The sequence below is a fragment of the Rhinolophus ferrumequinum genome, chromosome 6 (genome assembly GCF_004115265.2).
Source record: "Rhinolophus ferrumequinum isolate MPI-CBG mRhiFer1 chromosome 6, mRhiFer1_v1.p, whole genome shotgun sequence".
In the NCBI taxonomy this organism is placed as follows: domain Eukaryota; kingdom Metazoa; phylum Chordata; class Mammalia; order Chiroptera; family Rhinolophidae; genus Rhinolophus; species Rhinolophus ferrumequinum.
In genome coordinates this window covers 97,645,735-97,789,913 of record NC_046289.1, presented here as the reverse complement: position 1 = coordinate 97,789,913, position 144,179 = coordinate 97,645,735, and the positions used below count along the sequence as shown (strand labels likewise).

Genomic DNA, 144,179 nt, shown 5'->3' with positions numbered 1-144,179 from the left:
AATACATGGAGACTGAATAACATGTTACTAAATAATGAATGGGTCAACAATGAAATCAAGGAGGAACTCAAAAGATACCTTGCGACAAACGAAAATGAAAACACAATGACCCAAAATCTATGGGATGCAGCGAAAGCAGTTCTAAGAGGGAAATTCATAGCAATGTAGGCCTACGTAAAGAAACAAGAAAAATCTAAAATCAACAGTCTATCCTTACACCTAAGGACACTAGAAAAAGGACAGCAAAATAAGCCCAAAGGGAGTACAAGGAAGGAAATAATAAAGCTCAGAGTGGAAATAAATGAAATAGAGACTAAAAAAACAATAGAAAATATCAATGAAAACAAAAGCTGGTTTTTTGAAAAGATAAATAAAATCGACAAACCTTTAACAAGACTCATAAAAAAAAGAGAGAGGGATGGCCCGGTGGCTCAGGCAGTTAGAGCTCCATGCTTCTAACTCCGAAGGTTGCCGGTTCAATTCTCACATGGGCCAGTGGGCTCTCAACCACAAGGCTTGCCAGTTCAATTCCTCGAGTCCCTAAGGGATGGTGGGCTCCGCCCCCTGCAACTAAGATTGAACATAGCACCTTGAGCTGAGTTGCCACTGAGCTCCCAGATGGCTCAGTTGGTTGGAGCGTGTCCTCTCAACCACAAGGTTGCCAGTTCGACTCCCACAAGGGATGGTGGGCTGCGCCCCCTGCAACTAGCAACGGCAACTGGACCTGGAGCTGAGCTGCACCCTCCACAACTAAGACTGAAAGGACAACAACTTGAAGCTGAAATCACACCCTCCACAACTAGGATTGAAAGGACAACAACTTGACTTGGGAAAAAAAAAAAAAGTTCTGGAAGTAGACACTGTTCCCCAATAAAGCCCTGTTCCTCTTCCCCAATTAAAAAAAAAAAAATCCTTTAAAAACAAAAAGAGAGAGAGAGAGTGAGGACCCAAATTAATAAAATCAGAAATGAAAGAGGAGTAGTGACAATACCACAAAAATACAAAAAGAAATTTAAGAAAATACTATGAGCAACTATACTCCAACAAATTAGACAATCTGGAAGAGACAAATAATTTTCTAGAAGCATACAACCTTCCAAGGCTAACTCAAGAAGAAACATGAAATCTGAATAGACTGATTACTACCAGTGAAACTGAAGCAGTAATCAACAAACTCCCAACAAACAAAAGCCCTGATCCCTGTAGGATCAGCTTTATAGGTGAATTTTGCCACTCAAAAAAGATTCTCCTCAAACTGTTCTCCTCAACTATCTCCTCAAACTATTCTCCTCAAACTGTTCCAAAAAATCCAGAAGAAGGGAATGCTCTCAAATTCTTTTTATGAAGCCACTATCACCCTGATCCCCAAACCAGACAAAGACATTACAAAAAAAAGGAAACCATAGGCCGATATCCCTAATGAACGTAGATGCAAAAATCCTAAACAAAATATTAGCAAATTGAATTCAGAAATACTTTAGAAAGATCATACACCACGACAAACTGGGATTTATTCCTGGGATGCAAGGAATGTTCAATATCTGCAAACCTTTTAATGTGGTACACCACATCAACAAAATGAAAAATAAAAATCATATGGTCATATCAATAGATGCAGATAAAGTATTTCACAAAATCCAGCAGCCATTTTTGATAAAACCTCTTAGCAAATTGGGAATAGAGGAGTCATATCTCAACATTATAAAGGACATATATGGTAAACCCACAGCTAACATTATTCTCACTGGGGAAGAACTATTAATAAAAGCATTTCCCTTAAGATCAGGAAAAAGACAAGATTGCCCACTTTCACTACTTTTACTCAACATAGTTCTGGAAGTTCTAGCCACAGCAGTCAGACAATAAATAAATAAATAAATAAATAAATAAATAAAATCCAAATTGGAAAGGAGGAAATAAAATTGTCATTATATGAAGATGACATAATATTATATATAGAGAATCCCAAAGACTCTACCAAAAAACTATTAGAACTGATAAATTAATTTTGCAAAGAAGCAGGACACAAAATTAATATTCAGAAATCCATTGCATTTGCACATACCAATAATAAACTATCAGAAGGAAAAATTAAGAAAACAATCTCAGGACAACCAAGATGGCACAGTAGGTAAACACTGTGTTTACCTTCTTTCACAACCACATCAAAATTACAACTAATCTACAAAACAACCATTATTGAGAATCACCTAAAATCAAGCTGAACTGCGGCCTTTCAACTAAGGATATGCAGAAGAAGCTACCTCCAAACTGGTAGGAAGGTCAGAGACGCGACATGGGCTGGTCTCACACCTATGTGACCATTAAAGATCAGGAGGGCTATTTTGGCTGTGAGGGTTCCCCCATCCCTTAAAAGAGTGAGCGATAGCAGCCCAGGGTTCCAGTGCCAGGGAGAGAAGTCCCCATAATTTTTGGTTGTGAAAACCAGTGGAGATTGTGGCTGAGTGAGACTGAGGGCAGCTGCACTCACAGGTGCTCCTCTTAAAGGAACTGCGCGCGTACTTACTCACAAACGGAATCACTCTCTCTGGGGCAGCAGGTAGAAAGGTGGAAGGGACAAATGGGGATTTGAGTTGTCTGGCTTGAATGGGGTTGGAGAGACAGCTTTCTCCTGGATGGAGGAGCTGGAGGAGGCCATTGTTTCTTTGCTGAGCCCTCCCCCTTCCCAGTGCATGTACACAGGTGGCCGCCATTTCTCAGTCTCTGCCATTTATTCACCCCACCCTGGTGATTTAAGACCTGGCCCCACCCAACTTTCGTGCACACCCAGGCCACTTCCAGGGCTTTTTCATGCAGACTGCCTGCCTTGGCTCAAGCTGCAGACTTCTCGAGTCTCAAAGGTTCAAGGAACCCATACAAGCGTCTGGCTTGAGCATGTCCTGTGCCTCTAGCTGAGCAGCCCTAAGCCGACACAAGCAACAGCCAGCCTTGGTTCGCAGCTTGGCCTCTCAAGGCACTTCCAAGCACAGCACAGGTGGCAGCCATCTGCAGATTTCTTTCTGGCTCCCGCTGGGTGGCCCCAGGTGGGGCACAAGCTGTGGCTGAAGTAGACCTACAGTGGATCCCCTCCAAGGTGGTCCTGGGGCTGGCACCCCCAGTGGCCAGCTCCAAAATGAGCTGGAGCATCACCCAGCCATCTCCAGCTACCACACACCCAAGGGGCAGATTGGGCAGGCACCAGAGTCCTGCTAAGACAGATACTGCTCTGTAGGATCAGCCCCTGCAAAACAACTCTTCCACTGTAGTCAAGGCCAGTCCCCACAACCAATGAACCCAAGGGTCAGTCCCTCACATTGATGTGCAATTATCAACCAAGGCTGAACTACAAAAGGAGGGCACACACAACCCACACAAAGGACACTCCTGGAGCACATGGCTCAGGTGACTGGAAAGACTGCACCACTGAACGATACAGCACACCTATTACATAAAGCCATTCTACTAAGACCAGAAGACATAGCAGCCCTACCTAATACATAGAAACAAACACAGGGAGGCAGCCAAAATGGGGAGACAAAGAAACATGTCCCAAATGAAAGAAGAGAACAAAGCTCCAGAAAAAGAACTAAGCAAAATGGAGATAAGCAAGCTATCAGATACAGAGTTCCCAACACTGGTTATAAGAATGCTCAATGATCTCATAAAAATGGAGATGGAAACCATAAAAAAAGAACAAGTCAGAAATAAAGGATACAATAATGGAAACGAAGAATATATTACAGGGAATCAACAGTAGATTAGATGAAGCAGAGGATCCAACCAGTTATGTAGAAGATAAGGTAGAAGAAAACACCCAACCAGAACAGCAAAAAGAAAAAAGAATCCAAAAAATTGAGGAGAGTTTAAGGGGCCTCTGGGACAACATCAAGCATACAGACATTCACATTATAGGGGTATCAGAAGGAGAAGAGAGTGAGCAAGGAACTGAAAACCTATTTGAAGAAATAATGACAGAAAACTTCCCTGACCTGGTGAAGGAAATAGACATACAAGCCCAGGAAGCACAGAGGGTCCCAAACAAGATGAACCCAAACAGGCCCACACCAGACACATCATAATTAAAATGTCAAAGGTTAAATACAAAGAGAGAATCTTAAAAGCAGCAAGACAAAAGCAGTTAGTTACCTACAAGGAAGCCCCCATAAGACTATCAGCTGATTTCTCAACAGACACTTTGCAGGCAAGAAGAGAGTGGCAGGAAATATTCCAAGTGATGAAAAGCAACAACATACAACCAAGATTGCTCTACCCAGCAAGACTGTCATTTAGGATTGAAGGTCAGATAAGGAGCTTCCCAGACAAGAAAAAGCTGAAGGAGTCCATCCATCACCACCAAATCAGTATTACAAGAACTCTGAGAGGGATTTCTCTAAGATGGGAAGGGGGTTAAAGATGGGTGGAAGGGGAAGGGATTAAGAAAAACAAATTGGTTGTTATACAGTAGTCATGGGGTTATAGCATAAGGAGTATAGTCAAGGATGTGGCAATAACTAGGTATGGTGCCAGATAGGTACTGATCTATCGCGGTGATAGATGGGAATGGGGTTGGGGTCAGGGTGAAAAAGGTGACAACATTAAGAAATACAAATTGATAGTTAATACAGTATGGGGAATATAATCAACAATGTTATAAAGATCGTGCAAGGTGCCAGAATGGGCAGTGGACTTATCAAGGGGATCATGTCATAGACTGTGTAGATGCCTGACCAATGCGCTGTACACCTGAAGAACTGAAGTAGAATAATATTGAATGTCAACTATATCTAAATATATAGGTACATATAGTCACAGGATGGGGAGTACAACGTAAAGAAGATAGTTAATGGTATTGTAACAGCTATATAAGATGTCAGAGGGATAGTAGCTTGGAGGGTGGGTTATCACTCTATGAGGGGTTTAAATGTCTAACTATTATGTTGCTTTTTTCACCTGAAACTAATAATAAAAATTATATGTGTGTGTGTGTGTGTGTTTAAATATGACAAAAAAGAAAAAGAAAACAATTCCATTTACAATTGCTTCAAAAACAATAAAATACTTAGGAATAAATTTAACCAAGGAAGTAAAAGACCTGTATTCAGAAAATTATAAATCATTGAAGAACAAAATTAAAGACGATACAAATAAATGGAAGCATATACCATACTCATAGATAGGAAGAATTAGTATAGTTAAAATGTCCATACTACCTAAGGCAATATATAGATTCAACATAATCTCTATCAAATTCCAATGACATTTTTCACAGAACTAGAACATATAATCCTAAAATTTATATGGAACCACAAAAGACCCTGAACAGCCACAGCAATCCTGAGAAATAAGAACAAGATGGGAGGTATCATGCTACCTGACATCATCATACTACAAGCCGATAGTAATCAAAACAGCCTAGTATTGGCATAAACACAGACACATAGATCAATGGAACAGAATAGAGAGCCCAGAAAAAAATCCATGCTTATATGGTTATTTAATCTGTGACAAAAATTTACATTGGAGTAAAGATAGTTTTTAATGAATGGTGCTGGGAAGACTGGACAGACACATGCAAAAAAAAAAATGAAGCTGGACTACCTTCTTATGCTATATACAAGGATAAATTCAAAATGGATTAAAGACTTAAATGTAAGACTCAAAACCATAAAATTCCTAGAAGAAAATATAGGAAATAAATTTGCAGACATTACCCTTAGTAATATTTTTACTGATATATCTCTGAGGGCAAGGGAAGCAAAAGAAAAAACAAACACGTGGGATTACATCAAACTAAAACGTTTTTTCAAGCTAAGGAAGTCATCAATAAAACAAAAAAGCATCCTACTGAATGGGAGAAAACATTTGTCAATGATACATCTGATAAGGGTTTAATATCCAAAATTTATAAATAAATAAAAAAACTCATACAACTCAACACCAAAAAAAACAAACAACCTTATTTAAAAATGGACAGAGGGCATGAAGAGATATTTCTCTACAGAGGACATACAGATGGCCAACAGACATATGAAAAAATGCTCAACATCACTAATCATTCAAGAAATGTAAATAAAAACAATAATGAGATACCACCTCACCCGGGTAAGAATGGCTACCATCAATAAATCAACAAACAAACTGCTGGCGAGGATGTGGAGAAAAGAAAACCCTCTTGCACTGTTGGGATTGCAGATTGGTGCAGCCACTATGGAAATCAGAATGGAGGTACCTCAAAAAATTGAAAATGGAACTACCTTATGACTCAGCAATTCCACTCCTGGGTATTTACCAAAGAAAGTCAAAACAGTAATTCAAAAAAATATATGCAGCCCTATGTTTATTGCAGCGCTATTCACAATAGTCAAGATATGGAAACAACCAAAATGCCCATCGATAGACGATTGGACAAAGAAACTGTGGTACATTTATACAATGGAGTATTACTTGGCCATAAAGAAGAATGAAATCTTACCATTTGCAATGACATGGATGGACCTAGAGAATATCATGCTAAGTGAAATAAGTCAGACGGAGAAAGACAAATACCATATGATCTCACTTATATGTGGAATCTAAAGAACAGAATAAATGAACAAACAAAACAGAGATAGACTCAGAGATATGGGGGGAAAAAACTGATGGTTGATAGATGGGAGGGGTTGGGGATGGTTGAGAAGATGAAGGGATTAGAAAGCACAAGTTAGTAATCACAATATAGCCACAGGGATATGAAATATAATTTGGGGAACATAATCAATAATGTTGTAAAGATTATGTGCGACAATTAAGTTTGCGAACTTGTTGCAACGATGTTGCTAACCATTTTTGATATCAGAGGGATTATTCATAATGTATTTGTACCAACTGGACAAACACTTAACCAAGTTTACTATTTGTAAGTGCTGAAAAGGCTGAGTGAAAGTTAGATGACCTGAACTTTTCACCAACAATTCATGGCTCTTGCATCACAACAATGCACCAGCTTACACAGCACTGTCTGTGAGGGAGTTGTTGGCCAGTAAACAAATAAACTGCATTGGATCACCCTCCCTACTCACCTGATCTGGTCCCCAATGACTTCTTTCTTTACCCAAAGATAAAGGAAATATTGAAAGGAAGACATTTTGATGACATTCAGGACATCGAGGGTAATACGACGACAGCTGTGATGGCCATTCCAGAAAAAAAGTTCCAAAATGGCTTTGAAGGACTAGGCGCTGGTGTCGGTGCATACCTTCCCAAGCGGAGAACTTCGAAGGTGACTGTAGTGATATTCAGCAATGAGGTATGTAGCACTTTTTCTAGGATGAGTTCATGAAGTCATTGTCAGACCTCGTAGGGTGCCAAAAGGGCACTGGACTTATTAGGGAGACCACTTCATGGACTGTGTAGATGTGTGACCATTGTGCTGTACACCTGAAACTGAATAATATTGGATGTTAAATATATATATATATAGTCACGGGATGTGGAGTACAACATAGGGAATATAGTCAATGGTATTGTAATAGCTATAGATTGGGGGGGTTATCATTTTGTGAGGGGTGTAAATGTCTAGCTATTACATTGGTTTGTACAGCTGAAACTAAAAAATTATTATTGTTATTTAAAATATATATATATATACATATTTTATATATATATATAAAACTATCCCCACGCCCACCTTCACAACCACCGCTGACCTGCATCTCAGGTAATCTCTATCATCACTAGGCTTAATGACACCACCATCCTCTCCAATTCTTAATCAGAAAGCTAAAAGTATCCTCAGACTCTCCATCTTCCTTACCCCACGTAAAATCTGTTCACAGGTTATTTTATTTTACTTCCTTTATTTTACATTTAATAAATCTATTATCGTCACACCTAGGGCTGCACACTGAATCATTTGTAGTTCACAAGACACATCGTGGTTTTCCCCTACCTTCGGGCTTTAGTACACACATTCTCACATCTCCTTGGAATGCCTTTTCTTACTTCATCTATGTAAAGAGCTCATATTTATCCTCCAAAACCCAACCCAAGTATTGTTTTCCCCAGCAGTGTTTGCTTCTTCTTTGAAACACTGGAAGCCAACTGCTGGGCTCTGACCCACATACTTACTTTATCCCGCTTTCCCAGCTCTCTGCAACCTCAGGCCCAGGACACAGAGGGAGGAAAGAACACAAATCTAAATGACCCTTCTACCCTTCCTTCACTTGTGTACTTGTCATCTGCCTGTTTCCCCTCACCTTTCTCCTCCACTGGTGGCTGTTTCCCAGGTTTGTGATGGTGTTTGGCCACGGGGAGCACTGTCAGGAAATGGGTTGGGATTGGGGAGAGCCAGGCTGTCTCTCCCTCTGCCTCTCTTTAATTGAGCCTCTGGCAGTTGCTGTGCATTTTCCATCCCTCCAGCTCCTGCCAGACAAGCCCACTGTGGTTCGAATTTTTTCTTGGGCAACCCTCCAGCCTAGGGGAGCACATGCTTCCTTCTGCTGTTAATCTTTGAGTTGACTCACTGTCCTATGTTTGATTTCTTGCCCCTTCTATCACTTGTTTGACAAATTCCCTTTATTAAAGTCCCTCATTTTAAATATTCAAGTGGTTTCAATTTCCTGGTTAGATTTTGACTGGTCCAGCTCGAAATAAGAAAGAGCTTCACTGTGGGCTGGAGAAGACAGGATCTGGAGCCTTTAGAGCCTAGGAGAGAGGACTGGATAGGGACCCATATTGGAGAATCATTGACATAGCTATGAAGGTTAAAAGCTGAGAGCAGCAAAACTGATTACACACCAAACTATTGTCTGTATCTATGAGTTTTTGTTTCTTTATTTGTTTGTCCTGTTCCTTTGTTGTTTTCAGTTGTATATACCATAAATCAGTGAAATCATATGGTTTTGACTTTTTCTGTCTGTAGTGGGGGAGGGGAGTGGTAGATGAGGGTATAAGGGATCAAATATATGGTGATGGAAGGAGAACTGACTCTGGGTGGTGAACACACAATGTGATATATAAATGATGTATTACAGAATTGTACACTTGACACCTGTGTAACTTTACTAACCATTGTCACCCCAATAAACTTTAATTAAAAAAAAAGACTGATTACACAGCAGATGGAAAGCTCACTACTTCATGAAGAAACCCAGCCCCAATTAGTGAAAAATACTTGTTTAAAACCAATAGAAATCTGCCTCAGTATAACATACACCAACTGTTACCACAGATCAAATCTAATTTTTTCCACATGCCAGTCTTTCAGGTTTTCAATGAAATACGAGTGTATCTCGCTCCCTTCGATATCTTTTCTTACATAACATCTCCAAGTCTTGCCTGTTATTCTTGACAGGGCAAGGTTTCTGGGGCCCTCACTCTCCTGACCTGGACACACGCCCACTTAGCAGTGTTTCTTCAAGACAGGCTCCTGGGGACATGGGGGGACGTGGGTCTAAAGATGTCATTTTACCTGCCTCACTGCAGACGTTAAACTTCTCCTGATGCATCCAAGACTGAATTCCCTTTTGGAGCTGTGAGCTCAATTACTGGTTCCCTGTGGATTTGCAGGCATGTCACAGAATGGGGGAAAGGACGAGACTTCCATTGAGCTAAATTTGCTCATTGCTGCCTGTGGTAGTTGATTCGCTAGCACAACAAGCATTCCAATCTCCTTCTCCTTATCCACCTCCACGCTACAGGCTGGAAAACACAGACGTTTTCTTTCTCAGCTTTCTCTGAAGCTGGGAGTGAGAGGTATATAACCTAATTCTGGCCAATTAAATATAGATGCAAATCTGTTCCGGGCTTCTGAGAAAGCTTTCACCTTCCTAATGAAAGGGACAGATGTCTCTGGAGCTATCCTTTCCTGGTAAACCTGCCTTTAATACAGTCATAATGTGATCCTGAGGGAGATGCCTAGAGAATCTCACATAGGCTGGTTCTGACATTGTCAGGCCCCTGAGCCAAGGTTGACAACCACCTGCCTCTGGACTTCTTGTTGTGTTAGAAAAAAAGTCTGAACCAACACACTGGGGGGAAATATGTTCAATTTATATTACAGAGAGTTAATAGCCCTAATATATTTTTTAAAAGTTTCTAAGAGAAGATTACAACTACCAGGGGTGCCAAAAATATGTATACAAGTGGACACTTTGGTCAACATTGCTCAAGCAGTAGTTCACTGTGATCAGAAGTGTCTGGACGCTGATGGTAACCACTTTGAGCACCTCTTGTAATTGCAGAAGTCAAACGTGACTTGTCTTCATCTTTTGTTATCGGTATATATTGAGTATTACAATTTTAATGTAGTTTTCCTTTCTGAAAATGTGTATACATTATTTTGGCACCCTCTGTATATACAAAAATAAGTGAAAGATATTAATCATTAAGAGAGAAGAAATGCAAATTGCTCTTAACTATGTGAAAAGATGCTCAACCTTGCGCATAATAAGAGAAGTGCAAACTGAGATTTCATCCTCACCTATTAGACTGGCAACCAAAATTCTGATAACGTACTTACTCTGTTAATGAAGCTCTGGGACACAGACACTTTCATAATTTGGTGGTGGGAATGCAAAACTGCACGATTCCTGTGGAAAGGAATTTGACAAATTATCTATGCATTCACTCTTCAACCTAACAATCCCACTTCCAGGAATATAGCCCAGGATAAAATGTCAAAAATACAAAAAGACATGTACAAGGCTATTCATTACAGAGCTATTTGTAAGTGCAAAGGCCCCACTCACCCAAAAATAAAAGATTGTCGAATAGACCACAGTGTCTCTAGATAATGGAATGTAAAAATGAATGAGAACCATTTCTATATATTACTAAAGAGAGGTTTCAAAGATACTCATATACTGTTAAATAAAGTAAGATGATAAAAGTGTGTATAGTATGCTACGATTTATCTAAAAAGGGGTGGGAAACAATTATATTTTTAATGGAAAGATAAATCATAATGTTAAAAAAAATGCTTACCTAAAAAGGGAAAGAGGAAAAGTAGCGGAGGGAACAAGAGTGGAAGCTGGACTTCTTTGAATATACCTTGTTTTAGAGATTTTACTTTGGAGCCATGTAAATATTTTCCATAATTATAATATAAAATTTTATTTTAAAATTAATCTCTAAAAGTCAAAACTAAAATGAAGCAAGTAAAACAAAAATGAATCTCTTTCTGCCTCATTAAAAAGATTTCTAATATTCAGTCAATCTTGCATTCCTGGGATAAATCCAATTTGATAAAAAATTATCTTTTTGCACATTTTTGAGATTCTGCTTTATAACTGTTTTGCTTAGTATTTCTACTTTGCTATCCATGTGATATTGACCTATAATTTTTCTTTATCATACTGTTCTGAGGCTTTTTTTTCTTAAGGTTATAGGAGTCATATTCACAAACAAAAAAATGATCATATCAATAGATGCAAAAAAAGCATTTGACAAAATCCAATATCCTTTTATGATTTAAAACACAAGTCTCCCAGCAAAGTAGAAATAGAAGAGAGTTCTGAAATTTGATAAGGAAAATCTATGAAAAACCTATAGCAAATATCATCTAACGGTTATGGACAAAATGCCTTCCCCTTAAGATCAGGAACAAGACAAAGATACCTGCTCTTACTATTTCTATTCAAAGTTATACTGGAGGTGCTGGCCAGTGCAATTCATCAAGGAAGAAAAAGACAAGGCATCCAGTCTTTATTTGCAGATGACATAATCTCCTACATAGAAAATCTAATAGAATTTACAAAAAATACCAGATCAAAATACAAAAGTCAGAAATATTTCTAGATATTGACAATGAACAATCAAAAGTTGAAATATTTTAAATGCCATGTACAATAGCATACACAAATATGAAATACTTAGGGGTAAATATGACAAAAGATGTGAAAGACCTGAACACTGAAAACTACAAAACATTGCTAAGAAAAATTAAAGAAAACATAAATAAATAAAGAGATATACTGTGTTCATGTATTGGAAGATTGGATAAGATGTTAATTCTCCCCGAAATGATGTATAGATTCAAAGCAATTTCAATCAAAATGCCAGGCGCATTTTTTTTTGTAGTAATTGACAAGCTGATTCTAAGATTCATATTGAAATGCAAAAGATTTAGAAGAGCCAAGCAAAGTTGTAAAGGAAAAGTGGGAGAACTAACACTGCCTGATTTTAAAACTTACTGGAAAGCTACAGTTATCAAGATAAGTATTGCTGTGAAGAGAGACAAATAAATCAATGAAACAGAAAATAGAATCTAGAAATAGATCCACACTATGGACAATTGATTTTCAACAATAGTGCAAAGGCAATTCAATGGAGAAAAGATATTCTTTTCAACAAATGACACAGAAACAATTAGCTCTCCATGTGCAAGAAAATTAACTTTGATCCTTTGCACTAATTACAAAAATTAACACAAAATGAATCATAGATCTAAATGTAAACAACAAAACTTAGAAGAAAACAGGCAAAAATTTTATGACCTTGAGTTCGGAAAAGATTTCTTAGATATGACACCAAAACTGCAATCTGTAAAAGAAAAATTGATAAATTGTATTTCCTCAAAGTTAAAAATTTCTTCTCTTTGAAAGACACTAAAAGAACAAAAGACAAATGACAAACTGAAAGAAAAGATCTATAAATCATTTACCTGCTAAAGGACTTGTATCCAGAATATACAAGGTACTCTCAAAACTAAATAATAAGAAAACAATCTAATTTAAAATGGGCAAAAAGACACTTCACCAAACAATAGATATGAATAGAAAACGAGCACATGAAGATTTTAAACATCATTAATCATTAGGGAAATGCAAATAAAATTTACAATGAGATATTACTATACAGCTATTAAAATGGCTGAAATAAAAAAGACTGTCCACACCAAGTGTTGGCAAGGATGCAAAGAAACTGGAACTCTCGGACACTGTCAATGGGAATGTGAAATAGTGCAACCATTTTGGAAAACAGTTTGTCAGTTTTTTAAAAAGGTAAGTATATACTTAGCATATGTTCTAGCCTTCTACTTCCGAATATTTACCCAAGAGAATGAAAGCGTATATCCATACAAAGACTTACAGGAGGATGTTCATAGCAGATTTATTTGTCACAGCCCCAAACTGTAAATGACTCAACTGTCCATCAATAGTTAAATGGATAAACAAATTGCACTGTAATGATACAAGGAAATACTACTCAGCAATAAAAAGAATGAACAGGTGATAGATGCAACAAATATAAATGAATCTCAAAGTAATTATGCTGAAGGTAGACAAAAAAGATATATACTGTGTAATTCCATTTATATAAAATTCTAGAAAATGCAAACTAATCTATAGTCACAGAAAGCATATCAATCAATGATTGCTTGGTGTGATGGGCAACCTCTAAAATGGCTTCTTATGATTGCCACCTCCTGCTATGCAAACTTTTGTGTCGTCATTCCTTTCCCTTGAGAGTGTGCTGGACCTAGTTACTCACATGTAATGAACAAAATATGGCAAAAATGATGAGATTTCACTTTCCGATTAGGTTATAAAGAGATGGTTCTCTCTCTCTCTCTCTCTCTCTCTCTCTCTCTCTCTCTCTCTCTCTCTCTCTCTCTCTCTCTCTCTCCCCCCCCTCCCCTCTGTCACTCTCTCTCTCTTTGATGAAGCCAGTTACCATGTTGTAAGCTGCCCTAAGAAGAGGCCCATATGCCAAGGAACTGAGTGAGGCCTCCAGCCAACAGCTAACAAAGAACTAAAGTCCTCATTTCAACAGCTTGTGAGGAACTGAATCCTGCCAACAAGCATGTAAGTGAGTCTGGATGCAGATCTTCCCCCCAATCAAGCTGAAGATGAGACAACAGCCCTGGCCAGCACCTTGGTTATAACCTTGGGAGAGACCTTGAGGCAGAGTCACACGGGTAAGTTTTGCCCAGATTCCTGACCCACACAAAATGAGAGATGATCAATGTCTGTTGTTCTAAGCTAATAAACGTGGGGGTTATTTGTCCCACAGCAACAGATAACTAATACATCTGTAGATTGGGGGTTGGGTCAGGTGTGAGAGGCAGGAGAGGGGTTGCAAAAGGGCATGAAGAAACTTTTGGGGTGATGGATATGTCATCGTCTTGATTGTTGTTATGGTTTCATGGGTGTATACATATGTCAGAACATATTCATTAATGCATTTTAAATATACGCAGTTTATTGTATGCAGATTACATCTCAGTGAAGTTTTTTTCTAAAGGTTTCTGTCCAGTCAAATGAGAAAAGTACTCCATCAATGGATTCCGCAAGCTGGAAGTCACCAATGTAGGGTGACTTACGGTCTGGATTTGCCCAGGACTGAGGTGGTTCCTGGAATGCAAGACTTTCCGTTTTAAAACCTGAGAAAATCTCAGGCACATGGGCATGAGCTGGTTACCCTCCCGGGGACACTAACAGAATGACCAGGGCATCTACTGTGGAAGTCAATGGCAACTGTTTTAAAAGCTGTTTCAGTAGAATGATGGGAACAAAAGCCTTTTAGAATAGTCAACAAGGATGGGAGAATTGGGGACACGGAATATAGACAACTCTTAGGAAGAGTTTTGTTGCAGCAGCAAGGAGAGCATTGGAGTGGTGGCTGGAGGGGACATGACATCAAGGAAGTAAGTTTGAAGGTGACCGCCACCGCCATCCCAGTCTGTTTGTGTGCTAATAAAAATAATGGAGTGGAGAGAAATTTTTTTTATAAAACTGAGAAGAGACACTTAAGGAGGAAGGACCCCCAGGAGGCAAGACCTGCTTCTCAAAGCAGCTTCCACAAGTGGCCAGAGGCTCTCTGCCAGGCCATAAGGTCTCCCCCAGTGGGTCACGGGGCCCAGAAGTGCACATTCTTCCTTCAGTTTTTACAGTCAAGCGACTCATGCATCTATAGACTCTCGTATTTTGGAACAACTAAGGGTTCCTTACGAGTAACCCAATGAGTGAGCCATGAAAGGTTATTATAATGTTATACCCTCCTCCTCCTCATACCCTAAAAGGTCCCAGGACTCTGTACCCTCTGCTGGGGACCTGGCTGCCCCACGACACTTAGCACTGTTGTCAGACTCCCACAGGCACACTCGTAGATGGTGAGAATTTCACAGTCGGGGGAAGCACACGTGGTCAGTATTTCATCAGTGTTATCCTGAACTGGCTATGGTTTTTTTCAGTACTGATGGCCTTGCTACTTTTATTATAAAAGTCTCTTTTAGTTTAGCTTTAACATTATCCATTTCCTTTTTTGTGGGTTGTTAGGTTAATCTCACAGTCCATAGTGATCCAGATTTGCATCAATAATTTTTAATCTGTAATTTTCCTATGATAGACTCTAAGACCATGTAAGCTTGGTGCTGACTCACTTGCATCCCGATTGCCTGTGGGGGACCGTGTCACATGTGCTGGACTGCTTCTACATATTGGCTACTGTCATAAGTAAAATAAAATTATTGAGTGATTTTTAAGTTTTTAAGAAATTATTCTGTAATACAAGAATCTATTCTATAGTTTCTATTCTTTGAAAGTAACTACTAAGTGCATCATTTATACTGCTGGCAGCATGATCAATCCAGCTTGTTTTATTTCTTTCCTTTCTCTGTAACCTTGAGCTTTCCTCCAGTGGAAACTTGAGCGGAGGGGAGAGCGTAAAGCCCTCTGCCCTGCCGCGGGCGCCACAACCGAAAGGTTCTGCAGCCCGGACTGCACAGAGGCTTCTCTAGGGCTGCTCAGCACAACCTTTATGCCAGCACAATCAGAGTTTTCCTAATTTCCAGGCTGACCACAGGGGCCGTTCTTTCTTCTTAAGGACCAGCCCAGGGAACATGGAGGCGTTGCCGCGGGGAGTAACATCCCATTTTCTGGGATGCGTCTTTCCTTTTTCCCTTTTCTCCTTTGGCTTCTCTCTTATCCTTGCTCCAAGACGTACTGTTCTAACTATAGTTTCTAACAGGTGTGCAGCCAGGGCAGGGACGCTGTGGTCCAGCTGTCCCCAGACACATGGATTCTCTCCAACCGTCTTGCCGGAATCGTGGGGCTTGGAGCACAGCACACTCGCTGAGTGAGGATAGCGCTCTCCAGGCAGGGCGGGGGGAGGGGCGAGGGCAGGGGAAGCTTCTCATTTCCAAAACAAAGGGAGCCCAGAGGGTGTGCAAGCAATTCCAGATCTGGGAGGACGGCTCTGCTTCAAGTAGCAATCAGGAATTAGGACTTATTTTCCCATTCATGGCAGAGACTGCCAGATGTCTACTTAATATCCATCCCCTCCGCCTTCTTTCTTAGTAATATAACCCTCATTTGAACCTTATCTGGCTCAGAGTAAGCACCCACTACGAGTGAGCTACTGCTGTATCATTTAATCCTTGCGACAACTCATTGCACAGGAAAGTTCATACTTGTGCTCAGTGGTTTACCCGAGATCTCACAGTCAACAGGTGGCAGAGCTAGGATTCAAACCCAGGTCTGTCTGACTCTTGCCTCTCTACCTCCTGTCTTCCTAAGAAGAGAAAGAATCCACATGCAGAGGTGGGAGCTTTCTAAGGCTCCCACCTCTGCATATGAGACCCAGCTTTATCTCTAGGGATAAGATCATCTCACACAGCAGGTGACAGGCTCTGCCCAGGTCACCTGACATTTCACTCCCCTCTCCCAGGGCCTGGTCCCAAGCTTGGTGCATAGTACAGGCTCAATGGGGAAGGCAGAAATGGAGGAGAGGAGAGACAAGGGGAAAAAGGAGAGAGGGGGAGAGGGAGGTAGGGAAGGAAGGAAGAAAGAAAGAAAGGAGGGAGGGACGGAGGAAGGGAGGGAGGGAAGGAGGAAGGAAGGAAAGGAGGAAGGGAGGGAGAAAGAAAAGAAAGGAAGAAGGGAGGAAGGGAAGGAGGGAGGGAGAGAGGAAGGAAGGAAGATACCAGACAGGTTTGTCCTCAGCTACCTGCCCATCCCAGGTGAAGGATAGTTTATAAATTAGGACTTTTATTCAGTTGACAATAACAGAGGTGGAACTTAGATATGTAAGGGTGCATTATTATTTTTCCCACACACGACCAGAGAGATAGGTAGTGGTGTTGCATTAGTGGTTCAAAAATGCCGGGTCTGCATCTCTACTTCTCTTGGCGTTTTCCTCATGGTTATATGGCTGCTGCAGCTCTAGCCAAGAAGAAAAGAAAGCAAATCTTTCTTAGAAATCTTTAATTTATGTCTTACTGATAAGAACTATCTGGGAAATGTAAGGGTTTAGCTTTTTGTGTTTTCTTTTTTTAAAAAGTTTATTGGGGTAACATTGATTATATAATTTTCACGTGTACAAGATTATAATTCAACATCTGTGTATTCTATTGCATGCCTACCACCCAAAGTCTAGTTTCCTTCTGTCACCATATATTTAACACTCCTCCCCAACCCTCTTTCCCCTTGGGTAACCACCATTCTGTTGTCTGTATCTCAGTTTGTATTTGTTCGTTTTGTTAGTGTGTTACTTTTTCTTGCATTTTTAGCAAAGTTTCTTTGTTCTGTCACCCATTTTCCTGCTTCCCTCTGCATTTCTCAGTCCCAGGAAATGATCTCTAAAGTACAAAGAAGGCTCAGCTCAAACATGTAACCTTTTCAGGAGAAAGGAAAAATCAGGTCCTGCTGAAATTATGAAGCCTTCTAGAAAATGGACCGACCACAGAAGTTTCAGACTTGATTTCCAGAGCACAGCTCTGCCCCCACCTGGCCCACTAGGCCTTGTGTAGCAAGGTGGCTCCTCTGGGAGAGCCCTGATCCCCAGAACACACAGAGAAGGCAGGAATTGACTACAGCCACCATGGAGCAAATAGGACATTTTCAGTTGCAAGTAACAGAAAGTCTCAACTCAAAATATGTTTAACGCGTAAGGGAGTTTATTATCTCACATATCAGAAAGCCCAAAGATGGAAAGAGAGGACTCCAGACAGGGCACCGCAGCACCCCAACTTTCCTCTCCATGGTTTTCTGAGAACTGCCCCACTCTTTGTGTTGGCTGGCAGCAAGATGGTCACAGAAGTTTCCAGGCCTCACAGCTGGATGAAGAAGAGAAAGCATCTCTCCCTGGGGCTATTTATTAGAAGTGACAAAACCTTTCCCAAAAGTCCCCCTGCAGACTTCCCCTCATGCCTCCTGTGGTCTCTCCACACGGCCTGGGCTTCATCACACCATGGTTGTGATGAAGGGTCCCAATGGCAGAGAGAGAGAGAGAGAGACCAAATGAAAGTCCCATCTCTTTTCATGACCTAGCCTCAGAAGTCATGCAGTGTCACTTCTACTGCATTCTATTCATCTATTCTATTCACAAAGTCCTACCAGCTTCAAGGAGAGGGGAAATGGACTCTAACTCTTAAGGAGGCAGTAGCAAATTCTGGAATAGCACACGAGAACCAATAGATTACGGCCACTTTTGGAAAATACAGTCTTCTGCATGAGAAGATCCAGTTGCTCTTGACACAGTCCCCCTGCCCCCACTCCCTGACACACAGCACTCACGTCCATATCCAGGTCTCACCTACATCTAGATCACCTATAGAGCCCTACTGCAAGGGAGTCTGGGAAAGCCTCTATAGCACAAGAGGGTAAGCTGGAAGGGGGGTGGAATGGGTGGTGAATGAAACAGCTTACAGTGTCTGCCACAGCTAAGAAAGAAGAAAGAGGAAATAAATAAATGATTGGGAGGGAGCCAACAGGGTCTGGTACAGATCCTTACCTGTTCTAATTTCTACTGCTTAACTCTTCCCTATAGCATTCACTAAATATTTGTCGAGCATCTCCCATATTCCAGGCAAGCTAGACTTTAAGATAGATAGGGATTTTAGAATCTGTGGAAGACAGTCTTAAGCAAAGAATTATTATAAATAATTACATAATTTCAATTGTTATGAGGGCTTTAAAAAGAAGTCGATATTCTGTACTTCCTCTTCCCACATACACATATATATCGTTAGTCAGCCTGGAACTTCAGGCATTAAAATGGCACTGACGCTTCCTTCAGAAACCCTCTGAGGTCATTATAGGACAGAGCTCAGCTCAGTGCTCAGAGTATTAACTACGCAGAGTTAAGCTGCAGACATCAGTAAAGGTAAGTCAATGTTTACATAAATGTAAAATTCTGAACCAGGCTGGGATCGTCAGGATCTGGACAAACTTGGCACTAATCAAAGCAAAACGGAGGTTTTCGCCTCAAAGATGAAAAAAGCTCAACTCCAGACACCCCCAGATATTGACAAGAATAGGCGGTGGGCTCAGGCAGACATGTGACATCCCAGTGCCATGGCTGACATTAGCCATTGTTTCAGGAGATGGAAACAGTAGAGCTGCTCACCATCAGCCATGGCTGGAACTTTAGCTCCCGAGGAAAACCTACCATTTATTCCAGGGAAATGTGGGTGCTGACAAGGGGAGAGGGTGGCCGTGATCGGGTTGTGTGTCTGGAAACAATTACACCCATAGTGAGGGACATGAAGGTGCTCTTACGACCTGTGGTTCAGTGACCCCAGTAAGTCTGTGCTTTAGTCATGTTAAAATAGTCTCCACATTATGAGGCCTCTTTTATTACCTAAAGCAAGTAGTAGCTGCGTTGATGGCATTGTAATATGCATTAAATCATATGTTATTTCCTCAATTAACAGAATGAAGTCACGGGAATAAACAACGTAGCCTCATACCCATTCTTTTCCTCTCTGATGTTTTCTTCTTAAGCAACAAACACACAGCTTCATTACCAACAAGCTCAGAATAAATTAATAGGAACTGAAATCCGTGAAATTAGATTCGCTTTTCTAATTAGGTGGAGAGTTCGCAGACAAAAGCGGTCTTTCTCACAGGCTCTCTTCTCCAGGAGGGGATGACCATTTGTGATCGCAGTTATTAAACCCTCCTCTCTTACAGTCTACAAAGGGTTTTCTGATGGAAGTGTAAATGTGTATTTCCTTTGGCCACCTGGAAGATCATTTTGAAGTTGTGAATCTTGAACAAATTCCTCATTAATGCCACCCCATGGTTGGGAGATTATGTGATCCAGCAATTTCCATTTTCAAAAGAATTGTTTGGTTTTTCGTTTTTAGTTTTGTTTTGTTTTTTTTTTTACTAATAACTTCCTCAGCTTAGCTGGCACCCTCCTCCGTGGAGTTCAAAGTGATTTTGAGACCTTCTGTCTTTAATTTTCACATCCCAGACAGAAGAGATGGAGACTGGGAGAGAAAGCAACTGCTTTTCTGACACACGTGAAGCTGAGGTCGAGATGCCAGGGGCCCAGAAAGACATGGAGCCAAGTTCCAAACAAAGATCTCAAGACGACCCAACAGGCAGACCCAGTTCATCCTTACTCTTATTGTATTCTTTACTCCCAGCTAACCGACCATCACAATTACCTCCAGAATATAAAATTGTCAAACAAACCCCTGAGGACTCTGGAGACCTGACACTGTCTCTTCTAATAACTCACTAAGTAACTTAAAAGGGCAAAATTTGCCCAAAGAAGGAATGGGTTCCCTGTCTACAACAGCTAAATGCCCACTTTACAGAAATTTCTTCATTCAATTATTTGACAAATGTTTATTAAACAAAGCACCTACTATGTGCCAGCTAGTATTCTGTGTGCTGGGGATATAGAAATGAATAAAATGAACAAAAATTGTTGCTTTCAAAAAGGTTCTTCTATTGGGGAAGAAAACCAATAAAGATAAATAAGCAAAATATAAGGTTTTTAAGTAGTGATAAATGCTAGGGAGGAAATGAAGAAGGGACATGGGATTTAAAATGTCAGGGTGTGTGAGAGTTTGAATTTTTAGTTGGAGTGACCAGAGAACATGGCATTGAAAAAGCCCAGAAATGGAAGACGACCGTGGATGCTGTGGAGGGAAACACAGCCGTGGGGGGACATGACACCAGGTGTTTTTTTTATAGTCTCTTTGGGGGTCAATTCATTCCTCCTGCTTATGCATTTGTGAACATGGCCAATATCTACCCTTCAGGTCATTGTTAGAATTAAGAAATTAATATCTGTACTGAGTTGAATAGAGTCTCCACCACAAATTCATGTCCACCTAGAACCTCAGAATACAACCTTATTAGAAATAAGATCTTTGCAGATATAATTAGATAAAATGAGGTCATCCTGGATTAGGGTGAGCCCTAAACTCAGTGACTGGTGTCCTTATAAGAAGGCTGTATAGAGACAGAAAGGACACACATGGGGAGGACATCATGTGAAGATGGAGGCAGAAATTGGAGTGGCGGAGCCACAAGCCAAGGAATGCCAAAGATTGCCAGCAACCTCCGGAAACTAAGAGAAAGGCATGCAACAAAACCAACACTGCCTACACCTTGATTTTGGACTTCCAGACTTCTGAACTGTGAGAGAATAAATTTCTGTTGTTTGAAGCCACCCCGTTTGTGGTAATTTGTTACAACAGTCCTATGAAACCAACACAGATTTAGATACCTGGAAGTGTGCTGCTGTAACAAGTACCTAAGATGTGAAAGGTTTGGAAATTGGGTAATGGGAAGAATATTGAGGTGAATGACAGAAAAAGCCTAGATTGCCTTGAAGAGGTTGTTGGTATAAATACGGCCATTAAGGAAGACTCTGGTGAGAGCTCAGAAGGAAATTAGGAGGATAGTAGAGAAAGCTTCTATCTATATTAGGGAAAATATATATTGTCATAAAAAATTGATTAAAGATGTCTCTGCTGAGATCTTAGATGAAAATGAGAAGCATGTTATTGGAAACTGGAGGAAAGGTGATCTTTATTATAAAGTGGCAGGGAACAAGGATGAATTGTGTTCTTGTGTTGGGTGGAAAGTAGGACTTGTAAGTGATGAACTTGGATATTTAGCTAAGATTTCCAAGCAGAATATGGAAGGTACAGCCTGGTTTCTCCTTGCTTTCTAGTAAAATGTGAGAGAAAAAAATAGATAAATTGAGAAGGAACTACTAAGCAAGTAAGAGTTAGAGCATGATTTAGAAAATTCTCAGCCTATCCATATCATAAAAGATGTTTAAGGCATGATCTGGAAAGAACACCAAGTGTGTGGCAAGACAACCATTTACTCAAGAGATTAAGTGTATAATTCATGGATCCAACTAATCATTTCAGCAGAAGCCAGGAATAGAGATGAGGTTACCCAGGAAGGATCTATACAGAACTTTTGTGTCTTGTGACATGGATCCTCTTGACATATACAGAAGACCCACAAGGATTTTGGGAATGTTATAACACCAAAAACGCTAACAACTTGGACAGAAGGGAACAGAAATGGGACAAAATGAAGGAGATCACCAACTTCTGGGGTTCTACAGGCAGGAAACCTGTCAATAGAGCTACTTAGCCGTGAACATGGTTTATCCTTCAAGAAAACAGAAGAATGACTTTGAAGGGGGCTCAAGGTCAGTGGGACTCCTTATGGTTCCCCTGAAGAAAGCAACAACACTGAAAAATGAAGAAAAAATGAACAAGTTAGATCAACAGGAATAGATGAAAGGAAGTGCCATTCACCATACAGTTCGAAGAAAACATAATAGGCTATACAGGCTGAAAATTATAGAAAATCTTAATTGATATGAATGTGATTTAAAGTTAACTTTTTCTTTTTAGATCTTATTAAAGAACTTTCTAAAATGTGGGGGGGAAAAAACAAAAAAAAAGAGAAAACAATACCCAAAACCTGAGGACCCAAAGCAGCAATCCCCGTTCTCCACACATAGCACAGAAGCACAGGGACATCAGGGGACCACAGAGGCAGTGGCTCAGGGGCGTAAGTATCAGAAGCAATCACGACAGATTGGCCAGAGACTCTCACCCTATTTTCCAGGCACCACATCACCCTCCCTATGCTGGTGAGATCCTGAGTGGCAAGGGGAGGCTCAATAATTACTGAACTGGAATTTTCCATTATCTTTGTGGGATGAAGACACAACATCATGATTAGGTTGTTTTAAAGGATATGAAGAGTGTGTGTATTTCTTATACCCATGAGTGCGTAGGCTGAAATTTACAAAAAGTTTCCAACTGTCCTTATAAAGTGTTAAACCAAATAATACTCCTATAATCAACGTACGAATGTAACTGTTTCCTTAGATTCATGAGCACTAAGTGTATCTATCTACTGCTGCATGACAAATTACCCCACAATTTAGCGTCTTACAGTAACAGTGATTTAATATTTCTCTTGATTTTGTTGATTGGCTGGGAAATTCCTTTCCTGGCTTGTCTTGGGCTCACTCGCTCGGCTGCATTCAGCTGGAGTCTCAGCTGGGCTGGATGGTCCTAGATAGCCTCATTCACATGTCCAGTGCTGGACATCGGCTGGGGCGCTCTGGTTTTGCTCCATATGACCTCTCACTTGCGGTAGGCTAGACTGACTTTCTTACAAGGTAGGCTCAGGGCAGCATTAACAAGAGATGGAGATTAAAAGCTCCGAAAGCCCCACTCTGGAACTCACATAAGGTCACATAAGATTCAAGGGGTAGAGAGTTAACTCTACCTCTTCATGAAAGAAGAGGCAATATCACTTGTAAAGATGTATGAACAGGGGAAGGTAGGATCCACTGAGGTCCATTATTATAAAGACCTACTATAATCTGCCCTCTGGCCCCAATGGTTCACATCTCCCACATGTCAAATACGTTCATATTTGACATGTGAACGTACAGACCCCTAATTTTCAACCAATTACAGCATCAAATTCCAAGTCCAAGACTTCATCATCTGAATCAAATTCTGATGTAGGTGGGGCTCCTTGGGTACAGTTTTGTGGGTAGTGCTCATATTGATCCAGAGATCTACAAAAAAAAATTTTTAAGTTATTTGACCTCAACACACCTAACAGAAAATGGTGAAACAGGGCTTGGCTAGTCCCAAGACATCTGCATTTAAAAGGGGGATAAATGGGAGGCACGTAGTAGTCACTATTCCATGGCAATTTTGAAATCTAGCTGAGCACATGGCAGCAGTTCCCCCAACTTTAGGTGCCAAGAGTGTTCCTTGATTAGGGCTTATTTTCTGCTTCCTAGAAATGGTTCCCTAGTCAATTGTTCTCTTTGGTCTACTCTCTGGGCTCTGGGCTCCACCATCTGACTTCTTTCCTTTTCAGTAATTAATGAATCATATCTACAGCTGGATGGCTTTTTCTACTTGCTTCCTGCTGTGAAAAGTTGGGAGCCCAGAGACCTTTTCAGTTTGCTGTTTCTTTTCCTTTTAATCCAAGTTAGTAGTATTTTTGCTGGGATAAGTCTCTTTAAAACTTGTGTGGGTTTCCCATAAATCTGGCTGGGAGTCACTACATGCTTCAAAAGCCACACTGATAATACTTTCCAAGGTATACCTCTTTCTTCTTTAGGTATGTGTCAGAGTTGTGTTAGAAGCTCTTTTGTCTAGCTAAGGGGATCTGCTAAGCACCACCTTTAATCTTTCTGAGAGCTAAACAAAGAGTCTTACAGTCACCATCTTGATTCATTCTTTGCCCTGAGACTATTTCTTACTTTGAGCATCTTTTGCTGGAGAAACTGTCCTGGAATCTATATATTGCCTTGAAGGGAACCAAAATTTTGCCACCCTGAAGTTGCTTTTTTGGGATATTGATTTTTAAGCTGTTTATTAAGAAAAAGACCAGAAAGAACCTTTGACCCTCCCCCTCTTTCCTGCCCAAGAGATTCAGACAGAAACCTGCTTCAGGAAGGAAATCTTACAATGCTGCCTTAGCCTAAATAGAATGAAGTATGATAAATAAGAGGGTGTCAGGCAGGTGCCTGTTAGCTAGACAACCCCTGGGTCCCACTGTTTCTGAGTTGTGGCAAGAATGTTCCTGCCATGTGTGTTCCTCTCTTCCTCAACTACTTGTAAGTTGCCCATTCTCACTTCTGAAATCTAATTCCCCATCCCCCCCTTTCTCCTTTGTCCAAATATACTTGCTGTCTTTGGAATTTTCACACTTCTGTGAATTCCCCATGTGCATGTATTAAAATTTTGATTTTCTTCTGTTTGTCTGTCTCTGTTAATTTGTTTATTAGCCCAGCTAGAAGAACTTAGAAGATGGGAAGAAAAGTATTACTTTTTTTTTTTTAGCTCCCATAGCCTCTAAATTCTTCTTGAAAACTGAATGCTTCCTTCTTGAGTTCTTTCTCTTACAGTATCTTATCATGTGCTGCGTAAAGAAGCCTGTGGGCACTTTCAGTACTCCTGGAAATCTGTCTAGCCAGATCCACATGGTCAGTAGCTACACTTTCTATTGTCCAGGACACACCGATTGTTCCACCTCCATACAACACAGTTGCCCTTTCTCCCGCCTCCAACAGCAGACCCCTCAATTCCCTTCCAGCGTTCACACTCCCACCGTCCTTCCAGCCTCCAGCTGCCACTCAGCCCCAAAGTCTATCTACATGTTTTAAACTTTTCTTATGGTAGCAACTCTACTCCTATGTATAAATCTCTACTTCAATTGGCCTCTGTTACATTTTTTAAAAATGACCCCAAAACTTAGTGACCTGAAATCTGCAATGTGAGCTGTGCTCAATTGGACAATTTGTCTCTGCAACAGATGGTTTCCCCTGACTGCTGCATGCATTTGCACCCAGCTGGAGCCTCCACTGGAGATGGAGGAACCAAGATGGCCTCACTCACATGCCTAGCACTCAGCTGGGATGGCTGACATGGCTGAGGAGGGCCAGGGCCTCACTCTCTCTCCACAGACTTCTCGCCTTCACGGAAGCTGTCGCGTACTCCTTTACAGGGAATCTCAGGGCAACATGAAAGGCCTTGAAAGACCAGGCCCAGAACTTCCACAATGTCTCTTTGCCAGACAAGTCACAGCCCAGCCCAGATTCAACGGGAGAGAGAATACAGAAGGGCACAAATTCAGCAACTTGGTTTCTCAATATACCAGGATCCTAAAAGACTAGAAGTGTTCTGGGTCCCTGTAGGCTAAAGGAGAGTCTCTGGCCCAGAGTAAGTGCTCGGTCACCCTTGACAAATGAGCAAATGAGCATGTACGTATGAGATGTTTTCCTCACTGCCAGAAAGAGTCAGCCAGCCCTGCCCTTTGCTGCATCCCCGTCCCCACTGTGAGCTCCAGCCTTGGCTCCCACCTCTCCCTATTCACCCTGGATGCAGGGCAGGGCCAGAGGGACTCTGAGAGGCCACAGGTCCCTGCCCACTCACCGCTTGAGGTCCTCAGGCCTGGGCTGCGATGATAGGCCCCACCCCACCAGAGCCTCACCTCGGGGCCAAAGACGCAGACTGCTAGCAACAGACAGGAGGGGGAGGGTGGCGAGAGCATGCCCGGGAGGGTCCCGACCGCAGTGACCTCAGTGCTGACAGGGCCTTACCAGCCACGAGACCACAGAGGCCCAGACCTTAAAGGCTGTAGCCACCGCACAGGTGGAATGGAGGCCCAGACAGGAGCCTCTGGTCAGTGGTCAGCAGCAGAGCCATGCCTCAGGTCTGGGGGCCTGACCTCAAGTAGGTCACTAATTCTCTCGGGAAGTCACTCAGCAGACGCTGACACTGATGGAAAGACTTGCCAGGACCTGCCTGAGGCACTGAGGAGAGGGTAAGGGGAATAAAGTGAGAAAAGACAGAGGACAGGTTCCCTGTCCCTTCCCCAGGGAACCCCCTAACAGAAGCCTCTCCCCACCCGAGGTCTCCTGTCAGCAGGGCCCCCATAACGCAGTGCCAAGCCTTGGAAGTGTCTCTAGGTTCTGAGGTTGCCATGTTCTTCTTAATCCATCAAAAGGGAACGCTGCCCCTACCCCCCACACATTGGAGATATTGAGGCAGCTTCAATCCAACTCTGCGTAGGACCCAATCCCTCAGCCCCTACCTCTCCTGACCCTCCCACCGTCTCCATGCTGCAGCACCCCCACGCCAACTGGGCTGCCCACCAGCGTCAGCCCCCAGATTGCGCAGTCTATGCGTTCCCTGAGCTCATCAGTCAGTCACTGCCCCTGCCCCTGTTTCATGCTGGGCCCAGGAGACAACGGTGACTCAGAGCCAGCACTGCCCTCGGGTCCTTCCAGACGTGGACAAATAGCCATTTTCCCTGTGACAAGCAGATTGATGCTTTTCTCTCAGGAGAGGCTCTTAGAGCCTGGGAAATGTTGTCCTTTCTGGCTCCAGAGAAGCTCTGAGGGCAAAGGGACCCATATCTAAGGTCCCCTCCCCAGCCACGAACTCCTTCCTGGGATTTTCCATAAATCCTTGGGTGACAGGGAGAAAAGGACCAAGAGGAGTGCAGGAGGATTTGAGAGAGGCACACACAAAGACACAAGTGCCACACAACCCACTGAGACAGGGCATACACATGACATGTGTATGCACACACAGAGACACACACACACACAGATGTACGTGCACACAGACACACACAGATGTACGATGTACGCACACACACAGATGTACGCACACACCCACATGTATGCACACACACAGATGTACACACACACACACGTATGCACACACACAAACACACACAGAGATGTACACACATGCATACAACACAAAGTCCTGTACAAAATCACACCCAGGTCAGCACACACATAAATACACATGCCTCCAGAGAGGCCCGCGGGCACTCACATCATTAGGCAGGTGCATGTGCAAATGCAAAGACAGTATGGAGGCAGAGACACACACAGGCACTCACATGCAGACCAGTTCCCACGATGTCGTCCAAGCCTTGTAATCACAGCGGGCACATGAGGCATGTTGGTTCCAGCCCAGGGCTGAGCGGTGCCCCTCCCTTCAGCCTTGGGTTTAGTGGCAGGCCCTACATGGGTCAGCTGCAGCCTCTGACAGGACGACAGGAAATAGAGATCTGGGAAGATGCCCTCTGAGGGAGCCCTCAGCCAGGCTCAGGGGTGCATCCGGTGGCCCTGGGACAGGGTAGGTTCCAAGAGAAGTGTCAGGTGGCACTGCACGCCTGGGGGTATAGAGCTAGTCACACACCCCACACACACACACACACTTCAGGCAAAGAAACTTCAACCTAGTGTCCAAACCAAGGGTCTGCTTCCCGAAGGGCTGAGGGGGCTTCAGCATCCCACCACCGGCCTCTGCTGAGAAGGAGAGAACCAAAGCTACCCTGGCCCTTGCCCTCCCCCCATCTCCACTAGGAATTCCAGACACAGACCTGCTGCTCCAGCAGATTTCCAGAGGTGGGAGCAGAGGAATCGATGATGCTCACAACATTTACAGCCAGTGGGAAACTGCTCTGGGCCTCCCTGACACCAGAAATAAATGATTCTGCGAACAGAAAACCACTCAGACGCAGCTGGGATGACCCACCAGAGAGTGCTTTCACCTGGAGGAATTGGTGCTGGTGGCAGCCACTCCTGTGAGCCTAGGCAGGGCTGTCCGTGCAGCAAAGGATCAGATCACACAGCACCCAGACCCCAAGACCCCAACAGCCCAAACCACAGCCTCCAACAGCTCTGCCAGGCAGCCTCCCAGCCCTGAGCACACATGGGGCAGGAAACTGGAGGCCCAGCCTTATAGAGAGCAGCTGCTTGGAAGGATCTCTCTGTGGACAAAAAAAATGGGGTTTGTTTTCTTAAGCAGAAAACCTGGTTTGTTTGTTTGTTTTTTCCCTTCTTATATAACTCCAAGACTGCTGACTAGCTCTAATAGGAAGAAACCAGTAGTCACGCGAGTTCCCTGGCTCATGGAGGACCCCCATATCCACACCCACCCCACCCCACCCTCACTGTCTGCCAAACCCCCCAAGTGTCTCTCAAAGTCCCTGGAGGTGACTCACACGTGCTCATGGACGAAGCTGGTCAGTTGCTCTACAACAGCTGCGGATTTATTCCTCTTCTACTCGGGACTGTGTCCACCTGACACTGCCACTTCTGCCGGGTACCACTGGGACCCGCCGGCACCCCGGTGGGGCCAGAATCTTTCCCCTATATGCAAAGCTGCCCCACAGCAAGGAAAAGTGGGGCAAAACCTCTCTTCTTCAGTGCCACACTCAGCCAGAGGGGACCAGAATACGGCTCCTTGGACTTCACTGCCTTACAGAACTTTGCAGTTCTGACCATCTCAGCCATCCTCTCTCCCATGTAGCATCCAGACATGAGGCCATGGAGGTCGGTGATGCAGACAGAGGCAAGTCTGGACCCAGAACTGCTTCGCCCCTTCATGGCTCCACTGGGCAAACCCATTGGCCTGGACACCTCTTCCCGAAGCTAAGGACCCTTCCCCAAGGACCACAGGCTGCGTGAAAGAGGATGCTATCTCACCAATTGCCAGAAACATCTGGCCTCGTCTGAATTCTGGAGATGGACAGTGATTTGGCTCAAGCAAGGAGCCCCATTACAACAGACACATGTTGAACCTGCAGAAGTAATGATAGCACCTTAATAATGTCAGAAACAGGGCCTGCTCACCACCAGCTCCACCTAAAACTGCACACAGGCAAGAGCACTGCCCCCGCGGGTGGATGGATCCTAGTGCTCTGGGAAGGACTGAGGCTTGACCTCCACCTCTCTCCTAGGAGTATAACAAGCAAGGGCAGAGGACCTAGACTCAGTGGTTCCCACTCCCACACCCCTCACCCCACCTCCTCCTTTTCCAGGTAAGATGAAGACCGTTAGTCTAGAAGATGGGAGGGATTACTGACTCGTACTGGAAACTAACATTCCCCAAAAAGCCCTCTCCCCACACCTCCATGTGGGGCCTTCACGACCCCTGCTTGGTCTTCCCAGCCCTGACCCTGCTGCTCTGAGACAGCCCCTGAGAACTGATGACCCTTGCAAATGGCCTCCCCAGGGACTCTGCCTGCACCCCAACCTCATTTCCCCTTCAGTCTGGCCCTGAGTGATCTGTCATGAAAGGCTTTAACCCATTACCTTTGCCTTCCATATTTACAGGGAACTAAGTTAGAGTGTAGGGCTGGCCTCTGGCTGGACATCACCCACATAGCCACACTCTTCTCAAAGATTATGCTAACAGTGTCCCCAACTGTGTCCTTCTCTGACTCAGGCCACATGAAGAGGCCTCTTGGGAGAGCAGAGGCCCCTGAAAGAGCAGGTTTGTGTTGCAGCCAGCACAAAGTGACAGGTCGTTCTCACAGCCAACAGGACCCAGCCCTGATGACCATAAAGACCAGCTCGGGCTATGATCCCTGGGAGCAGCAACAGAAGGAAAAAGGCTCAGAACATGCCACCCCAAAACATGCCACTTTGGCATTATTCTGAGCTGAAGAAACAGCAGATGCAGGGAAAGCTCTCTGCCCTCCCCTTTGCATCTCAAAGCAGGGCATACATTTCCCGTGTGAAAGGTGCCCGCCCTGCACCAGGGAGAGAACACTGTTATTGCCAGAACCTGGGAGTCCACGTCGAAATGGAACCATACAAACAGACCTACTGAAATAACCTTCATCTTCCATTAGTTTCCCCAATATATTGTCTAGGCTTTGCCCCACAATTTACTGCCCCTGGACCAAGCCCCTTGGTCTTGTCACATCCCCACAATTTATTGTTTTCTCTGTAAAGAGGCACCTAAGCTTTTGGGCCTCACAACTTCTTCAGGTGTTCATTTTCCTTCTGAAGACTCCCGAGTACACGTGAAAATGTAAATAAATTTGTATGCTTTTCTCTTGTTCATCTTTCTTAAGAGGTCAGACAATTAAGTGCGGGAACTCATCCTAGAAAAAGTGCTATGTACCTTATTGCTGAATATTACTACGGTCACCTTAGTACTCCCTTTGGGAAGCTATGAAGCTACGCCAGCGCCTAGTCCACCCTTTGAAGTCCACCCTTCAAAGCAATTTTGGAACTCTTTTTCTGGAATGGCCATCAGAGCTGTCGTTGTATTACCCTTGGTGTCCTGAATGTCATCAAAATGTCTTCCTTTCAATGTTTCCTTTATCTTCGGGTAAAGAAAGAAGTCATTGGGAGCCAGATCAGGTGAGTAGGGAGGGTGTTCCAATACAGTGATTTGTTTGCTGGCTAAAAACTCCCTCACAGACAGTGCCATGTGAGCTGGTGCATTGTCGTGATGCAAGAGCCATGAATTGTTGGCAAAAAGTTCAGGTCGTCTAACTTTTTCATGCAGCCTTTTCAGCACTTCCAAATAGTAAACTTGGTTAACTGTTTGTCTAGTTGGTACAAATTCATAATGAATAATCCCTCTGATATCAAAAAAGGTTAGCAACATCGTTGCAACAAGTTCGCGAACTTAACTGTCAGACCTTGTATGTCAGCGAATTCTTAGGCCTACCACAGAACCTGAGAAGGTAGAGGAAGTTTCTCCCTCCTTTCAGGAGCATCTTGGAGCCTGGCAGTCTGAGATGCACACGTTGCACTGGTCATTTAATTGCCCCAAACTTTAATACATACCCTAGACTTCAAAAATTCCACAATTTCTGTGATTCCTTATGCCATATCTAGTGTCTTTTGCTGTAACATGGGGTGTCAGCTTGTCAGCACTGGGCTGCTAAGATGAGGCACCAGAAACTTAGCTTAGCTCTGAGACCAGCTCTACAGGCATGAGGATAGTCCCCCGAACATGAGAGATGACACCCAGGACAGGGCCTGCCCTATAACCTGTGTCAGGGCACTAACCTACCTTTGGGTCAGTCCCATAGGGGAACTAGGAAAAAAGACTACTGGAGGAAACACGGGAACCAGGAGGATCCCAGAGGAGGTGATGGCAGGGCCGTGCAACCTGTGCAGGGAGAGAGGCACCTTGCCCACAGCCTCGGGGATGTTTGTGCAGGAAGATGAAGGCAGGGGTTTGGAGCCGCAGGCCAGAATCACCTCCAGTCCTGAAGGTGACACATCTCTCATCCTGGGGTGAAAGCAGCAGACCTTCCACTCTGTGTTCCTTTCTGCCAGTAGACTCGGAGACAAGGTGCTGGGACGCGTTCTTCCCAGTGAGCCCTGCTACGTTCAGTCCAGCAGCTTCTGGCGATGATTTGTTTCAGCTGTGCAACGACTCGGGGAAGATGCCCTAACATCCTCTCCCTCCTCGCTCTCTCTCTCTCTTTCTCTCTCTCTCTCTCTCTCCCTCTCTCACTCACCCTCCCTCCCTCCCTCTCATCCTATGTTATCATTATTTTAAAATAATAAATCTGACTGCAGTCGGAGACATGTCCTAGGAGGATGATGATAGAATTCCTCTGAGGGAGAGAGCCGTTCTTTTGTTTGAGAAACACCTTAATGGATCTTTTAATTATGCAAAGCAGGGCCCCAGGGCTGTTCTGGATGGGAAGGGTGAGACAAAGAGGAAGCTAAATTGCGCTGCCTAATAAACTCACAGGAATTTTGCAGCTATCCCAGGAGACAGCCTTAGGAAAGGGGCTCCCGGCAAGAGGGGGAAAGTCAGTTGCCTAAGGAAAAAGGCAGTCTTCCCCCACCGGTCCCTCCTTGCACTAACCCCCCTGGGGGACAGCACTGGCTTTACCCCCAGCACGTAGGCTAAGGTTAATGGATAGGGCAGCACAGAAGCTAGAATGCTGAGGCATCTGGATTATAGATTTCAACTATTTCATTTCCTGGGTCTGCACATTTTTATGATAAAGCCATATATTGTCATTTTGGCATCTACTTCAAGCTTTCTGGGAGTCAGGGAAGGGTGCAGGCCACATGGGGAATGATGATTCAGGGGTACAGCAGAGATGATCGAGGGGTGTTTGACGTGAGTTCTGTTCTGCAGTTTGCAAGGTCAGTTTCTGTCCCATGGCTTCACCAAATGCACCATCAGTACAGTCTGCATCAGGATTTGTGGAGTCCTCGTGGACTTCAGGGGCATGTGACCTCATGCTGAGGCCTGCTCCAGCATGGACAGGGTAATCGCAGAGACGCGGTCACACCGGGCTTCCACCGAAGCTAAATGTGTTCCATTTGAAGGGCTAGCCTTTATCCTTAGGTAATGTCCTTCCTATCTTTCATGAAATGAGGGAATATTTTTTTTCACATCCTTACTTGACAAAATTAAAATTACAAACTACTATTACCTCCCTTCTTAAAAACGCTTTTTCACTGGTTCTTGAAATCCTGAAGTCTAACAGGAAGCCATGATCTGAAGGTCCTACACCCTCAGTGGATTTTGCCAAGGTCAGAAATGCAGAGACCCCTCCCAGGGAGACTGGCTCTCCCTCTCGTAAAGCTTCTGCTGCTTCTGCTTCCCTGTGTGTGACCTTACAACTCATTCTACCATCAAGAAGGCCGACACAATCTTTCATCAATGAAACCAGCCCTTATAAGCATCAGATGAAAGTTTTGTGGGCACTTTATGTCCTTGGGCAAATGTCTTGGTTTTTTCCTGAGTAGCATCAGACTTAGAAGGACACGTATTTTAGCTGGATGTTCAATTCACAACACCAGCATTTTTCATCTCCTCAATTCTGCTTAAATACTGTTTAGCTTCTACATCATGAGGGGAAAAAACATCTTTTCGTGGTCTCTTGTAGTCTTGTCATGAAGTGTGGTGGCCCTTTCTCACCCCTCATCCCACATTTCTTGGCCTCCCCAGGCTCCTGTACCTTTGCCTTCTCCCAGGGCTCCTCCTTCCTCTCTAGTGCCTCTTGCCGTAACGTGGGGTGTCAGGTTGTCAGCACCGGGCCACTGTGATGAGGCACCAACAACTTAATTCAGCTCTGCGACCAGCTCTACGGGCAAGTGGACAGCCAACCCCCATCATGAGAGACCACACCCACAGGAAGCCCTTCCTCCATGCTCTGTCCTTGGTCCTCACCTCCCTTTATACCAGGGCTGCTCAGTGTCCTCTGGACTTGCATTCAAACAGTCCAGGTAGCCTGGTGAGTACATCGCTGCCTGCTGCAGACCTCAGGGGGCTGAGAAGCAGCCAGAGCTGGAACTCAAGGAGAACATAAGTTACATAGAGCCACCTGGAGACTCCTCTCCCTCCGCCTCGTCAGACCGAGGCTCCGTGGGCGACCCCTTGGGGCAGGGCTCCTGGTAGCACATCTGTCCTATGACATCTTCTGGGGAGGCTCCTTCCAGCCAAAATGTCCCTTCTCTCTCCTCCACAATCAGCGAGGGCATCTCTGCAGCACCACCCTGGACCTTCACAGCTCTTAGGTCTCGGGGCTCACAGTGCCCACGGCGCTAGGAAGGAACATACGGCCAGCATCTTCTCTCTGTGTCTTCAGGCAGAGAGCACACTGGAAGTTGGATGTACCCTTCCATGCTCTCACCAGTGGTGAGAGTTCCCCCATTCCCATGTCCCTGCCAACACTTGGTATTATTACTCAGCTTCTCTTTTTGCCAATCTAACGCATAATAATCTTTCATTATTGTGTTAATTTGCATGTTTTTGACTAATAATGCGGCTTGAGCATCTTTCCAAATCCTCCTTAACATTAGAGTTCACTACTCCAGAAACCGTCTGATTGAAATCCTTCGCCCATTGTTCTTCTGGGTGCTTCTCAGCCCTCGACTCTGCCGAGCGGCTCCAGGAAGGAAAAAATCAGTCCAGGCCCAGAGTAACCTCCACCCACAGAAATGGCTTCCACGCAGCCTCTCTGGACCCTCTGCTTCCTGAATTATCTCACCCACATGTGCTAAGAAAAGGGAGTAGCCCTATGCCAGGCTGAAGAAGGTGCAAGATCCAGAAGTTCAGTGACTGAGATGCTAATTTAGGGAATAGTCTGTCTGGTGGGCTGGCTTCCTAAGAGGAAAGACACCAGATCCCAGAGATTTGTTTAGCCCCCATCAGGAAAAACTGAAGGATTGTTCTCGGAGACACCAAGTCGGGAGTGGAGAGTGTTGGAGCGAAGCCCAGTTACCGAGACCTCCCTTTGCCTGCACAGGACTCTGGCCTGCGGATTCGGGTGAAACATGGAAGGACAGCGACCTCCCTGCAGAAAACAGGCCCACTTTCCTCAAACGTGCTAACAGGATGGAAATTTCAGTGATGGAGCCACCAGGTGACGGAGGCTCTGGGTGGCCCTTCACCTTAACCCGACCATCCCCCACACATTGGAAGCAAACAGAGTATGTGTGAGTCACTGTGTGGGGGCAGATGTACGTGCACGTAGGCATGTGTGTTTGGGGGGCATGTAACATTAATTGGAATATGTGTGCATGTCTGTTTAATTGTGTATGGGTGAGTGTGGGTATATGTGGGTTAGCTAATGTGCAAGGGTTTGTGGGAACTTGACTGGCCGCTCGTGTTGTATGCCGCTCTTGTAAAGGATAAGGCAGTGGGAAGTGCCATAATGTGATAAATAAAGGTTATGGAGAGTGAAGAAGGAAGAAAAAGGATTGTCAAGGGCTGAAAGTTTGTGTCTCCTAAATTCATGTGTTGAAATCCTAATCCGGAATGGGATGATATCAGGAGATGGGCCTCTGGGAGTGAATAGGTCATGGGAGTAGTGTCTTCATGAAGGGATCCCTGCCCTTATAAAAGAGACCCCAGAGAGCTTTCTCTCCCCGCAAGCGTGTGAGAACACTGAGAGAAGATGGTTGTCTATGAACCAAGAAGAGGGTTCTCAACACACACGGAAGCTGCCAGCACTGTGATCCTGGACTTCCCAGCCTCCAGAAGCGTGAGAAATAAATGTTTGTTGTTTCAGCCCCTCAGTTTATGGTATTTTTGTTATAGCAGCCTGAGCAGAGCAAGACACGGAGTAAAAGAATTAACATTGTGTTTCTCCCTTCTTCTCCTCTTCCCTGCTTCCTTCTCTGACTTTCAGCGCATAATGACTCAGACAAGTTCTGAAAAATCTCAGAGTTGGAAGGAGCCACCTAATGCTCGAAACCCCACAGCCGCATCCTCAGCATGGAACTGCCTTCTGTGTAAACACTCCGGATGCTTCTAAGGCCCTCACTGCCACTCCAGGGAGTACATCTCCGTCTCAGGTGGCTCTGATCCCTGCAAATACCTTCCTTATATTACCTGAAATCAGGATCCTTGCAAATTCCACTCACTGATGCAGCTCCTATCTGATGTGACCTTATCATAGGGTTACAAACCAAGTTTCTCTTCTCTGTGCCAGCTTTGTCATGGTCTCTTGAAATATGACCCCCAGGACGGAACACGATTCTCCAGACTCAGTCAGATCAGAGTGGGGCAGGAGAGTTGAGAAGTATTTGCCATGTCCAAAACAAGTTAGGGATAGGGACTGATATCTAGAAAATTCTGAGAACTCCTGCAAATCAATATAAAATGATAGGCACCACAATAGAACAATGGGTAAAGAAGAACACCTGGACAACTAATGGAGTAGGAAACTCAAAAAGCGACGGAGGATTTGAAAAGATGCTCAAGCCAAATCAGTAATCAAAGAAGTACAAATTAAAATGACAAAGAAAGATTACTTTATACATGTTAGACTGGCAAAAAGAGAAGTTGGGTGATACCAAGTTGGTAGGGATATAGGAACAGCAGAGCTTTCACCACTGATGAGAGTGTCAAATGATGCAGCCACTCGAGACAGCAGCCTGGACAGCCCGTAAATCAGGATGCACCACCCTCTGAGCCAGCAGGTCGTTCCTCGGATATATATCCCAAATGCTTTCTCATGTGGGTCCATTAGGTGCGTGTACAAGGATGTTCGTTGCAGTTGTCTGTGATTGGCAGAACTTGCAAGCGATCTGAGGGTCCATCACCAGGGGAATAGTTCGGTAAAATGTGGAATGATTCGGCATTTAGAAGCACTTTGAAGCAATGAACTTTATGTACTCGTGGCAACATGAACGGAAATTTAACCACAAAGTGCTGAGTGGGAAAAATAAGACAGAATGAGCTCTATGACATAACATCATTTATATAAATGTAAAACAACAGCAATACACACTTTATAAGAAGACGTACAAACAAGCAGAATGTATTCTAGGCAAGCAAGGAACGGAGAGAGGAAAGGTAAATTAAAAAACAAACAAAACAAGAAAGGGGTCTTGTGTGGACCAATGATGGTAATATGCCAAGAAGCAGACGTGAGGGGATTAGTATATTTCCATTAATGTGGCCTCAAATCATATTAGCATTTTTTTAAATTAAAGTTTATTGGGGTGACAATTGTTAGTAAAATTACATAGGTTTTAAGTGTACAATTATATAACATTATACATCATCTATATCTCACATTGTATGTTCACCACCCAGAGTCAGTTCTCCTACCATCACCATATATTTGATCCCTTTTGCCTTCATCTACCATATTAACATTTTTAAATAGTCACACTAGGTTTCTTTTCCTAATATTCCTATCTCCTGTGCCCAATAACCAAACAAATGTTTTTTTAGACCTAAATACAGGACTCCACACTTAGTCCTATTTCAGTTCATCTTGGCATATTTGGTCTATCTTTCCAGGTGATTCAGCTCTTTATGGATCTTGATTCTGTTATCTATGATGCTGTCTATTCTTCCTACCTTGATGGTATGCAGGATTAAGGTCCACGTGACATCTGCATTCTCCTGGTAGCTTCTGTCATTCAACTCTTAGTAAGCATTCACTATATAGGCCAGACTCTGTACCAGGAACAAGCAGTACCAAAATGTAAAAACAAGGTCCCTGTCCTCAAGGAGCTCACAGTGTAGAAGGGAGAGATATGAAAACCCAAGTTTACAATGTGGCAGTTGTTGCAAAGCAAGGGACAGAGGGAGGAAGAGCAGCCAAGTCTCTCTGGGGATTAAGGAAGGTGTCCCAGAAGGGTAGAACTTAGGCTGCAACTTGACAGAAAAGGAGTCAGCCAGGAGGGAGAGATGGAAAGAGAGCTGACAGGAGGAGTGGTCCTGCAAGGAAGGGAGTGAGCATGCACATCTGTGTTGGCCTGTCCAATCTCCATTCCAATTTCTCCCAGTGTCAGTTCTCCATTTTCCTCTGGAAAACTGCCATACTCACTGTTATTCCATGTGCTTTGGGAAAAGTTGGTTCCAACCCCTGTTCCAGGGATAAGGGTATGACTCAAGACCTGGACCATCAGAGCTTCACCTTCCTCTGACTGCTGTGATTGGTTAATGAGTGGGCATCTGACCCAAGGAAAGCCAATCAGGTTCAACCAGAGCTAATCTTGGGACTTGGCTTGAGTACCAATGTGAGAGAGACTCTCTTTCTGCTGGATTTGTTCCTGCAAGGATGTAGTTATCTGGAACTGTCACCACTATCCAGCCACAATGTGAAGAGAAGCCTGCCAGAGAATAGAACCAATAAAGAAAAAGTGAGCTGAGAGATAGAAAGAGCTTTCTATCTTTTGACATTGCTTGAGTCTTGGACCCAACCATGCCTGAAGCTGAGCCAGATCCAGCCCTGGACATTCAGTTACATAAACCAATAAATTTCCTTTTTGCTAAAGTCAATTTGGGTTGGGTTTTCTGTTCCTTCCAATTTTTTTTTTTTTTTGGTTGTTTCTAATATTTATTTTTCTGGTTATAAAAGTGTTCCTTGCAATTTCAAAAGTCCTGACTGGTCCAAAGTGACAGAAGACAAAATTAGACAAATAGGCAAGGGCCATATGGGAATTTAGATTACATCCAATGGGATAGGAGTTTTAGAACCTGAAGAATCCAGAGTAAGAAGTCAACTTACTATGACGTGCAGGATTCACATCAGAGATCACTGTGGTGACTGAGGTGGAAGATGAGATGAGAGGCAGGGAAGCCAATTAGGAGACTAATGCAGTAATTCAAGCAAACAAAGGTGGCATCCCAAGCTAAGAAGAGTCTTAGTTCGGTGTGCTGCTACAAATTACCATAGACTACCCAGCTTCAACATTTATGTCTCCCATTCTAGAGTCTGGAAGTCCAAGGTCAGAGTACGGCATGGTCAGGTTCGTGGTGAAGGCCACCTTCCTGGTTTACAGATGGCCATCTTCTCATTGTGCCCTCACCTGGTGGCGAGCAGAGAGAGAAGCCAGCTCTCCCACGTCCCTTCTTATAAGGACACTAATCCCATTCATGAGGCCGCCACCCTCATGATCTAATTACCTCCCAAAGGCCCCATTGCCAAATATTATCACCTTGGGGATTAGAGTTTTACCATATAACCTTTCTAGGAACACAAACATTCAGTCCATAACAGAAGGAAAGAAAGACTGGATCTATGAGAAACACAAGAGGTGGGATCCATTGGATTCAGGAATGGACTAGAATTGAGGGAGACATGGGAATAAGGGAAAGGGAAATTCTGGAATAGTTCTTGGTTTTCTGGCATTGGTGACTTTCTGGCCCTACCTAGAGATGCAGAACACTAGAGAAAAGCAGGTTTAGAGGGGAGGAGAGGGAAGAGACGGAGGTGGGAAAGAAAGGGCAATGATGTCTTCAGTTTGGAACACATTGATTTGAGGGGAGAGTGATTTTCAGGTGGAAGACCCTGCGTACACAAATACTCCAAGGCCTGAGAGAGCTTGACCTCGGCTCTGACAGTCTAGCCATCATTTTGAAAATGATGAAGGAAATGGAAACGCCTGAAAAATTCAGCACACACCTCCTCTGTATGTTATCTCCTGTAAGTCCCCAGGAGGGCTGGTAGAGAAGAGAAGGTAGCCTATGTACACAGGATGTCATGAGCAGGACCTGGCTGTCAAAATAGCAGACTCACACACATTTGTGTCTTTCCACAATGTCAGACTTTATTAGAATAAAGCCATGGATCTAGTCCTGCTGACTCGGTTTCCCACGGGCATCAACCAAGGCTCCGGCCAGAGGACGGCCTCCAATAGTTCAGGTAGGGCAGTTTCACACAAGAGGGTCACACAGGTTTGCACGCCGTAGGGTTAGGCAAGGCGAACGGTCCTGCAAAAGAAGGATGAGAGAGTCTGGTGTTCAGCGAGAGTCCCTTTGGTGATGGGGTGTGTAGCATCAGGCATCCAGACTGGCTGCTGAGACAGTCAGGAGACGAGGCTTGAAGCGCTCCTTCTGGGACGAGCGCACGGGCTGTCAGCTGTCAGTTCCGGCCTGAGCGATGAGCCCTCAGAGAGCTCTCCTTTTATCCTCAAGCCTGGGTGCGGTGCCCCCATCTGAGGTCCGATAGAGCCGTCCAGATGGTCACGCTCCACCCTGCGTCTGGAGTTACCCGATCAGGGCGTTCACTGGTATGCCTTTCACGGATGCTCTGGCATGGCTGTCACTTTGGGACTGACATAAATATCAGAATTATTAGAGTCCATTTTGTGTTCATAATTAATGTTCTATACATGGGACCAGCCACAGGAACTAACAAAAGCCAGAGGTATTTTCCTGTCAACCTTGAACAGCAAGGCAGCAGACACAGGCAAAGAGTAACTAAAGCTGTTGCAAGAATGAACTTCCTTTGAAACATCACAAATGAAAAACAAAATCCTCTTAACCTAGTGATGGCTCCTGGTGGAATAAAGCACTTTCTCTGAAACTACCCCCAAATTAACAAAACCATAATTAGGATTACTAAATGAATAGATCAAAATTCCACAGAGAAAATATTTACTCAGGCAGAACCTCCTTGATTCAATAGCTCTTTCAATTAATTTTTTCTCAAGTTTTGGATTTCCACGGACTAATCTGTGGGTATTTAGAAGGATTTGTAAACCATTTGCTAAGTAGTTAAAAAGTGTGAAATGTCTTTGCTGGGAAGCTCTTTGGGGACCTTTGCGAGAACATACAGACAGGAGTGGGGTGTCTGAAGTGTCTCCTTACCACCTACAGGTCACTCTCCTGGGCTAGTTCACCCCCACTGGAGTATGCCTGACAAACTGTCCCGAGCAGCCCGGGACTGTCCCAGGCCTTAGCCAAGTCCTACAGGGGTGGTTGCCCCTGCAGGAGGTGTAGAGCAAGGCTGGGCGTCTTCTTCCGTAGACCTGAGGGCTCCATTTGGAGGAAGCTAATAGAGGCTTAGAGCTGACCGGGGACTACGCAATGAAGATGGACTGTGGGGCTTTGAGTGTAATCCTGAATCAAGCCTGGGCCACGTGGAGCACTAGGATACATTTGGACTACCCCAAGATTTTGTCTGGTGAGATATCTGGGAGAACCTTTGATGTGCAAGGCCCTGCCTGGAGCCCTCACCCACCTGGAGCACTGGCTCCTGCCACTGTGCCCCGCACCCCATCTACCAACATGCTCAGACCTTCCCACCCACGTGGGTCTCTTCCTCCCTCTCCAAACTTTCCTTTGCCCTGTTTGTGCCCTCTACTTTAAGTGTTCTTTTCTTTAAAAAAGGGAATGGTCGGCCTGGAGAACGCCGTGGAGAGGGACCCCAGAACCCCAGAACCCAAGCCTTTTTTTCCAGTGGGAGCCCTCATCTATCCCTCACCAACCTCGAGGCAAGACCCAGCATTCCTCCTTTTTCCCCCGATGAAAATCCACCGCACAGAGTAAGAAACTGATTTTGTTCGTTTGTTTGACAATGCGACAGGGCAAACAGAGTGGAGGGTCACATCGCAGAGCACACTCACCAGATTCCAGTGAGCCGGGCTCCGCTCTTTCTCCTCAGCCACACACAATCCCGCCCCCGGCCCTTTCTCCACAAAGCTTCAGTCTCAGTCCCACCCTCCCCACGCCCATGTATTTCCCTCTCTTTCTGCACAGCAATTTAACTCTTCTCTGCCTTGCTTCCATCTTCTTTAGCAGGCGGTGGGAGTTGTAAATAACAAACTATTTTCCGCATCACACCTTTTCCCCTGGTAAATGAGCGCCAGAGCTCAGTGAGGAGCTCAGCGGGAGGTCTGGCTGAGGCTGGATGCATCCTTCAGTGGTCACTCTGACTGCAGGACCTTCCGGAAGTCGCGTGGGCACTCCTGTCCAGGCAGCCTGGGACACACGTGCGGCTGCACTGAGGTCCTTCTGAAGACCCCAGCAGAGGCAGTTCCACCCAGAGAAGGACTCAAGCCCTGCATGTGCAAAGACCTCACCAGACCACAAGAAGCAGAGGCCCAGACGAAGGAAAGCATATGGAATAATCGATCATCACAGGAAAAGATGTTCATGCTTCAATTGCCTGAGGGCACTTTCTGTAAACTATAAAATCTAAAGTCTCAGGACATTTCTATTGGGTGGATTTCCACGTGCCTTGGGAAAGGAAATAACCACATGCATTCTCTATTCATCAAGCCTCACCCAGCCATTTCCATCTGGGAAAGCTGGGGTTGCCATGCCAATCCAAATCAGGTAACACACTCCTCCCAATATAGCTGTTTCCACAGGGTTGGACCCAAAAGCTGTTGGCAGTAGAGTTAAGCTGTGTCATTAGTATCTGTTTGTACCCACACATTGCCCTGGGGGAAAAAAAGTAATTAGCACTCTTACTCCATGGAGGAGGAGAGAAAAACATACCTAATCGGCTGGGGCAATCCCAGGCAGATGTCTCATTTCAGAACCCTTAGTAAGGGCTCACCTTAATGGCACTTGAATCTAAGCCTGTGACTTGTAGTTACCAGGGGCTGGGGTGAGGGTGGCAGTGGTTTGGACTCCTGGCTGGTGGAGAGTGTCTGAATTTCTGATGTGCCAACAGGGGGCAACGATGGGCAAAAACCAGAGTAGTTTGCAGGCTGACTTCTGCATTACAGTAGTATCCCCCTTAACCTCGGAAAATATGTTCCAAGACCCCCAGTGTGTTTCTGAAACTGAGGATAGTACTGAATCCTATATATACTATGTTTTTTCCTGTACATACAAAGAAAGCACTTTATGGTTTCCCTTTGACATATCCAAATTGTCAGCATCACCACTCTTGTGCCTTGGGGCCGTTATTAAGCAAAATAAGGGTGACTTGAAACAAGCACTGTGATGCTGCAACAGTTGACCTGATAAGCAAGATGGTGCTCAGTGACTGACAGGCAGGGAGTGCATACAGCACAGATACCCCGGACAAAGGGATGGCTCACGCCCCGGGCTGGACAGAGTAGGAAGGCACACGACTGCATCACGCTCCTCAGAATGGTGCACAGTGTAAAACGTATGAATTGTGTCATTCTGGAATGTTCCACTTAATATTTTCAGACCACAGTTGACTGCAGGTAACTGAAACGATGGAAAGCAAAATCACAATTAGCGGGGCGCTGCACTGGAAAACTTGGAAATAGGAGGAAAATTCTTGGAAGACTTGGACATCCTGCTATTCAGATGGGTGGGGGTGCAGAGGCTTCACACACTGAGATTTGTTTTGTTTGGGAGCATTTTACCTGCAGAATCCACCAAGTTGAATGTTGTCAGCTATTTACACAGATATTTATATTGATTAAGATACGCATCCGACAGAGTATACTTTCCAAAGATGGCCGGAGCAATGTCACCCACCCCACATGTCCTTCTGTCACATAACACTGCCACACCCCCATCAGGAAATGGAGTTGGTTCGTGCCTTGTGTTTGCGTCATCTAATGTCTACTTCAACCAGTAGACTACAGAAGGGACATTGTGCAGTTCTGGGCCTAGGTGATAACTGTCCTGGTAGCTTCTGCTTCCCACCTCTTGGAATGCTCGCTCTTAGCATATCCCTTTGGAACCCAGCTACTGTACTGACTATATTTTTCTTATATTCTGCTTTCTTCATGCTCTGGTTTTTGGGGGCCCTCCATGGGTTAGCTAATTTGTAGAGGCTCTCTTGTGAGTGCATCTTTGATACACCAATCCAAGTTCCAACCATCGCCTTTATCAAATTTTCACACACCAAACCAATATTTCCCCTGCCTATATCACCCCAGGGCCAGGTACCAGACAACAAAAGACCACCCCTATAGTGAAAGCCTATCAAAATTATTCAAACTATCCAATCCTAAACTTACTCAGCATACTTACCCTGCCTCACCTGCAAAAAAACCCACTGAAGGACCATGTTCTCCTTTTCCCTTTTTCTGCCTCCTGACCAACCCCAATGCCTCCTTGTGTGGCCCTGCATGACATTCAGTGCCTCTTTTTTCTAGGGATCTAGAGTGAGTATATGCTTCTTCCACCCTGTCCGTCGTTTCCATATGTGCATGTCTTACTACACGTGATTAAAACAAACCCTGGTACAGCCCCAGGCTGTGAGGAGCCCAAGCCACATGGAAATGACACATGAAGGCATGACAGTCAGTAGCCCCACCTGAGCTCCCAGACAACATCCTGTGTCAGCTGCCAATCATGTGAGTGAGCCCTCTTGGACATTCCTCACAGAAGGGCACAGCTCCAGCCAGCTTCCAACTGCAATTGCATGAGAGACCCCTAATGAGGACCACCGATTAATAAACTGTGTTTTGCACCACTCTGTTTTGGGGTGGCCTGATACACAGCAGTAGATAACCAGAACATACATGATGTTCTTTCACTGAAGGATCAGTTCCTATAACATTAAGTTTCTATAAATGGTACTATAGCTCCTTTCTGCTCAAAGACGGAGCATCACCTGGAAGCTTGTTACAAATGCAGTATTTCCACCCCTTCTCAAATTTACTAGGCTAGAGTCTGCATTTTAACAAGAGCCCCCAATGAACTGAATGCACGTTAAAGTTTAAGAAGCACTACTAGAGCAAATATTGACTGTACTCTGCCCAGCTCCCCTTGGACCCTTTAAATGGTGTTCTGTGCTCCTCCCCAGCTTCTGCCTAGGTGCTTTAATTCTACGAGCTCGTGCCTGTCATCTTCTTCCGACGATTGCCCTTGGGGTCCTGGAGCTGCTTTGCTTGTACAAGCAGAAAGCCAGAAGTGTCTGGGAATTAATGTCCCCTGGGGGAGCCCACACGATCTTGCCTCAAGGTGGAACAAACTTTAGGGTGTAGTTTTCTCCAGCACTGTCCAGGATCAGTTTGTAACTTGGAGTTTACCTGAAATTTCACCCTCCATCACTTTTGCCTCCTCCTTAGTTTTCCAATTCCTCTCAGGAGCTCTTCTTTAATACATCTCTTGCGTGGGCACCCTCATCCCACGGTCTGCCACAGTACCGGAGACAGGTACATAGAAATATTTCACCTAATCAGAACTTGGCATTGCCCTATCACATCCTTGTCACACAGGTCGCAGACACTGGCTAACACACTAGAACAGACGGGATTGGGTGGGAGAAAAGAGGGTGGGAAGGAAAAGGAGACGATGAGACTAAACAACTCTTTTGAAGAGCTTTGCTACAGAGAGAAACTAAAAAATGATGCAGTAATTGGAGAGAAATGAAAATTGTGTTAATTATATTGCCGTGCAACCCATTCCTCCCAAACTTAGCAGCTTAAAACAACAAACATTCATTATCTGGGGGTCAGAAACAAACATACAGTTTCTGGGGGTCAGGAATTCCTCAGGGTGGTCCTGGCTCAGAGTCTCCCATGATGTTACAGTAAAGATGTCAGCCAGGGCTGCAGTCTTGAAGGCTTGACTGGGGCTGCAGGACCTGCTTCCAAACTCTCCCATATGGCTGCTCGCCAGAGGCTTCAATTGCTCTCCACTTGGGCCTCTCTGTAGGGTTACTCATGACATTGCTCCTCCCAGAGTGAGTGATGAGAGAGACAGGTGTTTGTCAACGCGTAGGCAGGAACTGGCAAGGACGTACTGTTCAGAGTAAAACTCCTTAACTCTCGGGAGTGGGCTCGAGGAGCACAGGATATGAGGACAACGAAGACGGACTTCCACGTTGTATACTTCTGAATGCCTGTTGTAATTTTAAAACATTAAAGGCAAAAGCTTAAATGAATTGCCAGTAGTTGATAATGAATAAAGCTAAGTCCACTGCAAAAATGGCTGAGAAAAAGAAATGACAAAGGTAGAAAATTTGAATTGAGGCATAAAAAATATGTAGGTGATAAAAAAAAATGCACGTGGATGATTTTAGAGGCATGTATCTGCCCCATGCACGAGTTCTGGTAGCACAATTCGAGCTTGGAATTGCTACTGACCCCCGGGGGTGGGATTCCTGCTTCCACTAAGAAAGCCCAAAGCATTCTGGGAACCTTCTTTCCCCTTCCATTTGCTCTCCCACCGTAGGAGAACATCAGCTCTGACCAACTCTACATTGCCTTTTTTCACCAACTGCCTGTCTGGGAGCTGACTATAGGCTTTCTAGTCAGATGTTCATAAACACCTAAAATCCAGACATGTCCTGCTTCCCGTGGCGTGGCGTGACCATTTTACCTGGATGTGGGGTCCTGACTCCTCCAACAGAGACCACAACTGAAACAATTCAGCCCCTAGTTCCAGTATCAGCCCCTATGAGTAAGGACAGGTGAGCAGTAGTCTTAGCTACAGAAATGCACCCGCCTCTGCCCTCTGCAAGTGGCTCTGCTAGGGAAAGAACCACATTCCCCGAGTTCCACAGGCAAAAGAGCCCTCTTGAGCCTGACCTCTTCTCCCAACAGCCTGGAGCCGACCGCCAGGCAGCGCAGTGGTCGGGCTGTTCCAAGGCAGCATCACCCTCAGTGTGACCCTTGGCTCAGAAGCCTCCTCTCTAGGCATGACAGATACTCAGGGCCCGTCATGATACACGGACGTGGGGTGACTCCGGAAGAAGCAGGGTGGGCAGAGGCTTACGGAAATGGCAGCACCTTGGGGATCTGCACCTGTTGGGACAGGGAGAGAAGAGAGGACTTGGTGGCCTGAAATGAGAGCTGCATGACATAAGCGAAAACACTCAGACATTGAAGAGACCATGGGGTAGGATTCAGCCTAGTGCTTTTGGGTGCTCCCTTAGACAGAGGCAAGCGTGGCCGCTCTTCAGGGTTAGACCGGTGCTCTGAGAAGTGTGGTCTGTGGAGCCGTGCCATTCCACACATGGTCTGTCGCTGATTTCTGATGAGTTATGCACAGAAACTGAGGGTAATTTTATACCTGTTGAATGTTTTAAAATCTAGCCTTGTATTTCGAAGCGATTTTTCTGTTTCATTTTTCTACTCAACTATTTTTATTGGATTTTTACAAAAGAATTGGTTTGGTTAGGGATTGGAAAATTACAAACCAATCCTGCACCACAGAGAGTTTATGAAACCCTGCTTTAGGAGGTCCCACATATCACAAATACACACAAAATAAATGACTACAGAGCACATGGGATCTGGTGCTCCACGGGCAGGGTGCGGCCCGCACGTGACAGCACTGTCAGGCCCCGGGGAAACGTCATTTCTCAGCTTTTGCCCACAACACAAAAAGCAACTATATCTGGATGTCATGAAAGCTTCTGGATTGTGCTTCTGCCAACATGGAAACAGACACTACTTCAGAAAAAGAGGAAGATTTGAGTGGCAGGAGCACTTAGGTAAGAAAAAAGGCAAATTAATCAACTTGTCAAATCCTTTTTCTCAGATAGCGTAAATGCAGCAGTTTCTTGCAGAGTGAAGTACCACCTCCCAGTAGGGCCACATGTCCATTCTCATGTTTCTCTCTGTGCTCCAGTTCGCGGTCCAGGGGGGACTCACGAATCAGTGCGGTATTGATAGTTGCACACAGTGGATGAGGATCATTGTGCAATATTAACACTTTATTTTACCTTTAAGTCTCTATATATGTAATTACAGATGTGACATTTGTGACTGTAATTCTTCACATCACTGCATGAATCTAGATATTACTATAAGAGATGTTGAAATTTACAACGTACGGTAAAAATTTATACTGTGAAATTGAAATAGTTTGTAATATTTCCTGCAATAATGATCACTTGTCACATGTAATTCCATTAAAATATTTGAACAAGATACGTACAATTCATGGTTCCCTTCCAAATTTAAATATTTTTTTTAAGATTTTGATGACAATCCCACTTATTACTGAAACTTTCTCCAAATTGATATTAATTTTAAAAATTATCGAAGAGTTACATTGACTCAAAAAAGACAGTCTAATTTGTCATTATCAATAGAACATAAATTGTGCAAAAATATTGATTATAACAACATATAGTTAAGTAACTTTGCAATAAGGAAAGCAAGAAAAATAAAGTTAATGAAAAATATGTAATAGTTTATGATTTATGTATATCTTGATTTTATTATTCACCTAACATCACCAACCAATCAACAAAATATCCAAATATGTGCAAAGATAATTAAATTCTGTCGTCATTACTGCATTTGCCAACTTTCATTCATACAAAAACCATAGCGTTACACTTATTTAAAAACTTTTGATCTTACAAAAGTATATTTTATAAGGTAGTCGGATAGAGTAGTCGTATCCAATAGTTTATTGGTTTTGTCTATAAGTGTAAATACTTATACACAGACTACGTGGGCCTCTATCTCGTACAGAGGCCTGCGTAGAGCTGCCTTCCTAACCCTGCCCAACAGCTGACTGGACGTGAGTTCCCGCCCCATTTCAACTCACTAAGCGAAAGAGAGCATCAGGTGGACGGGGACGTAACTGGAACAGAAAAGAGACGTGTTTTTTTTTTCATTTGCAATTGATTCCCATATCTCATTTATCCCTGAATTGGCAGAAATTTTTGCCTGGCTTTGGCTTAAGAAAGCCGCTGTAGGTGTGACCAACAGTGGATGTCCAGAAGAGCCACCTCTGTGATCCTCTTTTGCTGGTGTCTCATCCTTGATCTTGATGGGACCAATCTGAGTCCTACTAAGGGGGAATGCCTCTGTCCCAGATGGTCACACCTCTGGAGTCACTGCCAAGGGCAGGAGTTCAGAGGCCGTCCAATCACCCACACTGTCTACTCAGCCCCATGCTCAAGTTGGAGACCTCCTACTGACAAAAAAAAATTACAGTTTACCCCAGGGCCTACGGACTGTGAGCGCTACCGAAAAGCTTTGACCCACCATTTCTCTGCTGAGAGGCATTTGCTTTGTGAGAGAGAGAGAGAGAGAGAGAGAGAATATCTGCACACACAGGCACCACGCATGCACCTCCACAATCAATAATGCTGCCATAAACATCCTTATACAGGGGCCCTAAGGTGGAGCTTTTATTTCTCTAGAATAGATTCCCAAGAGTGGGATTGCTAGGTCAAAGGGCATATGTATTTTTAATTTTAATGGATTATTCCAGATTGATTTCCAAAAAGGCCATACAAATTTACATCTCACCAGCAATGATTAAGAAGAGCACACTTTTCCCCCACATGCAATAACTATAGATGTTCTTTTCAATTTTGCAAGCCTGAAGGAGCGACGCTACTCTCTTATTACTTTAATTTATATTCCCCTAAATTCTAATGAATTTGAGCCTCTTTCCATACAGTAGGATATTTTTCGTCTCTGAATTGTCCATTCGTATCATTTTGTCTGTTGCTCCATTGGCTTGTTTGTCTTATCAATTGATAAGAGCTCTTTATATATTACATATTACACCTTTGTATATCAGCTGCATTACAATTATTTTTCTCCAAATGCAATGTTTGTCTTTTGACATTGCTTGCGGTATCTTTTGCTAAAAATGCTTTATACTAGAGGTGCCAAAAATGTATACAAGTGGACACTTTAGTTAACGTTGCTTAAGCAGCAGTTCGCCGTCATCAGAAGTGTCTGGACGCTGATGGTAACCACTTTGAGCACCTCTTGTAATTGCAGAAGTCAAATGTGACTTGTATTCATCTTTTGTTATCGGTGTATATTGAGTATTACAATTTTAATAGTTTTTTCCTTTCTTAAAATGCATACACATTTTTTTTGGCTATAAATATATATATATATATACAAAAACATCTATCTTTTTGATCTCCTAGGTTTCCTGACCTCTTGTTTACATGAGGCCTCCTTGCCAAAATTTTTATTAAAGTATAACACACGTATGAAATAACAGTTTTATGGGTCCCTGATCCAGATCACAAAACAGAACATTCCCAGCATTCTAGAAGCTCCTTTGTGTCTCCTGACAGTCACCCTCCCTAAAGAGTAACCTCTGCCCTGACTTCTAACATCATAGGTTAGGGTTTGAACTTTATTTAAATGAATCAGCATATGTATCCTTTTGTGTCTGGCTTCTTCAATTCAACATGTGTTCGCGAGGTTCATTCACGTAGTTCACTCATTCTCCTTGCTGTGGGTATTCCTTTATATAAATTACCACACTTTATCTTTTTACTGTTGGGGGACATTTGGGTTGCTTTCAATTTGGGGCTATTACAAATAGTGCTGCTATGAACATTCCTGTCCATATTTTTGATGAACTTATGTCTGCATTTCATGTTGGATATTTACCCAAGAGTGTAATTTCGGGGTCCCAGGGTATGCATATGTTCAGCTTTGTAGATATTGCCAGTTTTCCAAAGTGGCGGTGCCAATTACCACCTCCTCACCAGTAATGTTAAGAGATATCTTAGTTGCTCTATCTCTACCCAACATTTGATATCATCTGGCTTTTTCTTGTTAGCCATATTTCATTTAATCCTCACAATGACTTAATGAGGGGGGCACTATTAACCGCGATTTACAGATGAGGGCATAGGCTCAGAGGAATCAAGTGGCTTGTCCTCGATCACACTGCTGGCGTGAGATTGGAACCCACGTCTGTCTCTCTCCTGAGTTCCTGGTCTTTCTTCAGACACACTGCTGGCACTGGCAGTAGACCGTGAACGGAGCTTCCAGCCAGAGCAGGTGATGAAGCAGAGATTTCTAATCATTGTTTCAGCCCTGTAAACAGAGCCTGGTGGTGGCTGTTTTCTCTTCCCCAGTCACACTGAGTGGTTGATTTCTTGAGAATCAGTTACTATTCTAGGCAGCGACGGTCTCTTCAGCTGAACAGCAGGCAGAGTTCCGCTGAGGTGACTGCATTGGGCCCATGGGCAAGTTTATGGGTCTGCGGAGAGCAGGGAGCAGCTCCCTGAAGAAGCAGAGTATGGTGAGAGAGACAGAGAGCAAGAGGTCTCTGTCCTCCCTCCCTTTGCCATTCACAGTTCTAGGTCACACAAGGTCCAGCTGATCCTTTCTTCTCAAGTGGGAGAGATCTCTGTGCCCTACATGGACCTCCGGTAATCTGCACCGTCGTGAGCCAGTCTCTATTTCCCTGGTTTAGAAATAGGGAGACGTGAATACTCACTGACACAAACACACTGGCACTCAGACACACAGAGGTGACACACAAAGGTGACACACTCTCCACACTGACACATAGCAGAGGCAAACGCTCACTTGCAGAAAACCTGCCTCCTGGAACAGGAGGCCCAGAGAATCAATCTAGCTCAGGGTTTTCAAATTATGCCATGCAAGTTATTCTGCAGAGGGAAGTCACACAAATAATGAAGCAATTTTCTCACTAAAGGGAAGATTTTAACTGCTAGAGATAATTGTAGAAAAGTATGCTGAAATTATGAGGTCCCCTTTCCCTATATCAGATTGGCAAAGATTTAAAAGTTTGATAATACCCAGTGTTGGTGGGGATGTAAAGATATGCCATTTGGCAGAAAAATAAATGATTACAACTTCTGGGGAAGGTAACTTGGTAATGTATGTGAAAATGTTAAATACAGCTACCCTTAAACCCCGTGATTCCACTCATAAAATTGTAGGTATGGATATAGATATGTCACCACACAAAAATACTGAGAAAGGAAGTTCACTGAAGCATTTGTTTATAATACCGTAAAATTGGAAACAACTTAAAAATATCTGCTAATAGAAAACTGGCCAAATAAGTTAAGGAGATTAATACCATGGAATATTACTTAGCCATTTAAAATGATGAGGTAGATCTCTATGCTCTGACATGGAAATATGTCACAACACATTTTTAATTGAAAAAAGTAAAATACAGAAGAGCAAATTGTTTTTATCCTATTTGTGTTCTTAAAAACATTTTTGTATATGCATAGAGGGTGTCTACGACATATACAAGAAATAGTTATAGGGCATAGCTCTGAAATTGAAAGAGGAGAGGGATGGAGGAAGGAAGGGAGATTAATTATTTATTTAATAACCTTCTGTACTATTTGACATTTTTACAAGTATGTATTAACTGTACAATAAATTATTTTAACTGAGATTTAAAAAAATATATGAGGATTTCCTGTAAGATTTCACTTTGTAAAAGAGTTCTGCCACTAAAAACTTTGAAAAAATTTATGCAACCCAATCCTGTTGTACAAATTTCCAAGAAAATTTATGAAAGACTTTTGAAATGGGGAGAAAAAGTACCCTGTGGAATACTGAGCTAGTGTAGCCTTCCAAAGGTACACTCTAGGTCAGTATACCCTTCCAGGTTATCTGATTCTGTGGTAGCTTCCACCTTTCATTTGAGTCTGTAAATTGTGGAAAACTGAAAATAATACAAATGATTCTTGTCCATAGCAATGCAAATGAATTTCGTGTTTGGAGGTGCAGTTGACTTCCCCTCCACGTGATAGAAACCAATTTTGTAACAATTAACAAATTCATTGATTTTTCCTGATTGCCAAATGTGTGTGTCTGGGCTTTGTATTGTTCTTTGAACAGATTTTTAAAACGTCACTGGGTCCCTCATTAATTAATGAATTAAATATAATCTGAAACGCGTGCATTTTATATTTTGATGACAGTTATAATTTTTCCGCTTAAACAATTATCTTTTAACAAAGTGGAGACAATGAAGACCAATTGAGGAAGAGCTTTGCCCAAAGTTAGGTGTCCGTGGTTGCAAATGTAGCACCAATACCCAGTCCTCAAATTTCTTGGCTGTTTGACCTACATCATCAAGTAAAAGGACTGACATTCTTTCCAACTTGACTTGAACATTTCTTCCGTATAGACATATCGTTAATTTAGAAGGTGCTTTCTCACAAATACATATACACACAGAGTCACACATGCACAAATACCCGGCTGATGTGCTGCACAAACTCCCACACAAATGCAGACCGCACCACCATCACCACCAAACTGGTAGACTGGCGTTCTTCCAGCAAGCGGCTGAAGGGTTGGGGATGGAGCATGGTCCCTTCCTGCGCACCCTCGCTTGTGCCACGCAGAGAGACGAGGTGGCTCCCTCACTTTTAACTGTGGACCAGAGGCCGAGTGGCGTTCAGGTGCTGGCTCGAGTGCCGAGACGGAGGCAAAGCCCCCATTCTCAGAGACAGCCCACGTGGGTAGTGGGCCTAACACCCGCGGAACCAGGCGCAGCCCGAGGCGCCATGACTCTGAGTCCGGAGGAGTTCAGTAAGGCTGCCGGAGGGCGGTGACCTCCGTGCTGAGGTTTGAAAACCCTTGAGCCCAGGACCTGCGCGAAAGTCGCTGCACTGAGCCCGGGAGGTAAAAAGCCAAGATCTCCAAGCGCGGATCCGCTAAACTGATGGAGAAAGAAATCCCACTAGATGAGGACCCGGCGCCAGGCCTGGGCCCCAGGTCGCGAGCAGCGCGGCTCGCAGCCTCCGCCTCCGCCTCGCGCCCCTGAGGTTCCTGCGGTGGAGTCGCGGCGCCCCCTGCGGGCTCTGAACCGCTCTCCTGGCGCCGACCAGCAGAGGGAGGCGTCTGCTGGAGCAGGAGGTTCGCCCCCAGGATGCCAGCCAAGCTGTTGGGTCCTCGCTCCCTTCTATGCGCCGGGGCTGCCCTGCAAGGGCTCGATTCTGTGCACCCCAAGGCGCTATATCCACACATCTCCATCACCAAAGGATCCCAGCCCCATTCTACAGATGAGAAAACCGAAGCTCAAAGAGGGAGCCTGACGCGTCCAAGGGCACTAAGAAGAGTTTCTAGGACCCTGAGGCCCATCCTCACGGGTGCTCGTCTCTCTCCGCCTAGGGACCCCTTCTGTAGCCCTAGAGGGCCTAGGTGTGGCACAGATTCAGTGGTCTGAGGTTCACCCTACGCCATCCCTCCCGGGTTTCTTGGAGCCAGAGCGGTTGCCTGGAGCGTCTGGGGTGTGGACAGGAATGCGTGTTGGGTGTAATTACTCCTATCTATTGCGAAAAGAGATCGATTAACTTTACTGGAGGGAAATGTGAGAACAGCATCGGGAGTGCCCTTGGACGTGGCAGTTCCACTGTGTGACACTATCGTAAGGAGACAGTTAAGAAACTCAGCAAAGATTTTGCAATGAGAATGGTTCATCCCTCATTGTTTGTGAGAGCCAAAACTTCTCAACAGTATAACTCTCTTCCGATAGATTAAATAAATAGTAGTCTATGCAGTCCTGAAAAATCATGTCGGATAAAATTTTTTGGTGATATATCAAAATGTTCATAATATTGTTAAGAAAAAACAAGTTATGATACCATATATAATAATAAAATTCCATTTCTGTGAAGATGTATGTGTCCATGTGCACACAATTTTTTAAAAGTCTGCAAAGATATACTCTAAAATTGGCATTGATCAGTGGGATTAAGGGTGATTTTTAAAAATACATGTACTTTTCTGTATTTTCTAAATGATGCACACTGAATATGTATTGTTTTTATGATTTTTTTTTTTTAAGCAGAATGGCCTAGTGTTCACTTACCACCCAGGAAGGACAGAGAAGCCTGAAGGGCTAAATCAAGGAAGTAAGAAAGGGGACTTTTGGGGCATTTCCTTTCCCTGACCCCAGGACAGCCACAACAATCTTGATCACCAAGAACTATACCTTCTGAAGAACATGACAGTGATGATACACTTTCCAGAGTGTTGATTATAACACAGTTTGCAACATGCCCCAACTGGTGGATCACGCATTTGGCCACAGATCAGGAGCTCTGGAAAAAAAGTTGCTCCTGGGTACCTACTCAAGTTATAATAGATAAAGTAAGCAACATGCCAGACTTTTGTTCCAGAAAGTTGACAAATATGCAGTAAATAATGCAGTTCCTTTCTTGTACTAGCTCCATGCAAATTGGAGCACACAGAGTGACCTCTGAAATCCGCAGCTCCATTGAAGAGGCAGGGGACTAATCTCTCCAAGCTGGTTGTGCAGCTCTGGGCTGTGCATGGTAAGCACGTGAAGCTATCGTGTTGATGGACTCACTTGTGACTGGGAGAAGGGGTGACAATGTAGGCTTTCAGAAAAGAGCAAATCCTCCAGATTCTCCCAGGTAAGGAGGCAACATGGAAAAATACAGTAGGCTTTTTCCTTTTGAAACTTGGCCAAGCAGAATTTGCTGAAAAGTAAGCAGTACAGTCTTTTTTTTTCATTTCATTTCTTAAGAAAACCCAGCTAACTTTCACCATGACTTTTTAACCTTGTATCTTTTTGGAAATTAACTTTTTTAACATAACTTTAACTACAGATATGTAGATTTGGTGTGTGAAAATAACGTCTATTTGTTAGAATATTTTCCCAATGAAGTACTATCCACTTTTTATTTATATGTTATTCTCTATTGTTCTAAACAGCAAATAGTGCCCAAAACTAAGAAACCATGTATTGCAGTTTCAATGTCAGAGCTGATTTGCTTAAAGATACCTGTTTGCAGACAACAGTTTAGTGGTTACCAGAGGGTAAAGGGGGAGGCGGGTGGTAGATGAGGGTAAAGGGGATGAAATATATGGTGATGGAAAGAGAACTGACTCTGGGTGGTGAACACACAATGTGATATATAGATGATGTATTACAGGATTGTACACCTGAAATCTATGTAACTTTACTAACAATTGTCACCCCAATAAACTTTAATTAAAAAAAGAAAAAGAAATCTGTTTGCAAAAAATTGTAATAAACTGTAATGCCCCTTTAAAGAAAGATTCAGAAATAAATTGCTAGAAGTATTAATAACCATAAGCATGAATGAGAATGGGAGAAATATATTGTCTGCTCTGTCTGGGAGGTAGGAGAGTAACATCCAGACCAGGAACTGCAGACCCTGCCACTGCTCTGAGGCCAGTGACCCCACAGACTGACCACCTGGATGTTAACTGCCCCTGGCCTGAGCACGATGGTCTCAATCTGTGGTATAAAGAAGGGCTACTGCGATAGGAGACAGATGCAATTGGATTCATTCTGTCCTGCTCCCTGTCTCAGAATTTGGAAAAGAGAGTGTAGTTTTCTGAAACCAGAGATTCAAATCTCAGCATCCAATATTAGCAGCATCACTCCACAAACTGTGTGGTTTGGAGCAAGTCGATCTTTCCCAACCCAGTTTCTCATCCGTGAAATGAGAAACAGAAAGGACAATATCCATATTTTGCAGTTGCTGGAAGGTTTATTATGTTATTATTCCTTTATTGTTTATTGAGTGCCAGGCTCTGTTCTAGTCACTGATTAGGACAGACAAGGTCCCTGTTTTCATGGAATTCTAATTCTAATAGGACGAGATCACAATAACCAAATAAATTATTAAGCAAACGAGAAAATCAGATATTAGTAAGTTCTAGACAGAAAATATTAGATTGGTAGATTGGTGCAAAATTGCGGTTTTAAAAATCAAAAATAATTGTAAAAACTGCAAATACTTTTGCATCAACCTAATAAAAGGCAAAGTGGTAGAGACCTACAGGCTGAAGATCTTCTATTGGTTGGTCAGGGAAGCTCTGTCTGAGCAATTGTGTTTGAGCAGAGATATGAATGACAGAAAGCAACCAGACATTCGGAGACCAAGGGGGTAACTGGGTGAAGGGTACAGGGGACCTCTCTGAGCTTCCTGTGAATCTAAAACTATTTGAAAATTAAAAATATATTTTTAAAGCTACTAACTATTGATATACACTACAACCTAGTAGATGAATCTCAAAATAATTATGCTGAGTGAAAGAAGCAAAATCCCCAGAAATACATTCTCTTTGATTTCACGTATATAAAATTCTGGAAAGGGTAAACTGATCTACAGTAACAGAAAATATATCATCAATTTCCTGGGGGATGGGAGAGGGATGTTTGGGCAGGAAGGGATGGGAGGGAAGGGTTACAAAGAGACGTGAGGAATCTTTTGGGGGCGAGGGATATGTTTATTATCTTGAGTATAGTGATGGCTTCAGGGTGTATACATATGGTAAACTTATAAAATTGCACTCTCTAAATATTGTACAGTTTATCGTATGTTAATTTCACCTCAATAAAGACACTAAAAATATTAAGCGCCTAGAAATAAGTTGTGCTAAAGATGTGCAGACTCTACATTCAAAAATCTAAGATGTTATTAGGAGACATTGAGGTAGGTCTACATAAATGAAGGGTTCTACCATAATCTTAATCTTAGATTGGACACTGTGTTTTTGTTGTTGTTTTTATAAGTCTATTTGAAAATGCAAATGGGAGTGAAAAAAGGCCAAGGACAGCCAAGACACTCTTGAAAAATAAGGCAAAAGATTTTATATTACCGGATGTCAAGATAGTGAGGTGCTGGTAAAGGGATAAATAAATAGACCAATGGAACAAAATAAAGAGCCCCCAAATAGATCTACACATATACAGACACTTGATATTGGACAGAGGTGGGAAAGCAGAATCATTGAGAAATGACCAATGAAAGACACTGGGTCATTTGGGTATCTATAAGGATTCTTCCTACAACACACAAAAACCAATTCCAAAGTACATTAAACACCTAAGTATGAAATGCAAAACCATACAGCTCTGAAAAGACAGTATAGGAGAATATTTTCATGACCCTGAATAGGAAAAGATTTTTTTAAACAAGTAACAAAAGGCACTAATGATAAAGGAAAAGGCAGCAATAAAAAGGAACAAACGACATCAAAATTAAGAACATTATTCACTAAAGATATAAAGAGAATGGAAAGACAGGCAACAGGGGTTGAAGACAAGTTATTTGCAACTAACAAATAAAAACCTTGTCAAAAGCACAATGGGACACAACTACACATCCTACAGATTGGTAAAATTTTAAGAATCTGTTGGTGTGTGTGCGAAACAACAGGAACTCTCCTATGCTGCCAGTTGGAAGGCAAACTGGCATACCACTTTGGAAAGATGTCTGATGTTATCTAATAAAGTTGAGGACAGATGTATCATATGGCCCAGAAATTTCACTCTTAACTTACACCCTACAGGAATTTCTATGCATATGTATCAGCAGAGTGTACATACCGTGTTTCCCCGAAAATAAGACCTATCCGGACCATCAGTTCTAATGCATCTTTTGGACCAAAAAATTAATATAAGACTCAGTCTTATTTTAATATAAGACCAGGTATAATATAACATAATATAATATAATATAATATAATATAATATAATATAATATAATATAATATAATACCAGGTCTAATATAATCCCGCACAAGAACTCAGGATATGGTGAGGCCAAAAAGGAACACCCACGAAGCCATAGATAGGGGAGTCATACCACTATACTCTCGCTGGCGGCTGGGTTGGAGACACAGGAAGCAGGAGCTACATGATCCGCAACCTGCCGTCATCTGCTTCTCTGCCAACCAACCCTACTTTCTACGCTTCTCTTCTCTCCCAACCCACCAACCCCCTAGCATAGCCACGGCAGTTATATTAGTGGCTAATGTTATATTATATTAGTCCTGGTCTTATATTAATGTTTGCTCCAAAAGACGCATTAGAGCTGATGGTCCAGCTAGGTCTTATTTTCGGGGAAACACAGTAGCAATACTGTACATAATAGTAAAAAACTGGGAAAATTCCATGTGTTCTATTTATAGTAAAATGAATAAATAAATTTTAGTATATTCATTCCATGGAATCTTATATAGATGTTGAGCAGCCAAAAAATAGAAAAGGCCACTGCACAATGATCTATGCAGAGATAGCTGTCCTCCTTACAGTGAGAGAGTGACAGACCAGCAAGGCTGAGAAGAAAATTGACTATAGTTCTCAGGAACCAACCATAGCCATGGCAGGGAGTGTTTGGTCATGTGGCAACATGTAGTAGACACTGTGTTAGGCTCTTTTAAGATACCTCTGCTTCCCACAACCATCCCGTAAATTAGGAATCATTTTGCTGGTAAGGAAATGGAGGGGTCAAAAAGGTTAAGTGACTTGCCTGAGGTCACACAGGAAGTGGATGGCAAAAGTGGAGAAAAGTGGTGTTTTAAACCCAGGATCAAATCCTACATTCTTTCCATTGAAGTAGAAACTGTTGATTGCCGTACAACCATTCACCACCATTCCTCTCTTCCAGGACCCTGATATTGTATGGACGTACCCCTCCTCTGTGCTGTCACCCTAGAGATAGCAGAGAGAGCAAAGGCTGGAAACAGCCCAGGTACCTGATAACTCTAGAGCAGCGCAGCCACACCATTTGGATGCTTTTGCTTCCTTGTAATTATTTTTTCCTTTATTTTAGTTTGGAAAACAACTCTTAGGCTAAGTGGTTCTAGAACTGTTAAGGTTCTTGAATCAAGAAGGAAATGAGGCTGGAAGGCAAACGTTCCATTTCTTTCCAAACGTACATTGCAAGTATTACAGAACCCAAATCAAATGGGTATATCATACGGATCCACAGCAGGGCTGGTTTCCACAGCCTCTGGAGCAGCATCAAGCAGGAGCCGTACATGTGAAGGAGCTACATGGGCAGTGTGATAGCTGTGCTGCAGGAAGCCCGAGATGTCCAAGCGAGCACCGTGGGCCAGTCCCATGCTTCACCCTGTCTCCTTCCTCACCTGCCCTGTGAAGTTCATAGGCCCCTGCCGGACAGAAGCTCTGCCCCTCCCACTTTCCGATGATCAGAACTTTCTCCTAGGCCAGAACAGATAATCCCAAAGTGGAAATCCAGGGCTACCACACTGTTACATCCCCACAAGCTAAGGAGGTTCCTGCCCCCAATCTGTGTAGAAAGTCCTTATCGTGCAGGGCGGCCTGCGGGGTCTCAGGTCCCGCTCCCCACACAAGAATGCAGGACATGGCGAGGCCAAAAAGGAACACGCACGGAGCCATAGATGGGGGAGTGACACTACTATATTATCGCTGGTGGTTAGGTTGGAGACACAGGAAGCAGGAGCCACACGATCCGCAACCTGCCATCCGCTTCTCTGCCATCCAACCCCACTTGCTAACTGCAATCTGCACATCTCTTCTCTCCCAACCAACCAACCCCCTACCATAGCCACGGCAGTTATATTAGTGGCTAATGGCTCACTGGTTACAGCTGATGGCCACCCAGCCACAGCTGATGGCCATCTACTACCTGAGCCAGCACCTTTCCACATGAGGCCGAGAGCTTGGAGACTGCTCTCTGGGGCTCTGTCCCCACAGTCCTATTTCAGTCAAGGAAGTGTCATGCCCTCCTCACGGCTTTGCTGCTGACGGTTCTTGTCACCTGGCCCCTGTGCCTTCATGCCTCTCCCTGTCCCCATTCAGCAAGCCATCCTCCTAGCTCTTCCAGGGCAGGTTAGAGAAAAGGGTGTCTGACCGCCCAGGGCTGTGGCTGCTTTCTCTTTTCGGATCCTGGGATCCTTTATTCCTTCTCTTTTGTCTCCTCGGAGTTTTCTACAACATTCAAAGCTGTGCTCTGACTCTGGCCTTTGGGTATGGCCTGTGCTAGGCTGTGTCCCGGGCATCAGCAAAGGCCTGCCCACAATGTGGGCTTCAGAGAGCAGTTTGGACGAAACCCCAGAGGCCTGGCACTGTGGGAAAAGTGGGGTAGCCCGGCGTTCACAGACACTGCTTGGTCCCACTTCAGTTTCTGTTGCAACGCGGGAACAAACTTGCTCCTGAAAATGCTGCTGATCATATAGGTGGTGTTGGCTGGTGTTTCCCTCAAAGTCAAAGCCTTAGGCTAATTTGGGAACAGAGGACTCTGCTAATTCCTTGTATAAGTATGAGGCCTGCTCCATGGCCTTCCAGGTCAGGGTCTTGAGGACATGTGCCTCTGAATTTTCTGGAGCTGAACTTTTTTCTCTCATTTTAGGGTCCAGGAGAGAGAACCAATACCAACGGCCATGTCTGGAAGCAATTTGTGTGGGGGTGGGGGTGTCTTGAGGCACACCCAGCCCTTTTGTCCTCCTTCAGCCTACGCAATGGAGCCACAGCTGTCCTCTCAGGCTGTTTTGTATAATTGCCTCAGAAATCTAACTTCTAGAAAAACAATTGGTTTGCAAAGCATTCCAGGCTCATTAAACAGATAGATGATCAGAATCTGAAAATGACTATTTTTCATCAAGGAAACATTTTAAGAGGGACTCCTGTACCAAGAGAGCTGAATGCCTGCCCTCATCCCCTGGTGAGGAGTGAGAAGGAATGAAGGCCACTGTGTGTATGTGACCAGAAGTCACATCAGGCTCCATGTGACTGGCAGCTGTCATTGGTGTTCTTCACTTCTTGCAGCTCCTGCCTCTTTAGTTCTGTCGGAGTCAAGGTCAGCTCTGAGTACCTTATCCAGCCTTGCCACCATTCACAGCACAAACCCACTGAGTGCCCAACAAACAGGAGCCCCAGAGCACCTTCATAATGACCAGATGGGGCCCGCTGGCTGCTGCAGCCCACAGAATGCCAGAGCCTTATTTGGACTTTTACATGAGAAATAAACTTCCATTCTATTCAAGCTGCAGTTGTTTTGTCTCTGTGGCTAAATCAAAAGTTCTAGTATTGTATATTGGAAAATAGCTAAGAGGAAAAAGTTCTCACAAGAAAAAAATATTGTAACCATGTCAAGTGATGGATGTTGACTAAAATTATTGTGGTAATTATTGTGGAATATATGCAGATATCAAACATTACGTTGAACACTTTAAACTTATAAATGTTATATGTCAATTATATCTCAATAAAACTGGGGTGGGGGTAGTTCTAGCTAGCCTAGAAAAAAGCAGAAGAAATAGCTTCAAAGTGCTTGGTAGCACACCAGCTCTCCTGGGAGCCAAAAGAGAAAACCCCAGGTGCTTTCTCTCCACATCGGTTTGGTGTGGAGCACTTTCCTGCTACCCTAGACCTGTCTGCTCTATAGCCTTTCCACAGTTCAGCTTCCTCTGTTCTACCCAAAACTTCACCTTGGCAATATATTTAACAAGCAAAACCAACAAGCTAATGTGGACCCCTGAGAAGATTTATTTGATGTCAACCCCAAGAAGGAATTTATCTGCTGAGATGAACTCCCCATGGTCAACTGAGGGCCCAAATTTTATAAATAATAAGAGCCTAGTGGCCATTTCCTGACAGGGACTTCTCATATACTCTGTATAGAGAAGTTCAGATTGAACTCTCAGTTTCCTGTACTATGCCCTGTTCATTTACACCATCTGAGTCAATTATTATAAGGGAGTCCCTGGTTTCCTCTTTTGACCAATGACTAAGACCTGTCCCATCCAACCAGAACTGCTCCATAACGACCAATCAGGATGCATAATGCTGACCAATCAGAAGTGTACTAATTTGGATACCTCATTGACATAAAATGGATTTAATTGGGAACCTGGGCAAGAACTTTTGCTATAAAAGGCAGCCTCCCCTTTGTCTGGTGGAACACAATTTAGGTTGCTACCTGAATCTTTATCTGCTGGGCTGCAGCTCCTTTTGCTCAAATAAGTGCTTTTTATTTTTTATTACAGTCTAATTTTGGTTTACACTGCGGATTCTTGACTCTTGGTTCAAACTCTCAGTAGAGAGAAATGGTCTCTGGCCAGTCAGTGGATTCACTGCTTTTGAGTTAAGTGCCAGTTCAGTCACTTCTGGCAGGGTAGGGAAACCTGCCCACTTGGGGCCATGAGAGAGAGGGCGGGGTTTCTCTGGGAATTGATTGACATGTCTCCCTGAGGAGAGAGAAGAAAACAGGCAACTTTAGGGAAGACAGCTTCCTAATGCCACTGAGATCTCATTGGCTTCTTGGCTTTCTTTCCCATGATAGCCCAAATCTCTTCCGTGTGAACATGTCTTTTGAAAAGGATGGGCTGGTCAGAGTGAGCTAGGGGAGGCTAGATGAGTAAGATGGATGGGTAAGTGCTGGTAAAGTCGGGCTGCGGGGAATGAAGCCTAATGCCCAAGATCAAAGCTAGGGACATAGAATTTCACTGCCAAGTCCAAAGGTCAGGGACACAGTGGAAAATCCGACACAAAGCCAAGGTCAGCAGCCAGCAGAACTGGAAAAATGGAAACAGGCCAGGGAACAAGACCAGGTCTGGCATGGTGGTTGCTGAGATTGGGTTGGCAATAAGCCTAGCTTCACTGATTCTCAACTTAGGCTCACACACAAGGGTCACAAGAAGGACAGGGCCTGACGGGTTTAAGCCATATCACCACGGGAGAAGAGGAGAAACCAGGATTTCTTAACCCAGGTCCATAACCTCCCTACGTTGTACACAAGAGTGTGTAGATCTGTGCATTTTTCTTAGATTATTAAAGGGAACAGCGCCCCCAAAAGGATTATTTTAAGGTTTGAATCTGGTCATCCAACAAGGACGATTACTGGGGCTCTCCATAGGCCCCGAGGGGCTCAAGATCCTGGCCACCCTCCAAAGAGGCAGACTCCCCTTGCTACGTGTCCCCCAGGGGGTCGCTGCAGCGCTGCTGCTGTCTGAGCCGATCCCTAAGGGGAGCGCTGAGCCCCGGGCCTGAAGGAGGATGAGCTTAGTAAACGTTGAAGGATGCACAGGGGGCGGTGGGACGGATTACAGCGGGGGAGTGTGAATTGGGCCCGTCCGAGGAACTGCGGGCACAGCTCAAATGGGGGCACCGACTGGGCCCAAAGATTAATGTAAGGTTTGCCCACTTCATAATCGTCTTACTGGGAAAACAAAGATATCCTCGCCCTTCTATTTCAGGGTACGACTGGAATTCCGGGAAAGCTTGCAGCGCCGTGACCTCCCCGACCGCCTTCGTCCCACCTACTTCGGGGCCGCGCACCGCGCCCCCAACCACCAACACTGAGACCAAGCGGCCTCCTCGCCCCTCCCTACGTCTGTAGCCCCGCCCTTTCGGGCGGCCGTGGCGCGCCGCCGTGACGTGGCGCGCGTATCGACGTCGGCGCGCGCCAAGCCCGGAAGAGGCGCGGGAGCGGAGCCGTGAGGTGACGGTGCCGCGTCTCGTCCCCATGGCGCTGTGGCGCGGCTCCGCGTACGCGGGCTTCCTGGCGTTGGCGGTCGGCTGCGTCTTCCTGCTGGAGCCGCAGCTGCCCAGCTCGGCGCTGCGCTCGCTGTGGAGCTCGCTGCAGCTGGGGCCCGCGCTCCCGGGACCCGGCTCTCCCGAGCGCCGGTTGGCGGCCGCCTGGGACGCACTCATCGTGCGGCCGGCCCGAGGCTGGCGCCGCGTGGCCGTGGGGTGAGTGTCTGCGGGTTCTGCGTCTCTGGGCCTCTCCAGGGGCTGAGGGCGCTCCCGGCCTCCGAGGGCCGCCTTGGCGGAGGTCGGGCGGCGTGGGAACTGGGAAGTTGGAACCCGCGTGCAAACGGGTTCCCAGAGGTCCCCTGGAGGTGCTTGGGCGCTGGTGTCCACGCTCTCTCCTTGGCGAGAAGTGTCGGACGTCTGAAACGAGCGCCTTTCGTCACTGCTGCAGGGACTCGGCAGATTGCTTTTTCTTTCCCTCTCGGCTTGTCCCTGCGCCCTTCCCTCGTCTCCGTAGTTCCAGCCTTCAATAGCCTTTTGGAAGTCCGGCTCAGCCTGACACCTTCACGTTCGAGCTTCCTTCCTTCCCATTTCTGCATGGAACGAAGCAGAAATTGGCGACCGCTCTTTGGTTTTCAGTCTAAATGCTTGCTTAGTCCTGCCCACTTTGACTGCATCCGTCTTCCTCTTCCGAATTTCTTGAGGCAGTGGTCGCTTTTTAACTGCCGACTTTATTTCTTTCCGCCTTGTTTTCTCTTCCTTAACGCCAGAGTCTGGAGACCGTCGCTCTACTGAAACTCCTCTCTTAAAGCTCACTGGTGACTTGTTGATTTTCAGCGTCAGCTACCATTTTCTCGTCTTTATTATCCATTCTCAATCCTGCAGCCTTCCATGTGTTAAACATGACCTTCTTGGAACTTTTCTTCCCGACTTAAGTGACTGCATGTATAGGGTTCTCCCAAATCGCGGAGCCTCCGTTGTATTCTCAGGGAATGTAATTATTTCCTTTACACTAACTTTAGTCCCTGTCTCAGTTCGACTTGAACATCTTGCCATCACCTCAAAAGCACCATATAAAAGCGGCCTTCTAGCAAATACTCCACAAGTTTCTGTGGTCGTTGGGGCCAGGAAGGGTAAAGTAGAGCAGAGTTATCCTGAAGATTAAGTGAAATAATCTATATAATCCAGCATGGTGTCTGCTTTAAAGAGCACTCAAATGTTAGCTAGTATTTTTTATAGCAAGGTTGGTTTGTGGGGAGTCCTCTCTTCCTGACGTCCTGACTTGCAGGCTGTGTACTTGTGTGGCCTTTCCTGTGTGCATGGGCCCTCCTTGATGTCTCTTGCTCTTCTTATAGGGACACTAGTCCCATCGGATGGTAGCCTCATTTAGCCTTCAATATTATCCTTAAATTTAACCTTAAACTACCTCCTTAAATAGTCTCTATCTCCAAATACAGTCACATTTGTGGTTAGGGATTTCAACATATGAATGGGGGGAGGACAAAATGCTGTCCATAGAAATTACGAAAAGTGCTTTGCTGAACTAGCTGTCAAAACAACGTAGCCTTGTGTCTCAAAGAAACATTGCTAATTCTTCCCAGGATGAGATGTGAGAAAAAGTTCCATCTGAGAAGGTGATGTCCCACTTACTATTGTTACAGCACAAATCACCCCAGAACTTGATAGACTAACACATGGTTATTTTATTATCTCTCATGACTCTGAGGTTTGATTGGTCTCAGCCAGACAGTTCTCACTTGGGCTCTCGTGCAGTTTCGGTCAGATGGTGGCTGAGACTGGAATCATCTTTACGGTTGATGGTGGTTGTCCTGTACCTCAGCTGGGGTTTTTGCCTGAACGCCAGTAGGGTTCAAGCAGCTGTTCAGATGGCTCACAGCAGGGTGGCTAGGTTAGGAGACAGAATGTCCCAAGAGGACCAGGCAGAAGCCTTAACGCCTTGTGGGACCCAACCTCAGAAGCACATAGTGGCACTTCTACCATGTCACAGGTCCAACTGGTTTTCAGAGGAAGGACATAGAACACACATTGACGGGAGGAGTATCAGCATCACATCGTGAAAAAAGAGCACGTGGGGTGGGACATCTTGTCGCCATCTTAGAAAATATATTTCGCTGTAGTGACTTACATGGGATAGGCCCTGGAGAAGGAACGGGAGTTTTCCATGTGAAGATGGGGAAATAAATCCACCGAGGCAGAAAGAACCAAATGTGGAAAAGCACATAGTTTGGGAACAGCACGTTGGCCCTGGTTTTTAGGGCAGGTACTTCATGGTAGAGAGATGTCAAGAAATGATGCCAAGCAGGGCCTTTGATAACAGTAGGTGATGGGTTTATAAGCAGGTAAGTGATGCAAAGTTCTTTGCCGAGAATAACGGGGGGAATGTGAAAGGTGGGTTTTGAGCAGTGGTTCTAACCTGTTTGACTGTTTCACATCATTTTTGTGGGTAACACACATCCATGGGGAACATTTCTCATTACCCAAAGGAATTTGTAGCCTGAAGACAGGAGTATGCTAGGGGTAGGTGGGAGAAGCTGCAGGGCTTGTATCAGAACCTCACTTGTAGTGTGAGTGTTGTAACTTCTCAGGAGAATACACGCACACCCATGTGCTTACTCTCACATACTCACAACACGCAATGTAATGGGATTCGTGAGGAGGAAAATACTGAGACCCTGCCACTAGTCGGGGTCTGGGTGAAGGCGAAAAGCTTTTCTTGCTTGGCAATGGTGCTAAACATGTGAGATGTGATAGGTTGGATGTCCTAGAGTAAAGAAAGGCTGTCAGAAATGACAGGTTTTTGATATTTGGGGTCTCACAACAACTTTGTGTAAGCAGATACAGATATTTTCAGCCAGTTTTCACAGATGAGTAAACTGAGGCTTAGAAACATTGATTTGTCACACAGTTAGCAAGTGCCAGAGGCACAACGAACCCATTCGTGGCTCCTGCCACATTGGTTCATGCCACATTGTTGCCATTCAGAGAGATTAAGAAAAAGGAACAAGTTTGTGGTGGAAGGTCCCCAGTTTGATTTCAGAGGAGGGGAAATGCACACACTGTGGGATTTCACGTGAAGCTGAGACCCAGCTGCTGACTACCAAAGGCTGGAGTGCGTATTGAGTAGAGCTACAGATTTTGGAGACACCAGCACTTAGGGTGAAGCCAGAGACTGGATGGTGTCACCCAGGAAGAGAAGAAAAAGGGAAGGTAAATGGCAAGGGTGAAATTTGGGGGGGTACTGGCATGTGAGGGGCTGGTGGCAAGGGACCAGACAAATAAAGGATAAAAGTAGTTTCAAGGTCAGTGGCGAGCCCACTAGCACATCTTTCTAGATTGTGTCCCGCCTCCCCTCCTTCAAGATCAGATCCTGGCATCTAAGGCTCCCTGGGTGAAGGATGAGCCCCTCATCCTGGTGTTTGCTCCCCGACACCTGACCTCACCCTGACCTTTGAATCCTAGCTTGCTCTTCTCCCCTGTTCAAATGCTCTGTTCTAACTTGAACAGCATTCTTATTGTGTCCAAACAAGGTTAATCCCTCATCCACATCTTTGCTTGTGTGTGGGTTTCAATACCAGATAAATCTGGGTTTGAATTTGGCTCGTCCAGTGGTGGTGTTTGGAATGTCAGTTAACCCCCAGCCTCAGATTTCTCTGCTGAAAGCAGTGACGACTGCTTTCCTGTCTTAGGACGTTTTGCAAATTGGTATGCTCCATCTGTAAATGCCTGCCTTCTTTCTCCAGAGCGTTGTCCAGGGTTCAGCCCAGGGACTGCTGTCCCTACCATTCTGGATTTCTCTTCTCTACAGTTCTGTATCTTGTAGTGATTGTGATTAGCTCTTCTAACATCGCAGGTGTAGTGTTACAGCAAAAAATAACCTCAGGAAACATTTTACAGATGATGAAACAGAAGGGAGGTGACGAAATCCACCGTCCTTGCCTTTAAGGAGCTTACAGCCCAGAAGGGGGAACTGGGTGTCCATCCCCAACTCCTGCTCTGACCAATCCCCAGTAACAGGCCTGGACGCCTGGGCTCCCAGCACCCTCTCTGCTCGTCCTTTCAGCCTCTTGTTTGGGCATTCAGCCTCTGTGGCCTTACTTCGTTTTCTGCTTGTTTCATCTGTGTCTGTTTTCTCCAAACTCACATTTTAATCTTTCATACATTTTGTGTGAAATTTTGCCTGTCACCTGAGCATAGTTTTGTCTCGTGGTTCTTTTGCCCCCCTCTCACCCTTTATTTCCCCTGATAATAAAGCACCTCAGGTAGTGCACTTGTTTCCATTTTAATATGCTGTTGAATTGTAAGTGCAGAGAAAGATTCTTGCTCTGGTTAAAATTTTATAAAATACAAGTAGAAAGCACATTTAAAATACTGCGTTTGGTATCTGGCACATAGGAGATGCTCAGTGATCTTTTTATCACAAAAGCTACCAAATAAAGTTTTCCTCTCTAAGATAGTTTTCCTCTCTAGTAGTCATGACATGATTAGGTAAGGGATGGAAAACATTCCTGTGGTGGTTACATTTTTTTAACTCAAAATTGGTTCTGTTGGGTTTTGTCTTGTGTTGGAAAACATGGTGAACGTTGTTCTTTCAGTTTTGGGGGGGTTTTTTTCATTTTTTAAGGAGGGCACAGCTCACAGTGGCCCATGTGGGGATCGAACCGGCAACCTTGGCGTTATTAGCACCACGCTCTAACCAACTGAGCTAACCGGCCAACCCCAGGTTTTGTGTTTTTTTAACTTGCAAACTCAGCTTCCTCCATTATCATCGTTGAAGAATCAAACTGTTTAAGGTCTCAGGAGAATTAGATATGGAGGCGATGTATTTCCAGACTCAGGACCTAAATCCATTTTCTTTATTTTTTCTTTTTATTTTATTTTATTTATTGGGGAATATTGGGGAACAGTGTTTTTCTAGGACCCATCAGCTGCCCCATGTCAAGCCGTTGTCTTCAATCTAGTTATGCGGGGTGGGGTGGGGGGTGCAGCTCACTGGCCCATGTGGGAATCGAACCGGCGACCTTTGCATTATAAGCACCGCGCTCCAACCACTGAGCCAACCAGCTGACCACTGGCGGCTCAGCTCCAAGCTCAAGCTGTTGTCTCTCACTGGCCCATGTGGGAATCGAATCAGTGACCTTGGTGTTCTGAGCACCACGCTCCGACCACTGAGCCAACCGGCTGCCCTGGATACATTGTCTTGGTAGAGCTGTTTGGCAGAAATAGTATTCCTTGCTACCCGAACTCTCACGGTTTGAAACTTGGGAACTTACTAGAGTCTGACAGCCAAGGATACCTGTGTTCCTACTAAGATTTTGCACTTCAGATGTCTAATGTCTACAGGACGCGGTGTATAAGGTGAAATTGAGAGCAGTTTCAAGGTGTGTTTGGTTTATTATGTAAAGCTGTGAAGGGAATGTGTTTTGAACATATCATGAAACACCTGCCTTGTGCACGTCAGTGTGTTTTACGCTCTGAAAAGCATACTAACCTACAGCCTTTCCAGTAGACCAGAGTAATTCTATGTGTCTGATTTTAAAAGAATAAGAAACTTTGTATTTAAATGTTTACATTTTTGTAGGCAGAAATCTTCTCCAAAGCATACGATCCACAGGGGATGAATTATAATAATAAAAGAAGCCTTAGGACAAACGAGGATGCAGTCAGTTTGTGTCATGGGGGGATGTGTCTCTTCCTTGCCCTTGTAAACCTTCCTTGGGTATTGTAAATAATATACAGCCTACATAGGACCCTTTAATACTTATTTGCTAAGTTATAAAATACATGCTTTAAACATTAGAAATATATTCAATGAAAAGTGAAATTTCTCTCCCTTACCACAATCTCATTCCTCTTCTTAGAGTTTGCCACCGTTAATGACGTGGTGTGTTATTTTCCGGATCCAGAGCTTTTTAAAAGCGACTAGAAAGGGAACATTGCAGCTATATATTTTACACTGAAATCCGGTGCATGGGGCCCTCTTTATTTATGAGTTTGCCTTCTGGTTTCAGAGCTGCCCAGAGCTCACCTGGAAGCCTCGCCATCCGGATCACAGGAGCTGTTCGCTTGGCCTGCTCGCCGTGAGCGCGCTCTTCTTAGAGGCTGGGAGTTGCCTGTGTGTAGTCATCCAGCCCCACTGCCAAGAATGACATCCCCGATAGGCAAATAAGTATGAAAGGTTCCTGTGTGGGCTGTATATTATTTACAACACCCAGAGAAGGTTTACAAGGGCAAGGGAGAGACACATGCCCGCTCATGACACAAACTGACGGCAGGAATAAAGTGACCGTGCGGGCAGGAAGACTTCACCCAACTACCCAAATTATTTGGCCCTTCTCTTAAGGGATGGCTTTTAGCGAAGACACACTGACAACATAAGCCAGAGTTTTTCCTGCACACGCACAGGCCAGACAACCTTCGTACTTCATAATCTCCACAGAGCCGGCCAGGTGGTGCAGCACTGGCTTCTCACCAGCCGTTTACCGTGCATAGGGCCCGTGAACACCTGCCGAGTGAAGAGTTACCACAAGGCCACCGGTGCGCCTGGGTGGAAGGCACCACCAGCTCTTAAGTCGCAGCTGGGAGTGTTCAGACATTTAGGTCTTCAGTGTATCTCACCACCATCCTGATGTGTCTTTCGAGGGAAGGTGTCTGATATTTGACTTTTGACCAAAACTTCTATTTTGCTTACTCTGCACCAAGCAGTGAGTTCCTAAGAGTATATTAACTTATTTAATCTTCACAACAGCTCTATGAGTTAAAGACTCGTATTATGCCAGGATGTAAATGAGGAAACTGAGACACAGAAATTAATGTGACTTGCCCACTGTGAATCCAGCCAGTTTGGCTCCACCAGCATTTTCTCAGAATAGCTTTCTCCTGAAATGCTGAGCACCTGTCTTCTCTCTTTGTAACTAGTGTAAAATTTTGCCAAAATTGAAGAGTCCTGGGTTCTGATCTAAGACATACATTCAGATAAAGTAATCTTCCCTCTGCCATGTGTTATTTACTTTCCAGCTCAGGTTTCAGACCCACTTTGTCTGTTTTCTGTTTGAATACAGCTCACTGCTTGCTTCTTTCACACGGTCTCTTTCCTCCTTCCTTCCAGAGTCAATGCATGTGTGGATGTAGTGCTCTCAGGGGTGAAGCTCTTGCAGGCGCTTGGCCTGAATCCTGGGAATGGGAAAGATCACTCCATCCTGCATTCAAAGAATGATCTGGAAGAAGCCTTCGGTCACTTCCTGGGGAAGGGAGCAGCTGCTGAGCGCTTCTTCAGCGATAAGGACGCTTTCAGTGACATTGCCCAGATTGCATCCGAGTTCCCGGGAGCCCAGGTCTGTTTGCTTCGCCGGGAGTAAATTAAGATAGGGAAAAGCTATCTCTACTGTGTGGCTCCTGGACGCAACCACAACTTTCCTCCAGTCCACCCCAAGAGAATGAGTGTTGGGACTCAATTCTGCAGTGTTTTCTCTTTTTGTAAAACTGTATCTGCCCTTCCATTAACTCTGCTATTTCTAGTCAGATCAATTCAGCCAGCATTTATGAAGCATATTTACTAAAATTTCAGATCTGGTTCATCCATTGAATTGCTGTTTTTTTCGTGTTCCCCAAGTTTAGGGTAGGAAAGATAGCTACTCACTTGATTGGGGATTGCTTGTGACTGATAACTTGCGGTAATCTTACCATGGCCTGCTCCTTCCTGAGCAGAAGAACAGGCCCAACCCACAGGGAACTAGTTCTCGCTTTGCCTGGTAAAGGGGGCTGGGCCTCCTGTCTTGTGCTCCACAACAGGGTTTCTCGGCTGCAGCACTGTTGACCTTCGGGGCTAGACAGCTCTGGTGCGGAGGCTGGCCTACACGCTGTAAGATGTTTAGTAGCATCTCTGGCCTCTGCCCACTGGCCTTTTCCCCAATTGTGACAATTAAAAATGTTTCCAGGGTGATGCAGAGTCACCCCTGGTTGAGAACCGCAGGTCTAGATTGGTGGTTGTCAGACTTGAGCGTTAGAATCTTTTGGAGGAGATATTGAGACAGATTCCTAGGCCCCATTCCCAGTGTTTCTGATTCATTGCATGTGGGATGAGATGCAAGAATTGACACTTCTAGCAAGTTTCCTGGGTATATTGATGCTGTTCGGAGCACCTTGTTTTGAGAACCACTGGTCTACAGGGTAGAACCTGTCAGACACAGAACTAGGGAACCCCACGCCCTCCTGGCGCCTGCATGGCCCAGACCTTTCCTCAGGGCTCACATAGAGTGAAAAGTGGTGCTGAGGCCAGAGACCCAGCCAGGCTCGTGCCCTCAGCCCAGCACACCTGTTGCTACTTTGCCCGCATGCCCTCTTGAAGCTGAATTTTGGTTGATTATTTAGGCATCTCTCCATCCCATCCCGTGTCGCCCCAGATTCTTCTCACCTACAATCTTCCTTTGGAGTGTGACCTCAGTCTCGGTGTGGCTTTAGCTGGGGAAGCTCTTCATGCCATTTTTAATTGGTACCTTTCACAGGCCATTCTTTACAACCACTTATTTTGATGACTTTTTAAAGTTTTTTTTTTTTCTTTTGAAGCTGCCCATTTGAACATTAGAAACGGGCACGGGCATTACCCAGCTGAGTTTCTGAAGGAGACAGCAAGCTATTAAAATTTCAGTCACAGTCATTTTGCAACTAAGCTCAGTGGTGAGGTTCTGATCTCTTATGAAAGAATTTTAATAGTTTCAACATGATGACGAGTCTACTGCTTAAGAGTCTTCATAGTCATTTGATTTCTATTCTCGTGTCCTTTGATCTTGCCTTTTGTTTCATAATGCCAAAAAAAATTTTTTTTTCAATAGAAACTTTATCTAGCTTTTAGATCATTTCTTAACATTGTAAATTCTAAAACATGTTATTTATCTTCCATTCGGGTGACACTTCATTTGGTGCCTTTTCAAACCTCCTTAAAGCATAAAGCAGGTTAACTATAAACAACAGTTAATAACTATTACAAGAAAACCCAAATCTACTTCATAGAATCTTAACATTTTCCCCAAGATATTTAGTAAATTCTAACCATCATAGTTAAATAAAAAATTAAGGCTAACGTGTTAAAAGGCCATTCGGCCTCGTATCACAGAAAGTTTTAAATTTATCTTTGAAAACTGTTACGATCCCAGCCAAACCCAGTGATTGGTTGGCACAAACCTTGGGATGAAAGTGCCATCTGCCATCTAACTGAATTCTTCAGTCCGTGCCTGTGCGGGTGCGAGGATTGGGCGGGTGAGGAGGGAGCTTTCCACGCGTCCAGACTCTGCGTGAGGCTCCGCAGCTGCCAGAACAGAGCACCAGCCTGGCTCCTGCGTGTCAGCTTCCGGAAGCACAGGAACAAGCCTTAGTCAGCAACGTGCAGTCCCAGCCTCGAATGATCTTTCTCTTGCTCTAGGTTGTCCACTGAGAGATACGGTGTTTAGGAGACATCATTGTCCTAGATGAGGACTCCTTAGCAGTAGAATTGACTCCTAGGAGAGCCTTTTATTTCCTATCCCACCAGCGTTTCTTCCTTTCTCAAAGTTTAACGGTAAACATGTACTGAGCACTCACTGTGAGAAAAGGACAGTCCCTGCCTGAAGGGGCGAGGCATATACCCAGAAGATGACGGCCCCAGTGGACAGGGTCCATAGTAGGGGTTTGTTCTGGGTATGAGGGTAGCAGAGGCTCTGCAGTCCTGGGGGGCGGGGGAGGCTGGGGAAAGGGGAGCAGAAGGTGCTGTGAGGAGGAGATACTGAGAATGACGGGGATTTATTACTACCCGTGTGTGAGCAGGGCAGGCGTCCTCATCAGACCACACGCGGGTGCTCAGGGCAGAGAGAGGCAGGCCCACGGAGCACAGCAGGCATCGTGGGGAGAGAAGGCAGCAGTGGTGGGAAGGAGAGGGGGGCAGACGAAGGGGTTGGATTGTAGTTCATTTGTAGTGTTTACTGAATGATTCTCAGGAGAGGGACATAGTCATACACTCATCTTTAGCAAGAATGACGGTGTAGAGGTTAAGATCCGTGCACATTTTCCGTGTTTCCTTTATCTGTTTGGGCTTCCTGGAAGCTCAAGGCCAAATGTGACCTGACCTATGGTTAAGGCAATTATACTAATTTCCATGGTTACCATATTTGTTTTCTTCACCTTTCCTTATAACTCACTGTCTATTTACCTATGGGTTTAAGGTTTTATGAACCTCACCTGTGTGTCCTTGTAAAGTCACCTCAAATTTTTGTTGGATAAAAAATAGACTATATAAATTAATTCAATGAATTAAAAATTGTTAAAATTGGGTAAAATAGTTATGCTAAAATTCCGTCTAATAACTTTGAATTATCTTACAGCACTATGTAGGAGGAAATGCAGCTTTAATTGGACAGAAATTTGCAGCCAACTCAGATTTAAAGGTAGGTCAAATTCTCAGATTAAAACCTGTGCTTTCCACTAATTTTCAGTAATTTTAGGAGCAAGAACGATTCAGCTTACGGTCCACTTACTATGTGCCAGACTCTGGGCCGCTTCTCAGAGGCAGTACAGGAGCCACAGGAGTGTGGTGGCCACTGATGCTTCCTGAGTGCTTGCCATGGCCTGACATTGACTTACCGCTTTACGTGGATTGTCTCATTTAACCAGCAGTGGCCTCCAAGGCTAGTGGATACCGTGTTGGTACTGTTATTGTCTTGCTTTCCACGTGAACCTTGAGGGACAGAGAAGGTCACAGCTAATAAGAAATGGAACGGTTCTAACTAGGACCCTGGCGTCCACACTCATGAGCACTGTATGGTGTCATGGTTAAGAGCGTGTGGGCTCAGGAGTCGGGGATTAGACAGCGATGGGAGAAAACTTAGTTGGCTGTATTGGTGAGTCTGGATCCAGAGTGTTGAAAAATGAAGTCCCCCCCCCTGCCCCTTACTGATAGAGATCGGTAAGGGGGGCAGTGTCTTCAAGTCTTAAACTATTGGGGGTTTAATAGAATTAACAATTACTGCTGTGTTCAGAAAACCATCGGCATAAGAAGGTTCTTTTGCTCTGAGTAGAATAGGTCTGAGGGGGGAGGCCGGCAAGGAGGTTATTGGTGTCGCTCTACTATAAAATGAGGACGGTTTGGATTGGAGCAGCCAGAAGAGGAGAAACGCATCTATATAAAGTCTGCTAAAATGGAATCACTGTGCTAGACCGCACGTGAAGACAAAGAAGACAGGTTTAGATTTAACAAAGGTCGTTCTGGAGTAAACAAACTTGGCACGTGCTTTCTAGTGTGGCTGCTGACCATCGAGAAAGGGAACCATACACAGTTTGGGGGAACCAGCCTGAAAATAGAAATATGTATCAGGAGCAGAAAATCAAATGCCCAGAAATGGGCCCAGTAATTCAGATAGATGATCAGCGGTTTGAGGGGGAAATTTATGTGGAGCCACACTGTCCACCAGGAGATGGGTATGCTTGGATGTGGAGAGCACACTTGAGTGTGAACAGTCACATTTTAGTAACAGTTAAAGTTCTTACGAAGTTTAGGGTGGAAAATAGATTTGTTTTTGTAGTCATTATCAATAATAATTAATTCCCAAACAGAGGTTAGAAATTCCAGGGCTGACCTTCAGAAATATTACCAGTTAATGGATAGAAGAGAAGGAAAGGTCAATCATAAGCTCACTAATGAGAGTCCACACACTTCCCATCAGAATCCTGGACGTTGGGCGGGGGTGAGGGTGAAGGTGTCCCTAAAAGGTAATTCTGGCCTCTGGGAGGACCACACTCGGGAAGCCCTGGGTTAGCACAAGATTGACCTTTCAGTATTGACCTCTCCTGAGACCAGCGTTTGCTGTTGGTCTCTGGAGAAGCTGGGCCTGGGACCAGTCTAACTGGAAAGCATTTTGGTAAAAACAAGTCTGGCCTTGGTAGGAGATGGAGGAAAGAAAGGGGATAGGTTACTCAGTCCTCACAACAGTCTGGTGAAGTAAAGTATTATCACCCTTTTAGAAATGAGAAAAGAGATTATGAAATGTACCCAAGGTCACCTAGCCAGTAAATGATGGAGCCAGGATTCAAATGCCAGACTCTGCCATGACCTCACCCCTCTATACTGCTTTCAGATTCAGTTTAACTTGCCGAAATTCTTTTTAACATGGACCGAGAGATCGTCAGAACTAACAGGGGTGAAGAACTAGGTATTTTCCAAAGGTAGTACTACTGCTTATAATAGCTAACACGTACATGGGCCTTATTGTATGCCAGGCACTCTCTCAAGTGCTCTACATATATAGTAACTCATTTAATCCTCATGATACCCTATATGGGAAGTCCTATTATCCCATTTCATAGATAGGAAAAATGAGGCATGAAGAAGTTTAAACTGTTCGAGGTCACATACCTAGTAAGGGGGAGAGCTGGGATTTGAACCCAAGTAGTCTAGCTTTCGAGTCCATATTTTTAGTAACTGTGCTGTATTGTGTCTCAGAAATAGACCCTGGTGCATATAGCAAAGGCAGATTTAGTGGAATGGTGGAATAGAAGCCAGATTGCAGGAGGGAGAGTACCTTTGAAAAACATCTGTAGGACTTAGCCAAGAATGAGGAGTTGCATCTATTGAGATGATTGTGTGGGTTTTGTTTTTTAGTTTGGTATATGGTAATTACATTGATTTTCAAATGATAAACCCCCATGATTCTGTTGTATTACCCTTTTTATATATTGTTGGGTTCAGTTTACTAAAGTTTTGTTTTAAATTTTTATGTCAATTTCCAAGGGGAATACTTGTTTGTAGTGTTTTTTTTTTTTTTTTCTTGTATGTCTGGTTTTGGTATCAGGGTAATACTGACCTTAGAATGAGTTGGGAAGTATTTTTCTTTTATTTATTTATTTATTTGTTTTAAGAATTTGTATAGAATTAGTATTATACCTTCCTTAAATGTTGGCAGAATTCACCAGTGAAGCCCTCTAGGCCTGGAGGTTTTGATGTGAGGTTTTTAAGAAAACTGTTTTCTTTAATAGATATAGAGAAATTCAGACTTTCTATTTCTTGAATGAGCTTCAATACTTTTATCCTTCAAGGAATTTGTCCACTTCATCTAAGTTGTTGAATTTGTTAGCATAAAATTAATCGTGAGGTTCCCATATCCCTTTAAGATCTTTAGGATCTGTAGTGAAGTTATCTCTCATTTCTAATATTGGTAAATTATGTCTTTTTTTCCTTGATCAGTTTGGCTGGAGGTCTATCAATTTTACTGATCTTATCCATTAATCATGAGATTTTTGGTTTCATTGCTTTTTTTTGGTTTTTTTTTTCTTTTCTATTTTATTGATTTCTTTATTGATTTCTATTTTATTGTTTACTTTAAATTTGACTTGCTCTTCTTTTTCTGGTTTCTCAAGGTAGAAGCTGAGAGCATTGATTTGGGACTGTTCGTGTTTTCATCATATGAGTTGTTTAGTGCTATAAAAATCTCAACTGTTATAGCTGCATCCCACAGGTTTTTTATACATTGTGTTTTTGTTATCATTCAGTTCAAATGCTTTCTCATTTCCTTTTGATTTCTTGAAATGGGCTATTTTCCCATTCCTGGACTACTTAGAAGTAAGTTACTTCGTTTCTAAATGTTTGGTGGTTTTCCAGATATCTTTCTGTTTTTGATTTCTATTTTAATTCTGTTATGGTCAGAGAATATGCTTCCCTGACTCCTGTTAAATTTATTGAGACTTTTTTATGGCCCAGACTGTGGTTTATCTTTGTGCAGTTCCATGCACACTTGAAAAGCATGTATATTCTGCTGTTGTTGGGTAGAGTGTTCTATAAATATCAGTTAAACCATGTTGGTTGGTTGTGTTATTCAAGTCTTCTGTATTCTTACTGATTTTCTGTCTACGTGATTTATCAGTTATTGAGAGAGGCGTATTGACATCTTCAGCTATAATTGTGGACTTACCTGTTTCCTTTGCAGTTCTGTAACTTTTTGCACTGTGTAGTTTTAAGCTCCGTTATTAGATGCATAACTGTTTAGAGTTGTACATTCCCTTCATGAATTGACCCCTTTATCATTAGCAGGGATAAAGAAAATCATTTTGTACTATTCTTTGCTCTGAAATCTATTTTGATTAAAATAGCCATTCCAGCTTTCTGTTGCTTAGTTTAGTATGATTCAGCTTTTTCCATCCTCTGCTTTTAACTTATTTTGTATCTTTATATTTAAAACATATCTTGTAGGCAGCATGTAGTTGGGGCTTGCTTTTTAATACACTTTGACAATGCTTTTAGTTGGGGTGTTATTTAATGTGATTGTTGTTATATCAGATTAGGTTTAAATCTGACATCTTGCTCTTTGTTTTCTATTTGCCCCGCCTCTTTATCTTCCCTTGTTCCTCTTTTTCTGCACTCATTGGAATTTTTTTCTATGACTTCATATTTTCTTCTCTGGCTTATTAGCTGTAATTCTTTGTTTTGTTATATTAATGGTTGCTTAAGGGTGTAAAATGTACATTTTTAGCTTATCACAGTCTGCTTTCAAGTGATAATAGTATACCACCTCGTAGAATGTAAGAACTGTACAACAGTGTGATTTCATTTCTCCCCTCGGGTCGTCATACTGTTATTGCCATATAGTTTACTTTTACATGTCTTATAAACCTCACACTATGTTGTCGATATTTTTCTTTAAGTAGTTAATTATCTTTTAAAGAGATTTAAATAATGAAAAAGGAGATTTTATTATCGAGAGTTTACCATTTTTGGTGCTCTTCCTTCCTTTGTTGTTGTTTTTTTAATTTTATTGGGGAATATTGGGGAACAGTGTGTTTCTCCAGGGCCCATCAGCTCCCAGTCCTATCCTTCAATCTAGTTGTGGAGGGCGCAGCTCAGCTCCAAGTCCACTTGCCATTTTCAATCTTTAGTTGCAGGGGGCGCAGCCCAGCATCTCATGTGGGAATTGAACCGGCAACCTTGTTGTTAAGAGCTAGCGTTCTAACCAACTGAGCCATTAGGCCGCCCTGCATTCTTTTGTTTAGAACTATATTTCCATCTGCTATCATTTTCTTTCTGCCTGAAGAACTTCCTTTCACATTTCTTGTTCTGGTCTGCTGCTGATGAATTCTTTCAGAAGTGCATTATCTGGAAACTCTTTTAAGGTAATTTGCTGAGGCATTTGTAGGGCTTACTCAGTTTTTTCCTGTCATTTGTTGCCCAATGTCTAAATATTTTGAAAACCATTGCCTCATATGTTTCATCTGCTGTTTTTGTTTTTTGGTTTTTTTTCTTGTTATTTCAGGCAGGAGGGCAAACTGGCCAATTTTATCTCATCTTGGAAGCTGAAGTTCTAGCCAAGAATTAGAGAAAAAAAATAAATAAAATGGTAGGGGCAAGACTTTTCAGAATTGGCAAATGATGGGCAGTGTCAAGGCAGAAAGGGAATAGGTCAGGGAGAGATATTTTTACCCAGAAGCTGGGATTTCTTAGCTACCTGAAGGTGCCTCTGTATAAACATGCAGTTAATTAGCAAGTAAAAATGCCTTTTGAAGCTTCTGGGTGGGGCGTATTAAATCTGAAATGGTGCGGTTATCTCTGGGAAGCCTGATCCCACAAATCAGGTCACCTGGCTGTGGAGGGTATTGTGAGCCTGACGTTCTTTTCTATACTGTGTAAAATTCAAACAATTGTTTTCATCTTTGGGGAAAGAACATCCTGTATCTGTTTGTCTATACAGAATGTGAGTGAGTAAAGAAGAGAGAAAGTAGGGTAGGGTGTGTCTTAGTCTGCTCAGGCTGCCATTATAACAAAATGCCATAGACTGGAGTGGCTTAAACAACAAACATTTATTTGCTCACAGTGTTGGAGGCTGAAAAGTCCAAGGTCAAGCTTCCAGCAGGGTTCAGTTTCTGGCGAGGGCTCTCTTCCTGGCCTGCAGACAGCCACCTTTTTGCTGTGTCCTCACAGACGGCCTTTCTTCCTGTGTGTGTGGTGGAGAAAGAAAGGAATCTCTCTCTCTCTCTCCCTTTTCCTATAAGGCCATCAATCCTGATGGATCAGGACCTCACCCATGCGACCTCATTTAACCTTAATTACTTCCTAAAAGCTCTATCTCCAGATGTCATCACCTTGGCAATTAGAGTTCAACATGGGAATTTTGGGGGGACACAACCCTCTGTGCCCTAACAGGGTGATGGGATACTGCCACTGCATAGGTACCTGTCTGACATGTGTGACGTGGCTCTTCTGTCAGCCTCTCATTTCTGGGTACATTGTAGCCTCATGCTCCCGATGCCTAAACCCTCGTAATAGCCCCTGCCCTCCATTCCTCCAAACCAAAAACTTTCAGAATCGGGGGGGATTCCAGTATTTTGTTAACATGAACAGAAGTACCTTTTCTGTTGTTACACATATTCCCTGGAAAAGGGAAGGTCTGATAGACTTCATGTTTCTTGTCCCCAGGTTCTTCTCTGCGGTCCAGTTGGTCCAAAACTGCATGAACTTCTTGATGACAATGTATTTGTTCCACCGGAGTCACTGCAGGAAGTGGATGAGTTCCACCTCATTTTAGAGTATCAAGTAGGTAAGAGAATTAAGTAAGAAATGGTGTGAGACTCGTCAGGGGTCTTGTTGTTAGATTGAGGTGTGGCTGTGCTAGAAATTTATCTTTGTAAGTTAGTACTATCCTGTTCTGCCTTTCCAGAGCTTTCCTGACCTCATGGTTCTGTTGCTCTGATACTGGCCATTGTCTCTTCGGAGAGTGCTAGAGTATTACAACAACATCGGAGAAAATTCCAGGTGTACGAACAGAATTGGTCTGAACCCAGGAGAAATCAGGCTGTAGGAAAGCAGGCTCTTGAATAAAAATGAAAACGTGTTACACATGTAAAGTTTTTCCTTATTGCTAAGGAAAGGGCAGGGCAGATACCATCTGCTCCAGTCTGCTGGACTCTGCCCTGAGCCTTTCTGGCCAACTGTCCCAAGCTGCTTAGGACGGATTCCAGGCCTCTAGCAAACTTCCTTTGAAGCACTTTGTTTTCCCATGGTGTGTAAGTGGAAGTTACTGTATTTAATAACACTTACATTATTTCCCATCATCTGATGTTTCAGGTGTATCGCTCCAGACCACCCCCTCCCGCCCCACCGCAGGACATTTTATGTGTTATACGGACTGCAGATCTCACTGCTAAGAGAATCTGAAACACCTGAACCTAAGTTATTTCTGTTTATATGATGCTGTGTGTTTGCTGTGGTATTTTTCCTCTGCTCAGAAATGAGTCTCTCGAATTTCTGATTCAAGACTCAAGCATCTAAACAGACTAATTGGTACCTTAAAGCAGCACTTACTTAATACACTTCAGTGAGCTGCTTCCAAGTCAGACAATTAAGAGAACCTCACCTACTAGAGTAATTGACTGTAATGTAAGACATTAGATACAGTACTTCTTGAAAATTATGCCTTTCTCCAAGTACAAAAAAGGAGTTGTTTCTTGTTTCTGGTTCTCTTTGGGTGCTTACTCGAATCAGGAAGTTAGGAAGGGCCGGAAAATGAGAAACGGGATATTGGAGTAGACAGTTCATGTTTGCTAATATGCAAGTTCTGAGTTTCTCTCCGCTGTTCTGAGTGTTCTCCCCAAACGGGAACTCAGAGCACTAGTTCCTGCTGTCTGGAGCCTAGTGCAGATCAGGAGGTTAGCGCATCAGTACTGCGGCTCTCACATGGAAGGAAGGCGTGAGCGAGACTGGACGGGAAGGGCCTGGAAAGCTGCAGCTGAGCCCTGGGTGTGCTGCTGCCTTGCCTCATGGACATGGGACCTGTCTGGTAGTGGTTTCTGTCATTTTCCATGGTGACAACAGCGTGCAGGACGGGTGTCCTCACCGCGACTGCTCTGTATCTGACACAAGCCTTGTATGTAGCCAAGAGGATGGCACAGCCTGTCTTGAAAGGAGATTGCCCCTGTGCTTTGGTTTATTAGCTTCACATTTCAGTTTTCCTTTTCTCGGCCATATTTTCTTAGTATAGAGCAGTGGCCTTTTATTAAACTCTGTGTGGAGTTACAATTTCATCAGCCCCTGGAGGGAAGCTTAGTTTGGTGGCAGCAGCCCTCAGGTCACCTCTCAGCAGAAATCCATCCCCTGCTTCTCTCTGACCTGGATGAATAAATTCCCAGAGAGGATTCGTCAACTTTTTTTCCTCCTCCTATCAGACTTCTCCAGAGAAGCTTATTTTGGCTGACTCAGTGGCTGAGAAAAGGGGGACATTGGCCATTCATAGGGGCGCCCCCTGTGTGCGTTTCAGTCATTTGCTTCTCCGGCCGCTGCATCGGTCCTCAGGGCCGTGGAAACGGCCGGTGAACGGCTCCCGCTCCCTCCTTGTGTTCACCTGTGGGAGCCTGTTTATTTGTGCCTCTCGCATTCCCCTGAAGGAACTGGTTTACTCTGAATACTGTGTGGCTCTTTTTAACAAGGTTAAGATAGGCAGTGCTGCTTATTCTCAGCAGTTTCACTCCGTAAGGGCCAGCGGCAGGTCTTGCCTGTGGAGAGCTCTAATATCATGTATTTTTCTCCAGCACAGTCTCGTCAGTTGGGGGAATACTGGACGTGTGGTTCACACCCATGCTTTTTGTTGCCATGGGCGTCGACGTCATTAGTCTGTGCTGTCACTCACGTATTCTTTTGGTGTTCGTTCCCATGGCTGTGTGCCCGGCACAGTGTGAGGCATTAGGGCTGTGCTGGTAGCAGGAGACCTGGGCCCTGCCATCTGTTCACGGTCCGCTGCAAGAGACGGGCTCTTAACAAGTGATTGCAAAGCCGTGTGCCAAGTCCTGTAAGAGGGTGCAGTGGTGGCGTGGGAAGGAAGTAGTCAGGTCGCTTGTGGGTGGCGCAGTGAGGAAAGCCTTCACGGGGTGGGGCAGGCGGGGTGGGGCTGTCCTCACATTGGAGCAGAGTTGGAGTGAGTGCTACACTCAGCTCTGTGCACCAGCATTGCGGATTTTCTTTGGACATGGGCCAGGATTTAAGACAGGAATATAATTTTAACAAATATAACCATTGCATTGGTGTATAATGATAGGTAATGTCTTTTTTTTGCTTTCATAGATTTCTATATAAATGACCCCCATACAAAATGAATCCATTCAGAGGAATAGATTCAATAAAGCTGAACTCAAAGCAAAGGAGGGATGGGTTCTCCGAGCCTTGACACATGCTTTCGAATAAGCCCTGCGTGCATACACCCGTACACTGCGCACGCACACGGAGAGGCGGGGCTTCTGTGTGGAGAGGCCCGTGGTAGAAAGGAAGGCGCTGCTGACCGCAGCTGGCAGATCACCTGCAGGATGAGGAAACCTGCTGTGGGTTGTCAGCCTTGAGGGAAAACTTTCTGAAGGAAAGAAAAACTAGGTTTCAGCATACGGACTTTCATTTTGTAAATGGGACGAATCCTTCACGTGGAGGGAGAGCCATGTAAACCTGGAACGTACGTTCTTGCATCCTAATGGCCATGCTGGTGGTGACCGGTGCCCCTCCAGCCCCTGGCTACTCAAGGGAGGGCTTTAAGACTTGCCCTAAGCGGTAGGCAGCCCTTAGGCTGACTTGAGTTTGAAAAACTTTGTGCTTAGTTTTCATGGAGAAGAACATGAGCTGTACGTGGTAAAGCCTCTGACGCGCAGCTTCACCAAGTTCAGAGAGGGCCGCTGTCGCCTTGCCTGCTTTAGGACTCGCAGCAGCAGGGGCAGCCCTCCCCGGGACGTGGCAGCCTGGGGTCTCAGTCAGTCGCTGCCCACCTGACTGCACGGCAGCACCTCTAGGCTGGGGCCTTGCCGCCTGCACACTGAAAGCCAGGTTCCCCAGAGGTGCTGACGTGCGGCCCGTGTGAGCTCTCTTGTAGCTTGGGCACGGACTGCAGACTTCTCCCCCCGCCGGGAGACCCAGCCAGGCATGGATCTGGCCTCCCTCTGCTTGGATCGGAGTAGGAGGTGCTGAGTGGGCGCTCTCCCAGGACCATGGCAAATCTGAGGGGAACCAGAGACAGGCCGTGTTCCCTGTAAAGAGCTAGCAGTCTGTTTAGGAAGGTGTGGCACACGTGTGAAACGTGAAGTAATGATACAGGTCTGACTACTAACTCACAGTAGTCGAAGCGATAACTCAGAGCAAAATGATTAATCACCAAACCATGGAAAGGAAAATCTGTGGGTTCTTAAAGCAGTGAAGGTGTGTACCTCAGCCTGGAGCAGTCAGCGACCATTTAGGGAGAAAGCACTTGAACTTGGTCGTGAACAGTCAGCGTCCCAAAGCAGCTCACTCAGAGGACGTTAGAGCAGCCAGTACTCTTACCTTCTGGGCCCAGTGCCCGGAAGCCACTGGTGGGCAGCAGGGTAGGGGGTGCAGGCATCTTGACACTTGGAATTGCAGCCTCCTTAGGTCGCAGCTAAATGAAAGGTGCTCAGATGCTGCTATAAGGGGAAACAGAAAAGGGCAGCACGTCCTGTGTGCGGGGACGTGCCTGGTATGCACTGTAGGCTGGGATTTGGAAGTCATACTCTGCTCGGCCACTGGGAAAGGACACGGGTGTCCTGGGTTAGAAAAGCTCGGCGGACAGGAGCGTTTTCCTGGGACTCAAGGGGCGTTCATTGGCAGCGCCTTGACGAGGGCATGTAGCACCCATCCTGTGTCTGTGTTTCTGTTGGGTTGGGGTTTCGGGTTCTGGTTGGTTGGTTTCGTCACCGACCCCCGTCCTCCTGGAGGCAGCACCACGCTCACCTTAGGCCTCTGTAACCAGGGACCACTCAGTCTGAAGCCAGCCTGCCCAGGGCAAAGGCTCTGGTGAGGCCCCTGCCAGCCCCCCACAGCCAGGAGACTTAAAGCCTCTTCCTTTTCTTCCCATTGTGTTGACTGGGCTTTTCTAGAGGAGCAGTGGGGCCAGTTAAAAGCTCCCCATGCCAACCGATTCATCTTCTCCCACGACCTCTCCAACGGGGCCATGAATATGCTGGAGGTGTTTGTATCTAGCCTCGAGGAGTTCCAGCCAGACCTGGTGGTCCTCTCTGGATTGCACATGATGGAGGGACAAAGCAAGGAGCTCCAGAGGAAGAGACTCTTGGAGGTAATAGCACTGTTCCAGAATTTCAGAGATCTCACCGATCTCGTGTTTCTTCACAGTCCTGCCTCTGGTGGCCTCCCTGGGACATGTGGCAGCAGGCTCTGACGCCTGCCCCCGGCTCACATACTCTTTCAGGCACGGGCGGCCGCTTGAGTAGGGCAGGCCAGGCCAGAACGTCTTCCTGCCTAAGCCACTGATCCTGTGCTGACCTGAACGTGGCTGCACGCTGCAGTGTTTGTAGTTTGTGTCCGTTGTGTTTCCTGTGTCATCTCACTTCCCATCAGCTGCACTTTGGTTCCTGCAGATCCAGACAGCAAGTGAAGCCAGCTGCTCGGGGTAGGTCCCCAGGAGCAGGCTGGCGGCGAACACAGGGCAGCTAGCTCTTGGTGCTCTCTGTGCCCAGCGCTTCTGCAGAGCCTGGGTTTCCCTGTTGGGAGAAAGCATCCCTTGTCCACGCAGGCCGTGGCCACCTGCAGGGCTGGGAGCTTTCATAGGGATATAGAGGAGACAGACAGGACACACTGGCCTCCTGGGACCTGGCATTTGCTTCCTCTCGCCTGACTTGTGCCTCTGATGGCAGCGCTGTCCTCCCTTTGCAGGTTGTGGCCTCCATTTCTGACATTCCCGCGGGTGTCCCAGTTCACCTGGAGCTGGCCAGCATGACCAACAGGGAGCTCATGAGCAGCGTCGTGCATCAGGTAACCACGTGGGCAGCACCTGAGCAGAGGGACCAGCCGTCTGGGGTCCGGGGCCAGCTTACTGAGGTGTAGCTGTCACGCCACCCAGACCTAGGTCCTTGGAGATCCAGATGAGGAGCCAGGACTGTTCTGGAGGGTTAGAAAGGAGGCAGTGGAACTGTGCTCAGGGGCTGCTTCCTCTTCTGGGGGTGGGGGGGAAGTTGGGAGTGAATGGTCTGCAACAGAACTCAAAGGAGAAAAATGAAAGCCCAACTCAGCTGCTCTCAGCTGAACATCCAGAGGCTCAGAGAAAGGACGGAGTGGGGCTTTCCGCCCTCCCCACCAGGCATCACGTTCAGCTCCTGCCCCGGGCCTGCCGCTGTGTCAGAGAGCTCTGAGTGACGCCTGAGGACACAGACGTGGGGAGCCTGGGTCAGGGGCTCGCTTTGCTACTGGCATTAGGACGCGGGCAAGTGGGTTCACACTCCGTTTTATTACCATTTAACCTTAATGAGTAACGTACTCATGTGGTTCAAACCCCCCCACCCCCCACGCACTGTTAGAAATCGCCTTATTCGGGTCATCTGTATCCCTCCAATGTTACTGTGTACATACATATGCACATACGGGAGTGTGCCCTTCTGTTTTCATCTCTTTTTAGCCAAAACAATAGTGTAGCATACTGGATACACTGCTGTACACTTGGCTCTTTTTCACTAAGTGGATTTGGGGACCTCTGTCACCACGCAGAGCGGTCCTCAGTCTTCACAGCTGTGCGTTAGAATGAGTGTGCGTGAGCTCCCTTTATGTGACTGAGCCTCCCGGTGGGCATTTTGGTTTATTGCTCTTTGCTATTCCATACAGCGCTACAATGACTCGCTTTGTACAGGATTTTATTTTGCCTCTGAGCAAGTGCAAATGCATGATAAATTCCTAGAAGTAAAATTGGCTGGATTGGAGCAGAAAAGGCATTTGTAATTTTGAATTGCCCTCCATGAGATTTTTAGTAGACTTTACTTTTTAGGGCAGTGTTAGATTCCCAGCCAAACGAGCAGCTTGTGGGGTGCCCATACGCCCCTGCCCGTGCCTACCCACCGCCTCCCCCACTGACCACACGGGCTGCACCACATGGTGTGTTTGTCGCTGACGCTCCTTACCACCCAAGTCCACGGTTTCCATTAGGGTTCACTCTGGTATTTTTCAGTAGTTTTTAGTTGCAGTTCTCTTTCTGAGGTTATCTTTTCACTTTTTGAAAAACAAGCCATTTTTACTTCATTTTCTGTTAACTGTGTACTTAACCCTTCTGAGCCTCAGTCCCTTAACTGTAAAATGGAGACGATCCCTCGAGGGTTACGAGAAGAACTGAGTGAAATAAAGCCATTATTAGCTCAGTGCCTGGCGCAGACCATAAGGGTAAATGGCAGTTCTGTTACATTAGCAAAGGTACAGGCCATGAATTTTAATAAATAAACATGAACACACACACACACCACCTGTTCCTGCCTCCCTGCCCACGTCCAGGGCTCGTCTGCACAGACACACCCCTCTGGCTCTGAGGCGGGAAGCCCTCCGTGAAAGACAACGAGGGGGACAGAAAACGGGCTCAGCGGTCCCTGGTTGGTGCCCGTTTCACAGGGTTATTACTAAATACCCCCTTCCTCACCCCACCTGCCTGGGAAACTTGGATCTAACAAGAAACTTGTCCTTGCTCCTGGGGGTGGCGTGCACAGAGCCCTGTGATCCAGGCTGCGTTGCCAGGGGCCTCTCCGTTTTACTGCTGTGATGCCTGCTGGCGTTCAGGAACAGTTACGTCCCCTCAGTGGTAAGAGGATCTGCTGGGTGTGCAAGCCAGGCCCCGGGGAAAGAAATACAGACCGTGGACCCCTCTGCCCTTGGTCTTGTAATGGCATATAACAAAAGAGTGGGTCTAAGACAGTGTCACTGCAACTTTCTGTTCATCCCAAATGATCCTGAAGGTGGAGCTAGAATAGGCAAAACAGCGACCTGTGATCTTTCACTTCCCCAGCCCAGACCTCGGTCAGGGAGTCTTGTAAGGAAGAGGCCAGCCATCCTGCCTTCCTTCCTGGACGTTGGTCCTTGGTTGTACCCAAGGTGCCTTCTGATGTCAGTCAGAGAGAGCACTCTGCTTTGTTTTTGTTAGCAGGTGTTTCCCGTGGTGACTTCCCTCGGGCTGAATGAGCAGGAGCTGCTGTTTCTCAGCCAGTCTGCGTCTGGACCTCACTCTTCTCTGTCTTCCTGGAACGGGGTTCCCGATGTGGGCGTGGTCAGTGACATCCTCTTCTGGATCTTGAAGGAACATGGGAAGAGTGATAGCCGAGCCTCAGACCTCACCAGGATCCATTTCCACACGCTGGTCTACCACATCCTGGCAACTGTGGACGGGCACTGGGCCAACCAGCTGGCGGCCGTGGCTGCGGGGGCGCGTGTGGCCGGGACGCAGGCGTGCGCCACGGAAACCATAGACAGCAGCCGGGTGTCCCTGAAGGCGCCACGCGAGTTCCTGACTTCCCGTTTGGGAGCGGGCGCCAGGGTCACACTCAACCCCGACGAGCCCGTGGTCGCATGGCACAGGGAGGGGGTGTCCTTCCACTTCACGCCCGTGCTGGTGTGCACAGACCCGGTCCGAACGGTGGGCCTGGGAGACGCCATTTCCGCCGAAGGCCTCTTCTATTCAGAAGTACACCCTCGGCATTAGGAGGGCGTTTGTGGGGACGTTTTCTGAAGGTGGAGGACCAGCCGATTTAAGAATTGCAGGAATTAAGTGGTTTGGAAAAGAGGACTGAGGGTGTTAAAACAGTTTCTCGATCTAATTGAAAGACAGCCAAAGAAACAACGGATTAAACTATCAGATACATTCCAGCCTTGTTGACAATACGAAAAAAACATTTCAGGTTTTAATCAAAATCTAGCTAGCTACTAATGAGACTGGATTTTCGGTGTTTATGTTGTGTGTCATCGGGTGAAAACCTGATTGCCAAACCCCCGGTTTATGCAGCACTGTCAAGTGCTCAGGCCAAACTTCACGGAGGGCATGTCGGCGGGAGCAGCACTTCCCCTGCCGCTCCCCGTGTCTCGTGTCTCGTGCAGCCTCGTGGGAGCTGCTCCTGCTGGCTCCCCGCTCAGGGCGCGGTCGTGGTGTCCATTCGGTGTTATGGAAAATACTCGGAAAATACTTCACGAGCGCGCCTGCAGTCCTCTCTCCCAGAGCCCGGGTAAGGACAGGACCGCCCCGCGTGGGCTGCCGTCAGCTGAGGCGGGAGCCCTGAGGCCCGAGGGACGCATCTGTCTGCCCTGCCTGACGGCTGTGCCCTCCTGCCCTGGCTCCCTCCGCTGTGGACGGGCTGGGCAGAGGCCGCTGGGCCCAACCGCACTTCCCGCTCTGCACATGCACTCCGGGAGAAGACTGATCCTCGTTCATTCTGATCCTTGAAGGAATTTTGCTTTTACAACTGGATTATGCTTCTCTGTGTGTCACTGATCGCGTGTTTTACATTGACACGTTACATCCATTAAAGAATTTGACCTCATAAGAGCCCCAGGATCATGAAGAAATTTGTCATGTATTTATTTTTTTATAAATCAAGGAGACGTGTGTGTGCTTTTAAATATATTAAAAACAATTACATTTCAGGAATCCTAAGTCTGTAATTGATTTTTGTTCCCACCACCAGATGCAATAGAAATCATTCTGACCTTGACTCGTGTTCTGTGTTCTCTGCTTGAGGTGTCTCATGGTCTCGTCTTCGGTCACTGGCTGGCAGCCCCTCACACTGAGCCTGAGCTATAGGTCTGTCCTCTGTGCTTTCAAGTGACAGGATATACTAGCATCAGATAGTGCATCCAGTATGAAACAGCAGTCAGAGTGGTGAGCCTCTCGTTTTCAGTATCGGCATGGCCGCTGGTGGCGCCCGCTCGGGTCGGGTAATCGTGGCTTCTGGAATCTCAAGGCTACCTCAAGTTCTTCATTTAGGACCTCGTCCCTGCTTCAGGTAAGAAGGAAAGGCTGATTACTCCTCCTTCAAAGAAAATTAAGCCTAGCAAATTATGCAGCTTGAAATTCAAAGCAAGTAGCTTCTTAAGGAAATCTCCAGTCGCTACCTGATGAGTCTCTGTCTCCAAGCTCAGTGAAAAATAAACACCCACCTTCTAGCCTGTTTTTATTGGAAAGGCTTAAGTGAGAGGCTATTTCTGTTTTCCCAAGAAGAATTGGAATAAAATCATTTATGTTCTAAACCTGAGAATATTTTGAGAGTTCTGAAGTGTTCACGTGACGTTTTCTTCATAGGTCTCTGTGCCGGCTCAGCCTCTGCTTCTAGTCTATTCTCAGCAAGTTCTCCAGTTTTCACTGGTGATGTCAGTCTCGTCCAGGAAGTGTAGTCAGCACATACCATAGGGCAGTGTTTTTCAATTGATACGTTTTGAACTTGGAATAGTTGCTAAAATCAGTTTGGTGGTTCTCGCAAAAAGGATCAAAATGCAGCGTATGTCATAGGGGTAAGCGTTAACAAGTATTGTTTTGTAGAATTGTGTGGGCCAGAATGGGTGCGTGCACAGAGGAATGTCCGTGCACCCCTATGTGCATGGCCCACCTTTGTGAGAAGTCGGCTAAACTTTGGAAGTAAAATTGATGGCACCTAGGACAGATTATGCTGAAGTGAGTGGGAAGGGCAGGTACGCTCAACAGGTGGGGCCTCAGATCCCTCTGCCCTTTGCTTAGAACTGTATTTTACAAGTGTGTAGTTTGATGTGAAGAAAAGTTTGAAAATTTCCTGCACCAGAAAGAACTCCTGGTGAAAAATGAGCCTTCCTGAAAATGTTCTCTCACACTCTTGCATTCGCTTGAGATTGCTTGAACACCCAAGGAAAAGCTGCAACACAAAAAAAGGAGGAGAAAAGAATTCGGCCAAAAATCAGTAATGTCTGTCATGTAGATTCAGTTTGCATTTTACTCTCTCTGTTAAGTTTGAGTGCGGTGGGGGTAATGATTCATCAGTAGAAATCCAAATTCTATGCAAGGTTTTGAGACGGCAAGTATTGTATGACATTGGACCAGTCATCTTACTGAGCTTCACTGTCTTTCTCTGTAAAATGGGTTAATAGTGGTTCCTGCCCTCAGGGTTCTCGATGACTAAAGACTGCTAGTGCACACAGTACGTGGCACATAATTTAAAAGTTTAGCAATGTTGGTTACTATTAGTAATCCTAACAGGTAATTTCCTGGGACTCGGTAGAACTATTCAATCATTGAAAAGCTACCACAATGATAATTTCACATTTTATTTTTTGCTCTTTTTTTTAGGTAAAAATTTTCATACAGTGAAAGCACAAATTTTAAGTGTACTATTTGGTAAGTTTTGACAAATGCGTATACCTCTCTAACCCAAATGCCTATCCAGATACAAAATGTTTCCCTCACCTTTGTCACTTCCAAGTCACCCGTAGCCCCACCTCCACCCCCCTAAGCAATCCCTATTATTACTTTTTTTCACCACATACTAGTTTTGCCTGTTCTGGAACTTAACAGAAATGAAATCATAAAGTATTTAGTCCTTTGTATACAGCTCCGTTCGTTCGGCATGTTGTGACATTAACTAACCCATGTTGTTCCGTGTGGTTTGTTGCTTTTTATGGCTCAATAGTATTCCCAGCGGTTTTCACTGTGGGGCCCTTATGAATAATGTTGCTGTCAGCAAGTCTGTGTAGACATTTTCATTTCAAAATCCATAGGCATGGGGTAGCTGTGTATCATGGGATAAGTGACAAACGTTTCTTCCAAGTAGTTGGACCATTTTACTCCCACCAGTGTTTTATGACAGTTCGTTTGCTTCTCATTCTCACCAACACTTGGAGTTGTCAGTGTTTAGTTTCAGCCATTTGATGGGCACATACTGGTATTTCACTGTGGTTTCATTTTGCATTTCCCTGATGACAAACAATGAGCACTTTACATGCTCATTGGCTATTCATGTATTTTTGTGAAATGTCTAAATATTTTTCCCACTTTATTTTTTCAGTTGGGTTGTTTGTTTTATATATGTTATTGTTTGGGTTGTTAGTGTTTTTATCCTTGAGCTGTAGAAGTTCTTCATATATTCTGGATATAAATACTTGTCAGATCTATTTTGTGACTATTCTCCCAGAATATATACTGTCTGTAGATTGATACTCATTTTCTTCAAGGCTTACTGGTCTTCGGTGTCCTGAGAAACATTGAACTACTCCTGTATCATGAATATAATCTCATCTTCTAGGAACTTTATAATTTTTGGTTGTACATTTAGGTCTGGAATCCACTTTGAGTTACTTTTTGTGCATGGTGTTAGGTTGGGGTCAGATTCACTTTTTTCTGCAGAGCTGTCCAATTGTTCCAGCACCATTTGTTTAAAAGCCATTCCTTTTCCCATTGCATTGCTTTGGTGCCTTTATCAAAAATCAAATGACTGTGTCGGTCTATTTATGTGCTGTTTTAGCTCTTTGTCTATCCTTGGGCCAGTGCTACGTAATTCCTATTACTATGGTTAAGTCTTGGAGTGAGGTAGTGTAAGTTATCCAGTTTGGTTCAAGATGGCCTTGGATGTTCTAGGTCCTTTGTATTTCCATGACATCTTAGAACCAGCTTGTCAATTTCTACCCCCAAACCTACTAGGATTATGATAGGAATAGATACACCAATTTGGGAAGAATTTTATATCTTCCAGTGAATGAACATGGCCCATTTCCCTGGGGATATTTGCTCAACTGTCCCTATTACAGCCTACCATACGAGTAAAACAATTCATAGGACTCTATTTCATTAGCTCCCCCATCCGTCTTCATTTTACCTTTGTTCAGGCAGACAGGTCTACATTTCATCATTTTAAAATCAAAGAATAAGATCAAAATAAATTAAAAAGATGGTTTCAACTTGAATCATACAAATGCTTGTATTGTCTCTGATAAGAAACTCATTTTTTTTACTATGTGTAATGCTGTCTCTAATAGCTCCATGACTCCCGTGTATGATGCTCTACTATGTCTCCCTCTTCTGCTTTATTTATTTTTTAATTTCACCCATCCCCAATTCCCTCCCCTTTGGCAACCATGAGCTTCTTCCCTGTATTTATGGGTCTTTCTATTTTGTTTATCCATTTGTTTTTTGTTGGTTTTTTCAGATTACACATATAACTGATATCATATAGTGTTGGTCTTTCTGACTTATTTCACTTAGCATAATACCCTCTAGGTCCATCCATGCCATCACTCATGGCAAGACTTCATTCTTTTTTATTGCTGAGTAATATTCCATTGTGTGTGAGTGTATGTATGTGTGTGTATATACATATGTATATACAAACCACATCTTTATCCATTCCTCTTATCGATGAGACACCTACATTGCTTCCGTATCTTTGCTATTGTAAATAATGCTGCACTGAGCATAGGGCTGCATATACCTTTTTGAGTTAGTGTTTGTTTTCTACAGATAAATACTCAGAAGTGGAATTGCTAGGATGTATGGAAGCTCTATTTAATTTTTTGAGGAACCTCCATACTGATTCCATAGTGGCTGCACTAATTTACAGTCCTACCAACAGTGGACAAAGGTTCCCTTTTCTCTACATCCACACCAACACTCATTTGTTCATTTATTGATAGCCATTCTGGCAGAAATGAGGTGGTATTTCATTGTGGTTTTAATTTGCATTTCTCTGATGATTAGTGACGTTGAGCATTTTTTCATATGTCTATTGGCCATCTGTATGTCCTCTTTGGAGAAATGCCTATTTAGGTCTTCTACTCATTTTTTAATTGCATTTTGTGCTTTTCTGGTGTTGATGTTGTATGAGTTCCTTGTATTTTTTTTTTACATTAACCTCTTTTTGGGTGTATCATTTGCAAATATCTTCTCTCATTCAGTAAGTTGGCTTTTTGTTTTGTTGATGGTTTCCTTTACTGTGCAAAAACTTTTAAGTTTGATGTAGTCCCATTTATTTTTTTCTTTTGTTACCCTTGTCCAAGGAGACATACCCAAAAAGATATTAAGATTGATGTCAAAGAGTTTACTGCCTATGTTTTCTTCTAGTTTTGTGATTTCAGTCTTACATTTAAGTCTTAATACATTTGAGTTTATTCTTGTATGTGGTGTAAGAAAGTGATCCAGTTTCATTTTTTTTTACATGTATCTGTCCAATTTTCCCAGCACCACATGTTAAAGAGACTGTCTTTACCCCAGTGAATATCCTTGCCTTCTCTATTTTAGAGTGACCGTATAAAACAGAGATCTATTTCTGGGTTCTCAATATTCTATTCAATTGATCTATATATCTGTGTTTATGTCAGTACTGTACTGTTTTATTGTAGCTTTGCAGTGTAGTTTGAAATCAGGGAGTGTGATATAATACCTCCCACTTTCTTCTTTCTCTGGGTTTCTTTGGCCATTTGAGGTCTTTTGTGGTTCCGTATAAATTTTAGTCTTAGTTCTTCTAGTTCTGAGAAGAAGGTCATCGATATTATAATAGGAATTCCATTGAATCTGTGTATTGCTTTAGGTACTGAGGACATTTTAACAATATTAATCCTTACAATCCATGAGCACAACATATCCTTCCATTTATTTGCATCCTCTTCAGTTTCTTTAATGTCTTATAGTGTTCAGCATACAGATCTTCACCTCCTTGGTTAAATTTATTCCTAGGTATTTTTTTTATGCAATTTTTTTATGCAAATGGGATTATTTTCTTAATTTCTCCTGATCATTTGTTATTGGTGTATAGACATACAGATTTTGTATCCTGCAACTTGACTGAATTCATTTATTCTAATAGTTTTTTGGTGGAGTCTTTGGGATTTTTTTTTAATATATAGTATTATGTCATCTGCAAACAATGAGAGTTTTACTTCTTTCTGATTTGGATCCCTTTTGTTTCTTTTTCTTGTCTGATTGCTGTGGCTAGGACTTCCAATACAATGTTGAGTAGAAGTGGTAATAGTGGGCATTCTTGTTGTATCCTATTTTAGAGGAAAAGCCTCAACTTTTCACCACTGGGTATGATAATTAGCTGTGGGTTTGTCATATATGACCTTTAATGTGTTGAGGCATGGTCTTTCTATACCCATTTTGTTGAGAGGTATTTTTTTTAATCATAAATAGATGTTGAATTTTGTCATTTTTTTTCTGCATTGGTTGAGAGATGTTCATATGATTTTTTAGCCTTCATTTTGTTAATATGATGTATCACGTTGATTGATTTGTGGATGTTGAACCATCATCCTCGCATCCCTGAGATAAATGACAGGATTTTAACAATCCTTTTAATTATTGTTGAATCTGGTTTGCTAATATTTTGTTGAGAATTTTTGCATTTATGTTCATCAAGGATACTGGCTTGTAATTTTCTTTTTTTTGTAATGTCTTTCTGGTTTTGGTATTAGGGTAATGCTGGCTTCGTAGAGTGAGTTTGGAATCATTCCTTCCTCATTGATGTTTTTTGAAATAGTTTAAGGATAGGTATTAATTCTTTAAATGTTCGGTAGAATTCACCTGTGAAGACTTCTGGTCCTGGATTTTTATTTGTTGGGAGTTTTTTTATTACTGCTTCAATTTCATTGCTACTAATTGGTCTCTTTAGACTTTCTGTTTTTTCCTGGTTCAGCCTCGGAAGGTTATATGCTTCTGAAAATTTATCAATTTCTTCTAGATTATCGATTTGTTGGCATATAATTGTTTGTAGTGGTCTTTAATGCTTCTTTGTACTTCCATGGTGTCACTTGTAACTTGTCTTTCATTTGTGATTTTATTTATTTGGGTCCTCTTTTTTTCTTCATGAGTTTAGCTAAAGGTTTGTCAATTTTGTTTATCTTTTCAAGGAACCAGCTCATAGTTTCATTGAAGTTTTCTGTTGTTTTTTTAATCTCTTTCGTTTATTTCCTCTCTGATCTTTATTATTATTTCCTTCCTTCTCTTTACTTTGGGTTTTGTTTTTTGTTCATTTTCTAGTTCCTTTAGGCATAAAACTAGATTATTTGGGATTTCTCGTTTATTGAGTAGGCCTGTATAGCCGATGATCTTGCCTCTTAGAACTGCGTTTGTGCACCCATAAATTTTGAAAAGTTGTATTTTCATTTTCATTTGTCTCAAGGTAGTTTTTAATTTCTTGTTTGATATTCTCTCATCTATTGGTTGTTTAGTAGAATGTTGTTTAATCGCCACATATTTGTTTTTTTCCAGTTTTCTTCCTGTAGTTGATTTCTGGTTTCATGCCATTGTGGTTGGAAAAGATGCTTGGTATGATTTCGATCTTCATGAATTTATTGAGGCATGTTTTATGGCCTAATATGTCTTACTATCTTTTTTATCCCCTTTCAGTCTGTTTGTATTTCAATTTGAAGTGAGTCTCTTGTAAACAGTATATAGATGGGTCATGTTTTTTACTCCTGTCTTTTTATTAGAGCATTTAATCCTCTTAAATTTAAAATAATTATTGGTAAGTGTGTATTTATTGCCATTTTGTTAACATTTTGGTGGTTTTTGTAGTTCTGTTCTTTTCTTCTTTTGAGTTCTTCCCTTGTGGTTTGCCGATTTCCTTTAGTGTTTTGTTTGGGTACCTTTCTCATTATTCTTTGTGTATCTTTTGTAGGCTTTTGGTTTGTGGTACTACGAGGTTTATGTATATCATTCTATATCTATAGCAGTCTATTTTAAGATGATAGGCATTTAAGTTTGAATATATTCTAAAAGGACTACATTTTTATTCCTCCTCCACACTTTGTTTTTGATGTCCTATTTTAGATCTTTTTGTTTTCTACGTCTTCTAAGTACATATTGTGGTTTGTGTTGTTTAGTACTTTTGTCTTTTGACCTTGTTAGTAGCTTTTTAAATGTCTTATTTGCTGTATTAAATATTTGGCTTCACCATGTTTCCTTTTCATGTTTTCTTATCTCTGGTTATGGCCTTTCCTTTTCTGCTTAAAGAAGACCCTTTAATATTTCTTGTAAAGCAGGCTTAATGGTGATGAACTCCTTTAGTCTTTGCTTGTCTGGGAAACTCTCTCTCCTTCAATTCTGAATGATAACCTTGCCAGGTAAATTATCTGGGTTGTAGGTTCCTTTCTTTCAGCACTTTAAAGATGTCCTGCCACTCTCTTCTGGCCTATAAAGTTTCTGCTAAGAAATCACCAACTGATAGTCTTATGGGGTTTCCTTTGTATGTAACTAGTTGTTTTCCTCTTGCTACATTCAAAATTATCTCTTTATAACTTTTGCCCTTTTAATTACAATATATCTTAGTGTACATCTCTTGAATTCATCTTGTTTGGAACTCTTCTATGCTTCCTGGACTTGGATGTCTCTTTCCTTTCCCAGGTTAGTAAAGTTTTCAGTTATTATTTCTTTTGAATAAAGTTTGTTCCTTTTTCTCTTCACCTTCTGGGATCCCTATAATGTGAATGTTTGTGCACTTGATGTCCCAGAGGTCCTTATCCTCATTTTTTGTCTTTTTGCTCTTCTGATCGATTTCCACTAGTCTATCTTCCAGGTTGCTGATCCATTCTTCCGTATTAGCTAATCTGTTGTTGATTCCTTCTAGTGTTTTTCATTTCAGTTATTGTATTCTTCAGCTCTGCTTGGTTCTTTATTATACCTTCTGACTCTTTGTTGAAGTTCTCCCTAAGCACTTCTATTGCACTTTCAAGTTTGGTGAGCATCCTTATGATCATTTCTTTGAATTCAGTGTCAGGAAAATTACTGTTTCTGGTAATATTCCTTGTTTTGAAGTTTACTTTGTCTGATATTAATACAGCACTCTAGACATTACTATAGCACTCCAGACTTCTTATGTCTGTAGTTTGCATGGCACCGTATTTTGCCATGTATAATGCACACTTTTTTGCCCAAATTTGTGAGGGAAAAATAAGGATACACATTATACATGGGAAGTACTAATTCCATATCTATATAAATGTTTTTAATTCTTTTATTTATGCTTATCAGTTAAAAGTGTAACTCTGTAAATCAATAATGATTCCCATATGCAAAATAATACCCTGGAAAACGATAATCGGTTTTGTTGAACTTACAACGAACTTGCAACAACGAAGAGTTCTTGGCCTTCAGTGATGCGTAAATATCATAAATTTGTTACCAGGACATAAAATTTCTTATACCTTGTATCTGTTCTTGTTTTTTCATGTTTTATAATTATTGTAGTGTTTTATAATTATTTGTTACATAAAATTCCTTGTACCATGTTAAAAAATAAATGGTAAAATTCCTTTGTAATACCAAAAAAAAAGTACCCAAATGTAAACAAATAAAAATTTGAATAAAAAAATTGAAAGATTTTTTTTTTTTCCCTGAAAGCTTGGGCCAAAAACGTGGGTGCACATTATACATGAGAAAATACCGTATATCTTGTTCCATTCTTTTATTTTCAATGACAGGTAACTGGGCTTTAATTTTTTATCCTTTCTCTGCTTTTTAATTAGAATGTTTAGTCCAATTACATTTTTAGTCTAAGTACATTTTAATGTAATTATTGATATGATTGTATTTACATTTAACATGTGCTGTTTATTTTTTCTTTGTTCCATCTTGTTTTCCCCCTCTGTTCTTCCTTTCCTGCCCTTTTTTAGGAGAGGAGGGAGCTAATTAGTATTTTTTAGAATTTCATTTTAATTTCCTTATTGTCATTTTAGCTATATTCTTTGCATCTTTTCAATGGTGTCTGTAGGGACTATAATAACATGCATCCTTAACTCTTCACAAACTATTTAGGATTAGTTTTGTACCACATGATGTAAAATATAAAAACATTTCAACCATAAAGTTTCACATACCCCCTTGTCCTATAATTACATTTATACATGTCAAATCTCACGGTATAATGTAATAATTTTTTTAATTAAACCAAGATAGTGTTTTATAGTCACTCGCCTGTTTATATTTGTTATCTATGAGAGGACTGGCCCAACGTGAGCTATTCTGACATTACCAGACAATAATGATTCTCCTAAGGCCACAGTGATTGTGGTAATCATACACTCCAAAGTTTCACTGTCTTTGGAATGCAGTTTATACTAATATATTCAATAGGAGAGCACTTTTCTCTCTTATTCTCTCTTATGGACTACTTTCTCTTTGCTAGTCCAGACTTCCACTTTCCTGCCTCTAAGCCATCTAAAACCACATTTTGATCTGTGATTATGTACTTCGCCTCATTTTCCTAATTTTGTTAAAAATTGCAATGACATGAGCAACTACATACTAGAAATCAGAATAGCTCCTTTCTCACCAGAGTGAATGAGAAACTGCAAATCCACAGGCCCCAAAGACAGGACAGGGAACAACCCGGCATTTATTTTTTAAGAAAAACTAAGATCAAGTTAATGTGAAAAGCATGTGTTTCTAGGTTGCTGTGCCTGAAATGCAAGGTGCCTTATGTTCCCTTCCTGCTATTCTTTCTTCCCCTTGTCCGACACCACTCTCCTGGCTTTTCTCTTACATCACCTGCTTCTCCTGTCTCCTTTGTGGGCATTTCTCCCTTTCAGTATTGGTTTTCCATTTTTGGTCCCATCATCTTAGTCTTAGCTTTCTTTGGATGACTTTCAAATCTGTGGATTCAGCTATCATCCAAATTACTCCTGAATCCGTATCTTCAAGCCAGATTTCACACCTGAAATCTAGCTGTACACATGTCTAATGGCTGTCATTTGGATGTCTCAAATATAAACATGTCTAAACCTAGACTCCGCAACACTCGACCCTAGCCCCCCCATGTTCCTCTCCGATCTGTGTAACTGCCCAGCAGTGGGTGTCCACCCTGCAGTCTGTTCTTACCTGCTACTTCCCAGCAGCCCCTGGTTTCTGTAGGTGTTACCTCCTAACTCTCGCCCATCGCTGTCCATCTCTCCGTCTGTCTGAGCTTACATCTTCGCTATTTCTCACTCAGATCTTTTCAGTCACAGGCACACTGGACCACAATGACATAGCAGTGGCCTTTCTCATTTCTTGGTTACCCAGTTCTGCCACATTCCAGCTGCACGAACAAGTGAGGCTTGTTACCTCACTGTTTATGTCTGAGATACGAGACCTGAAGAGTTTTCTGCTCAGTTAACTGCTGCTTCAGTGTCAAAACAGAGCCAGTCATAATATAAAGAACCCCGAACATACTTTGGTTTGGCAGCAGGTCAGTCCTCTGCCTTCAAATTACGGTGATTAAACGGCACTTTAAGTGCAAAGTGGGGACTGGCCATGAAGCAAACTGCTGGCCTACCATCCAACAGGGCTGCAGCACAGGCTGTGCTGGCACCAAGTAGGACCTTGGCATTGAGCTTCCTTCTCCAGTTTCAAACTCGGCTTAGAAATAGGTAAGGGAAGACTGTGATCATAGGTTATTTTTAAAAGTTTTTATTGTGATCTCTCATTTTTATACCTGAAGAACAACTTTCCCCAGAGGGATTATGATACATAATCTTATTCTGAAAAGAACATATAGAAAATGTGTGGATAGCATTTCCTCAGTGGTCCTTGATTGTCTTACATAAAAATTCCTTGGTGAAGAAGCTCTGCCTTTTCTTTTAACCCCTGGTGCAGACACCAGCCAGCAGCCCTGGCTCCGCATTCTGCCTGCCCCTGACCTCTCAACAACAAGACGCGGACTTGTCCTGGACCCTTCGGCACACGCAGCAGGCTGCGCAACAGATTTGGCTTCACTATAGAGCTTTTTTCATCATTGTTTTCCTTTTAAACTTACACAGAGCTGAATTATTAATCCAAGATTTGCGCCTGCCTTGGGGGCTGATCTGCCCCATAGCCTAAGCATCACCTCAGCTACGCCAAGGCTTCGTCAGGACGAGGCTGCCGAGCAGAGGTCTGTCTCTGACTTTCCTCCACAAAGGAAGGTCAGTCAGCCAGGAGAAAAAACCCTTTCAAGAGCAAACAGCATCATGTGCCCTGGAGCTACGTACGGAGGGCTGTGAGCCTAGCTCTCAGTGCTGATAGGACCTGGCTGTCTCCCGTTTCCTGGGTGATGGGCTCCACAGGCATGGACCTGGCTCTGGCGCCCAGGGAACCTGCTGGCCTCCACCCTGCCTGTCATGTCACCTGTCCTAATCTGCTACATGCTCGCCAAAGAAACCCCTACTCTGGGGTCATCCTACTATTTTTCTCTTATTTGTGCTGGGGCTTCCGTTGGACTTGCTTCCACAGTAGGTTCTGGCTCCAGAGGGAAAGATGGTGGCTTTGTGAGCTGGGAAGTTCCTCCCACACCTGGTAACAAAACAAACAGTTTTAGTTCTCGGTTCCACAGTTCCAGAAGAAATCATTACTTTCACTGTTAAATTTCAAGAAATCCTCTATTTTCTGGGACGAGTGGGGCTGTGGTGTATCTTTGCAACTATGAAGCTAGACCATAACTGAAGAAATAAAGCAACTGTCAAATCTGCCTTCAGTGACTCACTGAAAACTCTTTAATCACCTGCACCACGCCAGCTTATGATAAGGCAGTGAAAACTACAGTAAACTGCATAACAAGGTACTGTAGTAGGTTCCTAAACTTGAATATTACAAAGACCCAGTGTACTAACCATCCAACTAAGCCTGCCAGTAGCTGTTACCTAATACACATCTTGTCTTAAAGAAGCAGGTGCCAATTTGGCCACCCCTCTGAACATGTTCTAGATGTGTTCTGAGTCTGAAAAGTGTAGGCTTCATCCAGAGTGGCACACGTGGCTGCAACCACTCAGTCTTCACGACACTGTGTGTAGCCTCCTACCTGACAGGAGCGTCCTGCATGCAGCTGCTGAAGACATTGCCTGTCCTAGAGCTTGATTAGAGCCCAGAGGCTGCTGAGAACTGGCGGCTTTGCTGCTTGAAGTGGTCCGGTGCTTTGATGTGGGATCTTTCACTGGTTTAGTCCAGACCAGTGCCTCCCCAACCTGGAGAGCAGCTCCCAGCTTCTGAGCTGTCTCCACCATCTTGTGCCCACATGGGAAGAAGAGAAGAATCAAGGTCTGACCAACAAAGACAAGCCCACCTGCCTCCTCCTAGGCCTGCCAGTAGGGGAGTCAGCTGAGATAGCGTCTTCTGGAACTAACCCCTGAGGGAGGGAATACTTAACTGCAAGGAAATCATTCTCACAGCAGAGAACACATATCGCTCTTAGTGGGTGTGAGGGGGTTCATACAGGACCTCAAACCCAGTAAGTCAAGTTCAGGGAGTTACTGGGCCAACCTCCACGTTTGCTGCAGAAGTGGGAGGAAGCTACAGAGACAGACCTCAGCTCAGATGTACTGTTATCAGTAAGAGATAACTCAGTAGGCCTGCCTTTCCTTAGTACAGTAGTTTCTTCTAGGGAAGTTTTTTTCTCAGGCTGTTACTAGTTGAGTAATTCATGCTGCCAGGAACAGCAAAGCCCAAACAGGCATGAGCCTATGTCATATTTGGATGATTTAGGCTTCATCCAAAAAGTCTCCTGACAGCTTGCTTCTGACTCCTGGGAGCTAACAGAAGACGTACCTCCGAGTCAAACTCCAGAGCGCTCCTGTCTTTGAGCAGGCCGACCTTCCTCTCCACCTCCTGGTACTGGGCCAGGGCACCCCTCTTCTCGCCCTGGTTGTACAGCAGCACTGCGTAGTTCAGGTTGATTAACGGGTTACCCCTGCGGCAGACAGACAGGTGCTTTGCAGCCTCGGCTTTGCCACAAATGCTCATGTAGAGATCCTCATTACACAAAAACAAAACTGATTAAGTAGAGATGTCTCCATGCTGCAGCAAGATGGGAACACACGTGTGTGGACCTGTGCAGAAGCCTCAAGAATTAACTGCCCCACCCGCAAAGCAGGGTTTGGGAGCCAGCGTGCCGTCGCAGCCCTCAGCAGAGACCACCGGGGAGGGCCCAGGCCAGGGAATCAATCCCCACAGGCAAGTTTATCTTAGATTAAAGGAGCTCGGAATCCCATCTGACAGCCCCGCTGGCCATGGCTAGCAGCCGCCCGAGCCCACTGCCGGCTGTGACTCTGGCCTCCTGACTGCTAAACTTGCGCCGGAAACATCAGAAATTGCCAGTGTGGGTCCCTGTGGAGCACCGCATGCTTCGTACTACATACATCCTGACACACACAGCCGCTGTGCGCCACGGCCGCGGACAGCGAGCCCCTGGGCGGGTCAGGCCGCACCGCTGCTGTGGCGCCACCTGGCGGCTGGGAGAGGCCAGCCCGCCCCAGGGCCCTCCCCAGGGAGCGGCTTACCGGTCCAGGCGGGCTGCTTCTGCGTAGGCTCTCTTGGCGTTCTCTGTATCGTCCAGGTTGGTCAGAGCCACTGCAACAAAGAGGGAGCACTGCGGCTGGAAAGCCCAGCTTAGAAAGCGAAAGGGGTGTTTCAAGACCACAGTTCATTCAGCACCCAAACTGAACTCCTTTGCCCTCTCAGCTCCTGGCACCACCACCTACCTACCCAGCCGCTCAGCCCAGGTACCTGATGTCGTCTTCAACAGTCCCCTCTCCACAGTCAGTTGCCAAGTTCTGTGAATCCCATTTTCTGCAGTTTCTTGTTGCCACTGCCCTTGTTCAGGCCCAAGTCGTTTCAGGCTACGCTGGGGTCCCCATCTGCCTCCCCCACTTGCTACAATGCTGCCAGGTTGCTCGCTGACACACACAAACCTGACCGTGTCACTCACTATACTGCTTAAGAATCCTTGCGGGTCCTCCACCAAGACGCATGATCTTTAAGAACACTCTCACCCTTTAAATCAGTATTTTCTGGAAGACTGATCTATAAAATAACAGTAAGAGAGCTGCTCTGGAAGCTCTGCCCACTCCGTGTCCCCACCAACGCGCATTCAGTTCTTCCAGACACTTACGAGGAGACCTAGGAACGCAGCTAGGAAAAGACGGCCGCTGGAGGTCTGCCTACTCATGGCCCTCCGTAATCTGACCCCAAACCACCTGTCCTGACACCTCCCACCGCACCCTGTGACACTCGTGCCTGCTAACGGCTGGGCACAGCGTGCAGTTTCATGGCTGCAAGCCTTGGTTCGGGGACTCCGCGGCCACTCTGCTACTGAGCTGCAGCTTGTCCTTTGGAAGCTCTGAAGGACGGGGGCCTCCCTACTTTGTGACACTGCGTGCGCCTTCCAGTGTGGCCACTGGCTGACATTCCATCCCCGTTAGAACCAGGCTACTCTGTATTCGGGCAACCCCCAAATAACCAGCACTTGATTTGCTTTTTCAGCCCTTCTCTTATAAATATGAACCTTACAATAACGACCAAAAAAAAGCACCTGAAGACCAGTGTCAATGAGAACATGGAAACTGCTTTTGGGCTTAACATTTAGTAAGTTTAGTATATGGAGAACTATCCCTCAGAAAGAATACTTAGTCATTACTGTTACATTACAGTAACGATAGCATTAATATAACAGACCAATATACAATGACAACAGAACCAACAGTTAATACTCATTGGTTATTTAATCATGTAATCCTCTCACCAAGCCTCTGAGTTTCTCTAGTAAGTGGAGGCAGCACCCTTCCTGAAGCCCCAGCTCTAACACTCAGTGACGCCTGGAACTTCGCTGGACTCAGTATATAAATAAATGTCATCCAGGGGAAACATTTGGTAACAAGTGGACTAGGGATGATCTTCACTTAATCTGTTGGTCTCTGAGCAAAATTCTCCCAAGTTAGAAGCAACCAAGTGCTCTGTCATCTTATTTTTTCTTTCACGTTTTTTTTCAAGGTCTAGGACAGTAATCCAGATTCCACAGAAGGGACATGTAACTACTGGCCTCCAGTGACACTGACTCACTTTCCCTCACTGCAGACTGTGGGGGTTCTCCATGTAAATGCCTCTTACCAGCCAAGAGCATGTACAGCTCCCCCATCTTTGGCCGGAAGTTGATGGCTGCACTGAGAAAATGGAAAGCTGATGCATACTGCTGCATGGTCAAGTGCACAAGGCCCAAATTATAGAGAATCTTCCAATCGAAGGGTGCCAGGTAGTTGGCTCGTTTGAGGCAGCTGATGGCCTGCAGGAGAGGGGGGTACTCAGTGAAGTTGGGCACGCAGGGCGGACCCCATACCTGCACGCGTGCCCACACACAGGGAGGCCAGCAGACACCCACTGCTACGTATTTCTTCTTGCCAAAGAAACACATTCCAATGTTATTCCAGAGTGGAGGGCTTTCTGGAACGGCACAAGCCACAACTCTGTACTTGGTGAGGGCAACGTCGAAGTCTCCATGGGCCTGCATCATGCTGCCAGCTGCCAGGAGGGCCTGGAAGCAGAAGACGTGGAGAACTGGTCACTGAGTCATCACCCAATGGACGGGGCAGTAAGGAGCCTTGCTGGGGGTGGACAACAGCGTAGACAGGACTGAACAACTGCTTTCGGGGACACGCCCGTATGTAATACAGTCAAGCTACTGTGACAAAGCTCTGCAGCCCACACTGCGGCTCTCAGAGCACAGAGAAAGGTAAGATGTGGCTGACTTTACCCAGATCATTCGTCTCCTACGTCTGGCCAGGGAAATCAGGATTTCTAAGCATCAGAGCCCTTGAATATAAACCGCCTTTGATCTGTCCCCTGCGGCCCCTACTTGATACTCCAAGTGCTCCAGACAACTCAAATGCTGCTCTCTTTGCCACTGAAGTGGCAGCTCCTCCTGCTGCAGGACCGAGTTGAGTCAGCTTTAGGCTATACCACTCCCGCCCCACCATGTCTCTAACAAAGGGGGGCAGGAGGTGGCGGGGGGGAGGGGACTGACGGAGCCAGGCTCATGGGACTCCCACACCAGCCTGAGTCTGTGTCCTTCTCAGCCTGTCCTGCAGCATCTCCCCCAATAACACTCATCATCTACTTGATGCCCTTCTCACGCCTACGTCATATCTGGACAAGAGTTGTAACTGCAAATGCATTAGGAATCTAGAAGCCATTCCACCAGAATGACTTTTGACAGTAGCTGTGGAGGCTTTGCTATTTTCCTAAGTAACACATAAAACTTTACCAGCACGACAGTTTCGCTTTCTGCATAAGTTACAGGCATGTTGTAAACAAATATGCTCTTTTGGCAAATAAGAAGCAGAGCACCAACACTTTACAATATTTTCAAATAACAAAAGCCATGCTTACATATAATTTCTCTAAGGAAAGGTACTTTCTTTACAGGGCCAGGTCACCTCGAGGGGCACCAGGACCACGTGTGCGAAGGCTTGGGGCTGGGCAGCCTGCAGTACCTGGTAGTTGGTAGGATCATAAGTCAGTGCGTTTCCAAGGTGTTCAAATGCCTTCTGGTAAATGCCGAGCTTGGAGAAGAAGCAAACCAGAGAACTGGATCAGCGGGCACATGGCAGTTAAGGAGTCTGGCCAACCACACCCTGACTTTTCTGAGTTCTCCTGACAAAAAAAGAGCTACTGATAGAAAAAGAAAACCAGAAGTCCCCCCATTTTGCTGATTTTGTCCCCTGATGAGATCAAAGTATCTATCTGCAGGAACCATCTCTGCCACACTGCGGGCCCCACACTGTCTCGTGGCAGGAAATGGGCTCGTCAGCCTCATCTGCCCCCCCGGGGTGGACCAACCTCCCAGGCCAAAGCCAAGCAGGACCAGGGTTAAGCTCCTGATTCCTTTTAGAGAAAAAGGAAACACACAGCAAGGCTACCAAAGAGGCACAGCTGGAGGCAGGAGCAGCTGAGCAAGGAAACTGGGGAGCTGAGGGGGGACTGGGTGGTAGGGGCCCCTCCCCGGGCCAGTCCTCAGGCTGATATGGAGAAATGATGGCGCTAAAAGAATGCCAGTCACGCTCAGGAGTGTGGAGGGAGGCTTCTTACTCTACACAATGCGTCACCTTCTCTTTCCTATAGGACCTGGCTGGGGAGAAGGGACAGCAGAAGCGGCCTTAGCCCACAGCCTAGCAGTGCTAACTTGTGTCAGAGTCTCTCCCCCACAGCACAATGCCAGCCGCCCTGACCAGTTACTTCTCATAGATGCTCTTTCCTTTAAGAATCATAACTGCACTAAACTCAAGTAGATCTGCTTTTGATTTGAATGCAGAAAAGTAAGTGAATTCCTGTAACAGAGAGGAACAGACAATGCAGCGAGAGGTTCAGGTGCTTTACAGGACCTTTAGTGACAGGAGTTAAAGTAAAATCAAAATGCAGCGAGACCACAATACACACGAACCCCAAAGCATTTCTGACATCAGTGCATGAATGAGTAGAGTTCTCCTTACCTGTAAGTAGAGTAATCCTAAGGTTGTAAGAAGTTCTGTATTTTCTGGTGAGAACCTACGATACAGAGACCAACACAGAGCTGCTCAGAGGGAAGCCAGGTGTGTCTGAGGGACACAGGTGTGCAGCACCTGACAGGCTACCACTGCCCACTCCCCACGGGAACCCCCGCAGGTGATCTGGGGATTGCCTGCCTCCAAGAGTAGGTCATCTCAACCCCGGCTACATGGATGACTGCCCAGCAAGAAAGAAATGGCTCTTAGAATTGAGACCCCTTTTCTGGACCTTTTCTTAGTGCCTGAGAAAGAACCTATGGAATATTTTGTGTGACTGTCTTGATTACACTGATAGAATGAAGAACAACGCTTTATAAACCAAATCAGTCTAGAGTACACAGCTTTAGCCAGTTCACTTTTGTGGGGTATTTCTTTTTTTTCTGTTCTCACTATACTCACAATGGCAGCCGGCATACTTTTTTCTGTGTAATCTTGGATCCCAGGGGCCTGAATACTTCCACATTAAACAAAAATCCACACTAAACAGCCCAACTAAACAATAGAAGGAAGATGCATACTAGCTCCAGGAAAGAATCAGCCATTGGCTTGGGGAATAAGAACTGGCTTAAGAAAAAGACTATCTGCTTTCCCAACCCCTCGCTGATATTTCTTCGTTACAGAACCAAAACAACACCGAGCTAAGATGATCTGACTACAGGCTCATCAGGCAGTTTCAACAGCAAAAATGCCAAAAGTGAGGAACGACGTCTCCTGCTTCTAAGGAATGAGGTAGGGCACGCGTTCCTATGGGGAGACCAGAACCAGAGGGGCCAACGCCCTGGCCAGGAGCCTCAGCTGGCCAAACACAGCTTGCTCAGTTCAACAGAGTGTTTGCCCTTCACTTGCTGTCATAATAATGTCCATTTTGATCACCTCCCTCCCCCAAACCAAGTAACTTCCACGATTCTGGCAGCACCCATCCCCGCACCAAAACAACTGCTATCTCCAAGCTGTGGGTCTCTACATTTGTCATGAGGCTCCAAACACTCAGCTGTCCCCTTTTCTCCCTTGGGAATTTGTGTGACTTAAATCCTTGACCAGCCACTGGAATAATGTCACCCTTCATATTTATGGGAGCTCATCTCCTAGAAGGCAGGGACCAGGGATCAAGCTTCCACTGGCCCCAGAGAAACTTAACCTATCCTACTTGTCCACATAAACTTAGACTCTCGACAACAAAAGTCTCTCTTGTAGCTTAACAAACCAAGAGACTTTTATGTTTTTAGACTCAAAATGCAACTAAAGAAAATTCAGAAAGCTGGGTTGTGACTGATATAACCAGAAAAGTTACTACATTGCCATGGTAGAAGACAAAGGCAATTTAAGTTTCGTTTATAGTCTAATTACCTGTCACCAGGCATTCTGTTAAGTGACCAAACAAACGAGACACTAAAACATTTTGCTACAGCTACTCCACTTAAAACAAGACAAGACCCTACACAGAAAAGGCAAGCTAGCATGTGTCCCTAGGGAGGAAACATGGAACACCATCCTGGGAAAGCCATTTAGCTCCATCAATAGGGTTTGGCTTCCCCAATGATGTTTCAGAAAAACAAGATATTGGTCTCATGCAAGTAAGAGCTTCCTCCTGAGCACATGTGTACCCGCTTCCCTTGCAGCTAGCTGTGGCCATGTTGCTAATTTCGAACCATGGAACGGGAGCAGGAACGATGTGTGTAGCTTCTGTGCCATGTAAAATACCAGGAGCTGCTGACTCAGCATGTGCTTTCCTGTACCATTCCCCCCACCACAGCGTGGAACATAGATGCTACAGTCTGTCAGCTTCACCCCTGCAGGTGAGGACAACCTAAGCAATGGAACCTGGGTCCCTGATGGGCCCTGCAAAGCAGCGCTGCCCAGCTAGGTGAGACCAGCCATACCAGTAGGTAAGAAAGAAACACAAGCCTTCCTTATTTCCGCCACCGGGAGCTCATAACCTTAGCTAACCTTTAACTCACACAGTACCAGTCACACATATTCTTAACCTCGGGAGTTCATATATCTATCCCGTTATTTTCAGCCTCTCCTTGCCCGACAGGAAGCATGCACTTACTCCACTGCTTTCCTGTAGACCTCGATGGCCTTGTCCACGTCTCCCTCTAGCAGGTGGACCCTCCCCAGCATCACGTAGGTCAGGTCGTGCCTGTTAAGGTGCAGTGCGCTCTGCAGCTGCTCCTGTGCCTAACAGGGTGTGGAAGGAAAGAGAACCAGGTCACTGCCACGAAGGCCAGTGGCTCTATATGGCCACAGTGCAAGCAGAGCTCCTGCTGTACTAACGTGGGAACATCACGTTCCAGCAAACAGCCCGCACTGCCCCCAAACCAAAACATGTCCCAACCGTACTTGCTGACAGGACAGCTGACAGCAGGGGTATCTGCCTGCGGAGCCCCTTGGAAGAGTTTATACAAGACGATAAGACTGTCTGAGTGTCTTTCACTCCTCGATAACCAGAGCCATGGCTCACACTCTTCAAGTCAAAAGGGACCTCACAGCACAGTGCTCGGTTCTGCCCTGAACCTGACATCAGCTGCGCCGCTGCCCAGCTGCACAGCCTGCCTCAGGTGGACTACATTTTCCTCACCAATGTTCTGCTAAATGAATGAATGGACTGCTCTCATTTATTCACTCAACATGCATTCATCGAGTGCCTGTTGTTCTAGATGCTACATAGGTGTCTTGGAGCCAACAAAACAAACTCCCGGCTCTGTGGGAGCCGTTATCCTTCCTCATAGATGCCTGAACGGGCTTTGTTTAGTCATTCACTGATTCAACAGGTATTTACATAAATGTCAAATACTGCATTTGCTGTTAGCCTTACAGTAAAATCTCAATATAATTCTCCTCCTCGGGGCCGATTTGACCAAAGACCAATCCTACTCTCCACTCAGAATAATCCCGGTAACAGAAATGTGCTTGGCTCGGACTAGCCTCTGGAGAGAAAAACCTCCTCTTAACCAAGTACAGAACACTGTAGATCTGCCCAGGAAACCTAAGGGACCCATGACACATGTATATTTTTATTTATATATTTTATTTATTATATATCTTACAGGAGAAAAAGTTACTCTCACACCTTAACTGTTGATGTACAAATTTTTTTTCACACCCGAGGGACATATTAGGTTGCATCAGTTTGCAAACTGATATAGATTAAATATTGTCAAATGGGTATTAACCAACTCAGATTCTCAGTGCTGTCGGCATGGGAGAAAAGAAAACTTCACAACCACTAAGTGGACGCCTGTGAAGGGGACTCTACCCAGCCCCACTGTGGGAACAGTCATACCACTCAGGAATTCAGCCCGTGCCGCAATGAAGACATCTTCATACACGTTTTTCTCTGAGTACCAGGGAAGCTCCAACGCTTTATCTGATCTGAGGGCCTTACAGCCTACAGCTTCATCACAATGAAATATACATTCTCACATGAAATAACCTTCAACACTGAAACTCTCAGGAATCAGATACACTTAGAACTTTCAAAGTAAATTTCCAACGACCTTAAAAACTAAAATCAGTCACTGTCAGAGCAGAAGAGAATTCACATGGTCATGATTACACTTTTAAGACTGAAGGGTCCACTTTTTTGATATCTAAGTTTTACAGAACATTTGTTCCTATACTGGAAAATTAAACTGAGAAAGGAGAAAAAGAAGAGAGGAGAAAAGCAAATAGATTGCTATTCCTCCATGATATTTCTAGAATTTTTCATTTTCTTGTTAAAAGCAGGAAAAAAACAGATGGATAATGACAAATGAGAATAAAAATGGGGATAAATGTATATGGCACTTTCAATTTTCACTTCCAAAGATGTCTGCAAGCACTAAGAATATACAAAATGATTGAAATCCCCAGTCAACCACTCAACTGCCACGGCATTTCTGTAAGTTACCTTGTTGAACTGTTTCAGATAAATGTAGCAAACTCCTAGGTTATGACAGATCTCCTACACACAAAAGAAAGGAAAACAGCTTAGGTGTGAATTCCACCCTGTCGGTGAAACAACAGGCATCTAGATATTGTTACTGTTCAGGAGTTTAAACTTTAAAACATGTGCACTTCAGTTAGTTTACTAGATTTCATACTCATTTAATTTTACAAGAGGGATTCCTTCATTAAAACCCCACAGATTATGAGATAAAAGCAGAAGAAACACATGCTCCTGAGTCTACGTGGTAGCTTGGGGTACATACCCAGCATACCCCCATCCCTTTTCACTCTAAGAGCTGCCCACTGCTCACATTCTTGGTGCCCTCTTCTCAGAAGAGACTACCCACAGCCCCTGCCCCACCCTAAGAATATACAGAGGGCGCCAAAAAAATGTATACACATTTTAAGAAAGGAAAAACCTATATTAAAATTGTAATACTCAATATATACCAATAACAACAGATAAATACAAGTCATGTGTATACATTTTTTTGGCACCCCTGTTATATGTCAATCAGATCCTTTTCCCAGAAATCTAGGAATTCACAAGGTGATGTGACTTGGGGACTGACAGCGCCTTCTAGAGGGCACTATGATGGAATATACGTAACTGGAGTCAGGCTGCAGATGCAGACAGCAGATCAGCAAACTAAGGCCCACAGACTACATCCGTCTTCTGCCTTTTCTGGTAAATAAAGTTGTACTGGTATTGGCTATGGTTCTTTCACACTAGAACTTCAGAGTTCAGTAGCTGCAACAGACTACATGAAGCCACAAAGCTTAAAATATTTACTAACTGGCCCTTTACAAAAAACACTTGCCAACCGCTGATCTACAGAAAGAAAGAAATGAAACAAATGCAGAGTAGCTACTACCTTGTTTGCTGACAGCTTTCCAGTTCAAGTTCACTGCAACCTGGATTTCCTGATCTGAAGTTCTACAGAATCTCTTGAATTTCCTTTTTTAAGTCTCCCTTTATTTAAGGTAGCTTTAGAGAAAGGCGAACACGTCTAGAGGGGAAGTGGGGCTGTCAGCAGGAATCGGACTGGTAACAGCCGGCTCCTCGGCAACACTCACCGCCAGAAAACCACATAGCAGTGCCGCCTAAGTTAAGTGGAAACAGGAGTTTTGATCTTACCCCCAGCCAAATCGATCAAGTGTGAGGATAAAATAGACATTTTTGGCATGTAAGAATTCAGTAAGAACAAAAGCCAGCCCTATGATGGATGAGTGGAACCGTCAGCATGTTACTAATAACAGAGAACTTAACTTTCCCTCCTTACCCAATCTTTCTGGTTAAGTTTAGCAGCTTCATTATAAACTTCAGTGGCAGCTTTATGTTTTCCCAGAAGAAATCTGTGGAAGAAAATACATTTCCTATAACTATTAACTCAACGCTTTTATAAGATTAACCCCCCTGGTCCCACATTTGACTCATATTCCATCTAGCAGAGAATTCTGGAAGCCTGCGATTTGGCCAGTGAGGCTGCTGTATCCAACAGCAGAAGCTCTCTCGGCAGGGACTGTACTGGTAGCAGTTCCAGCGGCTTGGTCCCATTCCACACCAATTTTAGTGAAAGCGTTCTGTGATTTATTTTCCACAGTATACTACAAATGTAGACCAAAAAAAAGAAGCTAAATCATATACCATGCTAAGCAAGAGCTGCCATCATTTATCACCGTCCTCTATTAGGGACGTGCCCTACCCTCCAAACCTTGTCTCTTTCCTTGACATTGGATCATGGTTCTGGAGAGACAGGAAACCGGGCTCTATGCAGACAGTACAGGAATAAATGACAATGTAGGTAACGCAGTGGGGATGGGAACCCCACGGAGCACGTTACTACTCTGGAGTAGTAAAGCTATGAGTGTACCTAACAGCTTCGAAAGACTTTGGAGGCTGCTCAGATCCAGGAGCCTTCAGGGCATTCACTCAGCAAACACTAAAAACCTACTGTGTGTCGGGCATGATGCTCGGTGTTGGATGAGAAAAACTCCATGGACTGCCAATAAGATCAGGGGACTGAGGGCGGGCACAAGATGTCACTATTTATATGATACAGTATCAGTCTTCCCCTGTCAAGCTAGAATATACAGTGTCTGAAACGTTCAGCTCTTTTTTACAAGTTATCTCATTTTGTCCAATTTCTAAATTAATCCACACTCTTCAGAGTGAAGCCCCCTCCACCTATGAAGCTGCCGCCCTGTGTGTGTCAGGCTGCTCAGGCCGAGAACGCACCATACACAGCTCTCGTGTTCCCCAGGCAGCCCCGGGCCACCACGCCCCAGTACTCACAGAGATCTGGCCACCTGCTTGAGGTTATCAGCGTTCTGCGGGCTGAGGACAGCACACGTCTGAAAGAGTTCCAGGGATTCTCGGATATTTCCTTCCAGGCGAAGTATCAATGCTGCCAAGAAATAGAAAACACAGAAAAGCAAATCATGTTCTGAGGAGCGTGGAGCCTGGTATCAGAAAAATTGAAGAGGAAGGTGGAAAATCATATCAAAGAAATTATTTGGATAATTTTATCTTTACTACAATCAGATATGACTTCAGATGGCTTGAAATGAGTAGCAAAGTTGTTGATAAGCTAAAAGCTTTTTGTTTTTTGAGATCTGAATGTTTTATTGTAAGAAATACCTTTACTTTGACTCAGTTAACAAAAGAACTTTCAATATGAGTTCTTCGCTTTCCCTTTTATATTAAGGGAAAAAATATGGTCAGGCTTAAAAGAGGGTGAGAAGACATTTAAATATTTGGCAATAAGATTACTCTTCAGAGACTGAATGAGAAGGAATATATACCCTTCAGTCTGTTACCCAACGACATTGGCAAATATTTTGGTTCAGTGATGGGGAAAGGTGTGCTTGGGCTCCTTTCTCTTTCCCGGTACGGACAGCGTTTATAACCTCACTATGTCACAGGTATTGTTATGATGCCGAAATTCCCAGAGTGGGGACTCAAGCCCTGGGCTAAGAAGGTTCTTGGCTTCATATAGGAAAAAATTCAATCATGAGCCGATACAGGGTTTCAAGTGGAAGTTTATTTAGCAGAGAGTAAGAAAATAGTGTGGTGGTCTCTAATCACTAGTGGAAGAGAGACATCCCTCCATCCCGGGCTAGGGTTTATGTGTGTTTCTTGTTTCCACGGAAAACTTCTTGGTATGCGGAAGCAGATTAGGGCCAGGTTTACCTTTAACTTTTGTAAGGTACAGCCCGTGGCTAATTTGTCATAGGTGTAATTACCGGAATGACCATTACAGTGGAATCTCCGCCGAATGGGATGGACGGATGGTCTGTTCCATGTGACAGATTAACACCTGCCCGAGTTCTGTGTCTGGCAGCTTGCAGGCAGCAAGCTTGGAATCCAACCTCCCCCTTCTGTAAAACTAGTTGTGGGGACAGAGCCAGGAATGCAGTTTCCAGGCTCTCGGCCTCATGTGGAAAGGTGATCACTCAGGTAGTAAACGGCCATCAACTGTGATTGGATGGCCATCAGCTGTGGCTAGTTGGCCGTCAGCTGTAACCAGTGAGCCACTGGGCACTAATATAACTGCTGTGGCTGCGCTAGCAGAAAATGGGGGCTAGCAAGAAGATGGTGGCTGAGCTAGCAAGCGCAGATTGCAGTTAGTAAGTGGGGTTGGGTGTCAGAGAAGTGGACAGCAGGTTGTGGATGGTGTGGCTCCTGCTTCCTGTGTCTCCAGCCCAGCCGCCAGTGAGAGTATGGTTGTGTGACTCCACCTATGGCTCCGTGGGTCTTCCTTTTTGGCCTCACCCTATCCTGCGTTCTTATGTGGGGAGTGGGACCAGAGACCCCGCCTGCCACCCAGAATGACACTAGTCTTCGTGCCCCTTCCCTGCATTAGTCAGGCTCAGCGATCGCCAGTTTTTCGTAGTATTCTGGTGGCCCGTAGTTTGTGCCCCCCCTCTCAGAAGCAAGGCAGCCAATGGAGACCTCCTCTGAGGTCCTCTCAGGCTCTTCATGGCCTTCACCTCTTGAATCTCAACCTTCCTTCTCCCTTTTCTTTGTTGAATTGTGCTGTATTATCCTTAATATTAAGGAATCTGGTTACTTCTTTCATTTCCATCTTTGCCTCAATAATAGTTGAGTCTAGTAGGAGAACTACTGAAATCAGTTAAGTTTTTCTGATAATTCTTGGGTCCTTCATGAGCAAGAGCCACCCAGGCTTTCACATTCCAGCTACCTGCCTTTATAAAGAGCCTGATCACAGCACTGCTTGGCCTCTTCAAACCCGCACAGCTTCAAGCTGTGTGCACAGCACATTCCTTATCAGTAATCTTTAGCGTTCCCTTATCTGCTAAGGGCATCTTTACAGTTTTTCTCCTTTACACAACGACTGCCTCCTACTTGAAGGGTTTTAAACATTTTTTCATCTGTGATGCCTTCGTGATAGCTGCAGAAGTCTTCTATTTGGTCGGTCTGTGGGCATCTCTGCTGCAAGCCGCCAAGCTCACCATTGCACGGCAGTGGGCGCAGAAGGAATGGGCGGCAGCTCCTCCCGCCAGCGTGGTCCATCCAGACCCATTAAAATTCTTGTTATTCTGTAATACCGCCATCTGCGGTCTGGAGTCTGCAGTCTATTTGCAACACTCTCTTATAATCCACATAAGCTTTCTACACTGCTCTAAAGTTTCCTGGCCATTGCTCGTCGCTTGCCTGAGAATGGACGAAGTTCCAGAGCCCTGTTACAATCTTGAATGCAGCGGGTGCAGTTTCCTTAGATCGTCCGCACTTCACTCCCGCGGCTCCAGCGGCGCCATCACCACCGAGTGCGTGCTTTGGCGCCCCCTAGGCGAACTGCCCGTTTTTGAACAGCTCCTCGCCCGGGCTCTTCAGGCGGGCGAAGACGACCGGGGCTGCAGGGGCCGCGGTGCACCGGGACAGGGGGAAGAGACGACTGCAACGGGGGTCCCCGGCGCCCCATCTGCCTGCCGCCCAGCGCCCACTGGCACCGCCCGCCATCGCCCGGGCCCGTGGCGGCCCCGCTTGTCCGCACCAGCCCCTGGCGTGCAGCCCTGCAGGGTGCGCCCCTCTCCGGCCGTTTGCCGCCAGCGCTCTGGCCGGTTAGCTCTGCGGTGCGAGCCAGCTCAGCGGCCTCCGTAGGAAGTGGACGCGGGAAGCGAGTGTTTGCAGCATCAGGAGCAACCACCGCAGGGGCCGTGGAGGGCCCAGCGCTGAGGCGCGGCCAAGCTAAAACCTATTATAATAAGGTGTCTCAAACCTATCTAACTCCTTTCCTCCCAGCATCCACCACGCAGATAATCAGGTGCCATGCAAATTATCCCACAAACTCTTAATAGGAACATTCTTAGGCTTCCCCATCAGATGCTCTATTTATCATAATTCACTTCCATCTGATACTTTTCAGAGAGTACGCCCAAATGAGCAAGTGCAATCAATACCCCATGTCCAACAAGGAGATTCTGGCAAAAAAAATGCAGTGAAAGTAATATTTCAGACTTGTTTTTCAGTACGCAGCCAATCAGAATCAATAATTATTTCCAGGCCTAAGTTTTCAGGAGAACTTCCACGCTTAAGTATTATGATGCACTGAAAGTCTGGAACTTGTGGTAATTGTGGTAATTGAGAATAAAAGAGCACCTTTTTTTGCCATGATGTCCTAGATGTGTCAGTATCTTACCAATTATGTCAGAAAATTACATATTAATCTGAAGACAATAAATGCAATGAATGGTAGACAAAACAATGCATTTATACTACCTAAAAGTCATACCAGAAAGTCAAAAAGAAAGTTCCTGAAAACAGGATGCTACTTTTGGCACTAGAAAGTAAAAAACGTAAGGCAGTGGTTCCTATATTTGGTTCCTGATTAATTTATTCTCTGCTTTATCCTTTATACTGCTAGGCTTCTTCCCTTCATCCTGACTCACCTTACTAAAAGTCGTCAAGCCTTTCCTCATCTCTTTTAACCTGAGTACAAGGAACCCTTTCAAAAGCTTCTTCTGGACCTGAAACTGAGGTAGGGATCCTAACATCATTCTGAAAAACACTCACCGGAAACTAGAAAAGGGGTGAAGGATGGTAGCATATTTTTTTAACAAAACCAGTCATTTCTGAGATCAAATCTAGCAAAAGAATTATGTTCCAGTTTCAAAAAAAAAACAATACTGAATAAGACTTCTATGGAACACCTCTTGAATTTAAGTATTTCGTAAGCTGTCTGCTCTTTTTCCAGAACCTAGGGAAAATGTGCATTCCTCTAGCAAGAAGAGGAGAAATATGTCTTACTTACCTTGGACATAGATAGCATATTCACATAGCCCCTGGGTCTCCTGAAGCTGTTCTTTGATAACTGCCTGAAAGAGAAAGAAAAATACTTCTGAGGAGTGGTTAAATGTCAAGTGTTTTTAAGAAAAGGTAGACATGACAAGGAGCAGATGTACAAAATCCAGGATACTAATCATTACTAATAAAGTAATTCATTCAGAACTATTTTTAATCTCAACTATCTTGTTATGATCACTTATTGTAGAACAGGGATTGGCGAACTACGGCCCACAGGCCAAATCCAACCCACACAGCCTATTTTTGTGCAGCTGTCAAGCTGAAAGTGGTTTTCATATTTTTAAAGGGTTGTAAGAAATAAGAGAATGTTAAAACTATGAGAAAGAGACTGCATGTAACCTGCAAAACCTACAATATTTACCATCTGGCCTCTTACAGAAAAAGTTTGCCAGCCCCTAGACTCTAACTTCCCTAGATTCTACATGGCAAGCTGAGAAAAATCTGAAAACACCTCCAAGCACCACTGTAGAGGCTAGGGGCTCTCTAATAAGCAAGAAACAGGCTCTACCTTTTCTATACTGACAGGCTAAGCCCTCCCAGGGTGCTATGGGAGCTCAGAGGTAGGGTTTCCGGGCAGGAATTCCCACCCGGTCTCAGGAATTTTTTTCACTTTCCTGTTCCCGAATCCCGAGATATAAACTGTTTTCTGTTCTCCACGATGAATCGTTTCCACAAAGTGACAGCCGATACTACCAACCACCTGGGTTCAAGGAGCAAATTTTCCCGATTTTCCAACCAACTTTTCTCGGGATTTGGGAACAGAAAAGTGAAAAAAAAATTCCCAAGAATGGGAGGGAATTCCTGCCTGGAAACCCTACTCAGAGGACAGGCACCTGATTCGAACTTGGAGAATCAGGGAAAGCTCTCCAGAGTAGGCAGTCTCAAGTCTGTGTGGGCTGGGGGTGCGGGAGAAGCTAGGGGCCTGAAAAGTCAGAGAGAACTTTTAGCGTGGCTTCGCATGCCACGCTAAAAAGGCTGAGAGCAATGGGAAAATACTAGTAACCTGATTCTATTTGCTATATAGAAAAATCATTTGTGGAGCTCTGTTGAAATAGATGGAAAGGAGGCAAGATTAGAGGCAAGGTTAGTATAAGAACTCTTGTGGTAATTTAAATTAAAATGAAGGGGACTAACTAAGGCATGAAGAGAGGACGATTTCAAGAGATAGACCAAGATCTCCAGAACTTGATGATTATATATATTACATTAGGGCAAGTGAGCCAGGGAACGCTGGCACAGACAGCTGGGTGAATGATGGCACCTATCCCTGAGACAGGGAACAGGAAGAAGAAATGGGTTTGGAAGGAAGCAGATCAATTCAGCTACAGAAAAGATGAGCTTGAAATGCCTGTGAATTTGAAAAGCATTCAGCAGGTACCAGATTCATCTGGAGACAGGAGGAAGTGTGTGCAGAGAAAGGGGTCAAAGACAGTACGTAGGAACAGACCCAATTCTGAAGAAATAAGCAGAGGAAGAGAAGCCAAAAAAAGGAAACAGAGGAAGTACTCAAAGAAGGAAAAAGGAAACAAGGAGAGGGTAATACCAGAGAAGGAAACACAGAAATCTTTCAAGATTCAGACTGCCACTAAACATTGCTAGTTCTGTGCACTGCCATGGGTATACAAGCCACAGGTATACATTAAAAACTACCACCTTAGAGACATTACAAAGCTCTGCGTGCCGAAAAATACCAAGAATACAGTTTGCTTGTTAATACTGTCTGCCAGCATGTATGTAACATACAGTATGTTACAAAGACACGAACAGTTTAGCGAAAAGGAAATACACATGGTTTTTAAATATACAAATGATATTCAAGCTTACATAACAAGAGAACTAACTATGAAATAAAATACCATTTTTCACCTATCCAGAGATCAAAAAGTGAAACACGATGCTGTGTTGGAACACCTGCCATCCACTATGAGACTAAGTCCCAGGGACTGGCTGCCCCTTCAGCCTGGTTTTGAAATGACAAGACATATGGAACATACTTGAACGTGACCCACAACCTGTATTCAAACCCAGCCACCCACAGCCAATATGAAGGCCCATGAGCAATAAATAAATGTCTGTTATTGGAGGCCACTAAAATTTTGAGGTTGTTTGTTAAGCAGCATTATCATAGCAAAAGCTAACAAATACACAAAGTGTGAGGAAATATACTTCATACATTACTAGTGAGATATAAGCTGTCACAAACTATGTGTGACACTCAGTTAGTTTCCTAACCAAAGTCAGCCTCTCATTTTCTCTATCATTACCATCTCTCACCTTGCATGCTTCATAATCCTTCCGGATATAGTGAAGATGTATCAACCAGTTCTGCTTCTCCAAAATAGGAAACTCTGGAGCTGGGCAGCATAGTGTGACAAAACAAACAGCACAGTCATTGTTACGTTTCTCCATTACCACTGTCCTCATGTCTAAACTAACCACAAGCACATTGTATTATCATATTAAACTTCTTTTTTTTAAAGATTTTATTGGGGAAGGGGAACAGGACTTTATTGGGGAACAGTGTGTACTTCCAGGACTTTTTTCCAAGTCAAGTTGTTGTCCTTTCAATCTTAGTTGTGGAGGGTACTGTTCAGCTTCAAGTTGTTGTCCTTTCAGTCTTAGTTGTGGAGGGCGCAGCTCAGCACCAGGTCCAGTTGCCGTTGTTAGTTGCAGGGGGCGCAACCCACCATCCCTTGTGGGAGTCGAACCAGCAACCTTGTGGTTGAGAGGACGCACTCCAACCAACTGAGCCATCCGGGAGGCAGCTCAGCTCAAGGTGCCGTGTTCAATCTTAGTTGCAGGGGGCGGAGCCCACCATCCCTTACGGGACTTGAAGAGTTGAACTGGCAACCTTGTGGTTGAGAGCCCACTGGCCCATGTGGGAATCGAACTGGCAGCCTTCAGAGTTAGGAGCATGGAGCTCCTACCACCTGAGCCACCGGGCCGGCCCCACATTAAACTCTTCATGCTGCTGATCATAAGAATGCAGCACATCAAAAATGTATAGAGTATTAAACTTTAAGATACCTGTCCTACTATTACATGTTAAATATATGCTGCCTTCACTTTTTGTAGCTTATAATGTCAGTTTTTCAAATGATAACTTGGCCTTAGAAAAATAAAATCATTCTTTGTCTCTCCTCCTCTTTCTCTCTCCCCTTGGTCACAAAAGCTAAATATGAAGACTTTCTAAAGGATATTTCAGGAATGGTAGTAACAAAAAATATAACATAGTTAACGTCATAGCTGACCAGAGGATGAAAAATATTTTATTTATAAAGTTAGACACAGTCTTTGCAATAGCTCAAATGTGACAACTGCTGCCCAGGAGGGGGAAAAAAATCTATTTGAGTCACTGAAAATGATTTGTGATAAAGAAACCATAAAATAAATTACTTGCCCTTTGAATTCAACAGTTTAAAATATAGGTAAAAATTCATTAAGAAATTACTTTTCTGTAGGAATAAGGAGAAGGATTCACACCAACCTCAGGACAGCGGTGACCTCAAGGAAGGGAGAGGGAGGAATGGGATTAGGAAAAGATAAGGAGACATCAACTCTTTAATGCTTTCTCAAAAAAAAAAAAACAGCTCAGAAGTATACACGGCTAAGTGTTTTTATTTATTAAATATGGCCAGTGAGTAGTACATGGGTGTTTGTATTTTTTAAATGCACTTTAATACATGTTTAAGATATTCCCTGATTTTTAAAAATGTAATATAAAGGAAGGGTACAGCAGGGGAAGAGAGAAAAATGATTTATAATCATTTGTAATCATTCTGCTCCAGAACTTTAGAAGATACATCAACAGAAAACCTACATGTCCATAATATGACAGGAAGGAAAAAAGCTTATTGTGACCCAGAGTCAATGTTGCTAGAAAACAAAAATTAAGAAGTGATGCTGCTTACTCCTTCCCAAGAATAGGGAATATTAATGGAATTTGTAAGATGAAATCATGGATAAGATTTTATATGCCAGAAGAAAAACAAAGATAAAATTTTAAGCAACTGATTCATCTTCCAATTAACCACATTCTGAGTGGAACTACCCTTCTTCTAGTCAACAAGGGTGTATTTGAGAGTCTTCAATGACTTTAGTTTTCTTCTTCTCTTCCCCCAAGCCCCATCAATCATCAGATCTTAGCCATTAACGTTCTGCCTAACCACTTCCAGAATTAAATTTCCTACTAAAGGCCACACAAATAACCAAGTTTAAAGATGGGTGTGTGTGTGTGTGCGCGCGCGCGCGTATAAAGTGGGTAAAGAAATACACTGTAATAAACAGTTCTGGGCCTAGGGGCTTACTGGGTCTTCTTGGACCAAGTCTCAGTTGTATGGCCTACCACTCTGTCACCTATGCTCTAAAGCAGGGGTGTCCAAACTGTGGCCTGTGGGCCAACTGCGGCCCATGATCCATTGTTAATTGGCCTGCAGCAAATTCCAAAAATATATTTCGTTTACTTACATAAACCAGGTGAGGCAATACGTACTTCACCTCGAGTGAGTGGCCTGGCTGTTTGTGTATTTTACCGAATATGGCCTTTGGTGAAAAAGGTTGAAAAAAGTTTGGACACTCCTGCTCTAAAGGGAGAGTGAAAGAGAAGGAGGCACTAAACCCTTTGAGTTTACAATATCACTAAGTATCACTGCTTCTACAGCCTAAGAGACAAAATTTATAAAATGTAAATTGGGGCCTTGCCTATTATCAAAATCTTAACAAAAGGATGAATCATTTTGTATGTTCCCTGGGTGAAAAATGAAGAAAAAAATGTTGAATTTGTAAGGAAACTCAAGAGCCCAGAGGCTCATGAAATGGAGCCCTAGGCATTAGAAGGGAAGACACCACCAAATCCAAGTGCTTAAAGGTCATTTTATATTCCTGGAGATATAATATAGTCTGTCTAAAAGCACGTTAGCTCCATCAAAGAAATGATCTCAGTGGCCCATAACTGTCCTATTAGTAACTGTGATCTTGGGAAATTTACAGTTTTCCTTGTCTATAAAATAGACTCATTCATTCATTCAACAAATATTCCGAGGACCGACCATGTGCCAGGTACTGGCACCGGGGATACAAAAATGTATAAAACTGACCCCCTGCTTTCAGGAAGATTATAATTGGTTGGGAGTGGCAAATAGGTAGGTGGGAGAGTGCTAGCAGAAAGGATACATGAAAATACGTTTTATATATGTATGAGTGATAGTTTTCTATGGAGAAAAATAAAGCAAGAAAGAGGGACAGGGCATTCAGGCAGGGGGTTACACCTTTGAACAGGAGGGCCTGGGAATAAAACACTCATCCTCACGAAGTTGTGAAGATTGGATGAATATATATAAGGAGAGTGGGAGGAGAAGGGGTCAGGGGAGGGGAAAAGGAGAGGGAGAAGGATATTCAAATAGTGTCTGGCATATAGTAAATCCTAAAGAAATGTTAGCTGTTGTTGCTGTTATTTTGTCATTATTATTATCGGTTATTTTCAAAGAGGAGGGAATTCTGGATACCTTAGACATCCCTTGAGTCTATGAATCCTGAATTTATAGATAGAATTTTACCTGTAAACGTATCAGTTGAATTTCTTATACTCCAAATCATTGCTCACTTGAATTCCCGCAACAAACAGGAATACTGGTTCTTATATGCTTTCACAAGTTTTATGAGAATTACTTATTTGAAACATCCTCTAAAAAGCATACTCCTGGAAATACAAAGCAGAGCCTCTTCTCTTTTACAGCAGAGCCAGGTAGGTGGTCATCTCCAGTGCTATACTTTAGGAGCTTATATGACCACGGAGGTCAGGCCACTGTTGAGATGAAGACAGATGATGCCCGTCAGCTGGTTGTAAGAAAGACCTCCCTCCCACACAGCTCCTCCACCATCACCATGGGAATGGGGGGATGGGGGTGGAAGGCTGTCGACCTAACAACCATACTCTCTTGGCCCTTCTCTGCTCCTGCCCCATTCTACTCTTTTGTGACATCTCTTTTCTTTCTTTCACTCTTTAAAAGATGCAGCAGACTTACATCTTATACAATTCCATAAACGAATAAACATGACACGGTAAGAATTCTTCTCACCTGTAATTTGCCTTAGGTGCTAAATTCTCTTAGGAATGGATTGAACTCAAAATATTACATTAAACTTTGATTAATGCTAGGGAATAGCATTCTGGATATATGAAGGCTGAGAAAAAAATATTGTGCTTTGAATTTTTGGTTGAAAAATTTTCTAAAATGACTAAGACTTTTGTAAGTACATTATAAATGAACACTTCTTTGGCAAAGGATCTCATCCAGGACTAGCAGACACATAATACAAAGAACTTTCATATGTACAGTTCCAATCTTGATTCAGTGCCAGCCTTCTATGGAATCTAGAACAAGTTATTTAATTTCTCTGAGCTTCCATTCCCCACCCCCCATAATTTTCACTGGAAAATTATTTAAAAATCTGAAGGTGGTCATTCAATAAATGTTAATTTCCTAATGTTACAATAGGAATTTTAACACTTTTCTACCTCAGTATATTATGTTGAACATCAAACGATATAACAAATCTTGGGAGAGAGGTCCAAGATGGCAGAGTAGATAAACGCTGTACTTCCCTCATCCCATGGCCACATTGAAATTATAACTAAATTATAATGGAATAATCAACCTGGAGAACCATCAGAAGTCTAGCTGAACAGAAGTTTTATAACTAAGGATATAAAAAAGAAGTCATGTCGAGACTGGTAGGAGGGTGGAGATGCAGAATGGGACAGCCCCACACTTCCATGTGGCAGTTGAGAATGGGGTGGGGGGAATATCTTGGCCACAGAGGTTCCCCCACAGAAGAGTGAGGAACTCCAGCTCCACACTGGGCTCCCCAGCACAGGGTACTGGCACTGGGAAGAGGAACTCCCACAACATCTGACTGTGAAAAACAGTGCGGATTCTGACCATCCCAGCAGGACGGAAGGCTGTGGGAAACCCAGACATCCTCTTAAAGGGTTCATGCACAGACTCACTCACTTGCAGGCACTCACCCTGGGCACCAGTGGAGGGGCAGTGACTCAGGGGGGGTGGATAGTGACTCAGTGACTGGAGACATATGGGGAGAGACTGAGTTGTGTGGCCTCAGGCAGAGGACTGGAGGGACAGTCGCCATTTTTCCTGTGTAGGGTCCTTCTCCCATGCAGCTGGCAGGTGGATGCCATCTTTCCTGTGCTGAGCTCTCCCCAGAATGCCCATGGCCAAATCTGTATCTGAATTGGTCTGGTGAGCTTTGCCTGCTCCACCCTGGTGACTCCCTGTGACTCTGCCCCTACCAACTCGCCCAATGCCAGAGGCAATTCCTCAGTAAGCAGCCAGCCCCACCTGCATTGCTCGTTTTTGGACAACTATCGGGTCTTCGGGCCCACTAGCCTCTGTGTGCTCTGAGATATTTGCTGAGTAGCTCCACGCTCAGCACTGGCACCAAACCAGAATCTATATTAACCTAGTAAACACAACTCGGCCCACCCTGGTGACTCCCTGAGACCCTGCCTCACTCAACTCAATTACCCAGGAAGCTTTATCAGCGGCTGAACCTTATGGGAGCCACCAGGTAGCAGAAGGCCTTGGAGTGACCTGGCTTTTTGTGGAGCTACCCTAGGCCCGGTACTAGTGGCAGAGGTCCTCAGTTCGCAGCGTGGTCTCTCCAACGCACCTCCAGGTTTAGCACAGGCAGCGAACAACTGTAAATCACATCGAAGCTCCTACCAGCTAGTCCCTGGCTGGTCACAGGTAGTGGGTGACCTGGGCCTACACCAGAGTCCCTCCAAAGAGGTCCAAGAACCAACATAACTGGAGGTTGGCTTCAGACCATAGCAGAGCACCACCCAATTAGTCCCACAAGCAGCACACAGAAGGGCAGTCTCAACAGGCACCAGAGCCTGCTGGGGTTAATTCTCCTCAGTGGGGTAAGCCCCCCTGCACAGCAGCCCATAAGCTGTGGACGTGGCCAAACCCCACAGCCAGTCAGCCTAAGAGTCAATCCTACTCATTGACTGCCAATAGCAATCAAAGCTCAACAGGAGGACACACAAAACCCACACAAGGGACACTCCTGGAGCACCTGGTGCAGGTGACCAGGAAGACTGTGCACCCACAGGGAAGCTACTACATAAGCCCATCTGAGACACAGCAGATCTATGTAGTATGTACAAACAAAGAGAGAGGCAGCCAAAATGAGAAAACAAAGAAATACATCCCAAATGAAAGAACAGGAGAAAACTCCAGAAAAAGAACTAAATGGAATGGAGGCAAGCAATCTATCAGATAGAGTACACTGGTTATAAGGATGCTCAAGGAACTTAGTGAGAACTTCAACAAAGAGATAGGAAACATAACTATGGAGATAGAAAACAAAAAAAGAACCAAGAAGAAATAAAGAATACAATGACTGAAATGAAGAATACATCAGAGGGAATAAATTAGATTAGAATCAATAGATTAGACGATTGAATTAGCGATTTAGAAGATAAGGTAGCAGAAAACACCCAATCAGAACAGCAAAAAGAAAAACGAATCCAAAGAAAAGAGTTCAAGGGGCGCCTGGGACAACATCAAGTGTACCAACATTTGCATCTTAGGAATATCATAAGGAGAAGAGAGAGGGCAAGGAATTGAAAACCCATTTGAAGAAATAATGACAGAAAACTTCCCTAACCTGGCAAAGGAAATATAAACACAAGCCCAGAAAGCACAGAGTCCCAAACAAGATGAATCCAAAGAGGCCCACATCAAAACACATCATAATTATAATGCCAAAGGTTAAAAACAAAGAGAATCTTAAAAGCAGCAAAGGAAAAGCAGTTATTTACCTATAAGGGAGCTCCCATAAGACTGTCAGCTGATTTCTCAACAGAAACTTTGCAGGCCAGAAGGGATTGGCAGGAAATATTCAAAGTGATGAAAAATAAGGACCTACAGTCAAGATTACTCTACCCAGCAATGCTATCATGTAGAATCAAAGGACAGATAAAGAGCTTCACAGAAAAGAAAAAGCTAAAGTAGTTCATCATCACCAAACCAGTACTGCAAGGAATGTTAGAAAGACTTCTTTAAGACCAAAAAAAAAAAAAATCAAAAGTATGAATAACAAAATGGCAATAACTACATATCTATCATCAATTATTTTAAATGTAAATGGATTGAATGCTCCAATCAAAAGACATAGAGTGGCTGAATGGATAAGAAAACAAACCCATACATATGCTGCCTACAAGAGACTCACTTCAGGTCGAAAGACACACACAGACTGAAAGTAAAGGGATGGGATAAAGATATTTCAGGAAAATGAAAACGAAACAAAACAAAAAGCTGATGTAACAATACTTACACCAGACAAAATATACTTTAAAACAAAGACTATAACAAGAGACAAAGAAGGACCCAGTAATCCCACTTCTGGGTATTTATCCAAAGAAACCCAAAATGCTACTTCGAGGGGAGGTATGCATCCATATGTTCATTGCAACACTGTTTACAACGGCCAAGATGTGGAGGTCGTTTGGATGTCCATCAACGGATGAATGGATAAAGAGGAGGTGGTACATATATACAAGGGAATATTGCTGGGCCATGAGAGTGTATGGGTTCTTGCCATCTGCGGCAGCATGGATGGACCTGGAGGGTACTGTGCTGAGTGTAGTAAGTCAGACAGAGAAAGACAAATGCAATGGGATTGTGCTTAAATGTGGAATCAAATGAACAAAATAAACAAACAAACAAAACAGAAACAAACTTACAGAAACAGAGAACATTTTGATGGTTGCCAGATATTAGGAGGGATTGAGGGGGGGAGGTGAAAAAAGGGAAGGGATTAAAAAGTACAAATTTAGTCACGGGGATGAAAGTAGTCACGGGGATGTAAAGTAAAGCACAGAGAATATAGTTAACAATATGGAATAACCATACATAGTGCCAGGTGAGTAGTACTAGTCAGGGGGATCACTTCTTAAATTATACAAATGTCTATCCACTATGCTGTACACCTGAAATATAAAATAATATTGAATGTCAAAATAAAGTGTAAAAAAAAGATCTCAAAATCAATGATCTAAGTTGCTACCTTAAAAAACTGCAAAAAGAAAAGCAAGTTAAACACAAGAAAATATTAGATAAGAGCATAAATCAATGAAGTTGAAAGAGGAAAAAAATAAAATCAAAAGCTGGTTCTTTGAAAAGATCAATAAAATGTATAAACCTCTAGCAAGAAGGATCAATAAAAAGAGAAACATAAATTACCAAAAACAACAACAGAGGGAACATCACTAAACATCCTACAGATATTAAAAGGAAAATATAGGAGTAAGATGAACTTTATGTCAATATATCTGATAACTAAGATGAAATGAACAAATTTCGCTGAAAGAAAAAAAGCACCAAAGCTCTCTCTAAAGAAATATTAAACCTGAAGAGTCCCACATCTATTAAAGAAATTGAGTTTGTACTTAAAAACCTTCCAACAGAAAAAAAAATCTAGGCCCAGACTGCTTCACTATCACAACATTTAAGAAAGAAATAATATCAATTCTATACAAAATCTCCAATGAAACAGAAGAGGGAATAGTTCAGGGAATGGTTCCCAACTCATGTGAGGCCAGCATAACCCTGACACCAAAAACAGATAAAAGCACTACAAAAAAAGAAAACTATAGACCAACATCCTTCATGAACACAGATGCAAAAATCCTTAACAAGACATTAGCAAATTGAATCCAGCCACACATAAAAAGGTCAATACATCATGACCATGTGGGATTTACCCAGGAATGCAAGGCTAATAATACAGCATCAACTTAATCAATGTAATTCAATCGATGTAATCTACAGTATCAACAGATAAAATGATGGGTTATGGAAGCCAGGAATTAAGGGCAAGTGAAGAGCAGGTTATACCCTGGCTATTATAGGGGCCTGTGACATCGACCACCCTGCACAACTGTAGCAGTGTCACTTACACTGCAGCCACTGTATGCTACATGAATGATACCCGCCACTGTGCAATTCAGTGGTACTGCCAATGTATAAAAAGGTTGCCCAAAAGGTAATGCAACCTTGAGCTGGACTAACAGAAATAAAGATCCAGATAAAGAGATTTTGTGTTGCAGAGATGGCCCTGTTCACACCACACCTGGAACATTCTATTTAGTCCTGAATTCTGTACTTCCAAGTGGGCCAATGCATTTCACCGGAGGACCAAAGCAATAAAAGCAAAAAGTTGTAAATGTCTCATGTGATGAGCTGAAGACAACTGCAAATGTTTCATCTGCAGAAGAAAAGGGCCTAGGGAACATGCGAGTACACTACATTTTAATTATTTACTTATATTCTGTACGCCCCGAAGATTGTCAATCCCTGAGGGCAGAATCCATGCCCTATTTCTCTTTGGATTCCAAACACCTACCTATCACTGGTCCTGGAACCTGGTAAATACTCATATTTTTGAGGGGTTCAAGAATAGGAAAACCTAACTTTAATAACAGAAATTAAAAAGTGGTTGCTCTGCAGTGGAGAAGGGAGACAGAACTGATTGGAAGAGGCACTACAGCCGAGTTATCAAATGTGTCCTCTTTCCCCGTAACTATAAACTTTGGATCTCAACCTACATTGGACATGGGCCAGTTCTTGATTGGTGTTTGCTAATTACAGTTGTCCCAGACTGGAAATCAACTGAACCTCCAGGGATTGAGTCTGAAGGAAGTGTGGAAAGAACACTGGGCAGCTGCGGCCAGATGGCTCAGTTGGTTAGAGCACCGGCTCTGAGCAACAGGGTTGCTGGTTCGATTCCCATATGAGCCAGTGAGCTGCACCCTCCACAACTAGATTGAAGACAATGAGCCCCGGCTGAGCTGCAAAAGGGGCAGCTGGATAGCTCAGTTGGTTAGAGCCAGAGCTCTTAGCAACAACGTTACCGCTTCAATTCCCACATGGGATGGTGGGCTGCACCAACTGCAACTAAAGATTGAAAACAGCGACTGGACTTAGAGCTGAGCTGCGCCCTCCACAACTAGACTGAAGGACAACAACTTGACTTGGAGCTGATGGGCCCTGAAAAAAACACTGTTCCCCCCAACATTCCCCAATTTAAAAAAAAAAAAAAAATCATTAAAAAAAAAAAAAAGAATACTGGACAGACAATAACATTATCTACCAGGCCCACCTAACTAGGCAAATCACCCTGGTAATTAAGTGAAGTGACAGATATCACAGCAAGATGATTCTCATGCCCCGAAATGGTGTAAAAAAATATCAACAATTACGTTAAATACTGGCAGAATCACATCTAAATTTCACAAATAATCTAAATTATAGATGTACTGCTATTTCAATGGAAGATGCAGTCCTGAAAAACTCTTTGAAAATAAATTCCTGAGAAACAATTGTATTTTCAAACAACTTGTATTATAACTTCAAAGAGTAACAGAAATGTCCCACGTAAGCGAAACAATTTATTGACAAAACCAACTTTAAAACTTTTAGCAGACAACAGGAAAACACATGCTGCAAAGAAAGCACAGCCTCGTGACTGTAACTCAGGTATGCAGACAAGAGCTCCACACAAGACCATGAGCAAGTCACGCCCCTTCCACTCAGCCTTGGTTTCCTTATCTAGAATGTAATGAATAAATGAATAAATAACAAACTAAATAAAAAGTTCAGGTAGTGTCCAATGCCTAGTGAGTAGCTAGTATACCTAGTCCATTAGACATGGGAGAGAATGGACAATATAGGATACAAACCTACAATAGGATACAAACCCTTCTCAGACTTTATAGATTAACAAATGAAGGAATTCTGTTCCTCTAAATAAAATATATAACATGTCTCTATCAGATTGTGAAATGCAGCTCTTTACAGTATAGGTCTTCACTGAGTTAGGCTTCCCAGACTCAATTTTTACAAAACCTCATACTTAAAATATACATGAGATTATTTCAGGCCTGGTAGGTACTTATGGGAATTTTTTAGTTTTTTTTTCCACAAGCAGAAAATCAGTACATATGTACATAATAATAAAACTCCATTTAAACACATTTACAGGTAAAAATCAATCCCCTAGTATCTAACAACTCTATGAAATAAAAGCTAGATATGGCAGAACAATTAGACAAATACTGCTTTTGCCAACAATCACATTTTTCAAAGCTCTAATGCATACAGAATAGAACAGAGAAACAATAAATCTGTGTAAATGTACACATTCAATGAAATTGTATACAGACCTTTTTTGAGCCGGGGTTTTTGAGATTCAGCAGATGCAGGAAACTGAGTTCTCTGAAATGAAAGAAGTCTGTGTTAGAGTACCACCATAAATCTTGCAAACTTAAAGAAGCATTCAAATAACAATCACTAGTAGTTCTTCAATCATGCAATTAATTCATTAACTGCATACAGGTACAAAGAATTATTTTGAACATAGTTTAAAAAACAAATGTCAAGTCATACTTTTGCTATCCAACCTATTAATAATGTAAAATGCACATTTATAATATATACTTAAAACGTGTATTTATAATGTGTAATTACAATGCATGATAAAATGTGCGTATCAGTATTATACTTAATGCTGTATTTCTCAGCAGCCAAACCAAAGTGAGAACTTTAATAAGAGGGAGCTTATAAGGTTATTTACACAGAAATTGTCTAGCACTCAATACTAGGAGGGAGTTGGGTTTTTTTAAGGGGAATATAATATTATATATTACACTACAACTTTGCAGAAAATCTTCATGTGGATTTTTCTTATATCTACTTCCAATGTTTAATATAAAATGAGCAAAAATAATGGCTGAAAATTTCCAGAAATAATGAGAGACATTAATCTTTAGATTCTGAATGTTCAACCAATCCTAACCAGGTTAAATGAAATAATAAATCCACACTTAGATAGATCTCAGGAACCTGCACGGAGACAGTAAGTTCTTATAAGCAACCAAAGAAAAACATATCAGTACATTACCTATGAAGAAAGGACAATTAGATCAACAGCTGACTTGTCAACAATTAAAAATGGAAGATGGTTATCGCACTAAGATAATACAAGAATAATTACTCCCAAGTGTCTGGTGCTAAGTAAAAGAAATGTTAATTCAGATACAAGGTCAGCAAAAACTGGCCTGCAGATCAAATCCAGCCTGTTTTTATACAGCTCACAAGCTAAAAATAGTTTTTACACTTTATAATGGTTAAAAAAAAATTTGGAATAGTATTTCATAACATATGAAAATTATGTAAAACTCAAATGTCAGTGTCTGACAATAAAATTTTACCAGACCACAGTCACACTCACATGTTTACATATTGTCTATGGTTGCTTCCACTCTACAACTGCATAGTTGAGTTACTTGAAAAAGAGACTGTATGGCCCACAAAGCCAAAAATACTTATTATTGGCCCTTTAGAAAACAGTTTGCAAACCCTTGCTCTACACTCTTAGTTAGATGAATCAAAACTAACTTTCAAGAACAATGACAAATTAAAACAACTTTCAGAGAAATAAAACTTGAAAGTTTTTAGACTCACTAAATAAACTTTTAAAGGATATTCATTAGGAAAAAGGAAAATAGCCCAGAATTAAAATGTGGAACAAGCAAAGGAATTGGTAAAATGTGGAAATACTCTAAGTATCTACTGACTGAATAAAACAAATAAAGAGTATAATTTGTGTTGCTGAATTGAGAAATATAAAAACTACAAAACTGAACAATAGCATGAATTAGCAGAAGGCAATGGGTAATAAAGCATTCAATGATCCCTGTATTATTCAGATTTAAGTTAGAACTTTAAGTATATGTTATTTAAAAAACAACTGGGATACTCACTAAAGGAAAATTAAAGAACAGAATATATAACTTCCAAGGAATGAAATGAGAGGAGCAGAAGGGAAAGAAAAATAAAGTAACTCAGCCAAAAAGGGGGGGGGGAGTAAGAAAAGGAGAAAAAAAATGAAATTCTTCAATTAAAAGCCAGATTATGAGACGAATTTTTTTAATCTAGATGTATGCTATTTGTATAAAGGCCCATCTAAAATATGAAGAAAAACAAAGTTTAAAAAAATGGCTAAAGATACACCAGGGAAATAGAAAACCAAAGTAGCAATATTAACACCATACAAAATAGACTTCAAGAGAAAAATGAAAGGAAAATGAAAAATGTATCAAGAAAATGAAAATGAATGAAAACAGACTGAAGACTAAATTGGAAAAGGCAAATTTTAAAACCTTTAGAAAAATATATAAGGTAGGAAAGGATTACTTCAACAAAATATAAAAGCAGAAACCAATTAAGAAAAGATCTAGCAAAAAGAGAAATTAAGAAAAACAATCCCATTTACAATTGCATAAAAAAATAAAATACCTAGGAATAAATTTAACCAAGGCGGTAAAACACCTGCACTCAGAAAACTGTAAGACACTGAAGAAAGAAAGGTGAAGAAGATACAAATAAATAGGATATACCATGCTCATGAATAGGAAGAATTAAAATCATTAAAGTGTCCATACTACACAAAACAATCCACAGATTTAATGTAATCCCTATTAAAATACCACACACACACAAAAAAAATTCTGAACAGCCAAAGTAATCTTGACAAAGAACAAAGTTGGAGGTATCACGCTACTTGATGTCAAACTCAACTACAAGGCCACAGTAATCAAAACAGCATGGTATTGGCATAAAAAGATATCACAGATCAATGGAACAGAATAGAGAGCCCAGAAATAATCCCACGCCTATATGGTCAATAAATCTATGACAAAGGAGGCAAGAATATACAATGGGTTAAAGACAGTCTATTCAATAAATGGTGTTGGGAAAACTGTACGAATACATGCAAAGAAATGAAACTACACCATTACTTAAATGTGAGACCTGAAACCATAAAACTCCTAGAAGAAAACATACGCAGTAAACTCTGTGATATCACACTTAGCAATATTTTTTCTTTTTTGGATATGTGCCCTTGGGCAAGGGAAACAAAAGAAAAAATAAACAAACAGGACTACATCAAACTAAAAAGTCTGGAAACCATCAACAAAACGAAAAGACAATCTATTGAATGGGAGAAGATATTCACCAATGATACATCTGGTAAGGGGTTAATATCCAAAATATATAAGGAACTCATATAGCTTAAACAAACAATCCTATTAAACCCCCAAAACAAACAATCCTATTAAAAAATGTGCAGAGGACCTGAATAGACATTTCTCCAAAGAGAACATACAGATGACCAACAGACATATGAAAAGATGCTCAACATCACTAATCATCAGAGAAAAGCAAATAAAAACAACAGTGAGATATCACCTCACACTTGTCAGAATAGTTATCATCAATAAATCAACAAATGTTGACGAGGATGTAGAGAAAAAGGGAACCCTCAATGTACTGCTGGTGGAGTTCGAAGTTGGTGCAGCCACTATAGAGGTTCCTCAAAAAATTAAAAATAGAACTAGCATATGACCCAGCAATTCCACTTCTGGGTGTTTATCCGAAGAAATCCAAAACACTAATTTAAAAAGATACATGCACCCCTATGTTCACTGCAGTATTATTTACAATAGCCAAGATATGGAAGCAACCTAAGTGCCCATCAACAGATGATGGTGTGGTCCATAGACAGAGTGTGCCATAAAAATGTATACACATATTAAGAAAGGAAAAAACTGTATTGATTGTAATATTCAATATATACCGATTACAAAAGAGGAATACAAGTCACATTTGACTTCTATAATTACAAGAGGTGCTCAAAGTGGTTACCATCAGCGTGCAGACATTTCTGATTACAGCAAACTACTGCTTGAGCATAAATAACAGCTCTTAAAATATGTATACATTTTTTGGCACCCCTGGTACACAATAAAGTGAATGAAATCTTGACATTTGAGACAACACAGATGGACCTACACGGTATTATGCTAAGTGAAATAAGTCAGACTGAGAAAGACAAATACCATATGATTTCACTTACATGTGGAATCTAAAAAACAAAATAAATGAACAAACAAAACAGAAACAGACTCATAGATACACAGAACAAACTGATGGTCATCAGATGGGAGGAACGATGGGTGAAAAAAGTGAAAGGAATTAAGAATTACAAACTGCCAGTTATAAAAACAGGTACAGGGATGTAAAGTACAGCACAGGGAATATAGTTAACAACACTAATAACTATGTATGGTGTCAGATGGATACTAATCAGCATGGTCACTGTATAAGTTATACAAATGTCTAAGCACTATGTTGTACACCTGAAACTAGATAATATGTATGTTAATTATGAAAAATAAATTTAAAAAAATCTAAATATTCAACTACATTAAAATTAATAACTTCTATTCCAAAAAATAAGTAAAGAAAGAAAACTGAGACGATATTTGCAATACAAAACATCCAAAAAAATGGCAAAGGATTAACAGCCACTATCTGTAAGTAACTACAAATCAGTAAGAAAAACAAACAGCAGAGTAGAAAAATAAGCAAAACATATAAACCAGCCATTGCACAGAACAGGAAGAGACAACCAATGATGCTCTGTCTCATTAATAATCAGGGAAATGTAAATTAATATCACATTAACACTTCATTTCATACCAAAGGGACAAAATTTAAAACTGTAACAATATCAAGGATGTAAGCAACAGGAACTGGTGGTAGAAATATGAATTGTTACAACCGCCTTAAGAGTTTCCCATAAGTAATAAAGTTGAAGATGTATACGTCCCAAAACCCAATACTCCATTTGTGGAAATACCCTAGAGAAACTCTTACATCAGGAGACCTATTTCAGAATGTTTACAGGCAGGTCTGAGACACTTTTACTCCTAAAACTTTGTCTTACCCTAGTCCTGGTCCTATTCGTAGCAATATTCTTTTTAATAACTAAAAATCAGAAGGAAAAAACATTGAATTTATGGAGTAGAAAAGGGGTTGGGAGGTGAAGAAATAGGGAGAGATTGGTGAAAGGGTACTAACTTTCACCTACAGGATGAGTAAGGTCTAAGGAAGTAATGTATAACATGGTGACTATAGTTGATAACACTGTATTGTATAATTGGAATTTGCTAAGACAATAGACTTAAGTGTTCTCACAAACAAAAAAAAAGAAAGAAGGGGCTAGGGTTGGAGGGTGGTGGGTGTGTTAATTAAATTGATGGCGGGAATCCTTTCACAATGTATATGCATAAGTTTAAATAACTTATAACTTTGCCAAAAATACTTCAATAAAGCTAAAAACAATCAGAAATAACCCAAATCTCTATTTATTAGAATGGATTAATTAATTGTCGTATTTTCCTATAACGGGATACTATCTACAGCATTGAAAAATGAATAAACAAACATTACTTTTTAAAAACTATATTAAATATGACAAAACTATAAAAAAAAGCAAAATAAAACATAAACTTGAGGAAGGAGATTATTTGATGGGGAAGGAGGAACATGCAGCAGGGGAGAGAGATTTAGAAGGTTTCCTACTTATTGTTAATGACCCATTTCTTAACCTGTGAGGTGGGAACACAAGTTTCCATTATATTTTTCTTCAAAACGTACATATAACCTTTTATTCATTCTTTTAGAGGTGAGATATATTTCACAATAATCCTCAAAATAAAAGAGAGTAAATTATTCTTTTATTTTATTGTCTTGATTTAAAGAATACAGAAAACTTAATAAAACAACCCATTTAAAAATGGGCAAAAGATTTGTAGACACTTCACTAAAGAGATATGGATGAATAGCATATATGAAAGTACTCGGTATCGTTATTCATTAAAAAATTAAAACCAAAATAATCATGAGTACACATCCATTATAATGGTCAAAATCAAAAAGACTGATAATATCAAGTTTTAACGATGATGTGGAAAAACTGAAACCCTCATGTCATGCATTGCTCATGGGAATGCAAAATGGTAGACTTTAGAAAACAGTTTGGCAGTTTTTTGGAACATACACTTACCATACAATCCAGCAATTCCTCCTAGAGAAACAAAAACATATCCATGCATAAACCTGTATGCCAATATTCATATTATTTATAACAACCCAAACCAAGAAACAAACCAAATGTCCATCAATTGGTGGATAAACAAAACTGTATATTAAATCCAATGGAATACTGCTTAGGAATAAAAAGGAACAAACTACTGTTACATGTAACAATATGGATGAAACTCAGAAAACATGCTAAATTAAAGTCAGACACATAAGACTACATATTGTGCGGTTCCACTATGTGAAATTGCTAGAAAAGGCAAAACTATGGAGACAGAAAGCAGATCAACTGTGGGCTGATGTCAAGAGTAGGGATTGGCTGCAAATGGACACAAATGAACGGTTTGGAATGATGGACATAAGTTGTGGCGATGGTTGTGCAACTATATGAAGTTACTAAAATTAATCAAACTGTATACTTAAAAAGGGTAAATTTTATGGTATGTATATTTTACCTCCACACAATTGTTTTTAAAATGCTAAAAGAACTCTATTGTTTTTGCTGTCTTTTTTTTTTAATAAATTTTATTGGGGAATATTGGGGGACAGTGTGTTTCTCCAGGGCCCATCCGCTCCAAGTCATTGTCCTTCAATCTAGTTGTGGAGGGCGCAGCTCAGCTCCAAGTCCAGTCGCCGTTGACCCGCAACCCTGTTGTTGAGAGCTCGCGCTGTAACCAACTGAGCCATCCAGCGGCCCTCTATTGTCTTTTGATCTGGGATTTTTTTTTTTTTTTAGCTTTGGGGAATATACCACGTAAGGAATCTTAAAGGTTCAAAGTTTCTTCAGCAACCCCTCTTCCTACACAAAGTAGAATTTAAATACATTACAATCTTTTTTGTTGATGAGTTTCTCAAAAGACTCTCCAGAACATTCTGAGATGGAAAGGATTCTATTAACCTACTTGATCTCATTTATAGCTGGGATGTATGTAGAATAAATTCTTTCTTTTTTTTTTCTTTTTTTTTTCTTTTTTTTTTTTTTGTTCTTTCTTTACTTTTATGTAGTTCTGTGATCAATCGTTTAAGCATCTAATGATCATTCATGTAACGCTTGATATGTGTTAGGCATTCATTCTATCTAAATCAAATCAACAGTAAGTTTTGTTTTGTGTTCTGAAAGGTTTAAACTTTACTAGAACACAGTTGTTTATACAAATACATCAAATAATTGGTATTAGGGAGCTACAAAAAATTTTATAAGTATAAATCATGGAAACCAGAACTATTTGCTCAGTTTTTTTTAAAGATCTCTAAATCAATTATATATTCTTAAATAAAAGTATCAGTCCCCAATTTTTCCCCCTAAGGAGCTACTAATAATCCTAACTATTTAGTATTATTAGCCAAATCCTAACTATTTAGGATTATTAGTAAACAAAACTACCCCACATTGTGCTAGTTTCACTCCATTTTGCTGGGATGTCTCCTGGCCTCAAGGCCTTTACTGCAGCATTCATAGACTTTTAATCATGCATGTGTTCAAAGCTCTCTATGAGATTTAAGTCTTTGTCTTCTCCACATCTATATGTCCATATCTACAGATCCATGTTTTTTCCTTTGTGTCACAAAATTAGGATCACACAATATACTCCACCCCACATCTAGCTTTTATTTAAATATATACCATAGAAATCTCTCCAAGTCAACATATATAGTTCTAACATCCTTTTTAATGGCTGCAAAATATTCCTAGTTATGGAACTACCGTGTTTCCCCGAAAATAAGACCTAGCCAGACATTCAACTCTAATGCGTCTTTTGAAGAAAAATTAATATAAGACCCGTTTAATTTTACCACAAGACCAGGTATGGTATGTCATGTCATGTCATGTCATGTCATCTCATACCGGGTCTTACATTAATTTTTGCTCCAAAAGACATATCAGAGCTGATTATCTGGCTAAGTCTTATTTTCGGGGAAACAGGGTATCAGAAGTCATCTATTACTCTACTATCAGGCATTCACTTTGTTTCCAGCTTTTCACCACTATAAACAGTACTGCAATGAACACCTTTGTATTACATGCTTATGTTTTGCTTTTATTTTGATAGGATGTAGGTCTAGGAGTAGGATTGTGGCGTCATTTTATTAAAAGATGCCAGATCATTTCCAAAAAGGACAGAAATTCAAATTTCCATGCAGTGGTAATTTGAAAAGATAAAATTACTATAAATATAACAATGCTAGCAATAAACTTGACAATATGAAAATAATTAAACTTGAGGCTTAAGTGCTAAAGTCATAGCAAAACAACAAAGTCATTCTCTTTAAAACACTATTAGCGATTCAAAAGCACAAGACAATTCTGCCATCACAGAAACCAAGTGCACATTCTATTCATGAACACCTCTCCATACCTGCCACGGGTGCTAGAGAAAAAGCTGTATTTGCAGCAATGTCATGTTACCACAATACCTTACATCTAAGATTATATAAATGTAGGTGAAATATTTTCTTTGGTAATGTTTCCAATATCTAAAACCTAATAACATTAATCATGCTATTTTCTTTTTTTTACTCATAGCTTAACAAAAATCTTTGCTTTGGGCCTCCTGCTTTGTACTTAGTTTTCTGATTACACTAAAATAATCTGACTTCTCCACAAATATAAAGAGAATAGAAAACAAGTACATCTACTGACAGATAACAATGGCCTTGCTCCTCGACAGCCAAAACTAAATTGTAAAACTATCAGCCAAAGACTAATACTTTGTCTTCTATGTTTTCCTGGGCGTGTTTCAAAGGGCAATAAATTCCGAATAACTAACTAAAGTCATGCTTTGAAACAATACTAAAATAAGGTAAACAAAGTTTCACACTTGGAACTTTATAGATATAATATCCAATTATAAATATATCTCAAAAATGGCTACTCCTGGGTCATCCCGAATTTATCTGGGCTTTGTAATAGCAACTCTGTGGAATGTAATCAACGGTTAACTAAAACCAGCTGAATCCCTAGAGTCCTTTCCTAACCTTAATCACAACAAAGAAAACACGGTCCCGCCGCACCAGCAGAAGGCAGTGACAGCTTGCTTCCAGGCTTTGTCACATGTAATTCCTAATCAAAGGTATTAACTGGAACTGTCTTCCACAAGTTGGTGGTGCCTTTCCAAACCCAACGAGACAGAAAAGGTGGGGGTAGGAAAATCTCTTTCATCAGAAAATCTCATTTCTGATGAAAATCTCCCTCTACCGTCCAGCGTACCCCAGAAGGGACCACGGGCGCAGCGAGGCAAAGAATTGAACCTTGCTCCAGGCCCACCGTGCCCAGGAGCTGGACGGCGTCCCCCGCCCCCGAGCCGCCGCTCCCCGCGGATGCGCACTCCTCCAAGGGCAGCTGCGTGGGACGAGGCCGCCCGCCAGCCCGCCTCACCGCCCTGCTACGCTGCGCCCCGCCGGGTACTACCGCCCTGTCCAGGCCCGCCTTGCGGCGCCACAGTAAACAATCGCGGCGCTCACCGAAGGGAGGCTCTCCTCAGCCATCTTGGCTCCGCCCACTGCTGCACGGCCGGAAGTCGGCGGTTTCCCAGACGACCAAGCAAACGGAAGTTGTAGGATTGGAGAAGTGGGGCGGGGCCTGAGCTGGGAAGGAAATCGAAGAGCGGGAAGCATCGCCCGATGGGGCCCCGCCCAATCCTTCCACAGCTTCCGGAAAACCTGCTCTTGGAGGGTTTTCCGGAAGCTGGGGAAGGATTGGGCGCTGCCCCATCGATCGTTTGACTCTGAAAGAGCTGATGAAGGAATGCGCAGCTAGTCATTCCCTTAACCAGGGCAGCCTCTACTACCCTACACCCGTTATGAAGACTCTGCTGGGGAAACCCCTGACCGGGCTTGCTGGCGTGATCAGCACACCTGGGATGGCAGCGCAGTGCTCCCTCCAAATGACACTGCTTGGCCTGCTCCCACGCCACTTACGTTTATAGTCATGCCCCGCATAACTACCTTTTGGTCAGTGAGGGTGGTACCATAAGATTATAATGCAAAATTCCTATCACCTAGTGACATTGTAGCTGTCCTAAATTGTAATGAAACACAATACAATACGCTACTCACGTGTTTGTGGTGATGCTGGTATAAACAAATCTGTCAAATGGAAGTATAGAACATAAAATTATGAACAGTACATAATACTTGATGATAATAACCATGTTGCAGGCTTATGTATTTACTATACTTTTAATTGTTATTTTAGAGTGTACTCTTTCTACTTAAAAAACAAAATTTGCTATAAAGTAGTATGCTGTGTTACACTGACAGTAGCCTCATCTCGTGTTTACTGTGACTCTTGATGGCATTATTTTTCTCTTGTGCTTGATTTTACCTCGTGTTGTTTTATAAATTTAGTGTAGCCTAAGTGTACCGTGTTTATGAAGTCTGCAGTAGTGTACAGTCATGTACTCGGCCTTCACATTCACTCACCACTCACTCACTGACTCTCCCAGAGCGACTTCCACTCCTGCAAGTTCTATTCATGTAAGTGTCCTATACAGGTGTACCTTTTTTAATCTTTTATACCATATTTTTACTGTACCTTTTCTATATGTAGATATGTTTAGATACACAAATACTTGTCATCGTGTTACAATTGCCTACAGTATTCAGTAGAGTAACCTAAGCTTGTAGCCTAGGAGCAATAAGCGATACCATCTAGCTTAGATGTATAGTAGGCTATTCCATCTAGGTTTGTGTAAGTGCATTCTGATATTTGCACAATGACAAATTCACCTACCATGTTTCCCCAAAAATAAGACTTAGCCAGACAATCAGCTCTAACGTGTCTTTTGGAGCAAAAATTAATATAATACCCAGTATTATTATATTATATTTATTATATATATTATATTATATTATATTATATTATATTATATTATATTATATTATATTATATTATATTATATTATATTATATTATATTATATAAGACCCAGTAAAATAAGACTGGGTCTTATATTAATTTTTGCTCCAAAAGATGCATTAGAGCTGATTGTCTGGCTAGGTCTTATTTTCAGGGAAACATGGTAATAATGCATTTCTCTGAACTATTCCCATCATTAAGCAATACATGACTGTATTTCAATCCTCCTTCCAGCAGTCCCTGGCCCCCAAGCCGAAGCGCTAGAGCAGAGAATCTCATTCTCACCCAAGAACCTCCTCATTTCTTGGCCGTCACTATCCAACTAAGGCACTCACCTCATGAGCTGTCCATTCTTGTTTATGCCAAAGTTTGTAAACCCACTGCTGGTGGGCTGCATTTAAATGCAGTCTTGCTTTGATTGGAAATGTATTAAATGTGGACAAAAAGGTGGTTCTGGGGGAAGTAACCTCACCGGGTAATCTGATCATAAATTCTTAACTGGTTGGTCAAGGTGGGTAGTCACACCCCAAGTCTGTGACTTCTTTAGTAAAAGGTTTATCTTTGCCATAAGCAAGCCCTGCCCACTGTTTCTGTGTATCTAGTCTAACACACCTTTGAAATACCTCTTTTCAGACCCCTCAGAAGTAAACCACACTCAAAAGAGCACATAATCTTGTTAACTATCCGTAATCCAATCCCACCTTGCTTTCTCCCACCTTCGTGTAATCTTCCTTAGTTCCCGCCTTAATTCCAAATGCATAAAAGCTGCTGCATACTGTCATTCTGAGGCTTTTCTCAGTCTGTTGAGATCTTGCTTCCATGTGTATCCTCTATTTGGCGCAAATAAATTTTATTAAAAATCCCAACAATTTTGGACATTCTTACATTGACAAAAATCAGATTTCACAAGAAAGCCAAAAACCCGGCCTCAGGTTAAATAAAGATCCCATAATGAGCCTGCATTCCTCCAAGGCAAGGAAGGAAATAGATCTGAAAACACTGCAACTGTAGATAGGCATTTGTTCACCTTTTTGCCAGCCTTCACTTCCCAGCACACTTCAGCATTTTACATTCCCCATCTGGCCTCAGTTGCAGTGAATTAAATGCTTGGTCTTCCTACTGGATGATCATGGTACGTGTGGGCTTTGGAATCAAACATGAGTTCCAGACATGACTACGGCAGGACATGAGCCAGTCATTTTTTTGAGCATCATTCATCCCAGTACCAGGAACTACGTGTTGGACCAAACATAACAGGATCCTTGCACCTGGAGGACCGACCTTAGAGACTAGCAAGGGAAGCAGACATTAAATAATAACATAAGCAAAGTTAATGAAGAAAGAGTTTACTAAATAAGAACGACTAATGGTTGTTAAACACATGAAAACATAACTCTGCAAGGAAGAAAAAAGCATGCAAATCAAAGTCTCCAAGAGATACTTTCACCTCTTAGATTGGCAAAGAGCAAAAATTTTCATGGACATAGTTGTGAGGAAACATGCATTCTTCATTGGTGGCTAGGGGGAATGTGAGTTGGTACGACCTCCATTGAGTAGCTTGGCAATAACTACCAAAATTTAAAATGCAGATGATCTTTAACTCAATTAGTTCAATTCTAGGAATTTATTCTATAGGTATAAATGTGGGATATGACTTTACATACAAAGTTAGTCAGTGCAGCACGGTTTGTAATGACCAAAGCCTGAAAACAACCTAAATGCTGAATAATTGAGGTTAAATAAATTATCATAAGCCCATACAATATGGTTCATGAAAAAGAAAGAGACAACTATTTATATATTGATATAGAAGAATTATCAAGCTATATTATTAACAGATAAAAACAAGTGCAGAAAAATGTATGTAGTGTCTTGTGTTAACAAAAGGGAAGGGGAAAATAAAGAAGACTATTATGTACATAATTGCTTGTATACTTAGAAATTATCTCTGGAAGGATATTCAAAGCTGTAAGTGTTTACTTGTAAGAACTGGGTGATAGAGGGACAGAGAAGGGAAGAGATTTTTTTACTCTATACTATGTGTGCAATTTGAATTTTGTACTATATGGATGTATTATCTCTTCCAATAATAGAGAAAAATAAAAAAGAACAACATAACTATATAATTAGGATTGTGGTAAATGCAAAGAAGGAGAAATATAGAGTAGTAACACCAAATAGCAGGGAGATCCAATCTAGACTTGTTTGCAGAGGCAAGTTTCCCTGGGTAAGAGATGTTTAAAATGAGACCTAAAGAATAAGGCATTAGCTTGGGGAAGGGGGCTGAGGACATGAGCAGGCCAGGGAAGAATTCTAAGGCAAAGGAAGAGCTCGTACAAAGGCCCAGAGGATGGAAAAAGTTTGGCCAGTTTGCAACACAGAAAGACCAGTGTGGGAGGCATGGGGAAGAGGGTTGGTCGCACAGGTGGAGAGGTAGGCTAGACTAGTGCAGATCCACAGAGCCCATGTGAGGGATTTTATTCGAAGGACATTGGGAAGGGACTAGGGAGTTTTTCTGAGGGACTAGAGACTATTTCTGAGCCAGAAGTAGCACTGTCAGAATGAACATTTAAAGAAGTCATGTTAGATAAAAAGTAGAGAATGGATTGAGAGTGAGACAAAAATTGATAACCTCGGGGAGAATAAAGGATACTGCAAACAAGGGATGATGACGCGGTCCATTGGACTCCAGTGATGGGCCAGGAAAGTGAGTGGGCTCTCAGGGAACGAAGGAGGTAGGACAGACTTTCCGTGGGGAAGACTGGGTATGGGGGACTGAGGGAGAGATGAAAGCTAGATAGATACATAGATAGATAGATAGATGATAGATAGATAGATAGATAGATAGATAGATAGATAGATAGGCAGGCAGATAGACAGACAAGACAGGCAGATATCACAGGAAGATTTCTAACTTTAAAAACAATTGGATGAGGGCCGGCCCAGTGGCTCAGGTAGTTGGAGCTCCATGCTCCTAACTCCAAAGGCTGCCGGTTCGATTCCCACATGGGCCAGTGGGCTCTCAACCACAAGGTTGCCAGTTCAATTCCTCGAGTCCCACAAGGAATGGTGGGCTGCACCCCCTGCAACTAAGACTGAACACGGCACCTTGAGCTGAGCTGTTGCTGAGCTCCCGGATGGCTCAGTTGGTTGGAGCGCGTCCTCTCAACCACAAGGTTGCCAGTTTGACTCCCGCAAGGGATGGTGGGCTGCGCCCCCTGCAACTAGCAACGGCAACTGGACCTGAAGCTGAGCTGCGCCCTTCACAACTAAGACTGAAAGGACAACAACTTGAAGCTGAACAGCACCGTCCACAACTAAGATCGAAAGGACAACAACTTGACTTGGAAAAAAGTCCTG

The 144,179-nt window shown here is 43.4% G+C and overlaps 2 protein-coding genes across 10 annotated transcripts; one reads left to right on the top strand and one right to left on the bottom strand.

Annotated features, from left to right (window-relative positions):
- The first annotated feature begins 63,546 nt into the window (after positions 1 to 63,546).
- Positions 63,547 to 88,566, top strand: ADPGK (ADP dependent glucokinase). 8 transcript variants are annotated; one of them, XM_033107071.1, is made up of 7 exons: positions 63,548 to 63,847; positions 70,755 to 70,980; positions 73,999 to 74,061; positions 80,073 to 80,193; positions 84,518 to 84,714; positions 85,311 to 85,409; positions 87,553 to 88,566. In XM_033107071.1, the coding sequence occupies exons 1-7, from the start codon at positions 63,621 to 63,623 to the stop codon at positions 88,102 to 88,104; spliced, it is 1,485 nt and encodes a 494-aa protein (XP_032962962.1). In that variant the 5' UTR covers positions 63,548 to 63,620; the 3' UTR covers positions 88,105 to 88,566. The 8 variants fall into 8 exon arrangements, with proteins under 8 accessions (XP_032962965.1, XP_032962964.1, XP_032962967.1 ...); XM_033107070.1 differs by having other exon boundaries at positions 87,550 to 88,186; XM_033107074.1 differs by lacking the exon at positions 84,518 to 84,714 and having other exon boundaries at positions 63,547 to 63,847; positions 80,073 to 80,189.
- Positions 88,567 to 97,949: 9,383 nt separating this feature from the next.
- Positions 97,950 to 139,477, bottom strand: BBS4 (Bardet-Biedl syndrome 4). 2 transcript variants are annotated; one of them, XM_033107068.1, is made up of 17 exons: positions 139,425 to 139,463; positions 135,928 to 135,948; positions 130,178 to 130,229; positions 119,200 to 119,279; positions 116,873 to 116,936; positions 112,894 to 113,005; positions 111,881 to 111,953; positions 110,560 to 110,613; positions 108,721 to 108,848; positions 106,614 to 106,668; positions 105,618 to 105,686; positions 104,507 to 104,659; positions 104,239 to 104,410; positions 102,633 to 102,702; positions 101,902 to 102,043; positions 101,159 to 101,360; positions 97,950 to 100,653 (listed from the first exon to the last, which is right to left on the bottom strand). In XM_033107068.1, the coding sequence occupies exons 1-17, from the start codon at positions 139,446 to 139,448 to the stop codon at positions 100,544 to 100,546; spliced, it is 1,581 nt and encodes a 526-aa protein (XP_032962959.1). In that variant the 5' UTR covers positions 139,449 to 139,463; the 3' UTR covers positions 97,950 to 100,543. The 2 variants fall into 2 exon arrangements, with proteins under 2 accessions (XP_032962959.1, XP_032962960.1); XM_033107069.1 differs by lacking the exon at positions 135,928 to 135,948 and having other exon boundaries at positions 97,951 to 100,653; positions 139,425 to 139,477.
- Between the last annotated feature and the right edge of the window lie 4,702 nt (positions 139,478 to 144,179).

Bases quoted from the DNA above. Each gene is read 5' to 3' on its own strand.
- ADPGK (XM_033107070.1), top strand. From the start codon at position 63,621: ATGGCGCTGTGGCGCGGCTCCGCGTACGCGGGCTTCCTGGCGTTGGCG. The intron at 80,194-84,517 runs GTAAGAGAATTA...GGGCTTTTCTAG, and splicing joins CATTTTAGAGTATCAAGTAG to AGGAGCAGTGGGGCCAGTTA. The intron at 85,410-87,549 runs GTAACCACGTGG...TGTTTTTGTTAG, and splicing joins TGAGCAGCGTCGTGCATCAG to CAGGTGTTTCCCGTGGTGAC.
- BBS4 (XM_033107068.1), bottom strand. From the start codon at position 139,448: ATGGCTGAGGAGAGCCTCCCTTCG. The intron at 110,614-111,880 runs GTAAGGAGGGAA...TTTTGTGTGTAG, and splicing joins AACTTAACCAGAAAGATTGG to GAGATCTGTCATAACCTAGG. The intron at 100,654-101,158 runs GTAGGAGGCTAC...TTTTGTTACCAG, and splicing joins ATGCAGGACGCTCCTGTCAG to GTGTGGGAGGAACTTCCCAG.